The sequence below is a fragment of the Polyodon spathula genome, chromosome 23 (genome assembly GCF_017654505.1).
Source record: "Polyodon spathula isolate WHYD16114869_AA chromosome 23, ASM1765450v1, whole genome shotgun sequence".
NCBI classification, from domain to species: domain Eukaryota; kingdom Metazoa; phylum Chordata; class Actinopteri; order Acipenseriformes; family Polyodontidae; genus Polyodon; species Polyodon spathula.
The window spans coordinates 22,141,683-22,275,836 of record NC_054556.1 but is presented as its reverse complement, the minus strand read 5'-3'; the positions used below and the strand labels follow the sequence as shown (position 1 = coordinate 22,275,836).

The 134,154-nt window shown below is 40.0% G+C and overlaps 4 protein-coding genes across 9 annotated transcripts; 2 read left to right on the top strand and 2 right to left on the bottom strand.

Moving 5' to 3' along the window:
* Positions 1-13,773: 13,773 nt before the first annotated feature.
* LOC121297834 (laminin subunit alpha-5-like) lies at positions 13,774-74,737 on the top strand. Of its 2 annotated transcripts, none has more exons than XM_041224355.1 (80): positions 13,774-14,197; positions 17,451-17,603; positions 32,535-32,652; positions 35,130-35,248; positions 36,467-36,637; positions 36,793-36,890; positions 41,273-41,388; positions 43,639-43,757; positions 44,077-44,167; positions 44,594-44,728; positions 44,818-44,880; positions 45,098-45,238; positions 45,326-45,463; positions 46,012-46,146; positions 46,287-46,421; positions 46,587-46,724; positions 46,848-46,900; positions 47,035-47,134; positions 47,678-47,730; positions 47,882-47,987; positions 48,223-48,322; positions 48,530-48,686; positions 49,649-49,778; positions 50,547-50,689; positions 50,897-51,003; positions 51,097-51,250; positions 51,528-51,691; positions 51,824-51,932; positions 52,038-52,135; positions 52,275-52,482; positions 52,627-52,753; positions 52,851-52,990; positions 53,241-53,356; positions 53,444-53,655; positions 53,804-54,008; positions 55,227-55,371; positions 55,659-55,799; positions 55,997-56,158; positions 56,741-56,854; positions 56,986-57,069; positions 57,292-57,522; positions 57,795-57,908; positions 58,049-58,176; positions 58,499-58,579; positions 58,721-58,935; positions 59,077-59,177; positions 59,266-59,449; positions 59,902-60,045; positions 60,394-60,545; positions 60,637-60,747; positions 60,882-60,993; positions 61,777-61,941; positions 62,177-62,373; positions 62,516-62,632; positions 62,905-63,059; positions 63,700-63,841; positions 64,508-64,607; positions 64,701-64,814; positions 65,084-65,269; positions 65,500-65,642; positions 65,965-66,141; positions 66,250-66,386; positions 66,740-66,893; positions 67,227-67,360; positions 67,822-67,984; positions 68,479-68,604; positions 68,813-68,967; positions 69,277-69,409; positions 69,611-69,754; positions 69,895-70,025; positions 70,165-70,326; positions 70,864-70,981; positions 71,219-71,376; positions 71,681-71,870; positions 72,118-72,270; positions 72,578-72,737; positions 72,854-72,981; positions 73,287-73,380; positions 73,667-73,786; positions 73,996-74,737. In XM_041224355.1, exons 1-80 carry the CDS (start codon positions 13,922-13,924, stop codon positions 74,142-74,144), a joined length of 11,052 nt encoding a protein of 3,683 aa, XP_041080289.1. In that variant the 5' UTR covers positions 13,774-13,921; the 3' UTR covers positions 74,145-74,737. The 2 variants fall into 2 exon arrangements, with proteins under 2 accessions (XP_041080289.1, XP_041080288.1); XM_041224354.1 differs by lacking the exon at positions 49,649-49,778 and adding an exon at positions 49,296-49,434.
* Positions 74,738-75,489: 752 nt separating this feature from the next.
* LOC121297837 (proteasomal ubiquitin receptor ADRM1-like) lies at positions 75,490-79,420 on the bottom strand. The gene is made up of 10 exons (XM_041224363.1): positions 79,312-79,420; positions 78,787-79,006; positions 78,346-78,462; positions 78,045-78,168; positions 77,640-77,726; positions 77,317-77,398; positions 76,792-77,069; positions 76,257-76,414; positions 75,877-75,979; positions 75,490-75,738 (listed from the first exon to the last, which is right to left on the bottom strand). The coding sequence occupies exons 2-10, from the start codon at positions 78,994-78,996 to the stop codon at positions 75,632-75,634; spliced, it is 1,266 nt and encodes a 421-aa protein (XP_041080297.1). The 5' UTR covers positions 78,997-79,006; positions 79,312-79,420; the 3' UTR covers positions 75,490-75,631.
* A 747-nt stretch (positions 79,421-80,167) lies between these two features.
* LOC121297836 (oxysterol-binding protein-related protein 2-like) lies at positions 80,168-95,600 on the bottom strand. Of its 3 annotated transcripts, XM_041224362.1 has the most exons (15): positions 92,819-92,932; positions 90,755-90,912; positions 89,690-89,713; positions 88,771-88,909; positions 88,598-88,673; positions 88,379-88,513; positions 87,833-87,930; positions 87,037-87,219; positions 86,067-86,174; positions 85,835-85,924; positions 85,253-85,376; positions 84,845-84,973; positions 84,093-84,216; positions 83,654-83,744; positions 80,168-83,554 (listed from the first exon to the last, which is right to left on the bottom strand). In XM_041224362.1, exons 4-15 carry the CDS (start codon positions 88,869-88,871, stop codon positions 83,452-83,454), a joined length of 1,362 nt encoding a protein of 453 aa, XP_041080296.1. In that variant the 5' UTR covers positions 88,872-88,909; positions 89,690-89,713; positions 90,755-90,912; positions 92,819-92,932; the 3' UTR covers positions 80,168-83,451. The 3 variants fall into 3 exon arrangements, with proteins under 3 accessions (XP_041080296.1, XP_041080295.1, XP_041080294.1); XM_041224361.1 differs by lacking the exons at positions 89,690-89,713; positions 92,819-92,932 and adding an exon at positions 95,513-95,600; XM_041224360.1 differs by lacking the exon at positions 89,690-89,713 and having other exon boundaries at positions 92,819-92,933.
* Positions 95,601-98,764: 3,164 nt separating this feature from the next.
* On the top strand, positions 98,765-132,687 carry LOC121297835 (protein SOGA1-like). Of its 3 annotated transcripts, none has more exons than XM_041224358.1 (14): positions 98,765-99,874; positions 101,670-101,894; positions 106,784-106,942; positions 118,279-118,341; positions 118,859-120,136; positions 121,592-121,747; positions 122,240-122,365; positions 122,825-123,055; positions 123,601-123,753; positions 124,522-124,689; positions 126,480-126,731; positions 128,057-128,127; positions 128,354-129,773; positions 130,273-132,687. In XM_041224358.1, the coding sequence occupies exons 1-14, from the start codon at positions 99,032-99,034 to the stop codon at positions 130,417-130,419; spliced, it is 5,292 nt and encodes a 1,763-aa protein (XP_041080292.1). In that variant the 5' UTR covers positions 98,765-99,031; the 3' UTR covers positions 130,420-132,687. The 3 variants fall into 3 exon arrangements, with proteins under 3 accessions (XP_041080292.1, XP_041080291.1, XP_041080293.1); XM_041224357.1 differs by having other exon boundaries at positions 121,589-121,747; XM_041224359.1 differs by lacking the exon at positions 121,592-121,747.
* The last annotated feature ends 1,467 nt before the right edge of the window (positions 132,688-134,154 follow it).

Genomic DNA, 134,154 nt, shown 5'->3' with positions numbered 1-134,154 from the left:
TCTCTAATCAAAATACCCACCTTACACTCTGTGGGGGGGATAAAACATGCACTATTACAGCTCGGCATAACAAAGCATTTCTTCAAAACCCTCCAGATTCCACGTGGATCTTAACAGACCACCAGTTGTGAGCACACACTGGCCTGATTCACCAGTGAGGCAAGCATCCTTCTTGTTGTTTGTATTGCACCCCATTTGGCATTTCCTTCAACACAATTCATCCACCCTGGACAGAGTGATGTGAGTGAAGTCGCTGAATGTCAATCCACACCAGACGCGACTTGGAAACGATCCGAAAGACTGGAAATAAATACATGAACCCCGCCTGTGAATTCCTATTGGACATACTGGAGATGGGCTGTCCCATTACAAAACAGTTCTTGTTTTGATAAAAGGTTACCACCTTGACCCTCAGCAACTCCGTTGTAAAATAAAGATCTACAGATCAGAGTTATTGAACATCCCTATATATCCAACAGTTTTATTGTTATCATATATTAGCAGTAATTGTACAGTTGTAGTCAGGTAAAAAGAGAAATTTTTTTTCTTTTTTTTTTTGTGGTATCAGTAGTTGTAGTAGTCGTCTGATTTGAAGCCCGGTACACAATACTAGTATAGTTGAACTGATATTTTCAACAAAATTATTTTATTGTTATACATTTATTTATATATACAACTTACTGCAATCTTAGTTGTGTTTCTTTACAAATTCCTTCTTTGATCCTTTGTTTATTAACTTTTTAAAGTATTTTAAAGTGCAATTATTATTATTATTATTATTTTTCTTATTATTATTATTATTATTATTATTATTTATAATTATAATAATAATCAGCTAATAAGAATGTCGACCTCCCCACCCTTTCGATTTTATTTATTTTATTTATTTTATTGTTGTTTTTCCTCCCAAAACCTTTAACTGCTCTAGTTTGCATGCAGTGTAAACCAATCAATATGAAACTTGATAGGTTTCATCCCGTGTAGATTACAGTTCAGGTGCAAATGGAAAAACCTTTCAAAATATTCTTCTTGGGAACCGGTGAACCTTAATGCTTACTATACAACAAAGACAGGAAACCATATATGCTCTAACCAATAACCACGTTACCCTGACTTGGAGACTGGATAAGATTCGGTCAAATGTAAAACTAGCTTATAACTCTTTACAGTGCACATAGGGTTATGGTTACTACACAACACATTTTGGAACCCACATACGCTCTATTAAAAAAATACCCTGATCGTGACTTTTGACCTCTCCTTAAGGTTAAATGTATAATTAGCTTATAACACCTTACAGTGTGTAGATAGGGTCATTGTTACTATGGTGTTTAAAGTTATAAAGCATCATCAGATAATTAACTAATGCAGTATTTTGAATTGAAACGACTGTAACTCAAGCCTGTATGCTGAGCACTTGTGTTGCAATAAAAAAAAAAAAAAAAACAATCTACAGCTTGTCAAACTTTCTAACTGGTGTTTGAGTTGCCCAAAAAAAAACTGCCTGGAGGTTCTAGTTATTATTATTATTATTATTAATAGACTGACGTCAAGGATCAATAATATAATCATAAGTCTAATACTTATTATTATTATTATTACATTGTTGTTATGCACTACATAATCACTCACCATATGATTATTATTATTATTTATTATTTTTATTATTATTATTATTATTATTATTATTATTATTATCACACAACCAAAAACGCCGTACCAGTAGTGAATGGAACATAATACTAAATGAAAGTAATCCAAAAAGGAATTTTGTGTCAGACGCCCCTTGGTACTGTCCTGTACGAAATATTTATAATCAGTCTTGTACACACTCGACGTAATAGCTGGGTACTGCTGGCATGTGTCACAAATTAACTTTTCGCCATCCATGATTAACTCATTTTGAGTTGTGGCATGTTCTGAGGCATATGTCTGAAATGTGTCAAGGGTGTTAACCTTGCTTCCGATCGGTCATTTTCATTCCACTCGCACAACAAAAACACAAAAATAGAAACAGGTTATATTTTAGCAACGCAAAATTCTCTCAAAGCGACGTCGCTTGCTGCTGGTGTGGATACTCCAATTTGACTGCAGTGAATTATTCACTCGCATCCAGTGTGGATACGGCTTAACCCAACCTGCAAGAAAAAACAGGCACTCGCATGCCTCGCTTTGAAAAATGTTCCCAGGAAGGGGTTTTGACATTTTATTTTGTTTAATAACCAAGATACTGTACAGGTTCCTCAAAGCATTTGCCCTGAGGTCCAGCAATGTTTTACAACTTATCTGGTTAAGCTCATCAGTTCACTCATGCATGTCTGAGCCAGAGTAAAGCAGGCTGAGATCAGAAAAAGAGTCCGAGATAGAGTGAGAGATAAACAGAAAGAGACAGAGATAGAGAGAGAGCTATAGAGAGAGCAAGAGAGTGTGAGAGCGAAAGAAAGTGAGAGCAAGAGAGAGACAGTGAACGAGAGAGAGTGAGCGAGAGATAGAGACAAAGAGCGAGACAGAGGCAGCTAAAGATCCACAGAGATGGGCTGGCTAGAGTCCAGGAAGTAAACCCTGATACAGAGGTGGAAAGTAAGCTGACTGAATATTACCCTAACAGTTCAGTCTTGGAAATGGCATAGTCAGTTACCGCTGTATTTGAATATTCAAATATTCTTACTTTACTTAGCTTTATAATACACAGTAAACCCAACACATTACAATAGAAAACACTCTATAGAATGTGTTTTAATCATGTCACAACAGATGCTTTGAATTTCCATACACCCACTTCTCCAGTCAGCTCATGTAAAATCGAAATACCAAACAGAACTAGAACAGGCTCAACAAGAGAAAGCCCTTGGAGTTGTAATAAACACCTTGCTAACAGTAGCCAAATAGTCAAAAAGGAATCAAAAAGCCAAACAGACGCCTTTTATATGAGACTGGGCACTATACCTTGGAGCAACCCGTACAAACACGCCGTCTTTATCCAATTATTTATTTTTGGCACAAGGCACAAGAACCTACAGCAAAACCATAAATGTAAATTATTAACACTAAGACTTACATTATTGGATTAATGTTTACAGTTCACAGGAAATCGCAAAAGTAATCTTTCAATGTGGTTGCAAATGATTATTACAGAGTTTGTACCAAAAAAAATGTCTTACGAAATGTCTTACGAAAACTGTAAATAACTTGTTGAAGCAAAACAAAACCACTTTGAGAATAAGTAGGCTATCCCGCTGAAGTCTCTTGTCTTTGTTAAAACTTGTATTCTGTGTTTGTTGATCAAAATACATTCTTCCCGCTAAATTAAAATACACTGACTGAACAAAATAGAATTTCGGGGACATGACTGAAGTCTTTAAAATCTTAAAGCGACTTAACAAAGTTAACCCAAACCAGCACAGAAACCAGGACCAAAGCACACAGTTGGTAATAAAGAGAAGATAGACAGAGGGCACGAGACACAGAGCGGTGAGGGGATGGAATGAGTTTCCTAGCCATGTGTTGTGCAGTTCTGTTCTCTTGACCCCAGGGACCCCACAGATAAGCTGATGATAGTTTGAAGGGAGAGGTTTTGATATTTGCTCCTTGGCACAGATTCCCCTGCTGCCAGTTCTCTGACCACTCCCTCGACATTCCAGCAGACTCCTGAGCACATACCCGGGGCTAACTATTCCCTTTTATGACAAGCGTTGGTTCATCAGAGTTATTCAAGGTCGCTGTTTTATTACCTTTGCAGTGCATCCTCTTCAGTGGGAATAACCTCCTTACAGACATAATTTTTAAGAAGCATATGGCAAAAAAGCAACACATAACAGGATGTTCACATACGGTCCAATATCTGCATGTTTTTTGGCAAACCCAAGTGTCATCATACAGCCTAGCCCTGCAGATTATGGTGACAACAGTAGGCTTTGCCTCACCCACCAGCACATCTAGTTACAGTCCAGTGCAATTACAGGATTTACCTATAAAACAGCTGTTCTTCTCCACACTCTCAACCCCTGGCCTCTCAAAGCTCACTTTTTCATTCGATCTACAGACAGATTGACAGATTTGATTTACCTGTGGAGAACATCTCCGCAGACACAGCTAGGAATGCTTCTGAAACCACGTCCTCCGAGCTGACCGAGATGTTGAGCTGCTGTGCCACGTTGTGGTACACGTTCGGCCGAAGGTTCTCCAGCTCGTCCCCTGTGCCAAGGAGACAGAGGGCAGCGACAGGGATAGAAATCAAATTACTCTAACCAATTTGAAATGCCCATTTCGAATCTTGCTGCAAATCCCACAACACGAACATTTGAAATGTTTTATTGATGATTATCTAAAGTACAGAAATAAACAACTGTTTTAGAATTTATTCAGGAATACCTTTAAAGGACCACACTTGTCAAATTAATTGTTCCTCAACTGAGAGTCATTTGCAAAATAAACAAAATCTGGAGTATTTAAAATTCTGTATAGATGGCACTGAATGCTATAGTAAAGTTTAATATAGCTATGTGTGTTGCATTAGTGCAGTAAAAGTACTTGTGGAGCAATACACTGTACAAAAGCCCACTAGAAGTGTGAGCTCACTGTAAAGGTCTCTTACTGCAGCAGTAGTTAATCTCATTTCAGGAGTTATGCTACAAAAGAGATCTCTAATCACCCTAATTCTCCTCAGAAGTAGTTTCTTGCCCATATATGTGTGTTTCGAAAGGCTTAGCTCAAATTCTTTCCATTTTACCAAATGTTCTCCCTGTATTTAGATCTCTGGATCTCTATTATTAATCCAATCCATGTCCACTGGGGTGTAAGCCAAACATGAACTCAGGGGATTCAAAATGCTCTTCACCCCCATTGTCTCTCTGTCCCTGGATTTTAGATTTTATAAATGTGTGAACTTTGAATAGCTTTTTTGTTTTTGGAAAAGGAAAACATTATACAATATTGTGGTTCAGTAAATATGAGCTCATATCTAAAACAGAACAGCTCACATAAGTGGCCTGAGTGAGATGACATCTGTTTAGAGAAGTAAGCAGCCACTGACATATATCCCCGCTGAGCTCATTGCCCTGCGGGCTGGGCTTTCCCCCCACCCCCCCCCCCCCCCCCCCCCCCCCCCCCCCCCCCCTTCAACAGCAGTACCATAAATGTTTGTTTTACAATGTCTTTCATTAATACCCACATTGATGTCAACAGCAGATTGGATTAAGCCACCTGATACATCACGACATCAAAGAGCAGCTTCCACACAACAAAAAACTGTTCAGTGTAGTGGTGTCATACAATCCGATGCATGTCGAGGTGTAGTTCATTTTTAAGGGAGAACCGGGTACTTTGTCTAATAGTTTTATTGTTTATGATTTTTGTTTTGAAACAAACCCAGTTTGAAATTAATATGATGGAACTGTATTCTGAACTTAAGCATCTTTTGTAACTTCTGGAACATTGTTAGTCATCCGCTGTGCCAGTTTGATCTGCAGTCATTGTTATCATTGCTTATAAACTACTCCGGTAATTGCAACCTTGCAGGTTATTATTGTCGAGTTGATGTACTCTGTTATATATATACCTGATTCAACATGTCTAATAATGTGTCAACGCAGTGTCCTTCACCAGAGAAGGATGCAATCGATACTTAACTACAGGGCACAGTGCTTGTCAGAGGAGATAACGAGTGGGTCAAATTCACTGTGTGGTCTACGCGACACTAGATGCACCCTGTAGTTACAGTTATTACATGACAACTGTTTAGGTATTTTTTTTTAAGTTCTAGGTTGTCACTATGTAACCAGTGACAGGTAACCGAGGACATTCAAACACCTCCAAACTCGTGAGGTTGTCCTCTATTTTTTTTGTCTTGCATAAGCTTTAAGTGCTTTCTATTTCTATTCCATTTTTTTTAATGGAAAGAAACAAAATTGCAGTTAAGCAGACATTAAGTTTTCCTTTTCATGCCAGAACAAACGTGTATACCTGTACCCTATCCATGATAAATAAATTGTTCTGCCACATTCTATTCAATACCAATTCGCAGGATGGTTAGCATGACACAAACTAATTTCACTTCAGATTATTAAACACCAATTTCTCTAGAGGTAAACACATATAGGAGTACCCTTGCACCACTGACTCCCCATCCACTGGTATTTTGCTAAAAAAAAAAAAAAAGCAGTCCATTTAGAGGTTAGATGATATGATATCTTTATTTTTTATATAGCACCTTTCATAGTGGACCACTGCTTTACAGAGGTAGGCGGTGAACTGTGCATTATATGCAGAGTCACTTACAACAGGACATTGATTTAACATCTCATCCACAGGATGAAACACAAGTGACTTGCACAGTGTCCCACAGTCCCTGACAGAGGTGGGATTTGAACCAGTGACGACCTGGTTACAGGTCCCTCAGATCTGTATGGGAAACATTTCTGTGTTATGTAAAGCTCCCTATGGTGGGAACGGTTTGGGTTTCTGACCCCTATAGCTACTGGATCCAGTTATTTGTGGTGATCTGCTCAGCACCATACAAAGCCTAATTCTGTCTTTCTGCAGGATAGCTGTATTTTGGCAGCTCAGAGTTATCACCAGGCTGCTCAGTGCATCTTTACCAGTGTTTCTCACACTTGACTGAATGCACTGCTTTGGTAGAAGACAGCCCAGCCTCATGCCTGTTGATATATTAGATCTGTTTATACAGTGCGTGTCAAACAACAGTTGAAAAGACTGCAAAACATGTACAAAAGACATTTCCTCAAGGCTTATTCAAAATGGGGCCCGTTTTGGTTTATGTCAAGAATTGAGAAGGAACAGGTTCAATCACAGTCATATAAAACATTTAGTTACATCTGTATGCTAGAGATTCAAGCTGTTAACTATAAGACTTTTTTTTTCTCAAATACCAAATTTGGACACCACGTCTCACTGAATTGCCAGGCTCTCACGGAACTGAGCTGATTTTAAATGTTGATGATTGTACTGGAAAATGCAAGCTTGTTTGTTTGTTTTGTTCCAGTACAGCTTTGTGGTCCAGTGGTTAAAGTCTGGGGCTTGTAACCAAAACATCACCGGTTCAAATCCCACCCTGCCACTGACTGACTCGCTGTGTGACCCTGAGCAAGTCACTTAACCTCCTTGTGCTCCATCCTGCTCCGGATGAGATGTTAAATCAATGTCCTATTGTAAGTGACTCTAGATATAATGCACAGTTCACAGTAAAGTGCTTTGTGATGGTAGTCCGTTAAGAAAAGCACTATATAAAGATGATGCTATTATTTTTTAAGCACCTCTCACGCAAGACCCCATTTTATCACTATCCTGATAATGCTCATTAGCCCTGAGTCACTGTACAGGGGAATAGTTTGACAGGTTGTTCAATGATAATGAGCCGTGCAGCCAGTAGCTGTTTTGATCCACTTTTTCTGTGGTTAAAACTTTAACATAGAGATGGATATGACTGTCATTAAGCCACAGTATTTTATAAACTTATAAAATTGTCCATTCTTTAATATTTATTAAGAGTCTACATGCTCTTTTATGACATGTTGCAATGCGATTAATTGTGTATAAAACCTTGTTTTCCAATTTTCTGAAACATTTATGTGTTCCCTATGAACTTCAAAGGAGAGGCAGCTGTAATCTTGAAAGCAGTTCACCAGTATGTAAAACATTAACACTTAATCAATAATCATAGTCTAGTGAACAATATTAACAGATACTTAATTCTGAGAGAGAAAAAAAAAAAAAAAAACGAGGGCACATTACTTAAGATCTTACAAAGTTTCAAACAAATGTTTTCTTTTATGGTAATGCTAGCAAAGAAAACTCAGAAGTTCATTTATGGTAATAAAAAGCAGCCTGCCCCTGTTCTTGTTTACATTGAATTAAATAAAGATGTAACCTAGGTGGTTCATTGTAAGGTGCATCTCTAATAGTGCCTTTGCTGTATTGGCTGTCTGGCTAAGCATGCATGACATTCCAAACAGCTTGAACGTGGGACAATTGGTATTAGTTGTGCAGCAAAGGTCTTGGGAAGATGAGTGGAGTGCATATAACCTGTTGCCAAGGCAACTGCTTGCTTATGTTTCACCGAAAGGATTCCTTAGCTACTCATAAGTTTCTCAGTATAGGAAGACATGAAGTAGATGAATGGACTGATGGCAGTCTTAAGGAGAGGTTCAGTTTATATTTGCTTTTTATATTTTTATTAAGTGCGCTCTCAAGATATGTTGTGAGTGACTGGGGCATTTCCTTTTCGCTCACATGCACACCTGTGGCCTGTTGATGTCATCTTGACAGTACAGCCAGTCTTGGAATTGTTGTGTTTACTTGTTAATGTAGACAGTGTTACATTAGGGAACTGACCAAAGACTTCCTAATGAAATACTCAAGTACCTAACAGTTTGCTTTGAAAGATCCAGGGGTTAAAGTGCAGGACATGAAAACCATTTCACCCGAGACTGGGAGCCCCCATTCTCAAGTTTTCTTTACAGTATACTTTCTGACTGTCCATTTGAAAATCCATGGTCCATGGCTTGCTTACTGTATTTTTTGTATATGTATATATGATTTATTTATTTTGCCACTGCAAATGAGATTTGAGCAACCTGTATTTTTAGCTGCTAGCTATAGTAGGCAATTTGTTAAAAAAAACAGTAGGTTGCTACAATCATTTTGTCCTCTGCATGTTTTGGTATTAAATCATTTTTCATCTACAATATGATTGATTAACAGAGGATGTTTGTAACTGAATGTCAGGGGAGACTGCCTGCTCTCTGCTCCTCAGGATGAACACAGAGCGGTGTTCCAAGGCAGAGTCATCCCCTGGACACCAGCCAGGTAGGATGTGAGAGAAACACCTGTAGGCTTTGTACACAACAGCACCATAATTAAAGCCAGTCAATCTATGCCATTAGTTAATACAACTCTGTAATAAGCTGGAGAAATTCACACGCTGGAAGTGTTGGTTATTCTTTTTTGTTTTCCTTTGTTCTTTTGCCTTCAGCATTTTTTACCCATCGGTGAATGTAGGTTTAATCCATTCTATCAGGTACCCTATTGTTTTATAAGGCATTAATACCAGCTTCACCAATCATTGAGATCAAAGACTATGCGCTAAATTGTCAAAGATATTTTTACCAAATAGTCATTAGCACTTTTTTTTCTGAATGGAAAAAAAACACCAATTAAATGTCTAAAATGAATAAGAAATAACTTATTACCTGACTTAAAAGCCTTACTTGGTTATTTCTGGTTTTATTGGATGCGTTTCTCCTGTCTGAAAACATTCATGCTAATAATGACTGGGAGTAAATAGCTTTGAGAATGTAGCCCTATCTATTCAATGAAAAGACTTGTCTTTATAGTTGGAAAGGTACAGGTGTGAGAGGTACAGCGACACTCAGGCTTTGGAAGGGCATTGACTCCCTTAGATTGGAGATTACAACTCTGTTCAATTATAGGATCAGCAAACATCCTTCAATGTTTGTTGCATCACCAAAGCACACATGAGCATCTTCTTACTTTCCATTGAGTGGATCGTTACCTTTTCTTCCCCCGTCCTTGTATTTCCAGGTGACTCTTGCGGTATTGCGGCTTTCAAATCTTTCCCACCCTAACATTTAGTCTTTAACATTTCAATAACCTACAAAACGTAACTGCTTCTCCTGCTATGAGATATTGACACAGAAGCTTTATACATGGCATCTTTGACAGTGAGTGGCTGCACATGGAATCTGGGGATGGTGGGCTTAATCTTTTGAGCATGAAGACACAAACATGCCTCGAGCCTATTTGAAAACTATCTGTTTCCCTTCAGTACAAAACTAACAAATACACAGGCCTCAACAGGCTAAGGAGGTGTGATTCTGTTTAATGAACCTGCAGGCAGCCAATCTAGCTTTCATGAGGAGAAATGCACATTCTTAATCCTGACATTAAATGTTAAGCTGCCTTTTTTATAAAACAGGGCTGGCATCACCGTGTGTACTAGACTATCTGTTGCCTAGTGTGAGGACGAATCTAGTGTAAACCAGTGGTGTAGTCCTAAATTTGAAGGTACTGGAACACCACTAATATATCTAAAACAAGAAATATTAAACAAATTCACACGTAATGCATTTATCTCATTTCTACAACCATTTCCAAAGTGTCTTTCTCCACCTTGTGAAAGTGCTTTACTTTACGTGTCTGTGTGAGTCAGTGGCAGAGCGGTAATGTCTGAGACAAGACAGCTGAGAGGATTCCACATAGAAGAGCTTTGTTTGTGTTTTTGTCCACAGTCTTACTCAATGCACTGTACCCGTTGTCTTCATCAGCATTTTTAGCCTTCTTAAATAAGTAGTTTGTAATAGAAGTTCCTAATGCTCTTTTCAGTGCATCAAGAGGACTACTGACTGAATCAGACAGTTGTGCGTGGGATGTAAGTCATGTGACTTAGCATGCCTGTTTGTTATGCGAGTTCTGGCTGGACTGCACCACTGCTGCCTATAGAAAATAGAACCGGCATAGCATTCCGACACATTCTGGCTCTACACCATGCTACGGAAACTGTCAAGAGTATAATGTCTCTTTCTTGAATCAAACATCCTCCCGCCACCAGACACCACAACACTCCCTGTTGACCGTTTAATCCTCAGAGAAGTTTGTGAAGAACTTAAAGCTTCATCCTGAACTAAACAAGCAATTAACTTAACTTTTTAATGCAGGCCATTCCAAGGAAGCAGACTTTTCCCTTATAATGTAAAGCAGGTGGATGAAGCAGATCGCTGCCAGTACAATGCCTGTCAGTTTAAGAGTAATACAAGGCCTATAATAGTGCTTTAAAATAGAAGACTTGGAGTGGCTGAGTAACATTAAAACTCTGTTCCAAGTGGCACCATCCCAAAGCTAAATTTGTCTCAGCCTGGGATTTATTTGGGCAGTAAATCTAAATGTGAATATGATCCTTACAACAATACAACATTTAATCATCTGGAGCATAAATCAAACAAACCACAGTTTTAGCATTGACCACCAGAGGCACTATACGCTTTGCTCAGTGATAAGTGTTCAATACAACTCAGCTCTAGTTAAAGACATAAATAAGCCATGTTGAGATAATAGGATCATACTTTTTTAGGGAGGGGAGGGGTGCATTTAAAGACATTGTCCATAATCAGGACTGACCTTTTAGACCTCTATACAGCTCTGCAGTATTGAAGGGGGTTAAACATAAATATATAATGGATTTAAATAAATGTATTCCAAAATATACGCTTTGTATCAAAATATAACTTAAAATAATTAAACGAAAAGTGCAGTAGTTTTATATTGGGATACAATCCAACATCCTCAATCTCCAACCAAGTGTTTAAAGTTTAAAATTAAATGGAACCAATCCTGAGAAAGCCGTCCGCTGGATGTCTCCAGAATGTAACAGATCTTCGAAGTGTATCTGTTTGCACATAATAGTGTTTAATGCAAGTGCACAGTGCTGCCCTAGGCTAAACTCTGAGAGCATGACATCAAATCATTACCTGAGAGTCATCGATGCTGCTGCCTTTCAAGTCCAGTATGGCTTGCTCTCTGAAAATAACAGCAATTAGAAGCTTAACCCCTGGGAAGGTGTCTGTCTCATCGACTGGGTGTGACTGGATTCCTACACCTCTGAGATTTCTGAGCTTTGTGTTTTTAAATTACTTTTATTTCTGTGTTATTTTTCAGGCACTGGAGCATCTTCCACACAAGTAATTGATTCAGTCAGTACTGAGGAGTGAAAGAGTGGGTCTTGTTTTCAGTGTCCTGTGTAGTTTCGCTCAAATCCGAAGGATAGGATAATGGCTTCAAGAGAAGATCAAAGGGCTGCTTGCTTAGCCTGCAAACCAGAAAGCCCAGTGGTAAGCACTTCATAAAAAGAAGAAGAGGATGTTTAGGGTGTCCTCCTTTTCTTCTGCTCTGCCGGGCCCCCAGCACACCTGGATACAAAATTCACTTTGACGAGCCCCCATCTTCCCATCCCCAGTCCCCCGTCCCTCTGGTTCAGGAGAAAATAATCTTAAAACATTTAAAATCTCCTACAACTCTATTAAAGCTCAAAGATTTTCAATTACAATATTGAATACTGTATTCAGTAATTATTTTGGGTGTGGTTATTAAATGTTGTCATGCTATATTTATATTTTATATATATATGTGTGTGTGTGTGTGTGTGTGTTGTGTGTGGAGAGAGAGTTTTGTGTTTTACGGTAGTTGCAGCTGTTACAATTGTATTTATAATTTATTTAGTTTCATTATGATTTATTTGATTTAGTTTCATTATTACTGTAATAACAAGTCTGGTATTCATCAGACAGCAGCTTTGGGAAAGAAAATACAAATCTCAAACTATGATTTGTTGTATAATTGTAATGTGGGCGAGGCCCTGTCTCCTTCCTCTGAACTCTTAAATATGTTTTGGGAGATGACCATCGTTGGAATCTTCGATGAGGGCAGACAGACTCTATACACAGGGAATGTCTTCCTGTATACTCGCAGTGTAGACTTCTAGGTAAAGCAAGTCATAGTAAATGCACGATTGAAGCATGGTAAAGAAAGGCCATGCAAAAACATGGTAGCAGCATATGGAAGCATGACCAAACATGATGAAAGCATGGGTTAAGTGGAAGTCCACCATAAAACATGATGAAAAGAGTGAGATGAAAGATACAATACAAGCTCCGAGTGGCTGCATTATAGTTCTGCAGTATGGTATTGTAAGCTTGTATGGTTTTGCACACAGTAAAAAAGAATGCCTCTTCTGAGGTGACTGGTCACTTTTTTTTTCTGAAGGGTCACTAAAAAAGCACATCCTGTTAATTCTGGACATTGGCCAGCTTCAGTATGACTGTTATTTTCCCCCTCATGCATGGGTGAGATTTGATCTGTATTTTTAGAAGCAAGCCCAGGAAGGAAGATAATGCAGCATCCATCCATACAAAGTCCCTTTATTTTTGTAGAGACCCCAGGAATCAAATCATCTTTTGTCAAATGTGGCTTCTGCTTAAACAATGGAGTGAGCCTGATACTTCAGTGATAACCCAATTTTGGCCGCGAATTACATCAGGTCTACAATTTTCTTTTTTTTTTTTTTCTTTTTTTTTGGTGAAGTGTACAAAAGTTAAATTAAGCTCTCAGATGTGTGCTTCCTTATTAGTTTGCAGCATAAAAATAGGTTACATTTTCCTTTCACAAAATAATTTATGCAAATAATTGTACTTTGGCACAAAAATAAAGCTGACCGATTGTGTTATGTCTACTCCAATTGTAAAGTCAAGTATGTTCACTGTAATTTTGCACTTTATTAAATGCTATGCATTAATACTACACATTTACTGTTCTTTTTCAAGTTATTGGTGGTCTTAATGTGCCTGTGCTTCATCCATCAGCCTTATTACCACACTTTGCTATGCTTTAACCATGCTATACTCCCCAGTCTTACCCTCCTTGATCTTCCACAAAGTTACAAAGGCACTTTAAGAAACTTTTTTTTTTTTTTTTTTAAAGCAAAGTGGTTAATTCCGTCCACCCCACTCCCGACCCCAAAATAAAAGCATCTCCAATTACACAACACAATCAAAGAATGAGTAATAAAACTCCCTGACACTTTATGTTTGCTAAGCAAGATCTAAAGCCAACGGCAAACTCCTATTGTATGAGAAAAACGAGAAGGGAGGGAGGGACGGAGGGAGCGAGCGAGTGGGGGTAACCGAAATTGATGCATCATCAGTTGATTAGGTTGCCCTGGTGAGTTCAGAATCCCAAAGCTGTCTTATATCACTTGGACGCGAAGTGCAGCGGTGCCTCTGATTTAGCTGACTGAAGAGACCGCACAGTACTGCAGCTATGAACTAAATTACAGGCTGTACGTTTATTTTCTTCGGGATTAGTATATTTTCTTTTATTTTTTTCCCAGGTGAAGATGGCGAAAAGAACGGTGGAATTAAATGGGACCATGGTTTGTATTGCTTGCTTTTTAGTGATGTTCTCCACCGTACCGGTCGTCTCTGGACAGGCGCTTCCCTCAAACGGAGTGAATGGATTTAGTTTGCATCCACCTTATTTCAATTTAGCAGAAGGAACTAAAATCACTGCCACCGCAACCTGTGGGGAGGATGGAAACGGAAAAGCTATCCAGGATCTTTACTGCAAACTCGTTGGAGGGCCAGTATCGGGGGACCCGAGCCAGACTATCCAGGTGCATGTTGGAGCTGTTTGTTGACTCTTGTTATTATTGGTTCAAGAAAGCCCTTTAATAATATTTAGTTCATGTGGTCTTTGTACAAGATGTAAACCATATTGTACTGCGCTAGCTGTTTTCTTTTTTTTAATTGTTTCTAAATCTAGAAATAAAGTTACACCTGTTTTATTTTAGACAACTGTTTTGCATTTAGAGATGCACAAGGACATAGTACAGATGTATTATACACACTGCAAAACAAAAAATCCAACTCTCGTTTCTTTTGAATTGTTGCAAATCCCAGAATCTCAGTTATGTCTTGTAAATCTATATGGGGAATTATACGTTTCCCAATTTTATTGGGAATTTTGGCGAAATGTTCCTAGTTTTATTTAAATGTGGTGGGTAGTCTGTATATGTGTGTGTGTGTGGGTGTGTGTATATATATATATGTATATGTATATATATATATATTATATATATATATATAATATAGTTATAATATATATATATATATGTTGAAACTGACCTATTCCGATAAAACATTTTCCTTTATTATTATTATTTTTAGCAAAAAAAAACTGTTTTTCCACTTCGAAATACGTGAGCTTTTCCTGTCAAATGAACTCAGCAGCTCTCTGGGACGCATACCTTCCTAGTGGTCGAACAAAAGGAACTTTGTTCATACTTTTTTTTTTTTTGGTTTGCTTTTACCATTGTGTTTGCCTCGGCTTCACATTGCTCTACATTTTATAGCAACATAGGGAGGCAACTTCACGGTATAGTAAGGTCGTTTGTTTCCTCAGATAATTCATGTAGCCTTAAATGCTACACGTTATTTCTTCTGTGACTAGTCCAGTTCAAAAAGCCTATCTGCGTTATTTTACCGCAGTACAGTGTAGTAAAATGCTACTATGTCCAGAAATGTTTAAACGGAAGTTAAAACGAAACATGTTGATGTTTAATTCATTAATGTGGCATAACAAACAACGCATTCACTGTTTATGCACAGTCTGGCCCTGTTTGATCTCAGGTCGAAGTTTGATTCGTTTTTCATGTGATGTCATAGTTTACAATTCCTCATACCAATATACGCCTATTAACTAAACAAGTGCGACCAAACAAAATATAATGTATGTATCTCAGATAAGGTTCATAATGAGAGTCCCAACGTTTAAAGTGTGTTTTCAGTAAGGACCTACATTATTCTCCTTTCTACTAAGGTTTACCCCTTGAAGAATGTCAAATTCTTTCGAAGTACAGATAAGAAAGGATCGTGTATAATGAGCGGGCGTGGTAGCGGGTCTTGTATGTAGTTGTTTGAGGTGACTGGGTGAATTGATCTCTACATCAGAGAGCGTGCATGTCAGCAACTTCCAGCATTGTTTATGCCAGTCTTAAAATATGCCCTTAAGTCTAGGATTAGATCTGATAATTACCATAAGCACAGACAGCAGGAAATAAAAATACATCAGAGAATACTAGGAACAGTAGCATACATACAGTAACTCCATACCGTGACTTGCGTACTACGCAAAAATAGTACAGATGGTTTGTACATATTTCATAAGGGGAACCTGCACTGTCAATCGCTGATGGTAAAATGCATTTTAAATTCTATTGAAAAAGACACTGTCACGCAGACCAGAGCTAATTTAACGTCACAAACTGCTGATCCACGGGTTCACATCTGCTTTTATTTATTTTTTTCCTGCGGTGGCACTAATTTCGATTTGTTCAGCCATACAGTAAGTGACATTTCTCACAATCCTGCTAATCTGGGATAATTGTGAAATTATGTTCAGTAGTTAAAATGACACAGTCTGACAAGGCGACCCTGAGAATAGCAGGTTCTAAAATGAAGGCATGATTGTAACTGCCCTGAGTGCATTATAAACGCTGAAATGTTCTGCGGTGACTTGAGTTCAAGTTATTACACCAGCTATGCCAAACATGGGCTGTCTGTAAAAACCGTTTGGAATTTGTTAATTTAAATAATATCATTCTATCCTTAATGTTTCTTTTATCATAGGATTGTATAAGCATAATAGAAAACCTACCACTTGGTAATCACGTTTTCTGGCCCATACCGGAACTTTTATTATTATTGTAAACAGTGACATTAATCAAGATAGCAAATTCCAAAACAGTCCTTGCTGATACTCCTAATGAGACTGCAATAAACCTCAGTCAGCTTGACAGAAGAAACATTCCAAAGCTTTACTGTTCATTTGCAAAGTTAAAAGCACAGATATGTGTGCACCTATTTTTCACATCTGTTTACTCCAGGCTGTGATGTCCTTCAGTAGACCTCCTGCACTGTGTTTGACTTGTTCTGTCACATAGTATGAAAGTGCAAAGATAGTGTTGTTGATATACGCCAATTGCATATAGGAAATAACATGTTTAGATGCTGAAACTATAAAGTCGATCTGTCTGATTTACTAGTTTGTGTGCTTTTACCTTAAACAGATTTACCTGCCTTTTTTAAAGACTGCTAGGCTGAAACCCTACCGTTTCCACTGTGCCTTGAATTTCTAGAGCCTTTGTTTGAACTGTACGTTTTATAGGGATTCTTGTAAACGTTAAAGAGGTGAACCTGAGAGTCTTTCACAAGCAGCCAGCCAGCCAGTGAAAGAAGGCAGGAGATACAAAAGATCGGGATCCTGAGCTGAGCTCCTCGTCGGTTTTAACACAAATACGTTAACAAATACAATGAGGGAGGGGGGAGAGAGAGAGGAAACATTCAGTTTGGGCAGTTTAAAATGGCAGTAATGAACTCAAGTGTGTGAAGTCCTGGAGCGCGAAAGGGATTACATTCCCCCCAGTTAACCCTTTCTCTGGTAGCTTCTTTATAATTCAGTCCAATAAAGGTGTAATGATAGTGGTCACTATACCTCTGGGTTTAAGCAAGGCTGAGGAAGATCCAGTTGAGAGGCTCATACCTACACAGCCAAATTATTTTAGATGTGGAGGCTGGAGTGGGTATTGTTCTACTTTCGAGTAATCAGCTAAGCAAAATAGACAAACGTTTACAGTGTAAGCTAACAAGTAGACAAACATTTCAAAGTAGCTTCAGTTTGGTTCCCCTTAATGATATAAAATTTGATGAAACGCTGTGAATGTAGCAGATGTAGTCTGTATCTCTGTGATGAAAGTATGCACGGGCGTTTGGAATGAGAAGTCACCTTCACCTTCTTTTCTGATGATGCTGACTTCTCTAATGTGTTACTAGTACCCTCCACTAATTTCTTTTCCCTCTGGTCTGTAGGGTCAGTACTGCGACACTTGCAGAGCTGGGGACAGCGATAGAGCCCACCCCATCGCCAACGCTATCGACGGGACTGAGCGCTGGTGGCAGAGCCCGCCTCTCTCCCGGAGCCTGGAGTACAACGAGGTCAATGTCACCCTGGACCTCGGACAGGTGAGGCAGTCTGGCTGACACTAAGCAAATTAGATTTTTTTGTAAGCTTGGGTGGTCGTTTCTGCAGAGGGAAACTTCAATGCTTTGCAGAGATGGAAATACGACTCTCACTGCAATGCAGTTTGATCCATTCCAGGTTTTACTCTAGGTTTAATAAGAAGACATATTTGAGCTTGTTACATATACACTATGGCTAATCAAGCTCATAGTAAAAGCTGGCATAGGTGAAACTGCTGCTGTGTGCAATAGTCGTCTTATTTTCATCCCTGCATTGTTGCATAGTTTGTTAACAAAAAGTGCTATTTTACCAGCTTATGTTTCTTTAATTGCAGTGTTCTTACACCAATAAGAACTGGCAGCCAGTTGTAAAATTATTAACTTTTTCCTTTTAGTGTTTACTTAAGAAGTACCTGTCTTTTGGAAAGAAACTAGAGATGAAATAGTGCTTCCTGTTATTAACAAATCCTCCCAGCTTTGTGTGGGACCTAACATTCACCCTTTAAAAAATAAAAGAAATAAAAATAACAATAATAATTTGAGTTTGAATGAGTGTAGGATGGATCTAAGTGTATTTTTACTTTCAAGAGGAAATCATATATCGGTTTGCATACAATCAAACCAGCGCTTGTTATGAAAGCTGTTTCATGGTGATTTGCTTTCTCAAGCTCATTACGCTGCCGTTTCAGACTGTATTTTGTTAATCAGTACTTCTTTAGTCGTAAACCCCCTGACCCCCATCTCTGCAATTAAAGAGCTGTGACTTGCAGTCAATAAACTGGCTTGTTAAAAAACAATATCAGGCAACCCTGGAGCATACAGCTTGATAGGGCCCTGCAGCAACAGGACTCTGCCAAGATTCCTGACTGGAAATGCAATGTATGCTGCTGGAGGGTAGTTTTGTTTCATTTTTAGGAAGAAATCTTTCTTGTCTTCCGGGCATCTGCAGAGGAGGTGGTTTCTACTTGCTTGACCTCTGAGCAGTATTGACATGCTAGCCTGATCTCTATCTGTACCTGAAGGGATCTGCTAATTTCTCTTTTGCCTGGCTTTTTTTTTTTTTTTTTTTTTTTTTTTTTTTTTTTTTTTTTTTACCCATACCAAGGTCATGTTCATGTTTCATTTTAAAACCGAACTTGCCCTTGAGCGCTTCTGCAGTTATGATATTGCCACTCGCACAATACATAACTGGCAAACACTGTACCAAATTTCCATGCATTCCACAGATGAACGCTTTTAAAACAAGAAGATGGTGACATGTAATGCTGTTGCTGTTAGTCTTAAGTGTGAAGGCAGTACTCAGCCCGCAGTTATAATAGAAACATTGTATGAATTCAGAAATGTGTAATTCAAAACAAGCTGTCGCTGGTGAGACTGCTTGGGGTGCAATTGGAAGACGGGCTGAAAGATTCCCTCGAGGGAATAGTTTATGAAAGGACTATCAGAATGCATTTGCTATGGTGGAACCAACATTAAGAACACCAAAATATGACATACTGTAGGAATAAGCTACTTCAGAAGTATGAATACAGGTATTAAGCTGTAGAAAAAGTTTATACATTCAAGATCTCCAAAGTTGTTTAATGCCATTTTATAAATATTTCTATAACATTTGAAAACACATATGTGTGTGTGTGTATATGCTTACATATAAATGACTTTTTCAAACTGACAGAAACCCTTGGGGAAGACCTGGGTGTTTTCTGCCATAACCCCCCCCACCCCCCCCCCCCCCCCCCCCCCCCTGTAAATTCATCTGTCAAATAAATTATCTTCTGCTCTGTGCATGTTTCAGATGGCAGAGAATTTAACCAGGCTCCTAGCAGTTGCTCTGTAAATCTGTAACACAGGCATGTAATTTTAGCTTAATGCTTGCAACCCAGGAGGGAAATATGACTTGGATTAAAGTTTGAGCAGTTTTTACTGTTTTAGCTAAGCTTGTAAAATCTGCTGTGTTTGGAAATATCAGACCACATGAGAAGTGGTCGTGTTTGACATATCATTCCCCTGGTAGCCCGGTAAAGTATGAGCTCATTCAGAATCTAGGGCCGAACGCTGGTTTAAACTTATTGAGCACTCTGAAGCAAGTGTTCACTCTTGCTATTCTGAAAGCAATAACATATTTGAACACTATTTATCAATAAACATCTCCAAATAAATAGTAGTTAAAACTACTGTGTTTCTTACTAGTTATATTACATAAGAAACAATGGAGGGCTCATTATAAAACTGTGCTACGATCTTATATTGACTGCATTTCGGAAGACCTCTCACTGCCCTACAGGGACTTCCTAGCACAACAACACCAACAGTTGATCACCACGCCCAGTATTCATTTCCTGGCCTGCTTTTTGTCCTTTGATTACCTTTGTATTGTGTGATATACTGCTTGAAGATAATGATTGCCTTATATGTTCCACACACTGTATGCTATTTCTATCTCTCAAACAACCTGTGTGAACTAAAAAAAAAAAAACACCTGGAACACGGAGAAGAAAACTCCAGTTCATTGTGACATTATTTATTTATTTGGAAATTTGCAATATTCACCAAGCTGTTCAAATCTGAATTGTTTTTTTTTTTTTTTTTTTTTTTTTTTTTAGCAAAGTGTTGAATGGACTTTAGAACATGGTTTCAGGAATGAGTATCTGAGCCCTGTTATTCCAGATACAGGAGGTATCAGAAATAGGAGATTCCGTAGGTAAAGGGTACAAGCGCTCTTGCTGTTCCTGTGGCCGCTATTGTGGCGCTGTACATCATCTTTTAAACTACCCATTTGCTGTGGTTAGTCACTTGTCTGTGCTTGCACTCTTGCAGGCTGTAAGGAAGAGGTTAACACTGGTTGTACGCCAATGGATCCTGTTTCTGTGGAGGAATAGACCACTGATTTTGATATGTGAAAGACACAGTAAGCTACATTGCTTAAGAATGGCGTTGAACTCGCACCACACTGGGCCTCTGTCAGTATTATGGCAAGGGATTCTTCAGTATTGTTCTTGGGCTGAATCAAATCAGTCCCTCGGGACACTTGAAAAAATATATTAGACAATAATGATTCTCTTTCTCTGTCTGTCTTGGGGTTTACTTAGTGCTTCAGTGTTTATTTTTAGGTTCTACTACACAAAGATGTTGGAAAATTGGAATCTCTTTTATTACTTTTGAAATACATTGGCTCATTCCACAGGTTACAAATGTCATGTTTAAGTACAATAGGGGTTAAACCCTAAGATTTCCTTATGTGTTGCCTGTGATTCAAGTGTAAAAGTCATTTTAAAGAAAATGAAAGAGGCATTGTTACGTCATGTATTAACCAAGTAATGTTCAAATAAACTGATGTAATAGCACATTAATCCTGATACCAATAACAAATAAATATTATAGTCCAGCCAGGAGAGGCGAACATGATGCTATGTTTTAGGCTCTGGTGCAACAGTGAATGTTGCTTGGTTGACATCATTAAAAGGTTTCATTTGGTGAGTGCATTTTTGGGTGGTCGTTAGTGTCCCTTGATTTAATTCCATTTATCCAGGTCGCCCTTTTCCCTGCAGCCAAACCTTGTGAGTATCAGAAAGAATGCAAACTCTTTAAATTCTAAAAATGGATTTGCAAAGAGAATCTGCTGTTACCTCTGTCTGCCCGAGTTCCGCTGAGTGATGTGATTTCCATTAACTTCAGGTAGGTTATATACTTGCTGCTTTTGTCATTCTGCTGTATCGGTGGGTATACTGAACATTAATGTCTGCTGTAATGTATCAAATCCAGTGCCCTGAAGGGAGAGACCCTGGTTTTCTTATCCCACTGTATAATCTCTTGCATGGGAGACCTCAGCTGAACATTTGTTTCAAGCTCGAGCAAGTGCTCTAAGCCAGTCAGAATGAGAGAGTAGCAAGTGTTAGCTAGCAACGCCAAATAAGTAGTCATAACATGGCTCCTTTCCATACTGTCCCCTGGAGAATTGCCATAAGATGAAGCAATGTGTATTTCCAAATTGAGGTAGATTGTCTTCCCAGTAAAGTTTTTGTCATTTATTTCTAAATCGTACCAGAGTCAACCAGACCAGTAGCTCAGTGTGTCATTATAGCCACAATGTTAGTGTGTGCAGTTTCTTTAACTGTGGTTCAGTGTGCCAGAATTCGGTCCTCCATTCACATGTATCATTTACGGAAGTAAAGCCTCGGTTCCAGTGGGGATATACACTACCCTTTTCTCAGTTTTATTTCTTAATGGACAAGACTTCCTGACTGTGACTGAACTTCTCCTTGCTGTACTTTCATTTGAGCTGCGTACAGCATTAAAGCAGCAGCCCTTGTTCTGTGTTTAATCTCTGTTTCCTCGTTCTGTTAGAGGACACATTTCTGACTGCTGCCTGTACACCCTGCCAGTTCACAGTTTGCCATTGCAGTGCATGTGTACAGACCTGGGAACTCAGTGTGGATTGTTGTTGGCACAGCTATTTGAAAAGCCTGCAATGTAGTGTGATGAAGGGAGAGTTGTTAACTGATACATGACCCTGACCTCTAAAGCGCTTGCATACAGTAAAACAACATGCATCTAAAAAGGTAGAAATGCATTTAGTTCAAAGTGGTCTAACATATTTGACGTACACATGGTGATACACACCTACAGATAATTTCAAACAATCTAGAAGCTTCCATCGCTGGGGTATCATAGTCTTGGTATGTGGAGCGCTCCTGCAAAGGAGGGGCCCACAATGCTCTCACTGTACGGGGTCTGTGATTACCTCGCTGTCAGGACAGGAACTGTAGCCGTCTTGTCAGATCTCCTCTCTCTCCCAACCCCTCGCTCTTTCATCGTGCTTACTGAGCAGGAAAATGAGCTTGGCTGCACTCAGCTCTGCAGACCCAACCTTAATAGGAGAGGTTTGAGACTAAAGCAGGGGAAAAAAATAAACCACGAGGCTGGAGGATTAAGGTGCAGAGCTGACGACGTGACAGTCGCGGATAGGATATACTATAGGATATACTGTCATTCTTTCAACACTGTAGACTTCTATGCAGGTCTAGAAAAGATAGTTCCACTCAAAACAGCAACAAACTGATCTCTGTGTGTTTATGCCCACTTTGATTTAGTTTCCAGTTATGAAGACACTCTTGTTATATAATTAGTTATCCTGTGGCAGTCTGTTTTTCTATATAAGATCACTTGGCATTGAAGGATTTAATCAGACGTTTACTGGGAAAAGTGATGTTTTGTTTGAAATATTTGTTGTAGTAAGATAAGCACATTAATGATATCTTAGTCCCTTGTTCTGCTTACCAGAACAGGTGCCAGACCCCCCTGCTTAAACCCAGTCTTGTTGGCTAAAGGTAAATTGTTAGTCACACTAGCATTCACCTGTATATCAGGATCACACCTGTTGTATATTAGTCAGACACTGGTGTTCACCTGTGTATCAGGATCAAACCTGTTGTATTGGCTTGTGGCCATTCTTTTTTAAAACAGTTATTAAATCAATATATGAATCGGTGGCCGCGAGACATGCTTTAGTACCGCCTACAGCACCTCACACCTATCCCGGATTAAGGGATATAATATAATTGCGTTGAATGTAACTGATAGTTGTGTGTGCATTTCTTGTATGAAGTGGGTGTTAGGAAAGTACCTGTTGGTGCTAAATTCTTTGCACTGCCCTTGTGAATGTGGGGCTGTAGCTCTCAGACTTTAGTGATAGTCAGGCTGCCATAATTCACATTTAAATAATTGAATAACTGAGATAAAACTTAGGCAACGTGTAATCGTCATAGTAATTCAGCAATTTTCAGTATGTTATCCCTCGGAAAGAAACCGCTCAGAAGGACCTGCCCTTTTCATTTTGGTGAGATGTTGCAGTCTGGTTCGATTTTACAATGTTGAACTGAGAAGGTAATTCCCATGATAAGCATGTCGTGCTCTTAAAGCACCACCTATTTGCTCTTTAAACAATAATAAAAAAAAAGTTAAACCAAGAGCTAATGTTTCCTTAATTGGCCCTCATCTAGTGTTTACCCAGGGTGGTGTGCTGAGAATTCAGATTTACCCTTTTGTTTCCAATGTGATTGCAAATCAAAGACTCCCAAGTGTTTTGTGTATCTGTGGGACCTTCTGTTGTTTAAAGGGTCAGGGTCCAAGGATTTAAACAGTAATATTTAGTAACTCAAGAGAAGGAGGCCATACTTCAATTCATGCTGGAGCTGCTAGCTGTAGCTTACAAAATATTGGGATGCCAGCACAAGATATGGCATTTCCTATTAGTTATTAGCCACAAGAAACAAGCAAGTGTCTTTTTATTTAATGGTGAATGATGTAGCAATTGCTTTATAACTGCTCTTGAAATTGAGTAATTTCCATACAACATAATATTTTAATATAGGTAACATTTTCAAAATCATATTACGTTATCGCTTGGTTATAGTAACTTGACTTTGAGTTATTATCAGCACTTCTACTTGCTGCAATCTCATAAACTATTGATTTGAGAAACCATTGAATTTCACATTTCTAAATGTTAATTGCTATACGATTACCTATCTCTGTTTAATAACCAGGCCCCCAGAATGACTGTGCAACTTTTGACATCTTTCAGGCACAGTGGTCTCACTTACTGTATCCCTCCACATTGATTGCTAGGTCATTTTAGAGTTTATTTTACTCCAGTGCAAACATTGTGTTACGGATAGGGTTGTCTAAACCTTGGGACAGGGAGCCCTGAACCGCTGAAGGAAACTTTCAGACTGTTTTAAACTTTGCTTCGGGAGATGGTTGGATAAAAGGAAGGCACACGCTTGTACAATGCTTGTACTGTAGGTGTTTTTACTGTCTATGCGTGGCCTAAGTATTGCCTAATTGCCTGTCCAGAGCAAGTAACAACTCTGAGAGATCATCAATCTGCCATGCTAAAGTCCATCACAATTCAGTATGTGATTTTATAGGAATATGGGAGCTCCCATAAATTATATAGAAATCTACCTCTGATTGATGTTACCCAGTGCCAATCTACATTGTCTAAGCTTCAGTCTTCTGCCCCCATACAAGAGTTCGGTGAGTACTCTTCTTGACATGTAGAAAGTAAAAAGGACTCTTACTGTTTTTGTATTTTCCCCTGGATATTTTGAATTCCCTAAGCTTTAGGTACTGGGTGGTCCTTGTTACTATGAGCCTTTAATGGCGTATAGGTTTGAAATATTGTACTTGTCCTATTTGTTTTTGTCTTGGTGTAGTAGGTGAGGGTTACTATTGAGGAAAGTGGTTGTCGAAACTGTTATCTTTTTCCCTCTTTGCAAAGTCATTAGATGCTTCAGACTTCCGACTGCTCCTCCCTTGCAGACAAAGGGGCTTTCTGACTTGCCATCTTTTATTGTGTGGGCCTAGATCCTGTTTGTGTCCTAACCGCAGACATGCCTTTTCAGATTTTAATTGACTTGAGCCTGTAATGGTGGTGTTTTCTCTTATCTTTAGTATTTTGAAGCACCTTCAAGAATGGCATTGTGCAAAAGTATTTTTAAAATGTATACTCTTGTCCACTTTTAGCGGGCCTGTATGATGTTGTTAGTCTAAACCTTAGTGTGATTTTAATATGAGTGGATTGCCCGATTTACCTTTCCAGGCTGTATAGCTTCTTACCATCTGTCTTCTACTACCCTTATGGCTTTCTGGTGACGACAGAATCAAAAGGGCAATGGCTACAATGACAAAGCTTCTGTCTTTTAGAAGTGCTCCAGCCTCTGCTTGTGTTTTGTAATGGAGAGTGTTCTAACATTTATATACTTCTGAGTAGCCCACAGTAAGTCAAGAACACAGGACTTGCACAGAGCAAATCATCATTTCTGTTGTCACAACAGTTTTTTGTAAGGTAAACTTGGTGAGAACCAAAAACAACTGCTTTTCAGCAGGTCATAAAGCCTGGGGGAGGGGGTGGGGGTGGAACTCTGGCATGAACAATGAGTTTAACCCTCGGCTCCCTGCTCATATTGCCCAGAGAGGGAATCGGCTGCAGGAGAAACCTAGTGAGATACTGTATATCGCTCAGATATTTCTTATTTTGATGTGTTAGAAACTGTAAAAATGTTTCAGCTTTCTGTTAAACATAAGGGACATAGAAGCTCTAAACACAAAAATTGCACACTGACTACTTTTTATTTTATAAACAAACAAGTTCATTTATTTATTTATTTTAATTAAATACTGTTATACAAATTATGTGAATGAAAAAGAGAAGCTCAGTTCTTCTGAGTTTTAGCATTTCTTGGTTGGTTTTCAGTATGAATCCTATAGCTGATTTAAGCTATCCTGAGTCAGTTTGAGGTTTATGAGGGTTTTTAACACGCTCCCCAGGGAGGCAGGCTGTTTTTATTTAAGGAAACTGAATCCTCCACCTGCTCATTTAATCTTCCCCCCTCCCTAACCCCTTATCCCAGGTTTCTTTACAAGCCCATCTCTCAAAACTTGCTGCCGTGATGATATCTGGCCTGCGCCTTTAGTGAGGCAGCTTTAGAAGTAACCTTTACCTCTGTTTCTCCTCACCAAGTTTAGCTGCTGTTCGTCTTCTTTGATGGATGTAACGGTGCAGTGATAAGGGTTGGCAGGATATTATGACATGAGCTACAGACACCCACTTTCTCTGGTACTGGGGAGGAAAGGTTAAGTGGTTAGAAGTTTACACACAAAAATACCACCTTGGTGTGGGCCGAAGTGGAGCCTAAAAAACATAAACAAAAAGCATTTCCTTAAAATAATGACCGTAGAGGTCCGGAGAGCCTTTTAGTAAATATCATTACCTTTCTCTTTCCAAACTCAGGACTTCATGAGACCTCAGAATTTCTTAGGTCTAATGTTAGTGTAATTTCTATGTTCATTCAATGTTGTTTGGCCAGACCATTAGTTTTAAGTTAATTTCTCTTTGGCACCAAGAACACACGGTAGGTATATTTTATACATACACTTTGGCATGGAGCTCATAGCCTTGGATGATCCCAGCATTTGTTTTAAAGTACTTGCAAAGCCTCTGCAAACAGGGCTTGAGGGACCAATTAAGTCGAGGAATCTGCTGGAAGTAACAATTGGCTTATCTTCCAGGGGGCAAGTTATCTCTTCTTCCCTGGGCTTGGTCCAGACATGCGTGGTACTGTAGCTTTCTGATGGACTAGCCATGACAGGGATTTCAGTTTTTTGAAAGAGTTTTGTTTGAATTATTTTGAAGTACACATTGGTGGGCCACACTTTTATCTGATCTAACCAGCATGCACTAAATAATTGTATGTCTGCACAGACAAGATTAAAGTTTCAGCCGAGTGCACATAGTCTGGTGGTATTACAGTGGTTTTTAAAATATATATATATATATATTCAACTTCATTTTAAGGGCTAATATGTGCAGCTAGAAAAAAACGGTTAATACATTTTGTTCAGTGTGTTTTAATCTTGCATATAATCTGCTGTGATCAGAAGTAAATAGCCATGGTTCCATCTTGGTTTTAAAAAAGGCAGAGGTTTTTAAAGTGAGTATCTCCTGAGACCTGAAGCCAGGAATTGCTGATCTGCCTTCCCTCTGATCTCCAAAACTGAACACTTGAAAAGCAGCAGATCATTAGTCTGAAATGTGGGCTTCTTTGTGGGGGGGGTGTCGGTGGGTGGGGGTGGTGTGGTGTGGGGGTGGGGGTGGTGGGGGTGGTGGTTGGGGTTGGGGGACCCCCGGTGGGGGTGGGGGGGGGGGGAGGATAAGAAGACTTTCTTCTTCTGCTATCGTTAGAATAGATGACACAACAAAAATTATTTCCACTCCCTCATATGGTGAGCGATTAAGCCATGGCAGAAGATATTAATTTGTTCTGAAGCTGTCCAGCGTGGGTTTTGTGAGGATTTTTTAATTAGCCATACTGGGTGCACAGGAACTCTTCAAGCATTGTGGTACAATGTGTACTTTCTCTGGAATATTCCCAGGACTCTGTGCTTTAACCAAAACAAAGTTCAAAAGTGTCAAAAGTTTATAAGAAGGTTGATTTTAAAAATCATTATCTAATAAATTAGGAACAGCCTGCAATATGAGCATGTGTTGTGTGTCATGATGGTATATGTAAATGGATGGTATACTGTAGATAATAAAAATCTGTATTGTGTATTAACAGAAGGTTTTTGTTTGACCCTACCTACACAATCGTTATTTCAAGATTTTTAATGAGTACATCTAATTGAACAAATCCAATGTTGATCTAGGGAGTGGGAGTAGGGGAACAGTTCCTAATCCCTTTTAAAGTCTGGAAATTGGTGTACTTCAGATCTTAGCCCACAGGAAAGTATTCATCTCGAATTTTGTAGTCCTCTTTTAAAGTGTCGGCTTGCAGTGGATCAGTTCTACTGGTGGAGCCTGTAATTGCAGGCTGAGAGTGAGGAGCAGGTCTCTGGGTTACCCGTCTCTGGTTCGGATGGTGCTAAAGCCAGTGACTGAGTCTTTAAACCAGGTGTTTCAAGAACCCACTGCCTCCAGGTATAAAGAAATGAAGAGGCCTTGTTTGAGAAGTGCATTCTTTAGCTTCTACTGCCTGAGGCACATTATAATGATGACAGCAAATCTATATGAATCACAGGGGAATACTCAAGCTGCTATTTCTAATGGAGTTGTTGTTTGGGGCAAGCAGCACTGCTACTTAATAGCTGTAATTTTTCCTATTGCTCTCGTCACAAATATTATGTAAGTATATTAAATGAACGTTAGTTTTACAGGAAAATGTTAGGTCATCAATTACGCAGTAATAATTTCTTTCTGCAGGCCTTATATGACTTTTATTACCTATTTCTGAATGAATAACTCCTGTAGACAGGGCTGTTTCGATGTGCAAGACCATTTCTCATCCCAGTGTTTGCACAGAGGCGCTGTTTCAAGGCCACCTGTGAGATGTTGTCAAATAGGATTCTGCAATCTAGGCCCACTCCTGAGTTTCGGGAAGGGTGATTTTGAGACGTCACAGACCGCGAAAGTGAGGTTTGGGAAAAGCAACCGATTTCCCCAGGACCACAGGACCTGGATGTCTAGGAATTTCTCTGGCCCAAGAAGCTTCAAGCTATCAGACCAGATCTTTTTATACAAGAGAACCCCAAAGTTCCAAACCCATCGGGAATGGAGAACGTTGAGAAGACTGAAATGTGTGTAACTCTTAACCTCTTATTTTCAGTGATTTAATAAATGCCTACAATATTAATAAAGTTCTGCATCTTTAACATGAAGAGTGATAATTGGAAAGACAAACCAGGAGAGTTGTGTTAAACTGTTGAAACCTCAACCTCTGCTCTTTGACATCATTTACAGTAAGACCCTGTTTAAGGTTTCAAGTAATGTGCTCAGGATGACTGTGGAGTTTATACTGTAACTTTTAGCTTCTACTGTACGTATTTTTGCAATTTCTAGTTTTTTTGTTTTTTTTTAAATAACACATTCGTTTTTCATGCCTCCTGAATTTGTCCTGCAAATTGGAAACTGGTCCCATTGAAAAACAAGCATGACTGCTAAAAGAAATAACAACGCAGTGCACTGTGTGATGCAGATCGTCTGAAATGTGACAATAAGGCTGGGTGCTCCTTGTGAACTGAAAGGTATGGGCTAATATATTTATAAAGACCAATGCTTTTAATAATACACATAGTTAGTTTCACACACCACTTGCTGGTTAGTTTGGGATTACCGGGACGCCTTTGTTCTGCACTTGTCTTTTCATCTGCTCTAGTGGAGCCTCTGTTCTGAAACAAAAAAGAAGGAACCTGCAGGCACATGTTGAAAGCATGATTGTAAATAGGATTTAGCATTTCTGTCACTGCCTTGTGTCGTCAACCTTGAACCAGCCCCACACTGCCTCCAGGCATTCGTTATTGCGCAAGAGCCAGTGCAAGCTAAAGCAACATGTTTGGGTAATATCTGGATTTATGTTCAGGTAAATTAATACTGTGCATGGTGGAGGATTTGTTTGTGGGGAAGCATTACTCATCCTAGTCCCATTTACCTGTTGTGGCATTTCAATTTGCTTAAGAGATGTTTCTAAGTAACAAGCAGACAGACCCAGCAATTGTCTAGCATGGCACTTGACTTTTGATTGAAAAGTTTTGCGATTGAAACATTTGTTACTGGTCACATCAGTAGACGCAAATAAATTTAAGGAACTCTGCTGGAATGGGAAGGTCTGCATTATCCAAGTTGCCCTTCATGTTTACATCCTGTAGGACTCGCTGCATTTATCTGATTCATAAAACATTAAAGATGTTGAAATCAGGAGAGTGGCAGCACGTACCATGCACAACCTCATGCTTTGCTCTCCTGGGTTAATTAAGTAAGCTGTCTGATGTAATCCAGCCTAGGGCTTGCTTCCTGATGCTTCCCCCTGGGGATGAACCAGAGACCCTCTAGGTTCGCTTCACAGCAAGCTGCATTCAATTAAGATGCACTGCTGGTGAATTCCCGAGTACAGTGGGGCGGAGGAGTGAGTGACCGGGTGTATTGACGGGCACAGCTGCGGTAGCTCTACCCAACAGCCTCTTCAGTTCTCATAAGCACTTCATTATTCACCCAGGCAGGGCCCTGGGTCAGTTTGCCAATGTGATCACCAGAAAAAAATTCTAGTGAGGATCCCCTTGGAAATCTTTTTAAGAGCTAGTGAATGGTGTTGAGGTTACCAAGATGCCTTTTGAATTAAGCAGCTTTTGGGGGAGGCAAAGAGAGCATAATGACTATTCTATTGATAGTGACCTTTTAATGTAGGATTTTTAGCATGGAAAACACATTCACATGAGATTTCATCATACAGTGGTAGAGGGTGTGACTGTACTTAATACACTGTTACAGCGACCTTTCTGTCTGAGACACTGTACAGCCGTTGGAAGCTTTCACAAGCACAAACCCCTATAAATTAAAATACTGGGCACTTACCACCAAGGCACATACTGTGTAATAAAACAATGAAGCAGCCCACGTTAGGGAAGACATGTAGAATATCCGCATTCCTGCAGAGTGCTAAAGAAGAGTACCACGGCTTAGGTTGGTTATGTTTAAGGATTTGTTAGTAATGTGATTCTTGATGATGTTATCAGCAACCCCTTTTGAGTTCTTTTAAAGGATTAACGGGAAAGGAATGGTAAACCTTTACAGAAGTAAAAGTTCGCTTTTTTACCAACGGATTACGGAATACAATGTACACTTCCTCCTGTAAACCGCAGTGTTGATTTGTGATCTTACTGTAGGAGTGTTATCCCATGACAATGTAATGACCTTAACACTGATATAGTAGTAAAATCTGACTGGTACGTGCATTATGATACACAATTGCCACTATTAGCCTGATATAGATTTTCACTCAACATCAAGAACTTAACATTCTTTACTAAACAGTTTTACCAGTTTTTCATGATGAATCTTTTCATTGTTTTATGTATGCACAGTATCTCCCTTTTCGATACCAAGTAGACTTATGAGGGACTTTGTTAGTTTAGAGAAAAATACTGTACCACCTGCCGAGTACTCAAAATTCGCTGTGCCCATTTTCTAGCCTTTGAGTAGCCAATCACTTCATACTGTAGTCTTCAATGAGTGTGTACGGGGCTGTCTATTGGGTTGAACTATACCTTTCACTTCCTATGCTAGATGAAATGCACACACCGAGGTGCAAGGTATTGTACAAGTTCCGCTGCTTCAGTCAAGCAAGAGCATGAACAATATTAATAGGAAGGTGTAGTTTATTCTGTGACAGTTGCTGGTAGGTATTTGTCATGAGTATGCATGAGATTGCTGGGGGGTTGACTTTTATTGACCAGCTTTGCAGGGTCGCCATTAAGGGTTGGGCATTGATGGGGCTCAGGATATGAGCAGCCAGCAAGCGGGCGGGGGGCTGGGCAGGAGCTTGCAGTAATTAGAACTCAATGTGCTTTTTAATGATCTCCACATGACAAGCAAGCTGGAAGATTCGGCAAACCTTCAAAGCATTATGGTGGTGTAAAGGTTTATACAGGCTTCCTTTATAACATGATAGACGAGTAAGCTAATGTAATACACTGCTGAGGTGTGTGTGTGTATCTCCATAGAAAATGCTAAAACTACTCAATTAGCTGTCCTAGAGTGGTCCTTCTGTTTGAGATCTCAGGATTACAAAACAGGGATTCTTCAGGTACTTGCATTCATAATATATTGTAAGTAGTGATATTAGCCTGTTGTCGCTGTTTAAAAGAAACTTCATCTTTTGTTATAAAATGTGTTTATTTAAATCAAGGTTGTCATAAAACATACAATAAGAAGAAATACTTCCATTACTACAAAACTGGACAGACTTGCTCTATTGTATAAAACTAAAAGTAACTGATACCCCCCCCCCCAAAAAAAAAAGATTTTTGTTTAAATGCAGAAGGAATGCATTAGTTTAATGGCTGTCTCCCAGTGGCTCTGCCAAGATGCCAAGAAGCAGATGAACGCGGCTTTGTGTACCGAACCGTAAGGGAGAACAGCTGACTGACTAGGGCAGTGTTTTTCTAGGCCGCTAATAAGGAATTTGCCTCCCTGGATATCTGGAGCAGCTACAGTACAGTTAGTGGGCACAGACCAGCCTCTAAACCCTCAGATGCTATGTGTTTTTGGTGTGGGCACCAGTCACATCTGATGCTTGGGTTTTGTGATCTATAGAGGCATACTGTAGACTTCATCTCTTTAACAGTACCATTTCTCTTCTTGATAATTCTCCCTTTGTAGTCCATTGTGAATCGTCGATAGAAGTGGTTTCCTGGTGGGTTTTTCCCGCAGCACTTCTTGGTCACCTTTTGGGTTGAGACAAAGTCTTAAAGGTGGAACCTGATCGACAACAAGGAAGAGATTTAATTATTTTATCAGTGAGTGGTCTATCCCAAAAAGATCTAACACCAGCCACTACTGTAAGGGCCTCTGCTAACCTTTCTGCTTGTTTTTCCCTACAGCTCTTCCATGTTGCTTACGTGCTCATCAAGTTTGCCAATTCACCGAGACCAGATCTCTGGGTACTTGAAAGGTCCATCAACTTTGGAGACACCTACCAGCCCTGGCAGTACTTTGCCTGTGAGTATGAGTCATGATTATCTGTGGCTCCTTCTGAGATTGTAAGCACTTTTGTCAAATAGCACAGACATATTAGAGTGGGATACGGGGTCCACCACATTATATTATTATAAAAGAAAAATCCTGTAGATGTGCCTTGAGACAAAAGCTTGCCATTTACTTGCTCTGAGTTGCATATCCCTGCAATTATACTGCAAAAAAAAAAAATATATATATATATATATAAATTGGATTCTACCATTACAGCTTAGAAAGCCAAAAAATAAAAAAATGTTCTGCTCACCAAGTGATATCTGTTAGAAACTATGTCCAGGGCACAAATGTTGCAGAGTAGCACATAAGTATTTATTTATTTCTTTTATTTAATGTAAGAGTATCATGTAACCCAGTGGTTCTCAATCCTGGTCCTGGGGGACCACTGCCCTGCTGCTCAGTTACTTAATTTAACCCTTAATTGAACTAATAATTAGCTTGATTTGAATTTATTAAACAGTGTAGCTTATAAAAAGTTGGAGAATTTAAGTTCCTTATACAATTTTATACCTAAATTAAAATCTCCCATCTGTTTTAAAATAATAAAGCTCAGATTAGGCTAATTATTAGTTCAATTAAGGGTTCAATTATGTAATTGAGCACTTGGTTGGTAAAAGGAACCCAGCAGGGCTGTGGACCAGGACCAGGACTGAGAACCCCTGATGTAACCCATCAGCACTATGCTGGCATCCGTCTCCGATGAGGTCCTTCGGACTTCCAGTATCCTTGTTATTTGAACCGCAGCCCTGTAGGCGCTTGAGGGGACTGTTGTGTTTGACAAGGGCTTGTATGGAATGTTGTCCCTGTACATTTCCTGAGAGTAAGCAGCTACATTCCTCTGGTGTTCTCTGTCGAGAGAGAGAGAAAAAGAGAGCAGAGCCCTGCTGATTCTGCATTGGCTCCCGTTGGCTGTATTTTCCGCAAGCACACTGTGCCTTTTGTTGTTCAAACCGCTTTCGGAGAGATTTTTGACACGGCAGGTGGGAATAAAGCCCCCGGATCATAGAATCGGAGAAAATGCTGATAATGAACAGAGGACTAATATAATATTAGTTTTTTAGCGCTGCTGGAGTGCATGTTTGTTCTAAGGAAAAGCAAGCTGAACTCCATGTGCTGCTCAGTTAATTTGATGGATTATTGTGAACGGAGGGAATAGACTAAATGGAGCGCCAACATTTATTATTTACAGCTCATGTTGCTAGTGGTAGCAGTGCCTGGACAGTAACTGGAATCTGTCTTGATTGGTCCCCTTTGAAAAAACTCATCAAAGTTGAATAAAATTTAGGGGGTAAACACATTTGGTCCTGATCTGGTCCTGAGAGTTGAATCCAGTTAGCACTTGGATGGAGGAACTTGGGTTTGGTTCCTCAGTTGGGGACCCTTAAACCAGAGGTCAATCAATGCCTTAGAACAGGGGTCTCCAATCCTGGTCCCGGAGGGCCGGTGTCCCTCCTGGTTTTTGTTCCAACTGTGCCCTAAATGACTTAATTGGACCGGTTCAGTGGTTAATAGAAGCTTAATTAAGTAATTTAGGATACAGTTGGAACAAAAACCAGGAGGGACACCAGCCCTTCAGGACCAGGATGTGTTAGGTACTGTGAACCGTGCAGCAGTTGATCTACAGGAATGTTCTGGGTGTTGTTCTGTTCTGGGTGCCTATCGGTGTGATTTACCTGCTTTTCATTTCTATACATAAAATAGCTGCCGTGTTTGAAAAGGTGGTGTTTCGGAGGGTGTTGTGTGTTTCTGATGTCGGTTGAGCAAACTTCACAGTTCGTCCCTTGATCCCTGTGTATTGAGCACGTTAAAGAGCCAGCAACATGATCTGGTGTTGGCTGCTAATCTGCTGTCACCCACTGACTGTGTGTGTGAATGTCTGTCGGACTATAGGGGTGGAAAGTGAGGATTCTATGAATTGATTCTGCTTTGCAGAGTAAAGGGCTCCCCACTATGAAAGAGACATGACCTGCTGTTTTTGTTTTCACTCAAATCTCAGATACATCCGGAACAAGGTGTGACAATGAAGCATACCCTGTTTGGTAATATTATCCACAAACTCTAGCATGGAGTTGGTAGGTGGAGATACTAACTTCATAACAGTTTGAGAGCCATTGCTGTTTTTTGTAACATTTGTTAATGTTTAAGATGATTTTGGATTATTAGCCTGCTGAGGAAAGGAGTTCCTTGGTTAATGAAGACTGTAAAATCCCTGCTGTTTCCCCTATTTGTACTCCTTAGCTGCCCATTTAATCCCGATCGTGATAGTAATGAACATGGATGGGTTATTTATTGTATGGGAAAACTCCATGAAGATAGGGATGGAATGGTCGTGACTAGAGCAAGTGTTTGCCCCACTGAAGTTTTATAGCTTATCCTTTTAGAGATGGTTGTGTCTTGGTTCCCAAACACTACAGTTCTGTAAACTGAATCCACTGCAATTTCAGCTTCGAAGAGGGACTGCATTGAAAGGTTTGGCCAGAGGACGATTGAGCGCATTACCAAGGACAATGATGTCATCTGCACCAGTGAATATTCAAGGATTGTCCCACTGGAGAACGGAGAGGTACATTTCCAAAAAGCTCTTTGACTGGAACTTCACTGAACTTAACCTAGCAATCCCCTGGCCTGATAGGCAACATACTATATTCTCTTGATTATTTTTTAGGAGTCAGCTACTGTAGTAGCAGAGAAATAGGAATTGTTTGTACATGCTATAGCAGGGGTCTCCAACCCTGGTCCTGGAGAGCCAATCCTGCAGGTTTTATAGATGTCTACATCATCAGTGGCTAAAGATCTGGAACACCTGCTAATCTTGACTGATTAAACAGATAGTTGATTCAGTAACAGTTCAGTTGAAACAAAAACCAGAAGCTCCCCAGGACCAGGGCTGGAGACCCCTGTGCTGCAGAATGTGTCACAACAAAACATGATTTGCTGTTTTTGTTTTAATCATTGATTAGTGTGAACTTTTTTTATTCACAGCCTGTTCCTATGTAATGTTATCAATGTAGTTCTCGTATCTAGTAAAAACACTGGAGTCTTATGCAGTCAATTTCAGTAGCTTATGTATGAACACACTATGTAATAGTTTAGCATGATTTGCTGCAGGACTGTTTTTTATATTTGTTGTATTTTAATTTTGCATACAGTACTTTAAGTAAGCAATGTTAGGCACAAGGCAAAGCTTGATTTTAGCATCTTAATCTTATACGATTCTGTTTAATTTCTGTTAGTGTTTGAATAATAAAATCAAGCAGTAACGGAGACGTGAATTCAGTTTTAAAAACTTGACACACACACACACACACACACACACACGCGCACACACGTCGTGATAAGCCCTCTGGATTCTAACCTGTTATCTTACAGATGCACACCTGTAAATTTAAATCTCCAATTGAATACCCTTTTAAGAATTGAATATAGATGGCTACCTCCTAATCTAGTTGAAAGTGTATTTCTCGCACCCTCTTTGCTGTGTCAAGCCCTTGAGCGAAGCGAGTCAGGTTTGGCATATAAAGAGTGCAAGAGAAAGTACTCTCTCAACTTGATTAGAGGTAACCGCTGAATGCTCACAAACATATTATAAGTCATTAAATCTAAATAGAAAACAGACAAAACCCTGATTTAATGTACTTAATCCGTTTCTATATTCTGTTTGTGAGAGCAAAGTATAGTGTAGTTGCTGCTAATGTGTTCCAGTGGGGATGTGATTTATAATACTCCGTAGAGGCGATGAGCAAACCTTCTCTACCATTTTGACCTGGAGTTGTTTTTGTAGATTGTTGTTTCCCTGGTTAATGGTCGGCCCGGGGCAATGAACTTCTCCTATTCACCTGTCCTGCGGAATTTCACCAAAGCCACCAACATCAGACTGCGCTTTCTCAGGACCAACACCCTGCTGGGGCACCTCATGGGCAAAGCTCTGCGCGACCCAACCGTCACCAGGAGGGTGGGTATTGCCGTCGAAAGGATCTGCGATGAAGCCTTTAATGTGTAATGCATCAAAACCGAGTTAAAAAAAGAATAGCTGTTCAAAACCGTTTTGTAGACGCACAATAAAAAAAAAAAACTAAACATTTTTTTTATTTTCTTTCCTCCTTTTAGTATTACTACAGCATCAAGGATATCAGCATAGGGGGGCGCTGTGTTTGCAATGGCCATGCAGAGGCTTGTGATGCCAAGGACCCTACTAATCCTTACAGGTGGGCTCGCTGTCATGTGTTGAACTTCATTAAATTGTTGTTTTCACAGGCCTAGATTGGCACTAGCCTACTGTTTTAGGTGAAGTAATCCAAGATGAGTACTAATCATGGTCTATGAAACCGGCTGTAAATTAAGCACAGCTAATGCAAAGAGAAACCTTAGTGGTCTGCAATGTGTTAATCTGGTCCATGTACAGAAGTTGTCAAGTTGAACTCATCTAAATGTCCTAGGAATTAAAGAGAATCAATGTCTACAAGACTGTGTTAATGTTATGGGCTTACTGGGGTTGTGAAACCATATCATTTGTAATGTTTGATTTGGAATTATCTTAACTCTGCAACTATTTTCCCACGCTGTAGAATCTGCATTGACCAGATTTCCTTTTGAAGTACTTTGTCTGCATTTCATGTAGCAGATAAAGCATCCAGGCTACATCCAGCAAACAAGCAAAGCTGTCTATAAGCTTACAAATAGCTCTGCAGTCTTTCTTTAAAAAGCTGTTATCTCAAGAGCAGAAAATGTGTCAGACAAAACAAACGCACTGTCTATTTGGAATGATAAAAATATATTTTTAGCATTCACAGTTAATTGGTGCAGCAGTTTGGGAATTAGCTGAACATTTGTAACAAATCATGATGTCAGCAATAAAATAACTATTACAGTATATGCCCATTTGTAAGAGCAATGTATTGTGTGGATAATTATACTACTTGTCATGTCATTAGTTTTTCAGTAGTTGAAAGGAATGTTAAACAATGCACAAGTCACTAAAATCACTTCTTAAAGAACTTGGTGTTTGCTGCCATTGCAGTCTAGATATTAATCTGGTCCAGTGTTACTTGGCTTGGAGTAATGTCTGTCAGAGATCACAATGTAAGGTAATATGGCTGCAGGTCATAATAAAATAATCTTTTTGTTGTTACTTCACTAATTACCGTTTGGCACAACAGTCACCTGGACCTCCATAACCACCTGGTTATTTTTCTATGATTATCCCAGATGTTTTGTGTTGGCCATTAGACTAGCTGTGTGAACTGCATTAGATAATGTGTCTGTCACAGGGCCGATCTGTTTAAAAAGATTAACCCGACTTTGGGGAGTTATGATTCATTGGAACGGATGAGGTTTGATTAAAACACAGCTGCATGAATGAAGTACAGTTGTGTGTGATGTTCTTTGCTCGCTGTAAACCCTTGATTTTAATGCAAAATAATTTTTTGAAAAAAGATAAAACTGATATTGATAAGAATACTAAATAATCCGCAGACCCAGATGTTGTTGTTTTTGTTTTTTTTGTGTTTGTTTTTTTTTAACCCATCAGCAAGTCTATGTCATTGTTGTTATAGCTGAGTTGTCTATTTGGATCGAGCTACACAAGAAGCGTACTCCGTGATCAATGCATCCCAGCCTTTTTTTCCACTTCCAACATGGAAAGATGTGATTCTTCAACTTTTGTTTTGTCATTTTTACATTAAAGATATGCAAATCCTTAAAAGGCAAAGTTATAGATAAGAAAAAAAATGCCTGCTGCTTCCTCGTGAGCTGTGCTATAGGTCACACTGATCAATTTCAGCATGGCCATTGGAGTGAATTTAAACCATGACACAGGAAGCTAACAAGATAATGGGTTGTAAATCCTTGATTTGACTAGAGCAGTTTGCCCTCTCCCCACCCTCTCCACATCTATAATCTGTTCAACGTATACCTGGTGGGAAAGTTCTGCAAAACCTCTTCTGGAAGGAGGTTGTAAGACTGACATCCTGTTAATATTTTTAATCAACCAATTGAACTTGCCAGGAGCCTTGGGTTCTTATCCCATTAGATCAGTAAAATAAGCAGTTGAGCGGACCTGTTAATTACTTGGGTGGTAGACCTCCAAGATAACCCAGGCGCTGAGATCCTCCCTCAGTTTGAACCAAACAGCTTTTTTTCCTGTGGCTTTATTATGACACTGCTCTTGACGGGGGCCATTCTTCTGACCTTGTTACAGTCAGAATTCTGGTATCCTCCTGCCAAGACCAGGTACGTTCTCAAAACATCCCCTTCCCCAGTCCCACTGCTTTAAAAAAGCAATCTGAACCTCTGTAGTTCTTGCCTTTATGTTAAACAAACTATGGACAGTTTCCAAAACCTAATTTAGCCTTGGGTGTTTTATTAATAAGTACATCTGTGGAAAACTATCTGAAACTGACATTTGAGGCAGAATGTTTTGCTGATCATTAGAATCTGCCCTGTGGCATTGGCTGTACAGTGTGTTTTTCACAAAAGTGTGTAAGGGCTGTATGAGATGGCACTGTCTTTAGGCTTTAACTTCTACTCAAGCTATAATTGAAATGTCATATTCCAGTTTATCTCCCATGTGCTAGATGCAGTAGATATCATTGAACAGGACACGTTTTGGATATGATCTACTGAGAATGCATTGCGTGCCATTAGCGGCTCTCATTCATTGCTAGTCCGCTAGCTTTTAATTGCAGCTACGCAAACTTTTTCCTTTTCTTCATTTCAAATTAACCAAGCTGCACTGTCAAAGACATCAAGTGAGAATGGGCTCTGAAATTATAATGAGACATTTGTAAACTCTACACATTATTTCCCCTTCCCAGCTATTTGAACTGGAGGTTGTTGGGTGTGTTAACACATTGCACATTGGAATGCTTCTCTTTGGGAGAGAGTTGCATTGAGAGTGAGGGATAAGCTGAGGGTCAGGGGAGGGGCATTAGGCCTTATCAGCACTGGAATTTGTGTAATGTGTCCGAGCCCCTCAGATCGAGGTGACAGCCCAGCACTCAATCCTGTGTTAAGCAGTTGATGCAAGCCAGGATTACAGCTGAAAAAAGCTGATTTAAAGCTGTTAAGGTTCTTGCATGTCTGTTGAATTTAGCTGTGTGCTAAAGCCATGATGCGTTTGTGAGACAGTTGGAGGGGGTTCAGTTATTACTGCAGTATGTTTATGTGACAATGTTAATTTAAAGTGCTTCTGCATTTTTTGCGGAGTTTTATAACATTACATTACGGTACTAGTGTAACCCAGAACTTTATAACTGGGACCGAACCTTGATGCTGCTTTTTTTGTTTCTGCCCTTTTCTAACCCCAAGGGCCCAGATGTTGGCCATCAGACTGTTCCAGCTTGGATTGGAAAAGACAACAAATTAAAAGCAGGTGTGTTTGGTTAGATCCAAGCACATGTTGTGATAGCTGTGAAATCACTGAAGGATCAATCCGTTTATTTTGTTGGGGCACCTAGTCGTTGCTAAGAGGCTGGCGTGCCTGATGGTTCCCGTGGGTCCAAAGCTGCCATGGCATTACCAGGGTGTGCTTGGTTCATGATGGCTGATGTAACTGTTAGATGGCATGGTCGTCATTGCTCTGTATGTCCAAAGACCCTACAGTATATTTGGGGAGATGTGATAATGTAGTATGTAAGCATTTGTAAATGTTGTTGCTACAGTGTTAGCTTGTTCTGTAATGTCATACTATAATATTTCCATTATCTATTAAATACCTATTTTAACTTGGGAGGGGGTTGCTAGATATGGTTAAAGGAAGTGATGGAAACTTGCAAGCCTGCATAAAAAAACATGAAAAGCATAAATGCAGGAAAGGTGAACATAATGCGTTTGTGTGTTCTTGTAACGCCAGCTGTGAAGAATATCTTGCCTTGTGCTGTACTAAGTGGCAACCAGAAAGCAGAACTGTTTTTTGGAAAGAATTTTGTTTCTGTTTGGGGTTTTTCGTTCATAATTCACGATCGCAGAGGGCTAAAGGTCATATGCCTGGTAATTGCAGCTGCTACAGATGTGTTGTGCTGTCTAATTGAATTACTGTAATACTTTGCCTTTGGAAAATACTTCTTTATAACTTTGTGTTCATGAAAGACTGCCTGGAGTCAATAGGAAATTAGTTGTCTTATTTACATATACATTTACATTTTACAATATTACACTTTGCTTTTGCTTTTGTGTTAGAACATGTACTTGTGGGCAGAGGACAAGTGCATGTAGGAGGGTTGGTGGTCCAGTAGTTAAAGAAATGGGCTTGCTACCAGAAGGTTCCTGGTTCAATCCCAGCTCAGCCACTGACTCATTGTGTGTGACAGATGAGACGTAAATGAGATGAGACATAAAACAAACAAGGTCCTATAGTCTATAGGTCTCCACCTATAGTAAGTGACTCTGCAGCCACAGTTGTGATTCATAGTTCACCTCCTAGGCTCTGTAAGTCACTTTGGATAAAAGCTAAAAGTCTAATTAATACTAATGTACCAGTGTTTGTTTAGGTAGAGGTAAACAGTGCTTAATGGTCTGAAATGAAATTTCTAGCTGCCTTAGTTAATTAATTGACAAGGCTCAGATTACTTTTTTCTCTGTCATTTTCCAGGCTGCAGTGTGATTGTCAACACAACACCTGCGGAGGGTCATGTGACCAGTGTTGTCCTGGATACAACCAGATGCCATGGAAACCAGCTACTACAGACAATGCCAATGAGTGTGAACGTGAGTACAGCTTTATGGAGCCACAACAGTATCACATTGGAAGATTTATTTTGCTGGGTTTTCTAATTTCAAACGCATTTCAAATGTGTAAATAAGTAACCAGTGTCTTTTTTTTTTTATGCTTAAACCCCCCCCCCCACCTCCAGCTATTGAAACAGTGTAGTCTTCTCAGTCTGCAAACCTTTGTGTGTTTAACACGTCAAGACTTGTTGAGGTTTCTTACAGCTTGTGTGCAGGATCGTAAATATGTGGTTGCAGGGTTAAACCCCTCTCAAAACTCGGGCTGCTCTTATCCGTTCTAATCTGCTGAAGTTTATTTTATTTCCTGGATATCCTGTTGCGCAGCTCCAATGTAAAGTACGCCAATTGTATAAAATGGGCCAATATTCTGAATTGATTCCCAGCAGTTAAACAATGAAACAGACGTGTTTAATAAGTGTAACGGCAAAGCCAAAAACAACACAAGTCCTCCAGGCTACAAGGGAGGGGGAGAGACGCTGTGCGGAAAGGCAGATGTGCAGGTTGACATGCACACATTTAACACTGTGTACTTAGTGGAGGTGGTGAAATACTGTAAAAACTATTCAGTTCTGCCATTCATTTTAGCTAATGTATCAGTGTATGCTTAATCATTGACTTGAATGGCTGCCTGTTTCATTGTTGAAACACACAATGTAGGTGTAAAGGAGTGTGACAGTTACATAGTCTTTAAGGAAAGACACATATGGCTACCTCTTGAGTAAAAACCTCCCTAATAAAAAAGAACTGTATAGTTCTACAGGTGTTTTTCTTCTGCGGGAGAGTAAAATGTTACAGTAGGTTTAAGTTAAAAGTAGGTTAACATCTCTGTCAGGCGCTGGAATTTGCAATGATGAATTTGTATTTGTTTTGGTTTTTTTCGACACTGTTCTTTGCTGCCACCATTACTCTGCCCTGGCAGATCATCCTGTGAGAGGTTCAGTCTCCATCTCCATCCACTCTTATTTAACAAGCTCCAATAAAAGGGCCACTTAGCATTGATTATGAGACGGGAATCAGACGTCTGTCAGCTAGGAATCTCTCAGTAAAGTCCCTGGCTGACCTAGCAGAACTCATTTATATAGCTCCCTATCTAAATGACTTTCGATGGCTCCCACAACCAATCTGGGCGGGGAAGGAGCCCTGCCGGAAACCTAGGTGGCCAGTCTCTCCGTTCTAAGCATGTTTAATAGTGCGTCTCTCAACAACAGCTAGTTTGTCCAAGCTGTGTTAAGACACCAAAAAGGTATCCAATTGTAGGCTATTGTGCTGTTGATTGACATCTCAACTGAGGCCACCAAAACATCTTTCACCTAGATCTCCAAAGCCATCACATTTTACATGACACATGGATTTGAAGAGACCAAAACTGTTTGTGTCCTAGGTGGTCTTTATTTTGTTTTTCTAAATGGGTTTCACTGCGTGTCCTTTCTCATCTTGTGTAAACGGCCTTCACTGTGTCACAGAGCTGTGTGTTTCTTTCCCCTAGGGTCTCCTCCTCCTCTTCCTCACTGCTCTTGCTCTTTCCTCCTGTTCTGTCTCCAGCATTGCTGCCTCCCTTTGGGCTCCTGCCCACAAGTGCTCTGTCCTCTAAACCTCACGGTCTCCTGTAGGCTTAGACTTCTGAATGCTGTGTCTGGATATTCTCAGAGTATTTTTGTGAGTCATTACTGAAAGTGTATGGCTCCACATGGCTGTGCTTTCGTTAACCTCTTCTGCTAACCTAGGGGTCTCGAAGTAGATTCTGTCATTGCTTTGCTTTGTGGTGTAACAGTTTTCTGTCAGAAAGGAGAATTTCTCTTGAATGTTAAATTGCATCTCCACTTTTTTTTATTGGAATATCCATGTTTTTGCACTTTTTAAAATCTTAACTGCATTAATGGAGTACAGTGTAGTCAAGTAAACACAGCCTCATGTATAGATTATTGGTGTACTTAATTAGAAAACATAAATATAAAACTGTAATAATAACAATACTAATAAAAACAAGCACACTAGGTTAGCAGTGAATCAGTTTCCCATTTTCAAATTAAACTTTATGCAGAAAGTGTTTTCACACGACATGGTAAAATCTACCACCAGCTCCAGGCTTGGTTTACCCTGCAGCATGCTTAGCAGATTGCTAGATCTCTTTGGAATGCAGCTTGTTCTTCAGTACCTGTCAGGTTTTCCAGTTATTCCAATTATTAGAACTATACATTAATCATGTTTGTTTTTTTTTTTGCTCTACAGCTTGCAATTGCAACAACCATTCATTTGACTGTTACTATGACCCAGAAGTGGATCGGAGGAAGGCCAGTGTCGATATCCATGGCAGATACCAGGGAGGAGGATTCTGCATGGAGTGTCAGGTACTTGCGTTTCCTTCTCTTCTCCAGCTGTGTATGTGAATGTAACCACAGCACAAAGCAAGATGCAACCATTTCCACGGTCCGAGAGAGCAATATAATGCTATCTCTATTCAATTTGTAGTTTGGCATTGGGAGGATGTGTGTATATCCCATTTAAGCAATAGAAGCCTAAGCAGTTGCTGGGCTTGTTAGGAGTTTGCTTAGAGACTACCACGAGTTTAAAAATACAAAAATAGGGTGCAATAGCATGAAATGGTCAGTAATGAGGTTGTTAAAGTTATGTAGTGGTCTTTGTTTGATGTTTCTCGCTCTCTCTCAGCACCACACCACTGGGATTAACTGTGAACGCTGCATTCCTGGTTACTACAGGTCACCTGACCACCCAGTAGACTCGCCATTCGCATGTGCAGGTTGGTGATGTCATGATCTCTATATCTATATCCATATCATTTCATATCATATAATTTCTTATCATGTCATACATGACTGTTATAAAGAAACAGTTATATTAGGTTTTGTGGGCCTTATTTTCCAACCGTTTCCTCCATTCTTTAACTAAAAATCATGTTGATGTTACAAAATGAAAAATAAAACACCTTGAGGGTGCTAAAGAGAATTTGGATTATATTAGTGTTTTGTAGAATGAACAGATGTTTTACCTGTTTCAAAAAACACAAGTTAAAGACTGGAGTAAATGGTTTGAAATGGCCCTGCGTGTCTTACATTCGTTTTTTCTTAAAAGATAGTGTTCTTTTAATGTGTCCTTCGTATGGTGTATACAGAAATTAGGCCCTATTCATCTTTCTTTTCTGTCTGTTCTGCCTTTTCTCGTCTAGCTTGTGCCTGTGATTCTGAGTTCACCGACGGGACCTGTGAGGACCTGACTGGGCGCTGTTACTGCAAGCCCAATTTCACGGGGGAGAACTGTGCCTCCTGCGCAGAGGGTTACACCGGCTTCCCTGTCTGTTACCGTGAGTCCTGCTGTTCACACTCACACTAACACCAAACATGTTCGGACCCTGTGACTGACTGATGGATTGTCTTGTCTTGTTTTGTTCAGCTGTTCCTACCTACCCACATACAGACAATGGAGAACTGCTTCCTCCTGCTGGATCCATAATCAGTAAGCTCTTTAATTTCCTATTATCTGTTTATTGGCCCACAATTATGTATTATGTACTTGTTGCAAATTTGGTACTTTGCAGTGGAATGTTCAGAAGCATTGGGACACAGTAGATACATTTCCTATTTGTGGTATTAATGGCACATATTGTTGAAGGTACACAGTGATAGCTTTTTCCCCACCACTGATTTCCTGTCTTCTCCACATTCCTCTATAGACTGTGAGTGTAATGCTGCTGGTACAGAGGGGAACTTGTGCAGGCCAGACCCCAGGAACAGGATATGCATCTGCAAACCCAACTTCGAGGGAGTTCACTGCGATCAGTGCGCCCCGAGGCATTTTGGACTGAACTGTCAATGTAAGCGCTGGTTGGATTTCTAACGGAAGAAATCTTTTCTTTGGCGGATGTCAGAGTCATCCCTTTCTCTGTCCTGTTTTTCCCCAGCCTGCCAGTGCTCTGGGCCGGGCATGTTTGACGGAGGCTGCAACGCGGAGACTGGCCAGTGCTTCTGCCGCAGTGGGTTCCAGGGGTATCTGTGTGATCAGTGTGCACCAGGGTACTTCAACTACCCCCTCTGCCAGCGTAAGTGTGGAGGGCTTGGAATAGTACTTAAACACTAGTGCCCAGGGCCACAGTAAAATACTGTGACTGGAGAGCACTCAGGGATTGTATACTGTATTCAGTACTGAAAGGGTTGACCCCAGTTTTCCCAAAGTAGAGGCTTCTTTTCAAAAGAGTGTTCAAGTTCGGACTTGCAAGAGGATTGTCATTACAGCACCACATGGGGAATTTTGTGTGGCTTATCTCCTTCGCGTACTCTGTGTGTTGACCATTAGAAGCCATAAATCATTATAGAAATTAACCTCACCCTAAACTAGTGGCTTGCAATAGGATGAAATACTTACTATAAAAAAGCCTATTCATACATATAATTCCCTGGTTTACCAGGCTTATTGTTGCATACAATAATATTGCCCAGATTTCCTTGTGAAGGTTTGCTTTTCTAGCAGTGTATTACTTTGTTCTTGGTATCTTTTGAATGACTGTATTCCTCCAATGTGAAATGGGTTCAGATGTACAGTTTTTCTCCCTGTGATGTTCTTTGTTAACCCGCCTCCTCTCTCCTCCAGTGTGTGGGTGCAGCACAGTGGGGTCGGTACCAGAGGGCTGTGACCCTTCAGGCCGCTGTCTCTGCAAGCCGGAGTTTACCGGACCTCGCTGTGAGCTGTGCAGATCTGGCTTTCACTCCTACCCCAATTGTCAAGGTACAGAGTCAGCTGCTGCTGTAAAGACATGTGCAGAATTCACTAGCTGTTGTTACATTATGATTTTTAGTGTTTTAAAAACATGTGGCCTTCACAGAAGCAGTGGTTTAAAGTCACTTTGTGTACTTGCATGTCTGCAGTTTGCTCCTGTGATCCTCGTGGCTCAGTAGATAATGACTGCAGTCCAGCCGGCCACTGCCAATGCCGGCCCAACTTCTCTGGCCCAACCTGTAATCAGTGTGCACCTGGTTACTACGGATACCCCAGCTGCACAGGTAAGCATGCATTTTACCTCCTAGGGGGACTCAGTTTTTATTGTTTTATTGATTAGCACCTTAGAAATGTGGGTCAAAAAGTGGCACTAAGTTTTGGAATAGCATAGCCCCATCCCAATGGAAATAATTGTTGTTCATTGTTCTGGTCTTCCTGCCATTCCTCAGCATGCCAGTGCTCTATCGAGGGCTCTCGCCACAGTTCCTGTAACCAGGAGACTGGCCAGTGCAACTGCCTTGCGAACGTGGGAGGTCAGCGCTGTGATTCCTGCACACAGGGAGCCTACGGCTTCCCTCTCTGTCAAGGTAACACCTTGCAGTCTTTCCTTGCTGATATGTGTGTTTTTTTTTTTTTGTTTTGTTTTGTTTTTTAATTTATTTTCAGTCAAGCTCAATTGACAATCATGCTGTTTTTCCTCTGCATTTCAGTTGGTTCTTGCAATCCTGATGGGTCAATTCAGAATGGGCTTTTACCTTCAGCTGTAAGTACAGAAACTCAATCTCTTCTTGCATGGTATTTTTAGATGGAGACATGCCCTGTTCATTTTTTCACCTCATTTTTTTTTTATTTGCACCACAAAGAATATGCAACTAAAGGATGTTCTCTGCTGTGCAGGGTTCCTGTGTTTGCCGCTCATACGTCCAAGGACCTGCCTGTGACACTTGCAAACCTCTGTACTGGAACCTCACTCCAGATAACCCATACGGATGCACTAGTAAGAGAAGCAGTGCCCATCATGTAGCTGTTGTTTTAAATCTCTCCATTCCTGCAACACTTGCCCTTTTACTTATGATGACACCTTCTTTACTGTGTGACACCTATTACAGCCTATGAACTGTTTCCTGAAATATTGCAGCTATAGGGGATTGTCTAGTGTCTTTGAGCTTTGGGCTGTGCACACGCAATATAGTGTGAGCAGTTTGGTGGGTGTTTTGCTGTCACATGGTAGGACAGAATCAAGAAGGGATGAATGAACTCTATTAGTCCAGATGGATTTGTGTTGCATCCAGTTGATGATAAACAGTGACTTCTTACTGGCGGGATGTTTTCTGTTAATGTTGAGTGGTTTTTTGTGTGGTTCAGCGTGTTCATATTCTGTTGCCAGTACATCTTTTAAAGGACCTGGTTTCATTTGCATGTCTGGATTCTCCCTCGTCGACCCGCAGGGAAATCACATTTTAATGATTGGTTTCAAGTTCTGTTGATATTCCCAGATGTGGCCCCGCAATCATCTTGTCTTGTTTTTTTTTTTTGCCAGGCTGTCGCTGCAGTACAGAGGGCACGATCAGCTCAGTCGCTGAATGCTCACAGGTTAGGATTTTCGTACAACCACGTTTTATTTTCGTTTTCAGTTGATAAAACTCAATAGGATCAGGGTCACATTGAAATATGAAAGAACTGTGTACAGTATAACCAGTTCCAGTCTTTCAACCAATTGAAAACCTGCATCTTCTTCATGTAGGGTAATGGCCAGTGCTTCTGCAAGCCTAATGTGTGTAGTCGAACCTGCTCGGTGTGCAAGGATGGCTACAACAATCTGGAGAGGACAAACTTCTTTGGATGTCAGGGTGAGTTGCTTTATATATATATATATATATATATATATATATATATATATATATATATATATATATATATATATATATACTATATATATATATATATAGAAGTAGCTAAAATCCCATCTGCTTAAGGTGTCCTTTGCTTACCTATACTAAAATGCATTCAAAGTCAATGTTGGAGTTGTGATATTTATACCGAAACAGTGGGAGCATTCAGCTCTGTTCCTTTCTGTTCCCCAAGGGTGCCAGTGTGATATCGGCGGGTCTATAGGTCTGACTTGTGATGATCGGACTGGAAGGTGCCAGTGTAGAAAGAACGTAGAAGGGCTCAAGTGCAACCAGTGAGTATATCCTAATAGATACCTTTTTATTTCTGAACAAAAGCATAACATCATAATGAGAAGAGTGACATCCACTTCACCCTTTCAGTATTGTGACCACCTGGTAACAGTTCAATATTGATGTCCAGTGGTCTATGCCTTGGCACCAATATAGTGTTAAAGCAGGGCTGCTCCACACAACTGATGTTTCCTCTGTGTGTATCTCAGGCCAAAGAAGAACCATTACTTTCCTGATCTCCATCACCTGAAGTTTGAGATTGAAGACGGGACCATGCTGGATGGCAGGCCAGTGCGCTTCAACTACAATCCGCTAGAGTTCGAGGCTTTCAGCTGGAGGGGTTATGCCCAGATGTCATCCATCCAGGTAAACCAGCATCCCCAATACATGGCAGTAAGTTACATAGGAATAAAAAAAAAAACAAGTAAGCGTGACAAAGAACATACCGATATTTATTTAGATATACAAGTACTTCCATCTGTTACAGTTTGTATTATGTTTAGGAAGGATGACATTGAAAAAAAAAAAACTGAATGCAGTAAAGAAATGCCATGCAACAATGGTAAGGAATAATAATTCAGTGCAATATATGTTTTTTCTACAAGAAAGGCTGGCAGCAGTTGATTTCTAAAAGCATCCTAAGGTCCCTTAAAAATATATAGAACTTACCCTTCAAAAGTCATAAGGGTAAGTTTTTAAGAAACCAAACTGACTTTCTTGTAACTGTTGAACACTTTTCTTCCAGCCCCTATGCACCTTTTTTGATTTGATATGCGCCGTCTTTCTTTTTTTCTCTCAAAGAAAGAAGTGCATTCTGTGCAGAGTTTGACGTAAACTTATTAGCTCTGGCATTTAGGACGTTAGGTTTGTTTAGAGCTTGCGCTGGGTTTTCTGGCTTGCTGTGTTAGTGGTGGTGGTATTAAGGCATGGCTTTTGCTTTTTTTTTTTTTTTTTTTGCTTTCTTTCTTGTTCCAGCCAAGGGTAGTGGTGGCTTTCAATGTGAGCTCTCCTGACCTGTTTCACGTAGTTTTTCGCTACGTCAACCGGGGTACCACAGACGTGAAAGGCAGAGTGTCAGTCCTGGAAGAAGGAAAGCATGTTCTCTGTAGCAACTGTAAGTGCTAATTTACCATCTTATTTTATTTTAACCCCTTTTCTATTAGTTCACAGCTGTCTGGTAGTTATTTCCTTTTCCCAGGTTTTGAAGCGGCCTGTCTCAAGTGGAAGAGTTCTTCTTGGGGCTTCCCTGGAGTGGATTAGCTCGAAATCCCATCCCAGGCCTTTAAACAGGCCTGCTAACGCACCCCAACGCCTTTATTTCTTTACAGAGTAAAGTGAGAGTTGCAGTGCACGTGAAGGAAGCAGAACTCTATCTGTTCAACTTCATCCTGAGATATGTAAATTCAGGAGCTACTGTCTCGTACGGTAAAATTACAGCATATCAGGCAAAAAGGCAAGGTAAGGAACAGGCCTTTCACCATTGGCCAGTTCGGTGAACTTTAACTGGAGGGAAATGGTTTTTGAAAAAATGAAACTCGTGCATTGACCTTAGGAGCTACGTTTGTTCAGCGATGTCTTTCTTGAGCCAAACACTAATTGTTTCTCCAGTGATTAATTAATTTAACTGTTTCCCTACTGCTGAAATGAATAATTGAATTGCTTCCTGCACTGCGTAACAGTTTAACTTCTTGAAACAGACGATGGAACCCTTAATGGGTACCCTACTTATGCTTTGGATTTCAAAAAGACATTTGGTCACATATGTAACTTCTTTTTTTTGTACTTGTTTTATATTGTGGATAAAATGACATCACAAAAGCAGCTAACAAACACTGAATAAAATCTAAAGGTTATGGCACTGCCATAGAGATGTTTGTAATAGTACATTTAATCCAGGCCACGGTCTTTGATGCAAGTCTCATATTCTGTGGGCATATTTGTAATGCTCTTTTGTTCTCATTGGTAACCGGTGCAGAGAGCAGAACCCCCTAGTTAAATACTGTGGCTATCTGTTGTACAACACATGCAAAATTTTATCAGTGTCTTCAGATTTTTTGTGTACAGTTTGATCGCAATCATCAATATAATGATAATTACAGTCTGTGCCATAACTGTCAACATCAAGTCTTGTAAACCATAAACAAACAAATAACATTTTTGTATTTATTGCATTTATTGCACTGGCGGAAGCATGTGTTTGATACAAACCTGTCCCACCTCCCCCAGGCTCGGACCAGTCCAAGCAGATCATCTTTGCCCCAAGCTCGGAGCCCTCCTTCGTCACGGTGCCCCAGAACAGCTTCGTGGAGCCCTTCGTCCTGAACCCTGGCACCTGGTCCATCGTCATCGAGGCCCAAGGCATTCTGTTGGTGAGGATACATGTCAGCCCTGGATAAAGGGGCCTCTACCTTGAAACAACACAACTGCAGAAATTAATAAAGGATTTCAGAAACCTGCAGCCTTCTGTGTGTTAGTTAGAGACCCAGGAGGTTGCATTTCAGTTTTTTTAAATTTGTTATCTTCAGGACATACAGTGTAACATGCATGTTTTTGTTTTGTGTGTTCTTGCTATGCAGGATTTCCTGGTCTTGTTGCCTAGTGCATACTATGAAGCCCCTGTCCTTCAAATGAAAGTCACAGAGGCCTGCGAATACAAACCCAGGCCCGAAGAAGCCAAGAAAAAGTAAGTCATTGTAAATGATCAAGTTCTGCTCTGACCAGACCTGCCTCTGGTTCTCTTAATGAGCGAGTTCTGTTTGGTCTGTCCTCTTTGCAGCTGCCTGCTGTACAAGTACCTCTCTCTGGATGGTTTCCTCTCAGCCCCTGGTGTTGACGGGACCTGCAGGCTTAACAACCACCTGCCTAGACGCTGCCAGAGCGAGACCCTTACCCCGAGACACCCTCCCATGGCTATCTGCAGCGGGAATGACGTGAGTTGATTTTTGAAGAACACAAAAGCTGAAACAAGAGGTGGTTTTTTCCCTGGGTCTTGACTTGACAAAACCCACAATTTTATAAATGTGGCATACATAGCAAATGTATACACTGAAGAGTACGCTAAACATATGTATCCGGAACGGTTGACTGTGAATGTGCCGTGCATTCAGCGAGTGAGGAAATTCCAGGTGTTAGAGCTGGCTTACAGTTAGTGTGTGTTTTAATTTGTGATGTCCTGCTGAATCCATGTCCCTGATCCATGGCTGCTAGATCAACGTGCAGTTGAGGATAACTGTCCCCCGACCTGGTGGCTATGTCTTGGTGGTGGAGTATGTGAACGAAGACGAATCGTCTCAAACTCTCAGCATCTCTGTGAACACGCCAGGAAGGCAGACTCAACAAGAAAGCATCGTTCTCTACAGCTGCAAATACAGGTAACCATGTCTGTTTTTAGAAACTCGATTGATTTCACTCCTGCAGTTAATACTTAACACCAACTATATTGGTATTTGTGCTTTCTACAGTGCTGAGGACACTAAGTAAAGTGCTTTATGTTTCTGATCTAGTTTCTTGTGCCGTGGAGTGGCTGTTGATAGCAAGAATCGTGTGGCTGTCTTTGGACTAACAACAGAAGGAGATGTGCAGTTTATTGCAGACCAAGCTAATTTCTTCTTGGTAAGATTTTTTTTGTAAAAATTCTACTTTGTAAAAGGCTTTGAATTTCTGAGGATTTTTTAAATGCAGAATGTATGATACTGAAGTGTCTGTGTTTGATTTCAGTACAAGGTGTACCTAATCCCTCATGAAGAGTTCACTATGGAATACGTAGCACCCAAGATGCACTGTATCAGTACACATGGGACCTTTTCACCTGACAGGTAAGCTGAAAATATAAGCAGTTATAATCTGGCTCAGTGAACCTGCAGAGTTTCTCAGTGCCTTAATGTTCCACACTTGAGAAATGAGGATTTAATTCCAAAGAAACTGTTGTCCAGGATTCTTCTTCTTTTCTTCTAGTGGTGCCTGTATCCCTTCCCGATTCCAGACGCCCTCCCAGTCGACGGTCCTGAAGGATGGCCTGGCATCCCTGGTTCCTGAAGCTCATCTCCTCTCAATGGAATCACAAGTCTTCTCTGCAGACAGGCTGGAGGGGCCACAGCAGGTCGAAAACCACCCACGGACTGCTGTAGACAACCCAGAGCTGACACGGCTTGACGGCTCCCAGGTAAAAATAACTTGAAGGGTGTATATTTCTTAGGGATGTCCAAAAAAACATAAATAAATCACCCAACTTCGCAGAATGTGCTTGTTCATGTAGCATCCCATTCCTGCTCTCTGATCTGTGCTTGAATGTTGCCTTCCTCTGCAGAATGCTGTTGTGTATTCGACCCGTGTTCAGACGCTGGGACGCTACACCTTTATTCTGCACTTTTACCAGCCCAACCATCCCACCTTCCCTGTGCAAGTCTACCTAAACGCGGGCCGCATCTGGCAAGGTAAGAGAAACCTTTATCAGCTTTACTGCTGTCCTCCTTAACAAGTATTTTAAAAAAGCTTTAACAAAAGGCATGTACGGAACTTTGTTTCTTCCAGGGGAAGCCAATGCCACTTTCTGCCCACACGGCTTTGGCTGCCGCAGTCTTATGATCTCGGAAAATCAGATCATCCTGGATGTGACGGACAATGAAGTCTTCATTACTATCAAAGTTCCCAGAGGCAAAACGGTCTGGCTGGTATGTACACAACATTAAAATACATGCCTGTGTTGATCTTTCTTTCCTTGTGTATGGGACTTTTGCCGTTTCAATTGTTTTGTGTATATACTGTAAAAGGCATTTGTCTTCTGTCCCAAGAGAAAGAAGTTCCACTGGAGGCTTTTGGCCGCTATTCTAGAATGACATGCCCCCCTTTCTCCAAATACCATTGGTACCGGCTCAATCTGATCCTCTGTGATACTTTTTAAAACTATGTATTTCTCTTTAGGATTACATTCTGGTTGTCCCTGAGGCAAGCTACAGTTCAAACTATCTTGTGGAGGAACCTCTGGACAAGTCCTATGACTTCATCAGCCACTGTGGAGCCAATAGCTTCTATATCAAGTGAGCACTTCCTTTTTTGTACAGCACTGAGTTTTATTGAAACAAAAGGCGGAAGTGTAAGGCATGATTCTCTCTCCCTCCCTCCAGCCCTACAATTTCGACTCCATTCTGCCGGGAATCTGCCATCTCGCTCTCAGTGTTCTACAACAATGGCGCCCTGCCCTGTGGGTGCCACGAGGCAGGCGCTGTGAGCACAGCCTGCGATACCTTCGGGGGAAAGTGTAACTGCCGGCCCAACGTCATCGGAAGAGACTGCTCACGCTGTGCCACTGGCTACTGGGGCTTCCCCAACTGCAGACGTGAGTGCTTCCAATGAGAAGAAAAGACCATCAGCACTGTTTACATCACAAGGCTTTCTCAAATTAAGGGTGTTTGATACACCAGACACTTTTTATGGTGTTTTATTGATGTGTTGACCAGATTTTTCCATTGCCTCCCTCTCCCCAGCATGCCAGTGCGGGACCCGGCTGTGTAACGAGGTGACGGGACAGTGCATCTGCCCCCCACGCACCGTGAAGCCCGAGTGCACCATCTGCGAGCCCCAGACTTTCGGCTGCCACCCTCTGGTGGGCTGTGAGGAGTGTAACTGCTCCCGTTCAGGAATCGAGACGCTCACCGACATGGGCTGCAACATCGAGAACGGGCAGTGCAAGTAAGAGCAAAGTGGATGCCGAGAGTGACAAAGGGGAAACCGTGTTGGTTAAATGTAGGGGTTAATAATTGGAGATTGTATGATGTAATATAATATCCAGTAATGTGTCTTGAAAGCTTGTGTAAACTCCAAGCACTGAGTACTTCTTTGCTCAGCTTACGGTTTGGCCCACGAATAGCTGCTGTGCGTTTACTGACCCTCAAGCATCAGGGGTTAAAGAGGGTTTGTGATAGGGCAGGAATGTGGGCCTTTTTCATTCTTGGAATGCTTTTTCTAATGTTGAAAGGACACTGCATACAGTAAATTCCTGCCCACAAAGAGGTGATATCTGGGGTCAGTAGGAAGTGGTCACGAGAGAAAGGGCCCAGTAAGGGAGGAGAGGAGTCTGTTCTTCTCAGTTCCCCGGTGTACCCAAGCCGGGTGGGATTTTGATGGTATGGTGCCAGATTCTTCCTCTGCCTTTTCAGATCTCCCTAGAATTTGTCTCAACACAATCCGGTTGTAAAGATGTTCTAGGAAACACTGGTAGAGGTAAAATGGCAGAACTGTGACATCTGCTACAGATGCACACATATCGGATGGTACAGGGGCTGTATTTGCAACATGTCAGGGGGTCTTGCTACAATTTATGCTTTCTTTTAAATTGCAGTAAAGCTTCAGTCACTTCTTTTGTCGGTTCTGTCTCGTTGGCACCAGATATTTTTTGAATGCAGTTCAATCAGACCATCAGTACAGAACAGATCTCAAGTCCACTGTTTCATGCATGGTAACCTCATATGCGGACGAATAAAAATACTGTCTTCTGGTCTTTATATTGGGACATATGGAAGATGCAAATGCATGATAGCCATTTTTTGCGCATATAAAGCAATGGAAAAAAAATTTATTACACATCCAAAACTGCTTTTTTCAGTATTTCATGCATGAAAGGATTTAATTAGATACCTAGAAATACACTGAACAACAGACTTGAGTATCATAAATAACTCCTGTTCATTTCTTTTACTCATCACAAATTTATTTTTACCTATTTACAGAACTTTACAATTGCTTAGTTACTGTAGCTACTACAGACATTTTTATATTTTTTATTCAAGATTTAAGATAATTAATAGGTTTTCTTTTCACCTTTCACTAACCCTGAAGGCACTAGCAGAAACATTTGTCTGCTTGGTAGATGGGGGAATCATTATCCTCGAACCTATGTTTTTTGTTTAGATGCAAGGACAAAATTATCGGGCGGCAGTGTGATCGCTGTGCCACTGGTTTCTATGGTTACCCCAACTGCCGGCAGTGCGACTGCAGCGAGGCCGGCACCGAGGATGATATCTGTGACTCTGTCACCGGGCAGTGCCACTGTAAGGTGAGTGCTGCTTGGTACGGCATCGCGTTTCCCCTTTTTTTCTGCTTGAAAAACATTAAAGAATTGTACCATAAGTTCATTTTAACAGACTTTTTCTGTTTTGAAGAAAAAAAAAATACAATTGCAATGTTCTCTCTGAAGACGATCTCCCTAGAAAACTAGAAGAAAGCTGCCTGGTAGTATAATTAAACTAACACAAGGGAACGACTAATCCTTTTTAACACACCCAACTTGAGCTGGTCCACATATATTCAGAATCTATCTAAAATTTATCCACTCCCCATTAGGAAAACGTGGAAGGTCCAAGGTGTGGCCAGTGTCGAGTAGGGACCTTCCACCTGGACCCTGCCAATCCCAAGGGCTGCACCAGCTGCTTCTGTTTCGGAGCAACCGATCGCTGTCGCAGCTCTGACAAGCACAGAACCCAGGTAAAGAGTCCACCACTCTTAGCTGCATTTGTTGACGAAATTAATGCCATTGATTCTGTTTTATATCAATCCTCTTAGGATTCGCAATATTTCCCTATGAAACAAGTGCTTTAATAAATGTCATTCGATGCAAAAGATAAGTAACTATTCAAACTACCTAGAGAAACTAACCCAGAGCCTGCCTGTTTTCCATACAGACAGTGGACATGAACGGCTGGGTGCTGCTGAGCGGGGAGCGGCAGGAGCTGACAGTGTCTGTCAGCCCGGAGCGGGGCTTGGTGGAGGCAGACCTCAGGGACGTGCCCGATGTCTATCAAGATCTGCATTGGCATGCTCCACAGAGTTACCATGGAGACAGGGTGAGGAACAGGGCCTCTCATCCAGACAGCAGCAGATCAGATACTGAAACTGCCAATGGAGGTGGAAGATCAGACGGTTGGATTAGTTATCAGATCAGCAGGGTTGTTGTGGGTTTTGTTGGATTTTGTCTGAGATTAAAGGGTGAGGGGGGGCTTTTGAAAGCCGTTTTGACTGATTTTTGAAGTTTAAATCAAAAGCAGCTATAGAACCCTTAACCCTTCATCTCCAGAGCCAAGCAATGGTAATCAACCGCAAACCCTTCTGCCTTTACCGCTACTTCAGTTTTGTGCAGGTTATCTATGTTGAAATAGTTTAAAAGGGACCTGCAGTTTCAGAAATTGGGACACATATACTGCAAAACAATTAAAGAAGTTAAACTTGTGAACTTGTCTCATTGTCAGAGCATGGCAGCAAGAAAGCCAAGATGAAAGTGTTGCTATTGTTGTTTATTCCAGGACAAGACAGATGTATTTTTATTCTTAAGGGGGTTGCATTCTCCTAATTTTACTGTCACATACATACATGAGATATTTAAACTGTTGGAAAAGCTAAACATTGACTCTGAACTTGGTTCCCATCAGGTTTCCTCATACGGGGGGTTCTTGCGCTACCGGCTGCACTCCCAGTCTCTACCTATCAGGGGCGATGTTGCAGCTCCTCCACTGGAATCCGCTCGTCCCGATGTGATTTTGAAGGTATTGCCTTAAAGTATAGCATAGAAGAGTTGCCTAGACCAGACGTTATTCACTTTTAAATATGACTATAGGTCTTGTCACACTGGCACAGTTTATATTAAATAACACATTACTTTTTTCTTCTTCTGTAGGGGAATAAGATGACCTTGGTGTACCAGGATAAGAGCTACCCGGACCCTGGACAACTGCATGAAGGGAGCGTCCATCTGATTGAGGTAGAACTACCCCTGATTTCATAAGGGTCTGCGCCGTTTAGGTGTCGTGTGACATTTAGCCTAAAAAGCAAAATATACTTTCTTATAATGGCGATCAGGAGGTTTGTCTGCAATGGATATTGGGCTATTTTCCTGCATTGTCTGTTTCTCGTTGTAACAGCTCTGATATTGGGTGAGTAATAGTGTACTGCTCAGTTTCTGATTCCTGGTCTGTGTTCACAGGGTAATTTCCGTCACGCTCAGACGCGGAACAGCGTGTCCCGGGAGGAGCTCATGATGGTGCTGGTGGGTCTGGAGGTGCTGCAGATCCGCGCCCTGCACTCGCAGTCCTCTGTATCCGTGTCACTGGAGCGAGTTGTTCTGGAGGGGGCGTCCCAGGTCACAGCAGGCAGTGCTGCCAACAATGTGGAGATCTGCATGTGCCCTGCCAACTACCGTGGGGACTCCTGCCAGGTACCCAAGAAACTCAATCACCACTGCTTAAGACTGAAACTCAAGAACCTAGTCAAAATGTGTACTCTGTATTCCTAAAGCAACAACAGTTCTGACAATTACAAAATGTACTCTTGAAAATGAGTAATTAGTGTGGGGGTGAGAGGGGACGAGGTGTATTGCCAGCCTAAAGCAAGAGTGGCAGTCATGGTCCTGGAAAGCTATTTGTGCCATTTATTTGTCATTGAATCGTACTGCTAGTGATTTGTTAATCTCTTCTCTCGACTTTGCAGGAATGTGCCCCAGGCTTCTACAGGGACACCAAAGGGCTCTTCTTAGGCAAGTGTGTTCCCTGCAACTGCAACGGGCACTCGGACGAGTGCCTGCCTGGCTCGGGGATATGTGTCGTAAGTACAAATTCAGACCATGTACATTAACGCTGATGAAATCATTACAGTTCTTGATTGAGTCTACTTGCATGCTATGCAGTACAAAAAAAAAAAAACTGTTTTGAATTCAGCTTTTTTTTTTTTTTTCCTCCCGCCAGAACTGCCAACACAACACAGAGGGGAATCACTGTGAGAAGTGTCGGAATGGTTTCCTTGGCAACTCCACCGTTGGGCAGACCCAGTCATGCACGGGCTGCCCCTGCCCCCTCCAGGTCTCCTCCAACAAGTATGTTCCTCACAGCTTCCCATCGACAGGCCAAGGACATTGTTAAAATAGGGTTAAGGGGTTGATGTTTAACGTTGGTTGATGCAATCCAGGGCAAATTCTCCAGTGCTGTAAAATAAAATCCATCATTGGCTTTGCTCTACAAAGGTTGATTGTATCAGACTGTAAGTCAAAGAGAAGTTTCCTGTTAGCGCTAAGCAGTAACTTTTAGCTTGGCTCATCTGAACAGCTGCCAGGCTTAGCGAACTTGTTTTAAGCATACGATTACCAGGACTATTTCTGTTGTTTTGAACTTGTTTTGTTCATTAATTTCCCTCCCCAGCTTTGCAATTGGATGTGTTGAGAGATCCTCTAGCATGCAGTGCTTATGTATGCCTGGCTATGCTGGTCCTAAATGTGAAAGGTAAGAGCTGTCTGTGATAATTTCTCTAGCAGAACACTCTGCTTGTATTGAAACAAATATGAATATAATATCAAGGTACCATATGACTTATTCCATGGAGCAAGTCTAACAAGTAACTATGTTGCTTTTGATGTTCTGCAGGTGTGCCCCTGGTTTCTACGGAAACCCAATGGTGATCGGCAGCTCTTGTCAGCCGTGTCAATGTAATGGCAACACAGACGCGAACATGCTATTCAGCGACTGTGATTCTCTGACGGGAGTCTGCATCGGGTGCATGCATAACACTGCGGGGCCTCACTGTGAAATCTGCGCTCCTGGGTACTTCGGAGATGCAATTCTAGCCAAGAACTGTACAAGTAAGTCCAGCTACATTCATATTCTCTGCTCAAGAATTCACTTAATGAGCATTCTTTAGATTATGTCTGAGAATGAAACGTTAGGCTCAGTGTTAGTGTTTAGTGAGACTTAAAACTATTGTTTTTTTGTTTTTTTTTCAGAGTGTAACTGCTCTCCATGTGGGACTGCATCATGTGACCCTCAAACTGGTCAGTGCCAGTGCAAGCCTGGTGTCACTGGAGCCCGCTGTGATCGCTGTAAGGTAATGGCTTTCTCTTTGTAGAGGATACTGTGCAAAATAAAATAGTAAAATGTGTGTTTAATGTACCTATGCGCTTTATCCCTCTCAGGATGGGTTCTATGGCTATGACTCGTGCGCGGCGTGCCAGCGATGTGACTGTGACAGCGCCGCTGCTCTCACCCAGGCCTGCAACCCACAGAACGGGCAGTGCTCTTGCCAGCCCGGAGTGAGCGGCCCTCAGTGTCTGCAGTGCGCGCCTGGCTTCTGGGGCTATACCTCGAATGGCTGCACAAGTAAGTGTCGTCAAGCTGTGTTACTGCTTTGGAAAGCTTTGGGGGGGGGGGTAGAAGGATTTAGAGGGTGGAATTTGACGACTTACTTTTTTTATTTAGTTGTGCATTCATTGCCTTTTTTGCATCCGGAAGATATTAACCCTGTACTGCCCTGGTGTCTCCATGCCTATTTAATGCCTATTTACTCAATGTGAAATATATTGGACACTGGGCAGCAAAGGGTTAAGGGTTAAAGTAAAGTACATGGGCAATACCGGTCCTAGGCTTAACAAGTATTATTATTTATTAGTTTTACTGCTTTACAACCTGGTGGAGGTTTAATTTGTTCAATTAAACAATGAACAAAACAGCTGGAATAGAGACCTGGTCAGGAATGGCTAGAATTGCCCATTCCTTTTTTTAAAGTGTGAGAGACTGCCGGGTGTGATTTTCTTGCTGCCTCTTGTTCCCAGGATGTGACTGTAAGGGGGGCTCCTGTAACCCTCGCAGTGGCGAGTGTACCTGCAGTGAAGGGCTCACTGGGAAGCAGTGTGACTCCTGTCTTCAGAAGCTTGCGATCCCAGTGGTGAACGGACAGGGCTCTCTCAGTTGCCAGAGTGAGTAGAGAATTTTTTGAATAATTTGCAAAATTAAAATAATAAATACAATAACATTAAGACCCTTCTAAATGTTTACCATGGTATTTTGCAGGTTTTTTCCCCATACTTTTCCCATTGTCATGCTATGCATTTACCATTTTTATATGCTTTACCATACCTCTCTAGGCTTTACAGTGCTTTCCTGTGCTTAACCATGCTTTTATTATTCTTTACCACACTCTTGTTTTTACTATGGGAGACTAAGGGGAAATAGAGCAGAGAGAGTTGAAGATTTAGATACACCACAATCTATACTTAATGTGTTTGAACCCTGTGGGCTGAGCTGAGTGTGCGTTTGATTGACAGCTTGCGACAGCTGTGTGGTGGTGCTGCTAGATGACCTGGACAGCATGGAGGGCCTGTTCCCAGGGATCCGAGACCAGCTGACCACCCTGAATGCCAGCTCTATCGCCTGGGGCCGTCTGCGGGCCCTCAACGATTCCATCGACAGCGTAACCGTGAGTACACACCAGACACAGTGGAAACAGGGATGTAACAAGAACGGTAACATTAAGGAACTCTTCCTCATGTTTTTATTTTTTTGTTCAGAACAAGCTCTATGACTATAAGGATGTGCTGGATGACGACAAGCAGAAAGTGGATGAACTGGAGAACGAAGACATGAATCTCTTGCAGGACCTTGACATGCTGGAGGAAAGGGTAGGTTCTGCGATACCCTGGATCTGGAATGTGTTACAGAGCATCCTCTAGAACAGCAAGGACCTTTTTAGTGAAGTGTCTCTCGAGCACACGTTTGTATGAGCCCTCCTCAGAATCGGTTTCCTTTGTTGCAGGCTGCGCTAGCTAACAGGAAAGTGCACAAGCTGGAAGACAACATTGCTGCGACTCGCCAGCGTGCAGAGGACTTGCTCAAACACATCGAGGACATTATGAGGGCTTTGCAAGGTATGTAGGTTCAAAACAAACCGGCCGCTCAACTCAAACATCCGAAACTGCATCTTTTTGATACTTCCTTACATGGTAGAAACCCTAAAGTGTGTTTATCTCGATACACCACCAAATGCATTATGACTGCCAAGAAGCGGTTGTTCAAGATGAACAGATATTCATGTCTTGCCAGCCCTTGGTGTGTGCCCTGCTTTTACATCAGCATAATGTAGGTCCTGTGAAGTTTTTAAGGATACCTCAAGACAGATCTGGGGTCAGATACCATTAGTTACAATTGGGTTGCAGTAATTAGTTAATTACAGTTATACTAAAAAGTAACATCAGCAACTACACACATCAACATGTTAAGCCTGTTTGTTCTAAATAATCACAATACTCGGATACAAATACAGAAAAGTACTATAACTTTTTTTTTTTTTTTTCAAACAAATGGGGGTCACCAAAAATGGTTGAATACAAGGACAAATCAAAGGACAAATAATGCGTAACTGAACTGTAATTGGTCAATTATATAGTACAATTATGCAGGTGTTGTAAGGTTCAATTACAATTACATTGTAATTAAGAATTGTACACAAGTTTTTGACCCCAGGTCTGCCTCAAACGTTACACTTGACAAGATATTGTCTGTTAAATTAAATCATATTCTGAAATAAAACGCCACACAATAACGCCATTTGCTACATTTCCTTGACATCATGAGGTTTTTCAACCCTACTTTGAAACGATTCCAGAAGTAATACGTTGTACAGAGAGCTGTTTTTATGCTGTTGTGCACAGATGACTTTGGCCTAGTGAATAAAAGCTCTGCGAATGAAAGCCATTCAACAGAGGATCTTCGGAAGAAGCTCTCTGAGGTGGAGGAGTTGCTCAGGCAGATGAGGGACAGAGCTTTCTGCAACCAGAAGAAACTAGCTGAAGACGAGCTGAAAAAGGCGAAAGACTGTGAGTATCGCTCGACCCAGCGACATTCAATTACACTTCTCAATGGATGAGAGTCAGGAATTAACAAGAATTATAATAGAGGTAATTTGTATTTGTAATGCCATCTAAAAGGCTTTTGAATAAGATTTGGGAAACCGATCAGATGAGTAGTTGCATTAACTGTGGGTGAGCTGTGGTGTGACTCATAGGGAGTGGTCAGCAATGTTAACTCTTCCTGCTGTGTTCTCTTGCTCAGTGCTGGGCCGAGTGGACAACGACATGGCGAAACGCTCAAAGGAAAACAACGGGCTGGCGGATGACATTAGGGACCAACTGACCAAGTACAACACAGAGCTGATGGACCTGAGGGACGCGCTGAACCAAGCCGTGAATCAGACCGCCCAGGTGGAGGACCTGAACAACCGTAACGAGAACCTGCTGGACGAGAGCCGGGTACGGAGTCTCGCAGGGTCTCTCCAGCAGCCACACTGCTCCTTTACATGCAGCTTCTGCACCAGTTGTATTGCTTGTGGAAAAAAACGTTATATGAAGAGCGTTGTATTGCAGAGCTTTTCATTCTCCTGTTCTTTTATAGAAAAAGAACAGTGATCTGCAGCGAGCGCTGGCGGAGGTGAAGGACTTGCTGGCGATGGCAGAGGACACACTCTTTCAGGTTACAGACCTGCTACAAATGCTTGAGGATTCGAAAGAGGTACTTTTCACCAAATTTAAAGTTCATTGAGATATTCGATTTTTTCAATTAAAAGATTTCGTAGATACAGTAATTTATCCATATCTGTAAAAGGTTAAAATGTATCATGTGTAGAGATGTGTGAAACATCTACAAGACATCCTTGCAAACCAAATGAAAAGCAATATTGCCGTTTTTCAGGAGATGCCTTTAGATCTGATGCTTCCACCTTGGGCTTGGAATGAAATAAATTCAAAACTGCACCTGTAACTAATTGCTGCTGTTGTTTTCAGGACTATGAGAAGCTGGCTGCTAATCTGGATGGAGCAAGGATGCGCCTAATGGAGAAGGTGCAGAAGTTTGCTTCGGCAAGCACCAAGATCCCCATCGTGGAGGAGGCAGAGAGACATGCAGAGCTGCTCCACCAGCTGTCCAAAAACCTCTCCAGGTACAGCTCCCAGCCTGCCCCGGGGAGACCAGATATGAGGGAGGCTGCACTACGGCTTGTGATTTATAATTGTATTCCTTCCTATTTTAAGACACACTTTTTGAACCATAGTTTGCTTCTCAAAAAATATCCTGCGTCCTAAATTAGAGTACAGTGTAGCGATGCATGTATTAATATTGGCAACAAAAGACACCGCTGCCCGAATACACGACATGTATTACTGCCAAGAAAAGATCATCGTTAGCTTCCTGATGAATTCAAAGACAAGCTTTTACAATTTCAGCATTTCTAACTAACCCAAGACCAGCTTGCTCATATTGGAAATGCTGATCAGACCCCTGTATTTTTCGACATGCCCAGAGATACTACAGTTCACAAATTGGGGAAAAAAACGACCGGAAATGAGAAGCAGCTCATAACTAATGCTCTGTGTGACATCAGACTGGAAATGAGAAGCAGCTCATAACTGTATTGCTCTGTGTGATAGCAGACGGCCGCAAAGGAGATGTGGGACAAAAACTATATAATATGCGTTAGACTATGCAGATCAACCCCAGGCATTCTGTTTTATACTGGGAATCGGTTTCCTGACCTTCGCTGCCCTGCCACTGATCAGCCCGCTCTCCATGTTCTCTAACAGTGTGATTCAGGACACCAACCAAGACGGGTTTATCCAGCGGGCCATCAACGCCTCCAACGCTTACTCCAGTATCATAGAAGCAGTCAGGAATGCAGAGAATGCAGCGAAAAAGGCTGATGAGGCAGCTACCAACGCACTGGAGGTTTGTCCTCTCCTATTATCAGACTTGCATGACGTCTCTCCCAGAATTGGAATATGTAGTGTGTGTGTATATTTCTATGTATGTAAAGTGGTGGTGTGTTTTGGTAGGGATCTGTATAATTTAATGTATGCACTCCTGACAACAGTGTCAAGAGGTCTTTAGTATTTAGTGGCTGCCTGTGGCAGGCTGGCGAGTGGATAGAGGCCCAGAGACAGTCTGCAGTTCAAAAAAATACTAATTTTATTATAAATAACACAAAATAAAAGTGCACAATGGCAAAATAAAGGGATTTAAACACAAAAAAAAAACCAATACAAAAACAAACTTACAAAAACAAGGTTTCCAGGCTGGGCAATGCCTTCACTGGATTCAAATTTACCAAACCAAAACCAACAAACACCAACCTGCTTCCTCAGCTCCCTCCTCCAAATGAGAAGCAGAGGCCTCCTTTTATGTCAGGTGGCTGGGCACTGATTGATCGTTAATTAACCTAATCAACCCCAGACACCTGAACATAATAAACCCAGGCAGGTAGGGGAAATTAACCCCATCCCTGCCAATTTAAAAAGGGCAGAGCTTTGCTCTGCCACACTGCCATATTTCTTGAAGACTTTCCACGTACAGGATTTGTTAAAACATGATATAAAGCATGGTTTTGAATTGCAGAATGTGAAGAACGAAGATCTTGGTGAAGAAGCGGACAGGCTGAAAAAGAAAAGCAACGCGCTGTTTGAGGATGCCAGGAATGTGCAAACCAATTTGAACGGTGGGGGAAAAATGTCTGAGACACAGCTAATTTCAGTTTTAGTCCCTCCCTGATTTGTAATAACACAAGACCTCCCCTGTGCCTCCCTTTTAGATCTGAAGCCACAACTCAAAGAAGCAAAGAAAAGACTGCAAGATGCCAAAGACAAAAAGGAGCAGCTTCTAAAGGACCTGAAAGACGCACAGAGCATGCTCAACATCGACAAAGGTAGGAGATCAACCGCTCGTCACTATGCACATGTATTTGGAAAAGGTTAATAATTCTGAAACCATGCAGCTGGGTTGAAATAAAAAATGTGATAATGGTTAAGATAAACAAATTGATGACGTGTATTCAATATGGATTGTACAGTTTGCATAACTGGCTCTTGTAACTGGCACCATTAGATTTACGAAGCATAGATTACCACAGGTCACATCTTGCTTAGCTGGGAATGCCTGATGAATGGCACTGATATCTAGTTGTTGGCACTCAAGGTAATACCGAGGAAAATATAAAAAACGCCAAGGCGGCTGCAGAAGATGCCAAGACGAAAGCAGAGAATGTGGAACGCACCCTGAACCCCATCAAAGAGAAACTGGATCAGTGGAAGAACCAGTATGGCAACTCCAGTGGCACCAATGAGGACTTCAAAAATGCTTTTAAGGATGCCAACAGTTCAGGTACAGCACAGTACTGCCAAGGTGCATGCTGTCTTTCTAGTCTCCTCATTAGATCCTAAAAAAACCAATAAACCTCCAATAAACCTTCCTTCACAGACCCTAACTTTCCTGTTTGCTTCGGTTCCTCCTAATTCAGTTGAAATTCTTTAAATGCTGATCATGGCAGTTCTTCTGTGGTTTGTATTGGCAAGTTTTTGCATTTTTCTTTCTCGCAACGACCAACGTAACAGTTGGATCACTTGGAGACACGATACCGCTGCTGATCAAGAAACTGGACAAGCTGCAAAGCCGATCGACTCAGATGCCGAACATTTCCGAAAACATAGAGCGCATCCGGGATCTTATCTCGCAGGCTCGGAATGCTGCCAGTAAGGTATGGGCATCAGAAACTGCGAAGGAGTCATGTTCAGCAACATGTAGCTTTATCCAGATTGAAATTTGTGCTTTCATCTCGTAGGACAAGAAAGAAAACTCCACTCAAAACATGTAGACCAGTAAACTAATCTAGTGTGTGTGACTCGGTCATTTAAACAGTTGCCGTAAACAAAAGGAATAAAGTTTGATTTCTTTATTTTATATTATGGCTTTCCACATGCAGAACTGAGCTTTTCATCCAAGTGTAGCTGAATATAATAGCTGACTTCAGCTACACACATCCTGTATCCCTGTCCATATTCCTATCTGTTTGTACACAGGTGAGTGTGCCAATGAAGTTTGATGGTACCTCAGGCGTGCAGATGAGAAACCCCAACAACCTGCTGGATGTGGCCCCATACACCAGCCTCAAGTTCTACATCTCCCTGCTCGAAGGAAAGAAGAAACGTCAGACTGAGTCAGAGAAGCAGTTTGTTTTCTACTTCGGAAACAAAGATGTAAGTTTCTTTGCGAGATGAAGGAAATGACTCCCAGGATATCCACCCTTCGTCTAAATGCCGAATGTGCTGGCGTGTCTCACTGTAGCCGTGTCTTGTCTCTGTTAGGCAACTAAGGGATTCCTTGGCATGTCGATTGAGGGTAAGAAACTGAAATGGTTTTTCAACGTGGGAGGCAAGACGGCCGAGCTGTTAAACGAGCAAACAATCAGCACAGATGCTTTCAACATGATCAAATTAGAAAGGTGGGCCTGTCTTTTATACATTGCTCCTAAAATGACCATAAACGTGCATGCTGCAAAATTCATTTACTTCTGATGGGAATAATAAAGGATACATTTATAGATTCAATACAATGTTTTCTGGTCCCCTTGCAGACCTAAAATAAAGTCATTGTTGGCTCACCAGAGAGGGATGCTGGGAAACATGTTCAGAATGATTAACCCCCTTCACTGGCGTTTTTAACGGGGGTTTTGGAATGTGCTTAGTCCTGTGCTGAGCATTGAGCCCCCAGACACACTAAATTGATCCAGTCTTACCCCTGCCTAGTCTTGCTGGTAAAGCACTGCTGATTTGCTATTTTGCTTTCCTTTTCCAGGATCTTGCAGTATGGACAGATGTCTGTCACTGTAGACAAAACCACTTCTCTTGTGACTAAGGGAAATACAGTGGCTGGTGGAGACGAAGGTCTACTTAAACTCACTCCGAGCGACACCGTCTTCTACGTGGGCGGCTACCCTCCAGACTTCTTGGTAAGAGACGCTTTGCAACAATCTCGAAAAAGTCAATCTAGAAGTAATGCACTTACACAAAAATTGGGGTAGTGAACCAGAAGCCTTGCCATCTCCAGCACAACCACCTTCTCGCTGGACCTAAAAATTACCTTGTCAGATGGGCTGACAGAAACGCCAAACTACAAGACACATTGCAACCTTTTAGCAGTACAGGGAGCATGTCAATGCATACCTCCTGCAGGGCAGGTTAATCTCTGAAATATGTATATATCGATATATCTGCTGCAGTCCCCTGTGTTTCTCTGCTGAAATGTTAGCGGCTCCTCTAATCAAAGCTTGCTTCTTTTTTAGCCCCCTCCTGAGCTCCGACTCAGCAAATTCCAAGGCTGCATCGAGATGGATTCCCTGAACGAAGAGGTCATCAGCCTTTACAACTTCGAAAAGAACTTCATGGTCGACACGGTCAAAGACCGGCCCTGTGGAAGGTGAGTTTAATGTAAAATAAACCGATAGAAAGCATGAAGAGTATGTGTGCACAGTCATTGTCCTAGATGTGTGGTGAGATGAGTGGTTACCAAAAATTTTATTATTGTTGTTGTTGTTGTTGTTGTTGTTATTATTATTACATTTCCCAGTATACCGAATACATATACCGATTCCCAAGATCAGTATATGTATTTAGTAGTTTGATGATCCAATCTAATTTTCTTGTTTTTGACTGGTGGTTGAGGCGTTTCTCCATTCATAGCATGGTGCTCCATTTATTTGGTCTTTCTTTTGGTCATGATTTTCTTGGTAGTCAATAAATGGTCCACACACATGAAGACGAACACTGAAAAGACTGAAAGAATTATTTATGTATTTTATAAAATATTCTTCTAGCCATCCCTCCTAACGTGTGTGTGTGTGTGTGTGTGTGTGTGTGTGTTTTGTCCTTGTCCCTCAGAAAGAAGTCGGTCACAGAGCCCTGGATCAACGATGGTTCCTACTTTGATGGCTCTGGTTTTGCTGCGGTTGAAATCCAGTCCAGTTTACCTGGGACAAGCCGATTTGAGCAGGAGGTCAAAGTGCTCTCCTATAACGGCATCCTGTTCTTCCTTGAGGGAGAGGTAGGTCCATTCGCCAACTGAGCCAGGCGTCCCCAAAACAAAAGTCTATTCCATTGCCTCTACCAGCAGAGGAATACTCAGAAGAGATCTATAGGTCTATGCTGGGTGAAACAGTCTTTTGTAAAATGTGAAAACCAGGTCACATTGAAATGTAAAAACCAAGTTGCATTGAACTGAAGACCTCTTGTAGTCTGCTGTTCTAGGCTATACACTGATAAAGTAGAGGTTGTGGAAGACAATGGAATGAAGGAGCAGACTCTTACTGCTCTTCTAGAAGAGGCAAAGCAATGCACCCCTATTTATAGCACTACTGAGTCTACTGACCCCCCCCCCACTAATGTGTGAACAGATCTGTTATTTTATTATATTCTATACTCATCGCTGAAACAAGAGATGGATTGGAATCATGGAGATAGCATATTCATTCTGTATTTAAGATTTTGCTGAAATGAGGTTGATACGTTAGAGATTTCACTAATTTTTTTTTTTTTCAGGGTCATTTCATTTGCATTGCTGTCAAGGATGGAGATTTGAAACTTTACTATGACTTCAACGGTGAGCTTAAGGAAGCCCCTACTCCCAATACGGACCTAAAAATCAGTGATGCCAAATCAAAAGGGGTAATGTTTATACTGATACCTACCTATTCTTCTCATTTGCTTTACTTGGTTTTGGATTGTTATTGAGGAACATTGAACTTTAGCAGGTTATTAGTTGTATTCTTTTGTGAAAAATAAATAATTTATGTATTATTATTATTATTATTATTATTATTATTATTATTATTGCTGTTATCAGAGTTCTGAATCACTGCAATCCATTCCTTAGATCCAGATCATCCTTCGTGAACCCAATGGTAACATGAAAGTGTATGTGAGGTTGGAGCGAAAGATGGCCTTTAACGTGGAGTACAGCGGCAGTCCGCTGAACTTTAACAGTGTCTATTACATTGGAGGCGTGCCGGAGGAGGTACTCCCCAGCAAGTAAGCATTCTGGAAACAAATCTGTAATAAAAAAGGAAACTAGTCCAGCTCTTGTCACAAAGCATCAGTTTTAGGCTTTGCTGCAAACCTAGCTTCTGACTGCTAAGGTTGGTTTAATTAAACTGAAAGTAAAACCTTTAATTTCAATGTTGCATTGTGTTAGCTGCATGACTCGCTGTATTCTGAGGCGGTGGAACTGCGTTTTAGAACCTCTTCACCTCCAGAAAAGAAGAAAAATGTGGGTTATTGGATGCAGAGTAAAGGATGTGATATGATTTAATAATGGGCGTTTTTTTTTTTTTTGCATAGATTGAAGCCTCTGTTCCCTAACGGAGGATCTATCAAAGGCTGTGTTAGGAGCATTAAGGCTATAGACAAATACATTGACCTGAAACGCATGAATACCACTGGGGTCAGCCATGGGTGCTCTCCAGACTTCCTGGTAAGTACAGATAACGGATAATAAATATATATAGTGATGCTAAACTCTTGGCCATAGCTGTATATTATAAATCCTGGACATTTCCTGTATTTACTGTGTATTTGTTTTATTATACAGCATGTTCTGTTGACTAAGTAAATAAAATGAGATTAGTGATGGGAATCTATTTGAACTCCTCAGGATTGTGTTTGATTTTCTTAGGTTGCTCGAACAGCTAGGTTCACAGGAAAAGGATACCTGGACCTGTCACTGGACAATGTCCCCAGTCTGCTGGACAATTTCTACTCGGGCTTCGGCTTCAGGACAAGTCAGAGCAACGGACTCCTGTTCTACCACAAAACCACGGTACGTACAGTCTAGCCTCCATGATCGGCTACGGCAGACAGGATGGAATGGGACGTAGAGAACAGCTCCTGTGTATGCACGCTTTAAAAACCAGCCTGTGAGTCCCTGGGCTCTCTTCATTTGGTTTGGTTTCTTCACAGGTGGGACACTGCCAAGTACTACTGGAAAATAGCAGGCTGGTGGTGAACTCTAACAGTGGTGCAATTAAAACCAAAAACCTTTATTCTGACGACATGAATCACTACGTGGCGTTATACCTCAACAGAAACGGGTAAGTCCAGCACTTTGTGAAGATAAGAAAACAACTTTTATTTTGTAGTGAGTACTCTGTATTAACTGGAGATGTGAAGTAATTCCATTCCTTAGGTCAGCTATATAAAATCCTTTCCCCAAACGTCTTTTCTCTCCAGGGTCCGGCTGTACGTGGATAATGTTTTGGAGGGCAGCAGCGCGGGGAGAAGGAAGCGACATCCCCGGGAAGCTGTTCTGGAGAATTTTTACTTGGGTGGTGCTCCGGATTCTACCCTGGGCTCCAACCTGACTGGCTGCATCAGCAACATGTTTGTTAAAAGGTTAGGAACACCACCAATGTTCCTGTATTGGTGATATTTATCATCTGAAAAAGGAATCTGCAGTGCGTACCATTCTGTTGGACGGTTATCCAGTCTCTCTTAAGCATGGAACAACATTTGCACCAAGGAAAATGTTCCTTGTTGTACATCGAAAGCACAGCTATATATTATATCATTACAGGTGCTGGTTTGCTTGCTTTTTTTACATTCAAAATCCACTGAGATTATTTTGCCCTCAGCACTGCAAGTGCAGGATAAGTCTTCACCCATAACTCTTAAACAGTCAATACTTCGGAATTAATACATATTAAAATAAATAAATTAAAAATGTTTTGACTTTTTCAATGTTTGTCATTGAAGTACATGTATTTTGTGATAAGCCTTCAGTATGTAGTTCATAGCACTAACCATCAGTAGAAGTATCACCCTCAACCTCCTTCTGCTGGGGCAAGACAGTATAACAGAGTGTTAAGTGAGGATTCTGTTGAAGCGCTCCAGCCCTGTTGTATTAAAATGACAGTGTTTCCTCTCTCACAGGGAGAATGATGAGCAGATGGTGGTGGACTTCCTGCAGTCCAATCTGGTGCAGGTGTCTCTGAACTGTCCGAGCAGCAGAGAGCCACAACAGATCCGGGCCCTAGCCAAAAAGAACAAGGTATGAATTGAATGTGATGGGATGATAACCTCAGCACACTCTTCTGACATCACTGTGTGTATTTGCTTTAGGAAACCTGCTGTTAGGTTTGTTTTGTTTGTTTTATGTCATTGAAGCCTTTCTGTTGCAGGTGTGGCGTATAATTATTAGTTGATATTTATAGAAATAAATTAAATCACACTGGTTTGTGATTTGTTGTTATACTGTAATACAGAACCCCTTGTTTTCTGTTCAAAGGTGCGGTCTAAAGCCACACTGAAAGCATCCCGGAATCGTATTGTGGAGCGATCCTGTCGGTCTAAAGAGCCCAAAATCATTAGTGGAGCGTTCCAGTTTAGCGGCTCCGGGACAAGCCGGCTGGAATTCAACAATGTCCCAGAGTCCTTCCGGGACAGGTAAAACAACGATGCACTCATTTAAAACACAACCTGTTTGCCACGGAGTTCGAGATGCAGTACATGAAGGCAAAGGTTGAGTAGTTTTCAGTATGCACCCGAAAAAAGGGTCGGTACCATTTGATACGACATGCAAGTGCATGAGGAAGAGAAGCCTATTGATTTGTATTTATGTTGTTTTAATTATACTTCTTAGCATTTTAAATCCCATCAGATATCCTTGATTTATTACCTATGGTACAATTTACATGGTGAAGTGCATTATGTATTTTAATTGAATTAACAATTAACTTTTTTTAAACAGGTCCCACTTTTCGATGGATGTGCGTCTGAATTCTTCCTCCGGATTGCTGTTCTATGTCTCTGATGAGAAGGAGAACTCGCTGATGGCCCTTTCGGTGTCAAGCGGACGTTTCGTACTCCTGATCAGCATCGCCGGAAAGAAACTGAAAATGCGAAGCCGAGAAAAGCACAACGATGGCCAGTGGCATACAGTGAGTGAACTTTCTTCCCCTGGTTAAAAAGCAGCGTCTTACGGGTCGGCAGGCTTCTGTCATCACTCAAGTCGAGTATTTGCTGGCAATTGCTGCTGCATTGGTGGTTGTTGCACCTTGCATGAAAAATCTTCTCAATTTAGAAGTACATTTTCTTAGGAATTTTACAGAAATAAAGAATATTACATCTATGAAAACAAGCTGTTCGCAGCTTGACAGATAACGGGATCCTGTTTTGTTGGTTTAGGTCTTTTTCAGCAGAGAGAACAACAGAGTCCACTTGGTCACTGATGGACTGAAAGCTCAGACTGGTACGCTGTCCAGCACCGGGCAGCTGCTGGTCAATCCACCGTTCTATATGGGAGGTGTTCCAGCAGGGAAAGGCAGGACGCTTACCACAGTAAGTAGCGGGCAATAGCATGGTCCCAGAGCTCACGTGGCTGTTTCATTTATCCACAGAAAGGAAGCGCAGTTTAAGGACTTGTGAGTGAGTATCTGAAATTCAGTGTTAGTTTTAAAGAAAAAAAAAACTTGCATTCTACAATATTCACTTGTTAAGTTTTTTGGACAGTTATGTATGTTGATTGCCTACTTGCCGAACATATCTCACGTACACTATGTAGACATTACCAAAGAGGTGACAGAAGAATATGTGGACGTTTAGCCCACCGGTAGCTCTTGTGTTCAAACTCCTTTTATTTTTGCAGGAGCTATCAGTAAGCGGCTTCTTCGGCTGTATCAAGAATCTGAAACTGGACGGCAAGTCACTGGATCCCCCCTCCAGCACCTTTGGGGTGGGCCCCTGCTCTGAGAGCAGCCTGGAGAATGGGGTCTACTTTGCAGCAGGGGGGGGGCATCTCGCTCTCGGTAGGAAAAAAAAAAAAAAACAAAACGCTTAACTCTGTATTAATTGGTATGTAAAAGGTCAGTTGCTAATAGCTTGAATAAGTACTTCACTTTGTGGATATCCTTGTTTCTTTCAGACAATTCTTTTGCAGTCGCTCAAGACTTTGAAATGATGCTGGAGGTTCGCCCTGTGACTGACACAGGCCTGCTGTTCCACATCGGAAAGAAGAGACACTACCTCACTCTTTATGCGGAAAATGGGGAGGTAAATACTGATCGTTTCAGTCTTTCTGATTGGAATTACCTTGCTCTGAATGGACTGGGGTGCAGCCCTGGAATAAGCACTGGGTAACGTTAGTATCTATGCTGGATAAAGGCACATTTTATAGTTTCTGCTTTCCCTCATCCAGTACCACACCTACAGTAATTTAAAATACTTTAGTGTAAGAGGTGTTGTGGTACAATAGTGCCACCTGGTGGACATTAACACCTTTCTGTATATGCAAGAAGTACATTATCTGCTGGAAAAGTAAATAGGTTTATAAACTTGTCCTGATTTTGCTCCTTTAGGTGACTGTCAAAGTAAATAACGGCGGCGGCGAATTCTCAGTATCGGTAACCCCCGAGCGGTCTCTGTGTAATGGCCGCTGGCACCACATTGCAGGTAAGAGAAACAGCCACTCATTAAACCACACGAGACATATGGAGGAAACTTTCCTTCCTTCTGTTAGTCACACTTGCATGTTGTGGGTGATTTTTGTATGTTTCTCGCACCCCTGAGCAACAGCAATCCTGTAGAGTTTCTGTAGTACCCAATACATTTAAATGTATGGTTTAACTGTGCCCACTATCCTAAACATGTTGTTATTACAGCAGATTATGTAGACGTAGATCAGCCTGAATCTGCTTGGCCTGTTTTTCATAAGGTGATCATATTGTTTTATTTTCAGTTATTAAACGCAACAACGTTATTCAGCTGGATGTCGATACTGAAGGAAAGCACACAGTAGGACCAACGTGGCCACACTCATCCAGTACCAAAGAGATGGCATATTTAGGAGGAGTGCCAGGTAGGGGGCATTTTATAGTTTTTAAACAGAGGTACCCTAGTTTCACAACAATCAGGATGCCTTTGTTGCATTTTGAAACGTACCACTGCAACCAATAGGCAAAGTTGATCAAACCTGCACCAAAAAAAAGTGTACCAAAAAATCTAGCATATCTGAAATTAATACGTGTTATGCTTTTATGACAAATTAACATTTTTTTTGTTCCGTAGACACTGTTGACCTACCTGGACTATCGTCTCCACGCCCCTCTTTCTACGGCTGTGTAAGGAATCTCATCATCAACCAATCCCCTGTCCATATATCCCGAGCAGGCTTTATTTACGGTGCAGTTGGAGTCGGTGGCTGCCCGGTTTTGTAGAGAATGTCAATCATCAATGCTGAACATGTTCACCGCATGTCCCAACACCAAAAACAAATGTATAGGTGAATTTAAACATTTTATATTTTTATTTTGAATACTACATTAGTCATTTCAAACTGCTAATTGCACTGTTTTTTAATCAATATTAAAGTAACTGTAACAGTAGGTCCATTTCTGTGCAGCAAAAGTGCTATGGTTTTATAATGTACTGTAACCTATTTTCTCCAGCAGGTGCCACTGTTTAGAAAATAAATGTTTTAACCCCACTAAACTATGGTCTGACTCTGCCCTTATGCTAGGAATTAGTCCAGCTTTTAAAATCCACATCTCCCACACACCAGATTTACATGTGCACTTACTCCTGCATTATCATCCACTTACTGTATTTGATTTGTAAAAAGTTGTTGTTTTCTTCTTTTTGGTATGATGGGATAAATATTGAAAAATTGTTAAACATTGGTTGTATTATATTCTTTCAACCTGAAAGTTTATTATGAATGACCCCTGCATTTTAGTATACATAATTGTTGTAAAACATTGCTATGTTCTTTTTTTTTATGGTGTCAAAATAAAAGTTTATCGCTTTTAAACTACAGTTTAAACATTTTACTAATTGACTTCAATATTACTGCTGACAATTCTGTACACTTACAGTAATGTCACAAGATAAAATGATGTTAGTTTTGCCTCGGCTGGAATGTGGTTTTACTGGTGGTTTCTGCATGCAGTTCAAACAGGCTAGAGCTGCTAATGACAGCACAATCAGGAATGCCTGCCACCTAGGGGAGCTGTAGATATATAGATGACAGATAGGTGTGAATGATACCATTGTATTCTGCCAAAGAAGCGCCCAAAACATCATCTCAAACACTTTAGGAGATTTGAGCAGTTGAAACAGCTGAGAATTTACAAAAACATGTTTCCCCTCACCAGATGCTTAGATATTTTATTGCTGGATTTATGCGCAGAACTACATTGCTCAAATAAGCACAGCATACATCCTAGTAAGTCTGTTGACAGATAAGAGGTTATAAATTATGAAAAATGTAAACTGAATCAAGTCTTTCCTAAAATAGCTTGCCTGGTTTATGCAGCAAAAATATATAATGACTAAACATTTTACTTTGCAATACATTTATTCTAATAAGGTTTAATGAAATTATTTTAGTGAAAACTGTGTCCATGCAGTTAACTCTTCCACCAGACTGATCAACATTTTCTTATCTGCCAATTTGTATCCTAATATATAGCACATGCAATTGCAAAGCATCATTAGATAAAACCCTACTAATATCTACTTTACCAACGCATTTCAAATAAATAAAACACCAGGAGTAATAAGTGTTTTCATGACGGTGCTTTATTGTGCATACCTTAGGAAAACTATATAAAGTAGAGAACAATAAGTGAAGCATTTGAAAGATACATCCCTGTTCTAACTGCAAGCTAACAAAGTTTGAATAAATGCATAACTACTGTGTAATCTAGTCCAAACTCATGTCTTCCTCCTCATCCTTCTTGTCCTTTGAATCCCCTTCCTTTGGGTCTGCCTTTCCGTTACCTTCCATGGCTTTAGCAAAGGCTTCTACATCTACAGACACAATTCATTAAAGCCATTAGATTTTGTTTTCTCCACATAATGGAGCGACAAATACAATTTACTTTCTCCTAAAGTACATAAGGTTTAAACAGGTTTCATTATCTAAGTGTATATATTCAAGTTACTTACCTCCTTTATTTGCTGCATCGACAGCCTCCACAGGCAACCCAAACTGACTCATAAGGGGGCCCAACTGACCTGAAGCTAGTGCCACACTGAACATGCTCATTGCCTGCAAGTAAAACGAGGCTTATTGATGGGACAAGGGAGAAGGCAGGTAGCCGTATTCACAGTATGCAGAATGTCTATGTAACAAATGTCTAAGTTTAGTTTAATAAAAAGATCAGGCCCTGGTTAACTCAAGAAGTCAGAATAGCATTCTGAAAATAACATTCAAAAATCATGTGTACGTTGTACAACTTCAAAGAATCCTACAAAAAAAAAAAACTTATCAGAGCCCTGTCCTGCAATTGCCATCTAGAAAAGGTTACAGAGAAGCTGGTAGTTACCTGTTGAAACTGTGGCGATGTTAACGTGTTCTGAATCTCCTCGGCTGTTTGAGGCAGTGACTCTCCTGAAGGAAGGTATGGTAACAAGCGCTGCTGCACGTCTGCGTTTGCCAGAATAGGAGCCATGACCTCCGGCGTCAGCACGCTGGCCAGGTCCACTGAATTACAAAAGGAAGTACAGAGTAGACAGTGACTTGTATATTCACGCGCTAGCGAAGTTTCAGATCGTCTGTAGCAAGATGCTTGTTGAAACATAAACAGCATTCATAGGTCATGTTGACTTGTACAAAATATCTTGATCTGGGATTTTACATGAACCCATTAAGTACATTTTTTTTTTTTTATCTGAACACAAGCTGTATTTATGTAATTTATCACTACATTGATAACTATTTTGCAGTTAAAAAAAAAAAAACATTTCAATAACATGTGGGGTAGCAGTTTCATACAAACATTTCTACAATGGGAGCTATGCACTCAACGGACAAGAGATAAGCAACTACTTAAAAAAAAAAACAGATTGCTGGAGACTCACCAGTCTGTCCGCTAGCAGCCATGGCAGGGACATTCATAGTTGCCAGGATGTTCTGCAGGTCACTGAGCTGGATGGGCTGCGTGGGGCTGCCTGCTGTTGCTGCGGCAGCAGTGGCGGTGGGTGTGGTGCTGGCTGCAGGGGTGGTGGGGGTCGCAGTGGGAGAGGCTGCAGTGGTGGCAGTGGCAGCAGGAGTGGCTGGTGCAGGAGCAGAGGCTGAACTGATCCGAGTCGTAGAAGAGGTCGAAGACGGAGTGACAGTAGCAGACTGGCTACGGGAGCTGAAGACAAGACAGTTACTCAACACCCCACAGTGAAACAGAGGCAATGCAGCAGCAATTTATACTGCTTTGCACTACTGATAGATATACATTCCTCTTTGAACTGTTGATTGTGGTATGTGTGTGTGTGTGTATATATATATTATATATAAAAATAAAATTCTATAACATCAATCAATGTAAATGTATTCCTGACTGTATATGTATGAGGCCAAGAAAAGAGAAGCACAAGGTGGCTTGTTACTACCTTGAGGAAGAGCTGCTTGTAGTAGGACCACCACCACCCAGTAAACTAGCCAGTCCTGGCCCAGCCAGGGCACCAAGACCACCTAGAAAGAGGGAGAAAGACACACTTGGAACCTACACTGGCAGTACTACAAAGTGTCAGTGTAGCTTTCATGCCATCCTCTCTCCCATTATACATATACAAAATAAAACATCAGTAACAATTTGTAATAAGGTCATATTTTGTACTTGATTACTTGAAAACTATTTAAAAAGGATGTAGGTCCATAACTGCAATGAAGAGGGTGCAACTCTTTAAAATCTCTCAGGACTGCAGAAACTCACCAAGTCCTCCTAGGCCAGTTGGTCCAATTAGCTGCATCAGCTGATTGTGGCTCATATTACCCAGAAGGCTCTGCAGACCACCTTCTCCTGCAATTTGGAACATTAACACCAAGACTTAATTTGCCAGAACTGACCATCTGTGCAAGAACAAAAACGTCATAATTTATCTTTATACCACAGGTGGCCCGTAAATCAGGATGAATCCGATAAATGAAATACATTTTCTTACAGAACTGCTTGTAATGCCAATAGTCTATTTTGCTACATTGCCCTTATATGAATTTAAATCAATAAACTCCTCGACACTTAGTCAAATGTCTTCAAAGGCAGTGTCTTGGGACAAACAAGCACTGGTGACACCAAAAGCAATTATTATCAGCGACATGCAAAAAGGTCTTTGATCACCTCCCAGCGCTGAGAGTTCATGGCCGGCACTTCCACCACTTCCCAAAGCTCCAGGTATGGGCGGGTTGTTCAGGAACTCGTTCACTTTACGGCAGTTCTCTTCATCTTTATCACTTTTTGGCTCCTAAAAAAAAGGGAAACGCTTTGATCATAACAAAGGCTACGTGGGGTTTTTAATGTTGTATGAGGAGATTAACTACCCTTCTGATGTACAATGAGGGAATAAATGAGCAGCACTGCTACTACCAAGTCAGGGGAGAAGGAAAAAAAGAGAAAGGCAGGATGCTGACTTTATTTTTACCTGCATCCAAAAGAAAAGCCGCTTAGATCCTGCCTTGAACTTCAGTACAAACACTCGCCCAGTGGTACACTGGCTGACCTTTTTAAATTCACAATCATCTGGAAAAATGATGAGATCCTGAAATTCAAAACAACATGATTCATTAAAAAAAAATGCAATGGTCATGGTACAAGAGGGCCATATAAGAGTACAGGTTGATTAAACCAGTTGACCACGTTTCAATGCTTCTGTACAAAAAAAAGATATTCACTATGGAACAGTAAAAAAAAATTACAGGATAAGACATGAACTAAAATTCAACTCCACTTTACCAGCACAGTTCACTGCAGCTGATATATGGGGTTAAGTGTCCAGCTGACCTTAAGTACATGCGGCACGAATCTACATTCGTGCTTATGTAACCCATCACTTTCTGTCATCAAATAAAGGAAAAGCACTTACATCGTCAACGTTGCCAGAGGTCCTGTCCTTCCAGCAGAAATGGATCAGAGAGTCGTCGGTTTGTTGGACGTACACCTGCCCTTTCCGTTTGTCTGGTGTGACCGTGCTGCCCTTTAATGACATCTTGCCAGCTCTGAACTCCACGAGGTATTTACTGGAGGAGCCACGAGAGCCCGACACCATGCTAGGGAACAACGCTCCAGAAGACATATTGCTGGCTCTAGGAAATAAAAATAAAATAAAATGAAATAAACTGAATGCATACCTACCGCTTCCTCTGAATGTGTAAACAAATGTAGTTACAACTGAGATCACTATACATGCATGTTGTGTTAAAATGAGTCTTGTGTGCATTAAATCGTTGGTAATGGTACATACAATTTTATATAATCTGTCCTAATTAAATAATGTAACTATCTAAGTCTAAGGTACACAGCATTCGCAGCTATGTTGTAAAATGACCAGAAAACGTATTCTGAGAATCTACGTTTATGGTTTTTAGACAGACAGACAGACAGACATTACCTTTTATCTTCAATCTTCAAACAGGACCCAAAAATGCGAACTGATCTACACAGAAAAAAAAAACAACTGTCTTCCTCGATTCCCGAACTTCTCGGGCTTCTGGTCCCCTGATTGGACAAGCTTGAGAAACGCAAAACAGAGGACGTTGTCGATTGGTCAAATTCAGAGTCACTGTAAAGCCAAACCCTACGATTTGTCAAGTTCGGTAGAGAGGATTTGCTGTGTCATAAAGAACTGCGCAGTCGCAGTATTTTTTTTTTAACAAAACTTTATTGACATTGCGTATATGCAGTATATATTTAAAATGTTTTGGCACTGAATATTGTACAATCTCACTTATAGTATGTATGGGATAACATTCAAAGCATGTCCAGGTTTATTGACTCTTGATAAAAACAGCTTAATATTGTTTGTTTTAATAATTGTCTGTTCATTGGCCAGTCTCATTTCTGTCATTTTCTGATGCTGTGTTGATCCCCTAGTTCTAGCTACTTACACTATGTCCGTTCATTGGCTCATTTAAATGGTTTCTAATTGTGCTATAGAGCAGTTGGTGTTGGGCTTTCATCGCTAAAATATATGCTATACATTCTCAGTGTCTTGGAAAGAACAGCTGCAAAAAAAGGGGAGGTTACAATATGTAGAAGCTTTTACATGGACACATCGTTTTATTTGTGCTCTTCAGAGGATAAATGCTCAAAATGAAAGCTGACTTTTAAAAAATAATTACAATACTCACAAAACGCCAAAATCAAACATACAAAAGCTGTTCAACGTTATATATTATGTTTTTTTTTTCTTCTTTCTTTAAGTTAGGAGGATGGGCTTCAACAAATTTTAATACTATAAAAATAAATCCATTTCACAATAGCCTTTTTTTATTATCTTCAGGCACTATTGATATGGCAAACACAATTGTTGAGACAATACAGAGTAAGGCGAAAGAAAGAAAAAACAAAACAGATAACAGACTAAGAATAAAATACAGACCTATCTGCAATAGGGGGCTACTAACTGATACACAGGGAAGTGTTCTCTTCCACACACTCCACAAGCCAAGTATACATCAAAATACTTTTGTTTGTATGGTATTTTTTAAGGTACATTATTTCCATATCGATAGTTCACAAATGACCAAACTTACATTTTCAGGAGACAGAAAACTGTATTGTATACTAGCTGTAGTGTTAAATGTATTGTATACAAAGTGTGTAGAAAACAGGGAGTACTTTTGCAATACTTTTCAGTCTTTTTCTACAGTATAATGAAAGTTTACACATTTTCTGGATGCACCCAACCTATTCATCAAATCATAAAGCCTGAAGATAGTTGTTACTGTATTTTATTGAATTTGTAACAGATTTTGTCTTTAGGTAGCCTATAGTGGTTAAGGAAATCATCTACAATTACCTAAACCTACAAAAATTTATATTAATAATAACAATAAAAAAAAAAAAAAAACCTGTTCAAAATAGTACAATAATCTCATTAAAACTAAAGGGTCTTTAAACTGCAAATGCTAAATAACAATCTCTGTTCAAACTAACTCTTGTCATATTGTGAAGTCTAATTTAATCATATCCATCTAAAACAGCTGCCTCTGTATCACCTCTTTGTTGTGCATTTTCTTTTGCCAATGGGCTCTGTGCTTCTGTAAACCTTCCGATCAGCCAGCTGCCAAAAAGCACAAAAGGCCAACTAAAGTATGCATATTGTCCATATAGATTGTGTGTGAAAGTGCATATTGATGATTGTTTGCATAGATTCTGGAAATGTTTTTTTTAAAAGCCAACACTACGGTCAAATTATAATTGCTTTATGGCACATGAAGGTGTTTTTCAGAGGAACCACTGACAACAAAACTGTGAATATGGAAGATAGCTGACAATCAGAGATGTGTTTTTTCATTATTACTATATTATTCGAAAAGTATCTACTGTACATATTCTTCGGTCATACCTTACCAATCACAAAAATACAACCCAACATTTATTCTTAATGAAGACTATTGAAGTTTCTACTCTGTACACAAATGTTGTTCTTTAGCCCCTTGCAATATATGTAAAATTCAAGTTTTATTCATAAAAAGTTTATGGTGCAGAATTTAACATAATTAAAAGGGTAGCTGTATTTAAATTGTTGTTTACATTTAAAATTAGACATTGTGGTTTCTTATTTAATTTTAAACAGTAGTTCACAGAAATTATTCAACACATATTCCTGCAAGCCACCCATTTTAGGAATTAATGCTATTTTCAGGGTTCGGTTTAAGCATATAATTAATCACTATGTTTGCAACAAATAAATTCAATGGATAAGCCAGTGTTAGTTTATATTTATTTGCATTTGAATTACTGAAAGATAAATGAAAGTTAACTATCTAATTCTGCCTGACTAAGCTTTGAACCCTACTTTTAAGGACTTATACCAGTTAATGTGTGCTTAGTATATCACAGTCTTTTTATGCTTGCAATGCATATATAAAAACTATCCAAGACTTGCAAGTAATGTATTTACTGATTTAGTAACAAATACAAGCTCATTTCCAGCTGTAATGATAGATTACCCCCTAAAATCATGTTTTTAGAGTATGCATTGACAATACCACTAGCGTTTGGTTTTGTCACCAATTAAAATAAAATGTCACCATAAGGTCACATATTAATATTTAAATGTACAAGAATCTATAGGCCTGTAGAAATGCTGCTTTTTTGTAAGTATTGCTGATGGTTAATACATAGAAACCAATCAGTGGCAAACTGAGCAGAAAGTTAGCTACTGGTCACTTATGTTCTACATGTGATACACATACATAAGGACTTTGCCATTCAAAATAAAGAACAAAATGTTTCTGCTGGTCTTGTTGGCATGGACATTTTTACAACAGAACTTGATTTCTTCATAGGCACTAAAACACCATCAATGGTTACATAACCATGATCAGGTCATTTTAGGTGCCTCATTTGTACAGTCAGATACGTGACTGTTTGAGCTTAAAAAATTAACATTAAAATATATGTTTTTGTTAGTTTAGTCTGACAAACAAGAGGCGGCAAACTATCATTTTGAGATTTAGTGAAGTATTGCTGATTTGCGTATAAGGTAGTTGACTTTTTTGAGAAAGTACTGTACACCCGCTTTGTCAACATGTTACAAAGGGGATTACATAATTAATTTTTCAGTTTTCCTCTAATGAAAAATGCTGCAAGGCCTTCGGGACTGCTTGCTTTAAACACACACTGACTACGTACTCTGTTAGTTAATTTAATAAACATCCATTCAATAACCGTGAAAAAACACATCTTTAAAATGACCAGCTTTTTTATCCTCACAAATATATATACATTGCTTGCCAGTAATGCTCAAGGGTATGGTGATGGATATTTCCAACAATAAATGAATCAATGAACCACCAGTCTGGGCAAGTCAGAAACCAAGAGCCAGTTTACAGAATTGGGCAAGATATCTGAACTGATCATTGGTTTCGTTTTTATTTTACCCTGCAGGTGATAGTACCTGTACTATTGTAAACCTGGGTGGATGAATCAGTTTGCATGGCTTTACTGGAAACATTACAGTGTGTTTCATAAGGGATGCCACTACATTGGCAATGGCACAGTCCTGATACCACTACATGCAGCTCCTACCTCTGAGGTTCATTAAGGAGTCCGCGAGGGCCGGTATGGCACAGTGCTGAGTCGGGCCACCATCTACACTGCATTTCACCTAGTCACAAGTGTGTTAAATGTGTGATCACACTTAAAAAGTACACCACTGTTTTGGGACTTAAGAACACACTATATATTCCATTGATCTTTTCAACTCAACTTTGTCTGGCTTGAATCCTATTATTTTTATCAACTTTGTTCCATCTAAATATGTAAATGGTATTAAATCCTAAGAAAGTGATGTTGTAAGCAACAACTTATATGCATAAATGCACTGGATGCAGCAGCTTGTTTTAAAACAGTATTTCAGAATACTCTTCACTTGAATTACTGGTTTGGTCTCAGTAGTTGAAAGGGGTTTGTACAAGCTGTTAATTATGCCACATGTAAATAACAAAACAGTTGTAAGGAATCTGATCTCATTTCGAATTTGAGATGATATTGGGCAGGCTGATGGAAGTTCATTCTTCTCTCAGTAAATATCCGGACAGTCAGCATATTTTCTATCAAAGTACTCCCTGGTAAAAATCCAGTCTGGTGTCCCAGTGTGTGGGTTTGTGCTTAACTGGAACCACCTAGGGTAAAGGGTAAAGAAATGTATTGTAATAAGCCTGTGTTCAATAAAAGATTTTCAGCACGCATATTCCTTTGCTATCCTGCCATTATATCCTCACCTGGTCTTCCATTCATCTTCATTTTTGTCGCGTTCCTTACGAGCAGCTCTTTGCTTTTCTTCTAACCGTTCTTTCTCTCTGCTGGCCAAAGCTGTAAAAAGTTCAATCACAAAAAAATGACAACTTACTAAGTGTTCAGACAAGCGTTTCAACGAGAGGTCTTCTGTAGGTCATCATGAACAGTAAAAAATACAATTTTGAAGCAAAACTAGTTCAAGGAAACAACTGTTTTTATCTAGTGCCTTCATTATAATGATGCCAAAACGTTTGTTACTCAGCCTAAACATTTACTTTTTCGGGGAGGTAACATTGTGTAGCTTGGAAGTTATTATCGTTATAATGTGTACATTACATATGAGATCAGATCTAACGCCATTGTTGTTACTTTATATTACATGTTGATGTTAACAGAACATCTGTAATGATATCTGAGACTTACCCATATCTCCATTTTCCATAGCTCTGATATCTGGACGAAAGCGGCAGTCTGTTGGTGCTAAAACCCTTATCAATTCTGGATCCATTTCATTTAGAGTCACAGCAAAGCTAGTGAAATTGTACATCTTAAACCAAAACAAATAAACAGCATTACCTGACAATACCCTATGTTTCAAATGCTGGGAGTCAAAGTAGCCAAGATGGAAAACGTATGGTCTTGAGTGCAGCAAGGCAAACATTTTTAGCAGTTTATATTTTACCAGTAGTTGCATGTAGCCTATACACTACAAATACAAAGCAAATATGCATATACAACCTACAGAAACAAACACACTGTGCACAACAATTGCACAAACCGTTTCATTTTACAAAACGAACAGAAACTACGGCTAACCAAAGATATTCTATTTATTTCTATTCTATTAAATAGAATATCTTTGAGCTAACCTTGGAAGTATTTGCGCTACATCAAGGGTCAAATGGCATTCAAACATTCAAACATTCAAAAATTATTATTTATTTTTTTAAAACAACCTATAAATGCATATAAACTGCAAGAAGCTGTAAACAACTTTTCGTTTTTGTTTACGAAATCAGCTCTGGGCTCACCAACGCCTGCCTTTGCTACAGTACACATTCCAAACACAAACTAATTTTTCACAGTTCCCAAAATATTTTTAACTAAAGACGGAAGACGGAACACTCCCACCCCTGTTGAAATGTTCCCAATATAATGAATGCGTATATTCTCACCTGTGTGGAGTCTGGAGGTCTTGAGGCGACTCTCCAGAGAAGCTTACTACCAGGAACAACCTGTACCGTTTCCTGAACTTCAGGCATGTCATCAGCCTCATCATTCTCAGACCTGTCTGAATCATCGTTCTGAGAGCAAAGACACCAAACTGCAGTTAGATAGTGTGTCGCATAATGCCAGTTAGCAAACTGCAAGTGTTACACTCTAGAACAAGAGCACTAGTAAAATGCCATTTTCTGCTACCTAGAAGTAGCTTAAAATAGCTGTTAAACTTCTGTTAGACAAAAAGTTTGTGTTTCCTTTGGTCGCTCAGGTTTATATAAACAGGTGTTCTTATGCAACTTGAATAACGTATAGAAATGAACACTCTGCATGCAATCGATTCAACAGAATGTAACAAGGCTTACCTGCTTGGGCTTTCTTGGCTCCACCCATTTTTTCTCAGACTTTTTGAAGGAGTCGTATGTGCTGGGATCTACACTCCACATGCATTCTGTCCATTTGCCATAAATCACACACAGCTTCTTTTTACTGTTTAAAGAAAATACATTAAATATTTGAGCACCAAATCTGGTGATGAACCTCAACCCCCAGTAGAGATAGTTTCCAGTGTTTTTGAGACAGACTAGGTGCTAATACATCCTTCTAGAGTGGGTACATCATTAGCAATGTGGTCAAACAAACAAAAAAAATAAAAAATACAGGCCATTTTTTCAACTTACCTGAAATTAATATTTTAAAAAGTTATGGGTTATGGCAAGACAAATGACAATTGCCTTAACAAGATCTGTGTTTTAATTTAATATGACACAGTGTAGGGTAGTATGATCATGTGCCCAATTATGTCTACATGGGTTGAGCTTTTTTAAAAGGCTCTTTTTTAATACAGATGGCACACTTTAATTAGATTTGAATATGGAATTTGAGGAGATTGGGGAGGGAGGGTATAGGAGGAAAAACATTCTAGAAGAAAAAATGTCCATACTTACTTCTTGTCTTGAATATAACCTTCTACTCTGTGGAGTTCTTTCCCAAACATTCCACATGGTTTGAAGTTCAAAACACATTTATCCCCAGTACTGTGAAGGATGAAACATAGGCAGTCTGCTATGAGTATGTTTGAAGTCAAGATTGCTATATACTGTAGTATAACACACAACACAGCTTTTTTTTTTTTAACCTGGAAATAGTAAAAAATAAAAATTAAGGAAGTAACATTACCTGTGATTGATAATCTCAACCGTTCCGTACTGTTCGATCCACAGTTTACCTATAATAACATTATGTACACAACAAGAAGGATTTGTCCATGTGTAGGCTTCATTATGCCTAGAAGAAAAAAGTAGATATATATCTTTATACAAATACTTCTTAGCAGCTGTACTATTTGTTGCTGAATATGGATTTACACTAGAGAAACTGATTCCGCAGAAAATCTGTCTATTTAGTAAACAACAAAGAAGTTTGGGGCTGAGGAAAATAAAAACAGACATCTGGGCGGTATTGTATTTTACAGTAGATAATTGTAACTAGGGCTTCTGTTTTTTGGGTTTTATTAATTGTATTTTTTGGTGCTTACTTTTTTAGCTATTTTTGAGTTTTATGTCAATCTTTTTTTTCTGGGCTTTCGTTTTCGATATACTGTATGAAATTAGTGTTTTCTGTTACTTTCCGAAATGCTTGAGCGTTTTTTTTCGGTGTTAACATATGTATGTAACTCAACAGTACTTGCAAACTTAAGTTGTATCTTCCTTCCTTTGCTGTTTTCCACAACAAAATCCCTGTGGTCACAGGCACATTCTTCTGGGATTTTTGTGTGTAGGCATTTTTGTACATTTCACCACAATTCTGTTTTAAATCCTCCATGTTTTAACTGAAATACAGCTTTAAATCCCACTAACCAGCCTCCACCCTGATTGTAATCTCGTAAGCAGAGTCTCCAATAGAAATGTAGGAATATGCTGTCACTCAGTAGTTGGGGCGGGTTTAAAGTCTTCAGAACGAATTAGTCAGGAAGGCGAGACATTGCCCAGCAATTTTTCCAGTGTTTACTGGCTATCCATCGACTTACTTTTTTTGTATCAGGGGTGTTTTATCAGTTAAAACCGAAAATCAGAAGCCCTAATTATAACACATAAAAATAAACAATAAAATGACATTTCAAGTGATGAGGATTGAAAGGGAAGCTTACTTGAGAAGCTCTAGTGTGATTGTTCCCCTTGGCTCCGCTTCTATGCTCTTCCCCCAAAACTTGAGTTTGGGGTAAATAGACCCTTGGAAAATGAAGTCGTTATTGAGACCTTCTGCATAAAATGCACTAACAGGAGGGTGGTGGCTGACCTGCTCAGATACAAGCCTAAATCCTTGGTCATCCCTAGAAAAAAAGGAGAGGAAGGATTTCAGTATAAAACGAGACCAGCTTTATGTCTACTATAAAGACACCACGATGCAACTACGGACGATTTGCAGAGGACTAAAAATCACCAAATAAACAGGTGGCCTCGGAACTTTTCCTGACATCTGTGAAACGTAGTCCTGTGCAAACCCTCCATTTCTTTTTATCCCGGCTAATTTTGTCAGAAGGTCCTCTGATTTTTTTTTTTTTTTACAGGACATCAGGACCTCCTGTGTCTTTTCAGTCCTGTGTGAATCAACCATGTCAACGTTATGATAGAACTGATATAAGCATTTCTGGGGTATTCCCCTCAAAGTAAAACCAGCTTTTACAATAAACCACAATAGAACATTAAAATTGGTTCGATCTGTCCTGAGATTCTACAGTTCAGTAAAACACTATGATTGGACCGAATTGAAGACAGGTGAAAAACACAAAACACAACTGGCGAAAAAATGTATGCTTTGAATAAAGCATTTGGAGATATGTACGGGGATGAAGCGGTTATTCAACATGGTCAAGGTGCCTTCGGAAAATGTATAAGTCACATCAAATAAAAAAAACCAGCGGAGTGGATAGCACCCTTTTTTACCTTGAAAGTTCATATGTTTCTCCTAGTAGTGGATTGAATGGCTTTCCAGTTCTCTCCCACTGAGAGGCAACCGCAGAAACAGCAAACGCAGCTACAACCTGTAGGAAAAAACAATCTGTGTTCAACAGAAGCAGGTTTAGGCACCGCTGCGACAGGACAATTCTTCAAACCCAACAGCTGTATATTGATTATTGAAGGCAGATGCCAAGAAATGAAAGGGACTTTGACTCTCAAAGAACAAGATTATTAATGAAGGTATTCACTGCAGGTATTAGAAGCTACTTGTGTATGTATTTTTTGGTTAAGATATTAGAATGGAAATAGGTGGACTGGATACCTAGAGAGGACATTTCTTCACATGAAGTTTAACCAAAGAGGCTGAATGAAATCATGTTTTCAAAAGCTCTTCCTTACAGATCAACCACTTGACTCATTGATCATCAAAGGAACGTGTTTGATCATGTTCATGCAATGCACTTCCTGGCATCCGAATTCTTCCTGAATACATCCTGGTGGCAGGCTTTGTGACACACACTTCTTACTCACCTGCAGTCTTTCCATAGAGTCTGCGAGGGAATTAGCTTTGTGAATGAGGTATGTGGGCTCCATGTATTCAGAGATTCGCTGTAGAAAGCTCAACGGCTCATTAAAAACTATAGGCATTGTTATTTTGGACAGCTCCTGAACAACAAGAAAAAATTAGAGGAAAATTAATTAGAGGATAGTTCAGCCTTGCTCTGTAAATGCACGGGACTCACAACCTACCAGTCCAATGCATTTCTTCAATATGCTCCACACACTAAAATCACTTCTGGAAAACATAGGAGCAGGCAAGGTAGTTCTGCAAGACAAGTTTAGATAAATCAGCAGTTACTTCATATATCCTTTTCAACCACACCACTATGAACCCCTTTAACATTGATTAGAGCACACTGTACCTTCGTTTCCGGATTCCATTCTCCTGTGGCTGGGACCCATTAGTTGTCTGTTTTGCACTGTTGCTGTCACTGACAACTGTATTGGCTACTTTAGAGCTCATTTCTGCACTGCCTTCATAGGACTCATCAGACTCCAAGCCTGAAGGATACACACAATAAAAACAGCAACTCATGACTTTTCAGAGCCTACACAGAGTAGATGTTATAAAAGTGCTGAAAGGAATGTTTTGCCATCAACCTATCAATCAAATGAGCTGGAATGGCCAAACAAAGCTCTGGGTGTCAGCAGCTTATGTCAAGCTTTGCATTCTGTAGAAGCCAAAATGATTGCTTTGCTTGTAACACATCAATACAGAAATGCAAAACAGATGTACATATAGTTTGTTTGTTTATTTTTTTGAAGGGGTGGGGGTGGGAAAGTATTGACACATTTTCCTAGTAAGGTGTTACAAAAAACTTTAGAAACTAATTTTCAAGTTGTGTGAAAAAACAAATCAGCAAACCAAAAGAGGGAAACATCTCCTCTCCTTTAAGTCTGCTTTAAATACATGCTCACTTAAGGCAACTTAGGCAGTTTGCAACGCCACATTCTACCTTCCACAAATGAACAAAATAGTGGCTACATATTGGATACAGTCCTACTCCTGTGCCGATTCACATTACAATCAGACCATGTAACATATAGTTTCATATTGGTAACAATCAAATTCATAGTGTCCCAGCTTCAATATCTCCGAAAAGAATGGCCTTCTCTACTTGGAATGCAACCAAACAAATCGTATCTAGAGAATTACATTAAAAAAATATCCTTGGGAGTAAAGCAAAAATAAGAAAAGATCAACAAACTCAGAATGAGAATTTAAAAGCCCACTTCCCAACCCCATCCCCTCAGGGAGCAAGTAAGCAGTAAAAAACTTACTTTACCAGCGTTTCAACTTTAGAACTAAAACAAGAAAAAAAGAAAAACAGGCTCCATTTTACTTATCAACGTGTCATTTTACAGTTACTTTGCCCTTATCTATATTTGTCTTATAATAACAATTTAAATACAGTTAATATAGTTAAACAAACAATACAATGACTACTATGCAGAAATCCTAAAGCAATTTAGACTAAAAATCACCAACCTTGCTCTGGAGACATTTAAAATAAAGTAATCTGGTTGCAAGGCAAGCTACTTATTTAAAGCTACTGTAGTTAGCCTACAGTGCATGAAAACAAGAAGAACAAGTGTAACACCTTTGCAACAAGATTCATCAGCAGCATCTGGAAAAACCACACAAGCAATGTTTGCACCTTTGTGGTTACATGAATAATTAATTTTAGGCATTCCTAACTTTCCTTAAATTAGCAATTTCCATATTAACAAAATGTCTACCCCACTGTAAAGTTTGCACTGATTAAAAATTAACAAATTGCTAGAACTACTATCAGGTATTTTGATATCTGCAACTACAGTCGACAGTGTGCATATGCAAAACTCTTCAGTGACATGCATAAGCATGTATGTACGTAAGGGAGTACAGTATACTGCAGAGCACAACTACCTACAATATATCCCCAGTAGGTGATTATAAGAATCACCAGTCCAAAGTCTAAATGTGTAAAGTAAGTTGCACGGGCCACTATGTGGTATTCTGGATGCTGCTTGGTAACAGCCTTAGCCCCATCAAGGATACAAATGACTCATTTGCAAGCGTCGGTAAAAACAAGATCACCATGACCTACAACCACATCTATTATTGTTGCAGAATATATCATAGCACATGCCCAAAGATAATCACTCCAGACAAATGTTTACCAAGATCAACCTTAGCGAATCAGGTATCAGAACTGCATATCAACCCTCAAAGTTTGATCAGATTCAGTTAAGATATTGGTTTCAGTTTTTTGTTACACAATTCCCCAGGTGTTGACAGTATGCACCGTGTATACACTACGTGCTAGAACGCAGTTACAGTAGATGAAGATGTTAACGACTTACCTGTAACAGCATCATAGAACTCGTCTTCATTGTTCATTTTCTAATGTGGAACGATGTACCCCTTTGTTTGTAATGTGTCTTCAGTACATTGTCCTTATGAATGGAGGAAATATTTACTGTACTACAGATTACTTGCTTTCTTAACCCAGGAAGTGGATCTTTAAAAAAAAAAAAAAAAAAAAAAATTAAAAATTAAAACCACATTCATGTTTAAAGACATGTAATAGGTCCACGTACTGATCGTAAATCTATACCATGCTAAAAGGTCCTTGTCTAGTCTAGGTTTTGTATTTGCAATGTTATCAAAAACAAGTAATAGCCATAAAAACACATATGCAGCTGTAAATGTTTTCCATATTTATAACAGAATTCTGATGATGATGCTGTTTCTACATTTCATTATAGCAGCATTGTTCTGATTACAGGTCAGTTCGGATACCAGGAATTGCGTTTGCGAGAGGCTACTGTAAAATGCTAGTTCCGTTCTCTGCTTATTGCAGCGTAAATCTGTAAAATATTAGGAAACATTGTTGCCAATGTAAACAGTTAAACAGAAAGAATCTGATTCAAGGGAAACATACAAACCTTGTGTTATACTGGCTTGAGGCCAAGTGAGGCTCTAAACGATGCACCAAACTTTCGAAAGGCCACAATGGAAATGTACACTAAGCCATGGAATTGCTTTGCAATTGCTCTGACTGACAAATGTTTGAACATAAACCCCCCCCCCCCAAAAAAGAACCCAATTAGTTATGTAAAAACTCATGAAAGAATGAATTCTAATCATGTGCCCCTACCGTAGTAAATACATTTTGCCTTGGGTCTTACTGTCACAAACAGTAAATAACCAGATTGAGATTTTTTAAACTGGGAAATTTACTGTCAAACGTGTTGCTGTGTGGTAATTGAGATTTTAGGCACATACTGTCGAATGCAACCCTGATGGAAGTAATTCAGTTTTATACCAGATTGTTTGGTAAGGCTTTGCTGCAGCAATTAGTGGCAATCCCTTAATTAAATAAAATAATAAACTGCAGAAATTAGTCCAATATATGAAAACTAACATTTTTCAAAACGGTCACATACAAACACACAGTAGAGATGAAAACCTACGTACGGTACCTTACAGTACAGCACTATACAGAACTTACAATGCACAGCCTTATGTCTCCTTGAACACGCACGATTGCTACACCCTCAATTAAACAACACTTTATATTTAGCAGCTGTTATACAGAGCACGCTGAATCATGCACAGTGAAATGTTTTGCACAACATTCCGTTTGCTTAAAAAAAACTTTTTTATCTTTTTATCTATTTCCCAATATTGTGTAACATAACGCTGGCCTTTTCTCCAAAGATAACGTTTTAATTATTTATCGTAATTATGGTGCTGCCATCCCTACAGTAAAGTATAAAATGTATAAAAATAATAATAATAATAAATAATAACTGATGGGTTTTTTTTTGCATTTTTATGCAGATTTAACAAATCCAGGAAGCTACAGAAACGATTACCATATCCTGTAATTCAGTAACGGTTTAATACTGAAAGTAAAAAAAAAAACACTGTACTGTACCACGTACCAAGCACATTTTTGCCCAGTGCAGATAACCATTGTATTGGGGGCTCTTCCAGTAAAGGTTGTTTGAAATAGAAGGTTAGATGATTTGCTGTATTATATACTTCACTGATCTTTATACATAATAGTTTTTTGTTCACTACCCAAAAGGATAGACCAACCACAGCACATGATGTTATTCATTAGCACTGTGAGTATGCAAGGAAGAGGTGGCTAGTGCTGGTAGAAGAATATATCAGTCCTTTACAAAGCAAAGAAGAAGTGTTTATAATCATGCAGATAGATTAGATGCAACCAGCCACAGGAAAAATAGATCTATGCTATCACAACTTGGATGATACGGGTTACTGAACTGCAAACAACCTTACTTATACCATAAAATAAACCATGACTTGTAGGAATAAAGATGACTACAAATATAAAACAAGCATTTATTTTAAAAATAAGGTAAAATTGATAAATAAAATAAACAACAACTTACCAAAGACTTCACACACTACAGTAGTCCCCCCACCCCATATTGAACAGAAAGACTGCAAGAGAAACTTAGGTACAGTTTTAACCAAGAGATGTGTCATTCAAACAAAACTACATTTCAGTTTGAACAAACACACCAGCAAGTGAATTTAAATAGAATCTTGTTTGACTAGCTGAGTCATCTTTACAGCAAGGGTTGTCTGACAGTAAGAGCTGCACCACCCTGAGCCATTACAGATAACTACGAAACTGTGCAGTAAATACTGGATCTTAGCCTAAAACAACACACACACACACACTCGTAGCCTAGAGTACATAGCAGCATGCAGGAATTGCCTGTAATGCATTTACACTTGCAGTAAAACTGTGACCTCAGCTGGCTAAGGAGGCTTTCCTTCTGTACCAAAACACAAAGCAGAATTAGGGTAAAGCCTCCAGCAAGTGAGCTGTCCCACTGAATTCCAAATTACTAGATGCCCTGGTTCTCACATTACAGCTAGCATCCAATGAGTTTCTGTGACCTTGCATGAGTAATTAATTGAAAAGAATCCCACCTGACAGCAGGCAGCAGAAAGCCCTGATCACACATTCATGACCCTAAGCAACAGGCAAGCATGGCTGGGCAAGTGAGGAAATATGAACCTCTATTGATAAGCCCTGATGCATTATCTGAGAATAAAGCCAAAGTTAATGGTGTTTTACAATAAGTCACCCATATACGCATGTGCTCCCTATGTACTGTATAGATAGCGAGTTTGGTGGTTATCTGGTAAAATCATATGAACATGTACTGTAATACCAAGCAGCTTTAAGAGAACAGAAAAAAAGCAAATACAAGCGATCCATGAATAATTCACAGTATTGTCATGATAATAAATAAACCCACTGCTGTACCATATAAACCACAGAAAGAGAGACAGGTGCTTTGCGCATTTATTTACCTTTTATAAAACAAAAAGAGAAACATGTTGTATTTAAATTAGTGGGTTTTTTTGTGTTGTTTCTTAAATGCTGTATTGAACAAAACTGAAAATTAGCTATTGTTAAAGAAGGGCTAACCAATCCACAAAGAAAGTGTGTGAGTCAGAGACAGATCAGACAAGCTTAGCCCTTAGTACCAGTCACAGTTGTGAACTAATAAAAAGAGTAAAGATCCTGCAGCATCACACTATTCAGTACAAAGGTCTACATACCAAAGGTTGGGCATCCATTTCTACTAAAATGCAAATAAATTCCAAACCAGCCCTACAGGACAGTATGAATCTCCTCTGGCCATTTTACCACTTCAAAATGTCATCAGGTAGATGTGTGACAGGTTGAGCACACCTTATAAAAAATATTAGGGGCTGGATATACAAATTCCTCAGAAACAATACAGGACAACTCCCATCAATTGCCTTTATTCACAGAACTATAAGGATGGTTTATTCTCTAGAGAATTTATGAAACCAAGAGTTTAGACAATGCAGCGTTTACAATTTCTTTAAGTTTTTTGCTCCATGTTGAGTGCCGAGTTGCTGCTTGAAAAAAAAATAATAAACTTCTCTAAAACATGGACATCATGAAGTCAATTTGATCAGTTTACCGTTTCCAAATAATCTGGGCCCTGCAACAGCTTGTCCGCATGCTTGGCATTCACAGCAACACAGAGGATTTTACACTGATGCCACAGGCAACAACAGGCAGTTCGGCTCTCTAGCTTTCATCTTTATGAAGTATGGTAAAGGTGATCTAGTTTTTCACAACACTAAAAGTTCACATTTTGCATATACTGTATGTCACCGAGATAATTAATTATTCAAGGCAGTATGCAGCCAAACTATTTACTTACCTCTTACACAAATTCCTTATAACATTGCCTGGGAGGTGTCTACAGTTTAGTTATCGACATGTTTTTCATATATTCTAACTAATAGTTTACCATACATTTAAATTATGCTACTCCATATGCATAGTTTGACCACAATTTCTACCACCAGGAATTTCTCATATGAGGAACTGCACAGGTTCCAAAAAAAAATGCTTTGAGAACATTTTGAACTGTACACTGTGTTGGCATACTGTGAATATAAAAGCCCAACCCAGCACTGGAATTAAGACCATTACCTTAAGAGGGATGGCCTATTTGTTTAGCGATTCAATCAATGATGAGACTGTTTTAAGCCAAGAAGACTAACAGTAGAAGGGTAATAGGGAAAACTATAAGAAACTATGTCAAGCAGACAAATGTTATACACAGATGCAGTGAGCAAGAGTTTTGGACCACCTATGAATTTCAGTATTATAGCCTTTTCTCATTATATAAATGAGTTTTTTTCAAACTCAAGGCAAAAACACACAGCGTTGGAGACACTAAAGGCACTAAGAAAAATGATGACTGTACTGTTAGCAATCAATCAAACGATCTTATCTAAACAGCGCAGAAAATACAGCTGTCATTAACCTATGAGCTTTTTCCAAAACAATTATTAATGTATTAATTAATTAGGTAATCAGATTGCTGAGTTTACTTTAACTTTCAACATATCATGACAATTACGGTACCTTTTTGTGCTCGTAGGTTATTCTGATATCGATAAAGCCATCATAGTGGTAGTACGATTGGTATCAGGTCTCAGACGACATTGCAAACTACAGAAAAACCATAACCATAAAAAAAAAAAAAAATACAACGCAAATTAAATATTCATTCGTTTACCTGTATTATCTTGTTGTCCGGGATTGTTAATACTGTGTCCTGCGAGACTGAGAGAAACAATCACAGCCTATTGACACAGAGGCGGAAGTGGTGACAAGGCCGGGCTCATTGACAGGCCTGCCCGCCTATCGCGTGTCACGATGAGGACGACTGACGTGATAGTAAACAAATTAGCGGGAGACGAGGGAGGGCTTTGCATTGAAGGACAACGTCGCGTTCTAATGTCGGAACCTGAGAAGCCAGATTAGCTACGCTGTAACAAAGAGGCGGTCAAGGCTGTTACAGTTACGAGGGAAGCGTTTGTGATTTTCTTTGTACAGAAAACCCTGGAAGTCAGCAATTCGGTGTTCTCAATTAACATTCTGCAAAGGCCATAATAAATGACACGCATATTAAAATGCATATAGATGTAAAACATATAACGTGTTTATATGAGATTTTAACAGGTATGTTAAAATTATACTGCTTTTGTGTATTGAATACCCACTGGAACGCACCCAGCCACGGCGTTACCGCTGTAATTGGACGTCACTTTAGAAAAACGTAGGTGGGTAATACATCGGTAGTGGTTAGTACACTGTGACACAACAGTTACCTTTTACAAACGTGCCTAATTTCGCTGGCATTGCTGATTTATATGTGATGAGGGCCATTTAGTAGAGTGCTATACTGAATTGAACGATGACCCTGACAAAGATGTTTTGATTTGAATTTTCAGGTGATCGGATTTTATTTATTTATTTATTTGGTTATTTAGTTCCTTGTGGAATGGCAAGATATCCAATATTAACAGATTTACTCGTACTAAAAAAAACTGAGAGAGATTTCGTGGACATCAAATAAAATGGCATCTACACCATAGTCTCCGCAGGGGGTATTATCTTGAAGATAATAAAATGTGCATTACAGTATATGAATTAACAAAAATAACATTTTGGTGTAATTTCACATAAGGTTCCACTAGATGGCGCAAGAATACTAGTGCATTCGACTCTTGTTACTACAGTATTGTCGTGTAGGTGCGCTTGCTGTGGATTTAAAGGAATTAACAGTAATATGAAAAAACAAATGGATCTATATGTATTTAGGTTAGCTATAACAGTTACTAAAGATGCCTTTTTTTCATATAGGTAGGCCTCTGGGTCCCTATTTAAAGGGATTTTGGTTCCCTTTAAATTCACTTTATTATTTAACACTACAGCATTATTTGTTATGCCGAGATTTACATGTCTAGCAGTGTAAAGAGGCACTGATGCATATATTTAATTTCCACAACATTTTGAGGGCAGCTCACGTGTTTGCTTTTCAGGAACTCATTCATCACCCTGACACCTACCCTAATTAACTCAGTTGTAGAGAGCGGGCGTTCCCACTTAAAACTCTCTTCCCAGAAAACAAAGTTAATAATATGAACTCATAGTGAACACTTATTCTTACATCTACCCTCTGCATCAACCATGTATGCTATAGAGTGGACTATGTTTTATTAGAGCTGATATATTCTATATCGATATAGTTTTAACGTGCTCTTATTTTCCCCTGCAGACAGTATATCAAGTCTAGAAACATGGTTTAGCAATCCACCGGAAACAATACTCAGTCTAACACTGTACACGTATAGCAATTAAACAGGCTTCATAGGGTAATTATGGGATATGCTTGTCACTGTGTATCATTTGAATTGCTACTTAATTATTAAGGGATCCCATTACTTAATATCGTTTTACATTTGTTGAATTATTAATGTGACAGTCAATAGCATCGGAACAAGAGCATTTGTATAGAGCACGGCAGCAGTGGAATTAATAAGCGGTTGTCTGGTTATCCTATACATAGTGTAATGGGATGAACATCACATACAACATTGAAAGAGAAGAAAGGAACTGAATCTGATATTGAAGGTGGGGGATGAAAAGATAGGCGGCAGCAGGAGGTGTGAGAGGAAGGGAAAATGAGAGGGTGTGAAGTGAGGTGCGGGGGTGTTTATAATTATGATCTGACGTGTTTGATAAAATATAGTATATAATCTTACCTGATATTACATGGACCCGTGTGTAGGATCATGATATATATATATATATATATATATATATATATATATATATATATATATATATATATATATATATATATATATATATATACTGAGCATCAAAAGAAACTTATCACTTATATTTGAGCATCAAAAGAAACTTATCACTTATATTTGGATAAAATTCACTAGATGTGATCGAAAAATGACAAACTGTTTTAGAGCAGGTGCAGTGACTTTTTATTGTGCTGATTAACAATTGACATCACGACTCTTGGTCTCCCAGTTCGTGGGGTCTGTCATTGATAGAGTGTGTCTGGTTACACCGTCTCGCCAGGTTTGAAATTGCTGGCTGTGAGCACCCAAGACGACGAGTCACAGTACGCTGCCCTAGTCCAGCCTCCGACATTCAGATTGCACGAAGGCGTTGCTCTCTTAACAATACGTGGAATATTGTTTTTATTTTTATTTTTTTTTATTTTGTTTTTTATTTTCTGTGATTTTCTTTATTGCGTTTATTCAAACTTGCAATTCAACAGCTGAAATCACTCCATACCCAGTGTCCAATCAACTGTCTCACTAATTAGGTGATTACGTGCATATGCTTCAGTCATAGCCACACAAGCGTATCATGATCAAGGATGAATGATCGAGTGAATAAAAAGAAACCAAAAACATTTCGTCAATGTCCATCATTTACATACCTTATTGTTTTCGAAAATAAATGTTACACTAGTGATATGTTTCTTTTGATACTCGATATATATTAATACTTAAGAAATGGAAAATTAGCTCAATGGAAATTATGCTACTTTTGAAAATATTCTGCAGATTGATTTAATGGGTGACTGTTTAAAGCAGACTCTCGTGACTCTTATCCATGGAAATGTTGTACCATGATACTAATGTTTAATATCTAAACCAGAATTTAGAAAAGCTTATTTTTTTCTTTCAAACGTGGCTGGTGCAACTCAGTAAGACACCAGTCTGCACATTTGCCTATGAAACTGTCAATAGCTCCCTTCCCTGGGTTATTTCACAGTCGCTTTACAGTGAGGTCGCCTTTGTACTGTATTCTGTTTACTACACGAACAGGCTGCGATGCTTGTGAAATCCTGAGATCATTTGAGGAAACCAGACTTGTGTCGTCACAGACCGGCCGCTGGGAGGAGAAATCTCTGCCACTGGTGTCGTGGTGATGCTAATGTTTGAATAGGGAAAAGGGAGGCGTTATAGCTAGGCGTGTTAACTGGGGAAAAGAAAAACGAGATTATTAGCCCATACAAACAGCAACAAAAAAAAAAGGAAAAAAAAACGGAAGCTCAAACAAAGCGGTTCGGTTTATGTTCCTTTTGCCAGTGTATCGCTATCGGTAGACTTTGGGAATTATTTTGTTCTTTTGCCTAAGCAATGAAAGATCAAGACAAAGGCTGATGTGAAACTGGAAAATCTGTTTTATTACCAAGGAAAGGAGACCAAGGCGGAAAATGGATAGTGCAAATGGTGACAATGATATGGGTCCACAGCAACAACAACTACACGAATTTCAGAAGCAACCTACTGCACAGCACCACAGCAGCAACGGAAAGAAGAAGGTGAACCGAGCCCCTTCACCGGCGAGACCCAGGGATGCCCCTGGCTGGTCCCTGGCTAAGAACAGAAGCAACAATGGGTCTGCAGCCACCAGCCTAGGCATCAGGACTGGGGGTCTCAATCACGGCAGCCGGGCGTCCAGACGCAGCCCTGGGAGCTCAAAGGAGCTCAAACATGACAAGATTAAGCAAGCTGCTAAATCCACGTTGTCTATTTCAAGCTCCCATAAAAGTCCCGGTGTTAGTAAATCGGTAAAAGCAGCAAGAAGGAAGATATCGGATGCCAGCAATGCATCCGATGATCTGAGCAAAGACTCGGGTTGCGCCCACGGGAAACTGTCTCCTACGGATGATAGCAGCTCCGAGCTTTCCGATTGCGCTTCAGAGGAAAATAAACTTTCCGCGGATGCTCTGAGCAGCGATACCGAATCCAGCAGCCGGGGTGGAGGAACCGATGGCGAGAGACAAAGTGGGGACACGGAAAATGGCATATCTGACACCATGAGTGACCAGAATGCTAAAACTCCCGTGGACAAGGACCGACTATCCTTCGGGGTAGAAACCGGGGAAGAGAGTATCTCCCCCGGCGACGAGCGCTCTGTTGCCTCGCTGGACAGTCGCCTCCATGTCAGTACCTCCCTGGCATTTTCTGACCTAACGGAGGAGTTTATGGACGGGATGCAGGAAGAATTTATCAGGGAGATTGATGAACTAAGATCTGAAAATGATTACTTAAAAGTAAGCACTTGTTTTGTGTCTTGAAATCTGGCAATTTATATGCATAGCAATAAAAATACTATATTATTCGCAGAAAAAATAATACTTTAGACCCCCCCCCCCCCCCCCCCCCGCCTATAAACAGCAGTACTTAATAGTGCTAGTGCACCAAGGGTCAGGCATTGTGATGTCTTAAAATGCATTTTTTAACAGAAATGCCCGTTGTTCTTTATTTTTGTGGTTTTGTTTCATGTGGGTAATACACTGCTGATAGTAATAAACAGCCTGCATACAAATGTGCAGAGAATTGTCAGTAAGCTGATTTACACAGTCTAACAACCTCTAGCCAGGTATTGAAAAACTAATGGAAATGATGCACAGCATCTGTTAGTTATTTACAGAAGTAGCAGGTCTTTTAGGTTCAGTATACCGGGATAAAATCTGACTTAGTACACATGTCTGTAAGCATGGATACAGGCAAAGGATAAGTGCATTGTAACAACTCAGCAAATGAATACAGCAATGTGATCAATTCTAACTTAACAAAATACACTTTTACCATGAATATCACCAACTGATGTAATTTAATGATTATTCCAAAATCAAGCCCTTTTGGGTTAAAATGTCATGTATATATTGATTCAGTAATGATGTAATTAAATGTAACATGTAGGTCGTGAAATGCAGCGAGCCGTTCTTCTGCTTTGGTACGCACGGTAACGCAGCTGTGCGTTGTCTTTCAATAATGTTCCCTCCAGATGTTGCATTCCAACATTCGTGGCAGTAACAGCTCTACTATTGTTTATATGAGGCACCCACGTGATGAGCCCTGCAGCGGATGACCTAGATTCGGTGCTTCTGTATGTGAGCTTTACTGTAATCGGGCATTAAGGGGTTACACAGACTGCACGTTCCCCCTTATCAATTCTGTATATTATGTATTACTGCTGCTCTTTATGGCGTGTGCAGGTGTACAGTTAAGATGATTTCCTCATAATACATATGCAGTGGATACAATACGAGTTTTTATGCGTTTTAAATCAACTATGTGCTGTGCGAAAAATCTGCATGTCGTTCTTTTTCAGACATTTTAAGGAATCTACATCAAAGTTCTATTGCCAGGATTCTTACCTGGTGTTTCCAATTACTGTTATTTAAATTATATAAGGAAATTACATTCCTAGCAATGGTTATATAGCCTAGCATACTGTATAATTGAATTTGTTTTTATGACCCTAATGTTTTAATTGCTATGTCCTAAACCAGTAACACAATTTCAAATATTTATTTTTTTTATCTCTTATGTATTTAGCTTCAACTTCAAGTAAAAAAAAAACAAAAAAAAACTTTAATGATTCATTTAAATTTGTTTTAAAACACACTGTCAAAGCATACAAAAAATTAAAAATACAGTAACTCCAAAAACAATACTAAAGGCTTGCATTGATCCCTTTAATGAACAGGCTTGCTTTTTCACCTTGTTTTTCTTTGGTAATCTATGCTAACCTATAGAAACTTATAATGGTGCTCCGGGCCCATTTCAAAGAGTCAACTCCTGTACCCACCCGCCACCCCCCAAAAAAAGAAACCCAATCAACACAAAGTGCTTTTAAAAAAAGGACCTTCCTAGCCGCCTCTGAAACAACGTCTTTACGGGTTGTTTATGGGCCTCTGACAGGCCTGGGCCCTGTTCCAATAGAACCGTTGGAACGCCCTTTCACATGGCCCTGGTAACTTACCTTCCCCCTTCCCCCCGATGCAGCTTAAAAGGTTATGTCGCTTTCTGATTTCTTTTTTTTTTTTTTTTGGTAATCAGGATGAGATTGAGGAGCTGCGGATGGAGATGCTGGAGATGAGGGACATGTACCTGGAGGAGGACGTTTATCAGCTCCAGGACCTCCGGCAGCAGCTGGACCAGGCCAACAAGATGTGTCGTATCCTCCAGTACAGACTGCGCAAGGTGGAGCGCAGGAGTCTGCGGGTGGCCCAGACCGGCCAGGTGGATGGGGAGTTCATCCGCACCCTGGAGCAAGACGTCAAGGTACCGTTTCACACTTACTGTCAAAAACCACCACAGGAGGAGAACGGAATAGCGGTGGGGTGTGGCTATAGGGGAGAATCCTAGAGAACCTGCCATCTGCTCAGCCCCTTACACTTGTGCATGTGCTTCTCCAGTGACAGTCACAAACCTCTCCTGTGCTGTGGTCCTGTTTACTTCTTATCAGTCAGTTTACTTATCAGTAGTTTATGGATGGAACAGACAGAACAAGAATGCATTCATTCATTCCTGTTACAATGGTAGATATTCAGCACATGTGTTTTTCTTTGCATTTTAAACAAAGTGGAGATTAGAAAGTATTAACTACTCTACAGTTGGGTTGTTCTCATTTACTCTCGTATAGAGTTTAGTGGCAAAATTATCCTTGGTTTGGTCATATGCTAATTTTTCATTTATAATTTATATAATACTTTAACATCAGCGTTTATTTTATGTTGCTAAATTGACGCTTCTGCAAAAACACTTGTCTTAAATCCAATTTGCATTGTTTAAATTTGTATTGGAGCAAACTGACAAGCACATTTAGAATGTTGTCCACTTGCTTTTGAATGTGTAATTGGTGCAGATGGCAAACCTGCACATTTACAAGATTACAATCTTGGAAATGACTGCTTTGAAAGGTCAGGTCTTCTAGAACATGTACATACAGTACATGCAGAAACTGTATAATAATGTTCTTTGGTAGTGCAGGTCCTTTAGCGTTGAATGGGTGTACTAGTGTTTCTATGAGCATACTGTAAAATGCAAACTGAATGACAAGCTATATATGGTTGGAAGCTCAATGTTTCCACCCTCACAGATGGCCTTAATTTGTTTTCTGTTTAATAACTCTTAGGTCGGTAAATAGGCATGGCTTGAATTACAGGTATCAATTAGTAAAATACCGTACAGAATGCAGCTGCACAAGATGGCCTTTTTAAAAACCTAACGTGGGTGAGGGGGGAGGTGGGGAGGGGGGGGGCGTTACTGCCAGCAGCCCTGCTGTTGCTGTCCCTCATTTTTAAATGATGCCGTTATAAAAACTTCTAACATTGTGCTTCTTTGTTTAACTGAACACTCTGTGAGCTGTTTAAACTGAAGCACAGTGGCAGGAAATCTTGTCTGGGAAAGAAGCCATTCGTGCCCCAGAGACTGGGGGAAGACTGCCTGACTGTTATTATGATGATCAAGCTTCTGTGAATCAAAACACTTTGCTACTTAGACTGCTGCATTTCCCCATTCTTTTTACAGTGTGGTGCACACCCAAAACCTAGCCTTTTAAAACTGATCTGGAATAGAAGTAGCACAAATTCTGGCACTTGTGCCATTCCCAAATGAAGCATCTTCTGCAGGGTGTATTTTTAGCTGGTTATGTGCTGTGGACCCACCCAGATTCTCATGGTTTGGGTTTGCGGCTGCGAGATTGTTTATATACTGGGTGAACAGATGTCTCATTTCCAGCCTCCAAATTGTTTCGAACACCATGTAATACAGTCAGATTTTGCAAATGTCAAAATGCCCAGCAGTGAACATATTTACAGTGTACATTGGCCCATAAATAAATATACAGTAGCACTGGGGATGCATGTTCCTAGCAACGGTGCCTGTCTGTCTACCCATATGCCTATAGAACGGCTCATTCCCCCCCCCCCCCCCCCCACCTGAAATTCAGTGTATGTCTAATTAAATGGACAGCAATAACTAGAATGTATCAATCAGTTACAACAGATGCCTTGTGGTTTCCATAATTATGGAAAGTAGAATTTTGGATCCGTCAACTGCATAATTCAGTTACAATAAAAAAAAAAAAAAATGGGTTTAGGCAGGAGTTTTTCAAAAAATAGTAAATACTTTTTGGAATGACCTCCAAACCCCAAGGTGGTTATGGAAATCAAATGCAAATATTTTTGTACCATTTTCTGCCGCTAATAAATGAAGCACATGCCCAAACTGAATTAAAAAAAAAAAAACGTGTGTGTGCTTGTATAGAAACCACACCCATCTAAACTGTGTATTTATTCCACCTTTATGTGCAGCAAACGGCAAAAGCATAAAAGTGTTTAAACCATGACAAATAAGAATTGCCCTGTGGTGTTTTTATAAAGTAATTACGCCTGGGGTTCTATGGGCTGTAACAAATCTATCCAGCAGCGACACACAGACGGTTTTTGCCCGATTTCACATTTGATCATGTTTGGTGACCTCTCACCTTTTTATTATCACTAAAACACAAGTTTGGTGTGGCGTTGTTGAAAATGTGTGCAAGAGGCGGTCCTTATATGAAATGTCAATTGGTCACAAGCTTAAATCATGAACTTCCCCAAGATGCTTACAGCCAGGTGACACAGTCTGTTAATTCTAAATACCAGTTATCTGATTTCCTTAACATTTGGTGTTTAACGATCTCTAATGATGTCATATCAAGCTGAGGGTGCAAAGCTTAGCCATTTTGGTCCAGTGCATGCTAATATATGACCCCTGTATGCTGAACTTCATATTTCCTACACAGCAATATGCTGATTATGTATTATTGTTGTTAAAAAATGATGTATTTCCTGTGGCTGTCAAAGGGTCATAGAGACCTGTAGTTGATTGTTTTATTCTTGTTTCATTATTTTCCCAACCTTTTCAGTATTTTGGTGGAACTCTTTGTTACAGTGATCAGTAACTGTTCATGTTTCGTTCCCCCCTTATAACATTTTTTAAATCAATCCAACAAGCCATTCACAAATTGTTAGAGTCACAAGCACACATAGAAACACATCCAAACATATCAGGAACTGTGTAGAACCAGTATGTAGGCTGTAAGCTCACACATGTAAATGGAATGCAGTTTTTCCTTTAAGATCTTTGCAGCAATTGCAGTGCTTGACTACTGGGTTGGATCAGTTGCTAAGTTCACATTTCACTCAAAGAAAAACTGCCGTTGCAGCATTTGACCACTGTCACCGGGTGGCAGTGTGTGCTATGCAAAGATCCTATGAGAGCATGTCTTAATAGAGCAAAACGGGACATACATTTTTAAAGTAGGTGTTTTTTTTTTTTTTTTCACTAAACTGCAATTTAACCACCTTTCACCTCATTAGCAAATCCAGGTACACCCAACTTTGAATGAATAAGGCAATAATTAAGTGGCTGCCTTCAGTGAAATCCCTCTCGAAGTCACAGTACCTAATTTTTCTAGTGCAATAGCAGAATGTTAAGGCCTATGGTGCTCATCCACCAGAGTGCTTGTTAAAAGCATGGATGAAGCAGATGGTGGATTACATACTCAGATGTAAGTATTCTAAGACTCTATAATAGAGACACTCACATCCTCCAAGATGTAAAGGATCAGGAGAGTTCCGGTTCAGAACGGGCAGGATTGAGAGCCATCTGCTCTTAGCCAACAGACTAGCAATTGGCAGGACCAAATATATTGTGATATTGTAAAATTATAACTTCCCTCAATGCTTAAATTGAGTCATACATGGCCACATAGGTGGCATTCGGTTTTATTGCGATGGATGTCACTGCAGTAGATATCGAAATTCTAAATGTTGGGTACCATAGTGGAATGGCACATTGAACCACATTGAATGGCATTTCATTGGTACCTTGCCCAGGCTTGAACAGCAGAACTAGAAAAGACAAGTAGGTGAAGAGCTAGACTAGACTGATAGAGGAGAATTCCAATAAATATACACACACACACAGGAGAAGTTCTGTTTGGTGCCAAGTAGAAGCAGAACCTTAATAATAATACTCACTTTCCTGAACGGTCTCTAACTGTATTTCTGTGCAATAGTACAGTACAATGCTGTACTATTGCACAGAAATGTACTGATTACAGTACTGATTTAATGGTCCTCCTACACATCTGCCATTATATAACACTCATATTGTATGAATAACTCCATTCAATGCCATTACAAAAACCTGAAATATGAATATTATGCATGAAGTTCCTGGTTCCTGATGACCAGTTGTTCTTATTTCCCCATAGTGTACGTTATACTGTGCATATATTATTGTTTGTGACACCTTTATCCATGGCGACTTATAGAGACTAGGGTGTGTGAACTATGTACAGCTGCACAGTCACTTACAACAACGTCTCAACCGCACAAGGAGGTTAAGTGACTTGCTTAGGGTCAGTGAGTCAATGGCTGAGCTGGGATTTGAACTGAGGACCTCCTGGTTACAAGCCCTTTTCTTTAAATACTGGACATATATTTTACATGAATGAATAACTTACCATGTAGCTGCGAATGACAGTATGAGACACGTCCTTCAATTTACCTAGACAAGTGTAGCTGGTAACATAATTATTGTGTCTGCTAATAATAGTGTTGCAGTGAAGTAAACATCTGTTACATACATAATAATATCTATATATATATCTATATATATATATATATATATATATATATATATATATATATATATATATATATATATATATATATATATATATATATAATATATATATATATATATATATATATATATATCGTACAAAAAGTACACACAGGTTGTGGTCGTGTCTAAAAACAGCATTTGGGGAACTCAGTGACGCACGTATTGCACGTGTGTATACATAGTATAAATATATACATACAAAATATATATATATGCATGTTTTTTATATATATATATATATATATATATATATATATATATATATATATATATATATATATATATATATATATATATATATATTTAAAGGCGCCACTTCTTGAACTCCATCAAGTTCACACAAACTTTAAATTTCTAAAAATGCAAATAAAAAAAAAACATGAAGATTATATTGGCTTTGTGGTGGATTGAACTCTTATTGATCTTTCACTGTTGGGAGTGGTTTGTGAAGCTTGCGTCTGAGTTTCCCTTTTCCTGCGCTCTGTTCTCAGGTGGCAAAGGACGTCTCGATCCGCCTTCACAACGAGCTGGACGGGGTGGAGAGGAAGCGGAGCAGGCTGGAGGAGGAGAACGAAGAGCTGCGGCAGAGACTCCTCGAGCTGGATGTGGCCAAGCAGGTCCTTCAGACAGAGCTGGACAAAACCAAGGAGGTAGGGCCTCGGCTCAGGTGGTTTAAGGAAGAAAGAATCCCTTAATCTGTGGGGGACACCAAGCTGTCTTTGAATTATTATTCTTACAATTAGAATTGATGAACAGAAGTTGCCCCACGTGGTGAAGTGTTATGTTGTGCCACCATTAAGTCGTGTTGGTGTTCCTTTGCCAAAATACTCTGCTCTGTTCTCTGTTAGCATGTACAGCTCTGGTCAAAAGTTTTTCATCACCCGATTAACTAATTTAGCTTCATGAAGTCGAATGAAACCTGCTGAATATCGTGACGTTACAATATTGAATTACATACCACTTTGTGGTTTTCCATATACTGACAAATTTAAAAAAATACATGAAATACTGTACTACTATTATGGCTTCCGGTAGACTTTTGTAGTTTCTTTGATTACATGATATTAAATAAAATATGTTCATATAGTTTTTTTTTGTTTAATTATTCCACAGTCCTAAAAATCTAGGTGATGCAAAACTTTTGGCCATAGCTGGCAGTACTATTTTCTGCTGTGTTGCTACACTTCAGGGATGAAAATAAGACTCCCATGCATAGCAGTTTGATATATTCCTCTACGCTGTGGCTAATCCTGTGCACTTTGGTTAATCAAGCTCTTAGTAAAACCTGGAAGGTGAAACTGCTATGCAATAGGAGTCTTATTTCCATCCCTGCTCATGCTAACCTATCTGCTATGCAGACCAGGACATTGTTGGCCAGACTTTGCCACTAAAGAAAGGACCCAGAGGACTTCTGGTGGTCAGTTAAAATGGCACAGATGTGGCCAAGAGGGGTCCACAGTTCTAAGTACGTGCCGTTATGACAGGCAATGCAGGTTTTTGAGACCTATTAATATCTCTAAATGGGGTGGCTGGTTTAGTGACATTTTTGACAGCAATTCATTTAGAGCAATGATCTTAAAAACTGCTTGTATAGGAAGTCACAGTCTGTAATATGGTCTTTTGAGTGTTTCCATAATTATTTCCAGTACTGTATATTCAGTATATGGTCCACTGTTTTGAAAAAATGACATATTATACCAAATGATGTATAACTGTGTACAGTAATCTGTGAACTGACCTGTCCATGATGTGCAGGAGAATGTGTTAGCTAATGTGTGTCTTGGTTTTAATGTTTGTAGCACTGTCTGCTGCATGATCTATTGGACCAATTCTACAAGGAATGTCAGCGTTTAATCCAGATAGTTTCAGCAGCAATAAAAAAACAGAAAAACCAGTGAAGCTCATCTTCTATGAAAGAGCTCCTTCAAAACAATAGCCAGGAATAATGGATAGTTTTAAATAGACTACTGGTGTTAAATGTGAAACTGGAGCCTTCATTACAGTTCAGTTTTGATTAGTATTACTACACCAGTGGTGCTGATCTGCAGGTAATTAGGACAGAAACATCACCTAAACAGAGATGAAAGAGACTGACATACTGGTGCTATATATGCAGCCTTGCAGGGATTTGAAACTGTGTTGTAATGAAGAGCGCCCAAGGTCATTAGCCATATCTCAACAATACAGTGGACCCACCCAGATTAGTTACTGAAGACCAGGTAGCACAGAGTACAACATTCAGCTAGTGCCTTCATCAATGACCGTCATTACGCCTTAAGATAAAGACAGAACAAAGGAATCGTCTGTGGTGGTTGCTACAGCCCATAAATGCATAAGCAAGCATTGTAATGCAGAACTATGGTGCAGTATACTGTAGCATTCTAAAAGCTAAGGGAGGTCAAGGTAAATGCACAGTATAGCTGCCGGAAAAGGAAGTGACTTTACATGCACCAATAACCACAAGGGACAATGTTGCTAACAGACATACATAAAGTAGCACAATTAGTATCTGATGAAAACAACACCATTGTAACTGCTAATCCTCAGCAACATGAAATGATACTGCAACACAATCTAGCACCACAGTTCAGATCACAGCTTCTGTTTGCAGGGTACAGATTTACTGTTATCACTCTGAAATGTTATCAAGATTAAAATAACACTCGTTATCAAGAATGCAGCTCCAGTAGAACTGGGCTGGATGGTTTGAGGGCACGCCTGAAATTGCCAGTCCATCAAGAGCCATTACTTGCTGTACAAGGAGCAGTGCAGATGGTTTGATTGATAGTCTACCTATCAATAAAACCCTAATAATTGTGCCCTAGTAATTTCCCCCATGTGTCTGCGGCTGTGTGTATAGTAAAAACTTTTAATAAGTGCGGCAGAACAACAGCAACAGATCCTCATGTAGTATACATGTTAAAGGTTTTTCTGGGGATTGGCTCTGCCACAATTTGTAACCACCATGCAAATGAGCAGATTCATTTGCATTGTCTGACCTTTTTTTCAAATCTTCTCAGCAGGTGTTTATAGGAGGTGCTCCACACTCATGTGTTGCTCATAACTCCGTAATGATCTTTTAAAAGACTACTATGTTAGCTTGAAGACCCCTGTATTGGACCTGTAATAGCACAGGGGTGAGAGTTCTCTTTCTCAGAGCAGTGTTGAGTGCAAAGGATGACATGTGAAGAATGGCAGAGGATTGAATAGAGTGGGATTGTCACTGGTACTTAAATTACATCAAAAATTCTAGCACTGCAGTAAAGCTTATTACAACCAGTTAAGAGACTGTGTAAACATGGGATTTTGTTACAGTTGATTCACTACAGTGGTCACTATAGGCAGACGGTCACTTTACAGTCCCTTTAGTACATGGTTTCCATGTGAGCCAGAAATGACTGTGATAAGATTAGATGCTGCAACCATAGGTATTGCTTCAAGCTCAGAGCTCATGGATCCAGTGCTTCAGGTGGTGACAAGCAGAGTGCCTTGGCCACCCCCCGGGCTGGGTCTGTCCTCTTGAATCAGCACGCATAGCCTTCAAGTCATAAAGCTCCTTCAATAAAACAGGGTTGATCTTCCAGCTAAATTCAACATTGAAAGACAAGCTCATATTCAAAAAGGTCAGAATGAATTTGTAATGTTAATGATACAGTGTCCCATGTGGTTATCTCAGAAAATGAATACCATTCAAACCTAACAGTGAAGCTATCAGCTCAGTAGATGAGTAAAACAGAGACCGCCTGTTTTCCATTTTGTTTTGCTTTCAGCAGCTCCAGGGGGGGACTTGCAGCTGACATTCAGAAACTTCTACTGCAGTAGTTGCAGTTCCTTCATGTTTTTATTTATAATTTACATATAGTTTATTTAGAAGCTATTGAGCACCAGAGTTCCCAGTACCTTTTGTATGAGGAGTGAACTGCTTATTGTTGTTCGACTGGCCCACGTCTATGGTTTTTGAGATGGAGGCTTGTACAGGTTTCACAATGCATAGCCATGTAGGGTGGCAATGCTTTACATTTGAGCTCTTCTGATGCCTCTACGTGAACGTTCTACATGTTAGAAACATTACACATATTTCCATATATTTCCTTCCAGTGGATTTGGGATCTGGGAGTTTCTGAAGGACTTTCGTTTAAATAGGAAGACTGTAAATTGCCTTGGATTTTCTAATTATAGACTGTAGCCAAGCTACTCTTCCACTTCAGTGCCTCAAGGGGAAATGGAAGATAAGAAGCTGCTGGCTGTTGTGTAAAAATTGCCAGTAATACCAGTATCTAACCGGAGGCAAGAAATCATTTTGAATTACAGACAGTTTGTTAACATTAACCATTTACCTCCCATCTGTCCTACTTTCTTGCAGTCCTTTTAAAATGTATTGAGACATCTTGCTGCAGTGTGCATTGAATGGGTTAACTCCCGCCTTTTTCAAGAAATCAATGATCATTTTGATGAATTTTGTGTTGAGTCGGTGTTGTTTGGATGAAATGGAATCCCTGATGTGTTTTGTCAATGGCATTTCTAGTATTTTTTTCTTTGTTGTTTTTCTATTCTTACTATGGAATACACACACACACACACACACACACACACACACACACACACACATATATGAAATAACCACCTTCAACACAGCAGTAACAAAACCATGAAAACGAAATTGCTATTTGTCACAAAAAAAATCCACATTGAGCCACCCTCTCCTGTGACAAATTGCTGTCTAAATAATCAGCCATTAGGTTTGTAGCAGAGGTTTGCGATACAGAAGTCCCTTTTATATAGCATGTCTTCTTTCATTGGAGTGCTGTCACTATTCTGAAATAATCTTTGAAAATAGATGTGAGGTTTGTCTTGTAATTCATAAAAACACAGTTTGTAGAAAAAGAAGAATAAAAACGTGCTAGGGCAGCATTAGACATGAGTAGACACTGTGGATTCTGCCACGATATTCATTTTGAAATTCTCTCTGGCATTTTATTTGCTCTCACCATCTGCTGGGGCTCTGACTCACTAACTTCCCTCTTTCAACCCCTTATATAAACCTTATATAAACTGAACTGTTAATGCAGCTGCCAGCTTCGCAGGACTGTGTTGTGATCTTGGCAAGAGGCCTCATTCATTCTACAATGGACGATACAGTAGGCATTACGAAAAGAGACTTATTATTGTGGACTCTGCACCACATAGTACTGTGGAAAAAGGAGACGTAAACAGGGATAAAAAAAGAAAGTATTATTTGATGTTTCAATCGTCCCGCATGGAAACTGCTCTGGTAAAATGAAGACCGTGTCAGCATTTCACTGAAGCGTTATTTAGAATGCTGCTGGCTATAAACGGCTGGTGGTTATTATCGAAATGGATTTCAGAAGATTAACCCCTCTCCTCAACCTCCGTGCAACCCATTATCTCTCCAGGGACCTCTTAAGAATCAACCCAGCCCATCAGATTGAGGTCTCACAGCTTAGTTAAGGATATTAAAGAGCTGGTATTTGCACCTTCTCCAGCATTTCTGTATCTAGCCCCTGACAATAAACATAATTTTACATTTTTAATGAGCAAAAATATTTTGTGCGGTAGTTCTGTAAGATTTGAGAGCAGAAGTAAATTAGTGAACTATGTGTACACATTTGGGACAATAGCACCCTGTGTTCATACAATAAGAGACTGAACAATTTATTGAAATAAGGACATCCTGTATTACAGTACTGTACAAAGGACTGTTGCCAAAATGAATAATGAATGCAGCCCACAGTGTGTGCGGGTGGGGGTGGGGGGGGGCGACAAGCAGCTTTTCTGTGCTTTCCTTATTTCTACAAATAGACTATTAAACACTGGCATTCACTAACTACAAACACAAAAATAAATAAATTAATAATTTCATGCTGTTGAGTCGTCAGTCTGCCATTGACAATTGCCATCAAGCTGCACAGTGACGCCCATCGCCACACAACAACAGCGGATTCAGATACTGCCCCCTCAACTGTCATTTTCACTTGATTGCTTCTACTGGTGTCAGGGCGAAAACATGATCTGATAAGGGGAGCTTAGCATTTACATCCTTCTCTGTGGCTGCTGGAGGCTTGTTACACAATGTCTCCTGAAGGACCGAGAACTCATAGCAAATTTCAGCCTCGCCCAGTCTCACCCAGTCTGGCTGCCTGAGCTGAATGTGCAAGCGAGTGAGAGGGAATTCTTTACATTCTGCACTCTAACAGGCTAGACAGACACTGAGCCTGCAATGCTCATAAAACTACACTATACTCACTCACCTTGCTGAGCTTTCGAAAACTAGTCTTTTTTTCTTTTCTTAATTGAAACTGCAATTAACAGAACCTGAAATTCAACTCCCCTAGCTCCGTGAAAACCCTTTAAAACCTTGCCAGCCATCACAAAGTCCAAAGTATGATAGATATTTCAATTCGCAGTCCTGCGTTAATGTATTATATTATATGTCAGCATTCTACTTAAGTGGTCACATGAATGCTGTCCTTTTCAGTAACCAGTCACTGCTTTTCTTATGACTGTTTCCACATTTTTTCAATGTCTCATGTGACCTTTTGAAGACCTGCAAAGCTACGTATATTAGGTATGATTTATTGGTAGTGTTTAGTTAGCTCTGCATCCAATGTAAAACTCCAGTTACTTAACAGTTAGATAAATTTTAGGTATTACTGTGAGTTTCTTTGGCTATTGAAATACACTGAATATGTGTCACAGCAATTCTGTTTTATAGACACAGCTTTCTGCTGAAATGTCAACTGCGTAGATGATCCGGAGCTCTCAGTGAGCTCCCCTGGTGTTAGAGAATGGAAATGTCAAGCACCACCACCATCAATTTCCATGAAGCGTTCTTAAAATGGCAGTCACTGTAGGATGTCTGTCTCTGATATTCAGTGTTGGGGGGGAAGGGGGGAGAACCAACCCAATTGTTTAGGATTGACCAGGTTGCACTGTTGTAAGACATGTTCAAGTAACTTTAACGCAAAACCAAAAACAGATATGAACTGACCCAGGCAGTGCATCTGTTGTCCTGCCAATGGATAAACAGCCCTACATTCACAGTCTAACCTTCCTTTGAACTTGCTTACCACTGAAAGAGTTGCCAAACAAAGTTACCTGTTACAAATTTTAAAATGGTACTATAATTAATCAAATTAACCTAAATGTTTATTATATAAAGCTACATTTTGCATTGTCTATGGAATCGTGTGAACACTTCTTGGGTTTGTCAAATGTTTTCATTGGTTTCTTTGCTATAAAAGTCTGGGACTGTGCAGATAAGATATGTCATGCTGACATTGCTGAAAGGAAGGCATTGAGAACTGAGTGGTAATTAGTGATGTAGGAGCTCAGTGTCTCAAGGCCAGTCTGTACTTTTACACAAAAGGCTTTTTTATTGTTGACCTAACAGGGGCCATTCATTTCACAGAGGGTTTTGCACTTTGCAAATTGCAGTCTTGCCTTGACCAATGGACCATTGATGTTGCAAGGTGATGTTACGTCATGCTTGTTCTCGCAGGAGTTTGCAGTGCATTGATTTCCAAAGGGCTGTCCCAGAGAGGTCAGTCAGTTTTGGGACTGTGGTTGTCCTGCAGCAGGCTATGAGAATGCCTGCTTGCCTGCCTGGCTGGGGCAGAGGGCTGGGTGATCGACCAGGTCACTCGCACAATCTGGCCATACACCACCCTGTATAGCTGTCTAAATGCCTAGGGAACACACCACAGTTGGTTTCCCTGTCTTTGTATTCACTCATTTATAAGAAAATGATTTGATTCATGAAGGTTCAGGTGTCCCCAAGTGAACCATATTCAGTGCATGACCCATATCTCTTTCAGGAGAGGGAAGGAAAGAGGTAGGCCTACAGTAAGCATCAAATATACAATAGAGGTAGAGTTTAAATTAAATAACTGCCTAGGTGCCTAACTTTCCCTAGGGGAAAGGCTTGCTGAGTGTCTTATCAGCAACTCCACAGGTGCATTGGCTGGGATAATAGCAATTAGCAATTGTAGGAGGGGGTGGAGGGGGGAGGAGACAGTTAACTGCGCCTCCCAAGCATTCTGTAAATGGAATCCATTTTTCCTGAAGTTCCATTCCTACTTCCTGGCATTCCTTGTTGAGGGGTGTAAGGATAAAGGGTGTTCCACCGTTGTTCACATTGTTCATTGATGTATTGAATGGAATTGTAGATATTGACTGTTTCCGCTGTGCTGTGCAAAGAACATAAAGATTAGTTTAGAAAAACAGGTGCGCCTTCATGTAGAATGCCATTCTTTTTGGAATTTGCAGTGCTTTTATATTTAATTAAAACGCATTTGAAAAGTAAGTGGCATGCTATTTGTTTGTTTATTTCATTTTAAAATTAAAAACTGAAGTCCTTATAAAGTGTAGCTTGGTTTATTAATATTTCAGTTATTTCTTTTTTTTTTTGTTTGTTGTTTTTTTTTTTGTTTAGTAATTGGAGGCACAGACCATTGCCATGGAAACACACTGAACTCTTGAAGGAGTTTGCAGCATGTGCTAGCTAGTTGAACACTTCTGAAGAGCACAGTCAAACAGATCATTAAGGGGCAGGGTTCTTTGTTTTTAATAAGGTTTCTGTCCCCATTGGCTCAGAGCAGAAGCACTAGTTTGCTGCTAATGGCTGTTATGGGTTTGGGGATTAACAATAGCTGTGTTTTGCTGGAAGTGGAGTGTCTCGCTGACTGTTCCTATTCTTACAATCCCAACCACTCACAGCAAGGCTTGCTAATTGGCTGCTTTCCCTCAGGAGCAGCCAATCACTGTGGAACACACTGCTTAGGGACTCAGTGCAGCTCAGCAAAACACAACCTTGGTTGTGTTTGTATCATATAAACACTGCACTAGTACAACAGTGCAATCTCACTTCAGCACTTCAGCATTTTTCTGTAACTTGTACTATAGCATTTTTATGAAGGTTCAGATTTATCAAAGTGAACCCTATTTAGTGCATGGCCCATATGGTAGAGTTTGAATTAAATAAGAGCCTAGATATCCCTATATGAATATAGCCTTATGTTTTACTGTAATTGGAATACTGGCATGTTTTATACTTACAGCTGGACCATTTCAAAATATTTTTGTTTATGCATTAACACAAACGAGAAATAGATACATTGTCAATTGCCCAGATAAATAAATAAATAATTACACCAGCTGTTCAGAAATATTTTCAGTAATACAAAAAAAAAAGTTATTTCTTGAAGTAACTTACAAAAATAGATGGTGAGTAAGTAGATTCAAGAAAATGCACAGAGTCCTTTTCTTCAATCAGTTGCCAGGTTTATTGAAATATGCAGGGAGTCTGGTCCCAGGTACAGGACATACAGAACTCAAAATTACAATGTTTGCGTGACATTAAATACCCTTCTGTATAGATGGTCCACCTCCCCTTTCTCTGACATTAACCAATGGTCAAGATAATTTAATTTATTGTGTGAGTGTTAATGTGTGTGTGTCTGTGTGTGTGGTCTAGTGTGACAACCTCTGAACTTTCTTCACACTCCTGGAGACAAAAGGTCCATACATCTGCCTTTTGTTATCTCCTTGCGACCCCCTTTGATGCCAGTGGGATTATCTCTTTTGATTTCTCTGAAGTCTAGAGCCTGTTCCCTTCTACTCCACAGCATTGTTATCTCGTTAGCTTGCAGTCATTGTTGGGCAGTTTGTAGACGCATCATCTCTATCAGTGGTTAGCAGTACATGCAATTTGAACCAAACAGTCTGCTATCTGCAATATTAGTCTCTTTTCAGAAAAGAACACCAGTTTAGCTCTGCTAGTCCACATGCATAGCAAACCCCTAATCAATTCTCAATCCATGTTTTCCAACATTTCTATTGCACGTTCCGAACAGACTGATCCAGCAGTGTAGAATCATGCTGCTGCTCGAGAGCTCCATTGGATCTTCAGCTCATTACCAATACCCTGCCCCCTGACTCAATGTATTCAAGCAGGGACATGACAGTTTCATTAGCGGGAAAGTGAGAGACTCATTTGTTCCCTTCTCGGGTTGTGACCCCTCTTATCTTTGACGATCAAAGCCCATCAAGCAATACATTCCCAATCTAGCCAGCTCAGCATCTTGTTAACTCCCCGCCCGTGCCCCTTAAACAGTGCGGCTGATTGCTTTTGAATATCTTCTCTATAGGAAACAAATGCTTCTGCAGTGTAGTTCGACTTTATTTTTTCATGAATCTTGATAGGGTACAGCTATGATGAAGACCACAGTTAGGTTAAACACCATCGTGTTTTGCTCCATTAAATATTTGTTACGGAAATTGTACTACCCTGAGAAATATTCAGCTTGATTCAGTGCAGCATGACTGTGTTGTGGTCTCCAAGCGAAACTCGAAACAGAAACATTTCAAGTAAATCTAATTCATTGTAAAAAGAGCTTTGTCAACACGCAATAGCATAATATTTTAACTAAGCAATAACACACCCAAAAAACTTACCAGACTAGAAATAATCACTCAGGCATCTAATACTTGGTCTTGGGAGCAGTCTTGAGTTCCTTCTTATTAGAAATAGAACCGGAAATTATTAGTTTTTTCTCCCATCAGACAAAAATAAGGCAATGACAATTTGGAATAAATAGCACAATTTCAATATAATCCACTCCCCCACACACAAAACACATTTTTAAGCACTATAATATTATTTCCACAGAGAAAAATTATTACTAACATCTTTAAATGAGCTTGAAATTATTCCTTCTTATAAGTCATGCAGACCCTGTTTCTTTCTTTGCTGGAAAATGTTCATGACTCAAGCGATTTGCAATGTTACAGCCCTGGGTTTTCAGCGCTGTGGGGAGATTGCATTAGCTACCCTGTCATATTGTAATCCTAGAGAGTCAGTTTCACAAGTTCATAATATCACTGTGAAGAATCTTTTACTCACACATTTGTGAAAAAGGCTGTTTTTCTTATTTTCTCTATGTTTACCACATTTTCCAATATGTAACTGTTCAGATAAATGCATTCAGATTTTATTCAATAGGAAATACATTATTTTCGATGGTATTACATTGACTCAAATCAAGAACGAACATTTAATAGCGCACACAGAGTGTGAAAACCCACACGGGTTGATTTCACTGCCCAGGGTTCCCCAGATGGGCTCATTATAGGAACGGTTCTTTGCTGTGTTATGCATATTGTCACGCAGAATAAGAGACCACACTTTGTAATTTGTGGTTCAAAGTAAACTGGTAATAATGTTGAAAAAAATCACATAAAAATAAAATGTGCCTGGATAATGAGGGGCAACCGGTTCTCTGTTGGTGTGCCATACATCATTCAGACAGCAGTGTTGTGTTGCCCTCTGTTCTGCCTGTCAACGGGTTCAAAAGAGGAAATAAGCTGGCTATGTGTATGTATTACACATTTATATGCTCAGATTGCCACATACACCATATAAAGTTGCCAATAACTTTAGGTCTTTCAATGTATTATGTTTCAATAACTTGCTCTGGTGTTTGCTACACTGGGAAGCAGTGCATTCCATTCAATGGATAGTTTTCTTTTTACTTACAATACCAGCAGATTAAAAATCAAACCTCAAATTACACTGAACTAGTCTGATCATGGGATCGTTCCCAGAGAACTGTGTTCAGCCGTGTTCAAAAGTAACTTGAGAGTACCCTTTTTATTTCTCTTCGATCTTTGCATTTTTTTTCTACCTGGATTCAGTTGCTATGGCCGACTTGTTGGCATTGTTTATTGTTCTCTGTGCTGAAATGTTCACAATAAACCAATCACAGGTGGGACCCCCAAATAAGCAATCTTACTGCTCCTTTTCTTTTCAGTTTGCGGTATGTTTAAATAGCAGCCCTATTAATAGAATGGTATTTGACTGTACAATATGGGAAACCTGCATTGAAATGATGAATGGGTAGATTTACTGTGATGAGGACCATAATCACGGATTAAATAACAGGGTGCGTTTATGTATTTGCTCTTATAGAACTCTCTGAAGAAAAGAGGCGCTCGACCCATTAATAAAACCGACAAGAAGTCATCACTCCAGGTAACGGGTTTCATTCGTTTTTTACTGTTACTTGGTCTGCAGATTTTAGTTTTCTTGCCAGATATTGGCAGTAAAATGTATTTTGTAATCTGTTGCCTTGAGGTCAGTATATGGGTTTGTGAGTAAGGCGTTTATTGTTGGCAGATACAAACACACTATTACAGAATATTGGGAAAGTGTGCTTGAACGTGGCTGTTTACTGAAATGATATGCCGTAGTCTCTTACATTAAAATAATGGAGTGTAGGGTTAAGACAATGCAGTCACGTCATTTGAAAAAGATTTAGAAATCTCTTACTTCATTTTGTTAGAGTATACTCTGATTTAAACACCCAAAATAATGACATGTTTCAAAGACTTCAGGAATTGTATCTAATTAAAGGGGAACAAACAGCTCCCATTGTTCCATTGACAGGGACATACATTCTCTTACTACCCATATACATGTATTAAGATACCAGCAATGTGTTTTGCAGGACATACAGTTTCACTGTATAAAAGGGTTTACTGAATTTCAGGAGGACAGCGCCGACCTCAAGTGCCAGCTTCACTTTGCGAAAGAGGAATCAGCCCTCATGTGCAAGAAGCTGACCAAGATGGCCAAGGAAAACGACAGCATGAAAGAGGACCTGGTCAAGTACAGGTCTCTGTACGGAGACCTGGACAGCTCTCTCTCTCTAGAGGAGATGGCTGACTCTCCACACTCCAGAGAGGCAGAACTGAAGGTCCACCTCAAGCTGGTAGAGGAAGAAGCCAACCTCTTGAGCAGGAGGATAGTGGAGCTTGAGGTAGAGAACCGTGGTGTGAGAGCTGAAATGGACGACATGAAGAGCCAAGAACTTCAGGGTCATCTGGTCCTGGCTTCGGCCAGCTACGGGGAGTGTGGGGACAGCACGATGGAGCTCAAAAGACACCTCCAGTTTGTGGAAGAGGAGGCCGATCTTCTGAGGAGGTCCCTTCTGGAGCTGGAGGAGCAAAACAAACTCTTGATGAATGATCTGAACAAGTACAAATCAGAGCATGACCTTGATACCACCATGTCAGAGGACAGCTGCTCGGTGATAAGCGAGCCCTCGCAGGAAGAGCTGGTGACCGCCAAGCTCCAGATCGGCGAGCTCAGTGGGAAAGTGAAGAAGCTCCAGTATGAGAACAGAGTTCTTCTCTCCAACCTCCAGCGCTGCGACTTGGCCTCATACCAGTCCACACATCCCTCAATGGAGACGGACGCAGAGGCTGGAGATTCGGCCGAATGCATTCCAGCTCCAATCAAGAGAGAAGGACCCATCGGTGGGGAGAATGATTCCAGGGAGGACCAGGAGAGGCCAACTGGGATAAGAAACAACAAGAACCCGGATAATTATGAGTTTTTTTCTACACGATTCCTTAGAACAAGAGACTTCGAGACTATGCTGACCATCAAAGACCAGGCAGAACTTGTTGGCAAAGCCATAGATCTTTTGATATCAGACTCTAACGGGTTTATGTCTTATCCAAAGGTTTGTCCTACTGTTGATTCCACAGAGCAGACTTTGAATGAAAGAGTTGATAAAAACGAAGCACCCAGTGACCTGAAGCTGGTTAGTGCCCTTAATATCAGACTGAGTGCTTTGCAGAAGCAAATGGTCTCCTTCATGGAGAAAGTAGACAACCTCAGGGAATCTTTCAAGGAGCAAATAGAAGGTGTTTCGCCATTACCTATTCTAACAGAATCAGGAAGCTTTTTATCAACAATGACATCAATGTCCCAAGACTCTACACCAGAAGTTCTGAGCAAAGAACTCGTCACTGACCAGAAGGTAAGAATCCCCTCTATACCAAACTTCCCCAGCAGTTTTTTTCCTTTTGCATTATTTACCATGCTCTGCTGTTACATTAACAAAAAACAAAACAAATATAAACTAATATCATCACCAAAAAAAAAATATCAAGCTGCTAATAATTAAAGGTAACACCCTTTTCTGCATGGCAATATATCACCACAAAAAATATATATATATATATATATAGAACTCTAATCTAATGGTGTGTGCATGTTTTGGAAGGTTGTTCTGGCAACTGGGCTCCTTAAAACGTTTACCATTGGATACAAATAGTAACACAAGATTTGCCATGTAATGATGTGATATGAGTTTGTTCTTTCATTCAGTGTTGTATACCTGTTATAATGGCTCTTGCAAACAAAACTCTTGCTGTGATTGTATTTGTAAAGCATCTCCCCTGACACCTCCTGGTTTGATAGTGCACATGGTGCCAATAAAGCCCATGGCAGGAAGTAGTCTTTTAATGATTAGGGATATCATAAATATTTAACTTCTTCACATGGCCTCAGTATTGTAATCCTTTAAGTGTATCTATTGCTACAATCAAAGTTGAACTCTACCTGTCCAATTGTATTTGCCTAAAATACTAGGACTTGGACTAGAGTAGCCTCATCGAAAAACTTGTGCCCCTTGTAATTGTTTTCCAAAAGTATTTTCATTTTAAGAAGGATTGGAGGATTCACTGGTATTTGTATTGGTATTTGTATAGGTTAGATAACTATAGGACTCATACAGTAGCAGTACTCCTGTAACAGAGGCAAACACCAAAAGAATGGCAAAGTCTATAAGAGGCTTATTCCATTATATCTGTCTGTGAGGTCTAACCATAACATTATGCAGTTTTATTGTTTTAAACTAAAAAAACTAGTTATTTTAGTGTGACTCACAATTAGAACAGAATAACCAGAGAGTATACCACAGGATTCAAGGTTGACTGTTCCTCACTGCAAGGCTGCTGAGAATGCCTGGGCTGCCTTCCATGAGCATGCAGGCCAGTTAATACAGAGCTCTATTACCTGCACGACTCTGCAGTCAGTTAGAACTCCCTCTTCCCTCTCACTGCATGGGCACCATAACTGGTGTTTGCACACTTTTTTTCCCTTTCTTCTCTCTTTGTTTTTCTTTCCCCATTCCCCCAACCCCCTCCACCAGCAAATCCAGCCCATCCTCCTGCTCACTGTTCTTTTGATTTTGTTGTCCACACTGTCTTACGCCACTGTGATAAAGCTCTTTTTCCTTTACATACTTTTCTTTGTCTTGTAGTTTATTCAGTGTTTACAAGAGCCATTTTTTGTGTCTTTTTTCTGTTTCACCCCTCCCCTCCTCTCTCCTGAAACCCCCTTCACCCCTCCCCTCTCCTCACCCCCCCTTCTCCCCTTTCCTTATCCTTTGTTTTATTTTCATTAACTTGCCCATGCATGCATGCAGCAGCCTGACTTTAGGGACCAAACAGAGTGGCAGCTAGGAGGCCAGGGACAGCGACAGCCAGGGGGCTACTCGAACAGCCCTAATGGGGATCCGAGCAAAGAGACCAACAGAGAGTCCATGACCTTCAGACAAGACGAGCAGGAATCCTACCCTACTGAGGTGCATGTTTTAACCCCTTACCCTCTAGAATTGTCAATTCCCAATACATCCTGTTTGTCATCTCCTCAGGAACGATCTGTTTCCAGCACTGTATACTTGTAGGTGCTGTGGTCTTCTGTTTCATAGTGTTGCATTGTTAAAGCAACCAAACTATAAACGTACACACTTTAATGAGTCCCAATTGTCGCTCGCTACATTATATCATTCGTGATGGTATTCCTGAAAATTTTATTAGTGCTTCAAAGCCCCCCAAAATTTTTTATTTCATTAAAAGTTCAAGAACTCCCCAATGTAATCAACAGACACACTGCTAATTTAAATATGAGGAGGCCTTGCTGTAGTCCTGCAGGATGATAAATACTAACGTCGCTAAAAATGCTTCAATGGTAAATCTAAATTGTTGGAAAGAGACTGAGCTTTTGATGTTGCCTCTCTGTGAATAATGTATTCACTGGCCTCTCTTCTCTTCTCATCTCGCGGCTTGCTGTGCAGATCAAAGCCCTGCAGTTGGTTCTCTTGGAGGCGAAGGAGAGTATCCGGGGCCTGCAGGAGCAGCTATCCCAGGAAAGACAGTCTCGCAGCAAGGAAAGCGAGAGCTGCACTCAGAGGATTTCACAGGTCGGTGTGTAACGAGGTCACTGGAGCACTTTCAATTCATTTCAGATGGCTTTCTACTTTACTATCCTGGGACAGAAACATTTTATATAACAGTCCCCCAACAAATCCGCTGTTGTGATTACCAATAGTAACAAGGTTCAAGGCGGGGGGAGTGGGGAAATGAGGTACTGGAAAGATGCCCCTGTTGGAAAGGCATTAGGAAAAGATGAGATATACAATTATGTAGGACATACACACTCTGCTTTGTTTTTGCATTTCAGCTGCAATGGAATGCTCCGTTTAAAGTTATGTGTTGAACAGAATTTGAAAATATGTAATTAGCAATTAGTAAATGTGACGATCGTACAAATGTTTATGATTTTGGCAACTGTTGTTAAATGAATCAGGGGAAAAAGGTGAAGAAAAGATACAGGGCGGCGCTCTCATGTTCTTATGCGCTGCTCCTCCTCTCCTGTACAGCTGAAGGAGGAGCACCAGAAAGCTCTGCTCCGGAGGGACTTCGAGCTGCAGAGCCTGAGCTTGCAAACCCGTCTGGAGCAGAAGTCCTGGAGCCAGGAGAGGAACCTCATGGTGCAGGAATCCCAGCAGCTCAAGCAGGGCCTCCTGCTGCTCACCCTCAAACTCAAGTGCTTCCTCAAGCAGTGGAGGCTGGGCAAGAAGCTGGACAACGTGGGGCCGGACTTCCTGGAGGTGAGAACCAATCATTGCAGAACTCTCCCGGGCAACCAATGGGTCAAAGGGGCGAAATCGTCAGTAACAGACTTCTCATTTCTACTCATTAAAGAGTTTCTTTTTCCATTCTAATCCTTTACTAATTTGAGTCCACAGCATAAGATAGCCAGCCCCTCATGCCCTTCACATGTTGTCAAAGTGGTTCAAAGCTGATATTTATGGTTGCTTTTTGCCACCAGTGTTTAAAGAAACTTTAATCTACTTGCTATAGTGAGATTATCAATTTGAACAGCGCCCAGCTAGTGCTGTAAATCCCTGAAAATCCTAATCCATTGCATACTAAGGGTTTACACTAAATCTTCTGCGAATCAGCTTTATTTTTAGTAATAAACAGGGGATAGGAGAGGTGGTCATATTTGTAATCTTAGGAATGATCTCTAAAGATATTCTCTTACTTTAGCTCCTGTGCTATTACAATGGAAATTGGGTTGCTTGGGCTCTTCCAGTTTTGTTTTGTTTTTCTGAACCAGAGAAATGACTGGAAGCCTCTGTTTGTTTTGCAGATTAGCAGCGTAAAGGATCTATACATGCTGATTGAAGAAAAGGAGTTGGCTCCATACCAACTGGATAACAAGACTACCGCCGCAGATGATAAATCTCAGAGTTCTGTAACCCTGGAGAGAGTTGATAGCATCGTGGAGAGTAATTACAAGCAGGTACTACTGGGGATAGCACAGCATAGTTATTAGCCTGAATATTTGTGAACAAAGGAGTAATAACAAGTGTTCAAACAGCATTATTTCTGCTGATATTGTTTGTTGTCCTGACTTTATTTTCACTTTGACACATTTTTCTCGATGCATCTCTAAGCTTCCTTCCCTATGTTACAGGTAATAGCACCCCACTAAAATCTTACACTTACATCCCATTCACCTTAAGAAACTATGTTGTATCCTGTTATTAGATACCAATGTGACAGAATCAATGGGAGTCAAAAAAGTGGGGGGAAAAAAAAACAATCAACAATGCATCATGAGAACGTTGATAGGGCAATGAGAGGGAAGAAAACTTTTTAAATCGTTGGTCATCCAAATGTTTCCACTTGTGAAGAAAGAGAGAAACACAAGTTAACAGGACTGTACAGTATTCTGAACACCTTCTAGTCTGAATGCAAACAAATAACTATTTGGATTTAAATGCAATAAGTAAAGGACTGACTCAGCCTTGTGACCAATATTCTCCAAAATCTTTAAACCACCACAAGCTGCTGAGTCTTCACATGTCTGGTTTATTTACAGATGGCATGGTTTCTTTCTACATTCAGAGCAAGCATGGGGGGAAGTCATCAAATCAAAGTAACAGGAGTGTTAATGGTTCAGTCAGGCTTTTTTCTCACCTTGAAGATTGCAAAGGTTAGCGCTCTTGTCCTACACCTGTGCTGACATGAAGCCAGTGTAAGTAAATGACTGCCACCTTCTCTACAGGCGAGCAAGCTGGGCAGTGCCCTGGCTGACCTGAAGGAGGCGCTGTGGGAGCTGTCCACGGAGCTGCAGGAGGAGAGGCGCGGCTCCGAGGAGCTCACGCAACAGTTCGCCAAGGCCAAGTCTGCCTGGGAGGTGGAGAGAACCGAACTCAAGTGCCACACCACACAAGTGAGTGGTTTTCCGCACCTACCTTCCAGACTATTGTACTGCAAAACACGGAACGTTTTGCATTTATTAACCCTTACATGCACCTCATGTGGGGACAGTCTTTATTTGGGGTTAAACGGAAGACGCAAATGCATGACAGCCTCATATGAGGATGCCATTTTTATTCCTATATAAAGCAACGGAAAAAAATGTATTGTGTCCAAAACTACTTTTTTCAGCTATATTCAATATTTAATGCATGAAAGGGAAAACAAAATCTACAAAATCTGAAAAATAGAGATTTACTTACTTCATATACAGTATATGTATACTTTCTCAGGGATAAATAAAATTAATTGTATCCCCATTTTATAGGGAAATTGAAATAGTCTTTCTAATTAAACCAGCCATGGCAGAGCAAATTTAGCCAGGAATTTCAACCTGCTTAAGAATTTGGCCAGGATCCACTTCTCAGACTTATAAGGTAGTGAATTACACTCAATGCATTCATTTGTTTTTCCTTGTGAAAGGCAAATATAATGGCTTACCACAGTTCAGTGTTTCTGTAAAGGGCACCACAGTCAAATAGTACAAAGAGATTTAACAGGACACCATTTATAGCAGGGGCTCAGGCTATTATTTAAGTGTGTATGGCATCCCCTGTCCTGTACCTTCTCCAAACCAGCCTTTTGTGAAATGCTGACAGGTCGACAGCCACACTCAGCCCAGGCACTGGTCCTGCATTAACAGGGTGCTTTTTCTTCCTAGAGGGTTGTCAAGTTGCCGTTTCCCCATTACTGACCCGCTTTATTGCCTTGTATATTCGTCCCAAAGTTGTGCCAATGCCTTGTGGTTTGAGTTTCATTACCTTGTAAACGTTCGAGTCGAGCATAACGCCAGAGCTTGTCATTAAACTGAAATGCTAAACAGCTCAAATTAATGACCAGTCTTTAAACTTGCTTTATAACTAGAGTATTTCAGGTATTTTCAGCCCTTTAGTCAAGTTGATTGACAATTTAGCTTTTGGCAATGTCTGGTTATGACCGTCTGTTTTTACGGAATTTCAAAAGGATGCTGATTCTGCTTTTCATTTTTATTTTGTTTTATTTTTGAAACGCCACCCCTGAGCAAATCCATATCGCATAAACTTGGTCCGTTTTACATTCACAGCAAACTGACCACTTCTATCTCATGGAATTGATTTGTACACCACTATTTTTATATAAGGAGGCAAAGCAAATGTATGTATTAAAAAGATTGTTTTATTTGTCACCGTACTTTTAAGGATTTGTTTATTGCTCTGGCTTTTCCTTTTTTTCGCTCCCATTAGGCTTTTAAACACAAACCTTCAGCTGTCTTATAACTTAACAGATGGTTGCTGAAGCGATTGCTGTGTTTTATAGACCTCAGTCTCCTTTTATGCATTCAACTGAAACTGCCGCAGTTAGGTACTGCTTGATGAACACTGATGATCTGAATCACGTTGGAGAGGCTATTCTTTGTGCCGTATTAAGTGGGCAGTAATTGAGCAGTTTCCTGCTAGAGATACTGAAGCTATTATTCATCGCAATGCTGTTCTGTGTTGCTTCAGGCTAAAGTATTATTATTATTTCCTGTTTTCTGGGGGTAGTCTATGTTGTTTGCTTGTAATCAGGCTATCGACTCAACCAAGCCATTATCTTACCCCACTTGAGACCTCAACAGTTTTATAGGTGAGTTTGTAAAGGGTCTTGCCTGCAGCAGCACTTGAGTCAAGCCAAACCTGCAAGGAGTGGTAACCTGGAGTTATTCTAAACACTTGTGTCTGACAGCTGGAGTGCAAGGCAGGGAAGGCTGGCTCGGAGAAGGCACTCCCGGAGCTGAAAGCTGCTCTGAAAAGAGAACGCGAGGAACACCAGCACCTGCTGGCCGACTCCTACGCTGCAGTCATGGACCTGACCAAGCAGCTGCAGATCAGCGAGAAGAACTGGAGCCGAGAGAAGCAGGAACTCCTGGAACGCTTTAAGCAGGAGCAGAGACAGTGGGAGCAGAGACTCCAGGATGCCCCGGGCAAAACCAGCCAGGTAAAAACGACACCTCGAGAAACACAACCGCTTTTCATACTTACACAGTAGAACCAACGTCTAATAAAAACATTCAGTCTACTACCTTTAACCCGAGGAATAAAAATAAGAAAACCAAAGAAAAAGCCAGGAGAACTGTGTTTAACTAATAAAATTCCCATTGTCTAATCTGCTTTTATAGTTGCCAGGGGTCAAAAAAGAGCCGTGCTGGGTTGAGCTTGTAAGTGAGGGGTTTGTGACTGTTCTGTCTTTGCTTGGTGTCCTCACAGGAAGGTGATGCCACACCTTTCAAAGCCCCTATTTCTATATTTCTCTGTTGCTCTTATAGGGTTAGTCACAAAGACAGGTGAGGATGGTTAAATGTATGCGCTTTGATTTAGTTTAGCAGATGTCTTTCTCTTCCCATTTTGGTTTTGACTAATGGAAGATGACTAATAATGCATGCATTTATATGGCAAACCACACACAAATACAGAGTGAGGTCATTGATGGATGAAATATACTGATTTACATATTTTAATATATTTGTGTCTCTATGAATAGAATAGAAGGGGCTGTATATCTGGTAAACTTGATGGGGGTCACTCAAAGACAGTATGACAAAATGTCTTAGATGTAGAGCAAGGCTGTTACTAAAGTCACAATGTCACACTCTCTGTTTGTTTCTAAAGCAGACAATCTGTTCTAATCGAACTCTGTGTGGACTTTTAGCCCTCTTTCATGATGTGGCAAGCTGCAGTTATTCTCTTGCCCTGTATATGTATACTATTTTCTCCATTTCATTTTCCAATCCCATTCTCAAGGAACAGACTTGATTGGCCCTGGCTCCATGTCACTTTCCCTCAGATACACGCCCAGTCCTAAAAAACAGCAAAAAAATACTTTCATATTCCAAAAATATTCCAAAAATGTCATTTTGCAGCGACGTTCCTCAGTACAAGAACAACTATTCCTCATTGTTTCTAACAATTGCCTTTAACAATAGTGGAGTATTCATTAACCTATAATGTGTCAGTATTGTCAGATATCATGGACAGTATTGCATTGCTTGCTGTGGTTATTTTATTCTGTAGCACAGACTTGTGATTTAAAATAGCCCAGGCTATGAAACTAGGTTACAAATGCACACATGGTTAAATTTAAGCTTTAATTAACAAAAATTATGATGCCACTGTAGACATAGCTCCACTACTGTGCCATTAAGTAACATGTTTTTTCAATGCCATCTTTTTTATTTAATCCAGGTTTTATAAATATATATTGGCGTTTACACAACTGCATTGGTAATTGATACTTACAGCACTTCTATATATGATCATTTACAGACTTCACATGAAAAAATTACTGAAAAAGAAAAATCCTGTGAACCAGATGCGATGGGAACAAATCTACAGAGGTGAGAATGCGATTGCTTTTTTAATCAGCAAAGGCTGTTGAGTTATGTTCGCTTTATTTCTATATTTTGTTATTCTTTGTGTTACTGACAAATAACAGAAAATATATTAACCTCTTGACAGCTGATTTTTCCATATATTTACATTCCCCTTAACCTTGCTTATTTAAAAACTGATTTTGTAAATATATACTTGGATAGCATCTAAAAGGATTTTAATTTTTTTCAGGACCAAATCCGTTTCTTCCATGTCCGAGTTCGAGAGCGTCTTAGATTCCTCTCCCTTCGTCCCTGCCGACAGCAACAATGACAACAACAGAGACCAGAAGGGTCAGTCAGGCGTCCAGGCGATCCCCAACAACCTCTCCAACCTTGGGGAGCTCAACAAGAAGAACTGGGAGTATTTGACGAGTGAGAAGGTTGAAAAGTCTGACCCTTTCAAGACCTGGGACGGTCCAACGATGGCCAACAATGACACATCCCAGAAACACATACAGAGGAGCTATACTGCGCCAGATAAAACTGGCATCCGGATCTACTACAGCCCGCCCGTGTTGCGCAGGATGGAAGGCTGTGTCATGCAGGGAAAAAACAAGGAGAAGATGATGGCTGAGCCAGGCTACTTGTTCACCAGTGCCAAGCCCAAAGATCTTGGAGATTCAGAAAATCCTTCAGAAGGCACGTACGGCAGATGGCTCTGCAACTTTTCTAAGCAGCACAGGGACCTCCTGGACAGCAGCTCTGTGCCGCACACTGTGGTGGCCACTGCAGGATTACCCTTGCCCTTCCACAGTCTGGAGATATCTGGCAACCTGAGCGACGACATGAAGGAAATGACAAACTGCGTGCGGCAAGCCATCCGTTCCAGCTCTCTGGAGAGAAAGTGCAAGGACGCTGCTAGCCAGACTGTGGGGGTCACCACCTCTGCCACCCAGACTCCACAGTTTGTCAGCATTGGCCTGCAGACAGATGGCCCAAGAACCAGCCTGCATGCCAAGAGTTGGTCGCCCAGGAGTTCTTCACTGATGTCAGCCCGTAGTAGGCAGATATCGACGTCTTTAGATAAGGTCCACAGCAAAATTGATCGTCCATGTTATTCACCCAAGTATGGCTCTCCAAAGCTGCAGAGAAAGTTGTCGGCATCCTCATCCAAGTTGGACAGCTCTAAAGACCGGAGTCTGTGGAACCTCCACCACCGTGGACAGAATGGGTCAGCATGGGCCAGGTCTACCACCACCAGAGACAGCCCTGTATTAAGTGGCCTCAACGACGGGCTCTCCAGCTTGTTCAACGTGGTGGAGCACTCTGGTAGCACAGAGTCTCTATGGAAGGGAATCCCACAGGAGAGTAAAACCAAGGCTGAAGTTCCCAAGTATGGCATCGTCCAAGAATTCTTCCGTAACGTCTGTGGCAGGACTCAGACTCCTGGTCCTGGTGGGGAAAGGCAACAGAAAGAAGCCGCCCTCGAAGATGGGAGCAAGAAACTAGACGGTGCTCTTGCTGCATCTTCTACACTCGGAAATAATACCCATTCAGATAACGTTGCAAAGATTGTGAACAAGAGGCTTCTGAAGCAGTGCATGAAAGACAACCTGAATAATGGCAGCAAAGATTATACAACGAGAAACATAAGCATGAGTTCAAATGAGGTAAATTTCCATTTTCCATGGTCCCTTATGAAATAAATAAGATATTGTAGCTTCTAGCAACACTTAAAGTGCACATATGGAAACAATAACGGGTAACAATTCCAAAATCATTTTTTAAAGAATAAATATTTAAGTATATATATATATATATATATATATATATATATATATATATATATATATATATATATATATATATATATATATATATATATATATATATATAATATATATATATATATATAATATATAAATATTCTATTCTTTTACATAACTGTTCCAGTTCCAAGAAAAAAATATATGCATTGCATTCTTTCTTTTACATATTGTTAATTCATTAACCCCAAATAATTTCAGGATGTAGATGGCACAAAGTGATACACTTAAGCGGTCTTGTGCTCTTGAGAACCTGCACAATAATCACCTGCTGTATTGAGTAATGAAAACAAGCCCCCTTCCTGTTCTTCAGCGTACTAACTTGACGGTCCCCTCTTCACAGGATGCAGCGTGTGACTGTACATCTCAGTCGCTCACCTCTTGTTTTGCACGTCCCTCTCGATCAACCACCCGTCACTTACACCCGCAGTGCAAGCTGCGCTCCACAGATCCTAACGCAGCTGAAGAGAAAGGAGAGGCAGCCGAGTGAAGACACTGCCCTCATAATTGGGCACCCTGCCCAGAACACAGGCTAGCTCTGCCCTGAACAAGGAAGAAAGCAGGCTCACTTAAACCATACCGAGCCATGAGCTAAAAGCATCCGGAATGTTAGCTGGGCTGATCTCTTTTTCATTATCCATATTGTTTACTGTATTCTGATGACTAGCCAAATATTAGATTAGCAACTCAAGTCTGAATTCAATTATTTATTTTTTTTTTGGATGGAGGTGAAAACATGAATTCTTAACTGTAAGGATATTTATTTGGACGCAAGCAACACACAATGAATATAATCCAAATAAATATTGTTAAGGTCTTGCAGCATATCCCTCCTACTAAAAAGGGAATTAACTTGGGCCTAATGGTCAGCATGTTAGTAAAATGTGCCAGAATGACAGAGAAGATGAACAATGTTATTTGTCTTTGCTAGCATAGCCTGGCAAAGTAATGCAAATGAATGAGTGGTGGAAATCTTTGAGAAGTCTTTTCAGCTCGAAAAAGCAGCCCTGGAATCCTGTCTGAAATATGCTTTTGTAACATTTATCTTTATCCGTTCTAAAAAAGGGGTTTCAAACCTGGCAGTTTGGAGAGCACTATTTTCAAAAGGGCATTCAATACACCAACTACTTATGGGCTCAGATTGAACCCCATCATTTCATTGCATTGCAGAAGCCTAGAGTTCATCACTCGTCACATGAGGGTATTTTTCCAATGAGGAACTGCCCATTATAAATCACTGACAACACTGCTATTGGGAAATGTCTTGTTCTGTAGGACTCCGATGACAGGAGGTCAATTTTTAAACCACAATCCAAGATTGCGTCTGTGTACTTATAAATACATGTTACAATGAAGGGTGGTACATCATCCTTATAGGACCGAGGCTTTAACACTAAGACCGAAGGGAAAAAAAAAAAATCATGCTGAATTTAATTTCTTTCTTAATAATTAATATTCATATTACTTTGATACCAAGGGATTCATTTTACAGTGTAATGTATTGTGTTATATATGTATCTGTAATCTTAATGGTGCTGGTACAATAAATGAATGAATAGATTTCACAAAGTATAAGTGAATTGCCACGGGATCAAAACAGATTTTTATTTCTATTTTGGTAGCTACACACAGGATAGGTATTAAAACTTTCTGACATAAATTAATACACAGTAGTGCAAACTGACTTCACTTCACTGCAGCCCACAAACCTCTCCAAATGTATTAGAGTCCATTAATGGCCTCCTATAAACACATTCTCTAAAAACGGAAAAAGACTTTCTTTGTAACCTTGAACAGCTGTCAGTTAGGCTTGCAAGCCACCCTGAAAAGCTGCCGTCACATTCTGTTCTGCCAGACTGATCTGTTTCATTGTCGTGCCCTATACCTCACCTTGCAGTTTTCAGTCTAGACAACCCTATGTCCAGTTATACAAACTTGGTTAGTGCATTTGCACATGTTATCAGTGTCATAATCTGAGGATATAAACACAGATACTGCCTATACTGGCATGCATATACTGTGGATGTAGGTCATGGTACTTTTTAATAATGCTGATGTTATTATGACGTTAGGATTACTGTCAAATTAAATGCTATTTTTTTTCCCCAAGGAAAAATGAGGCATTACTGTGTCAATATTCATTAACTTCGTAGGATGAGGGACTGCTGTACAAAGCAATCTATAACACATGCATCAGAGAGAACTGTGTGGCTGCTTTACTAACCCTGCCTTGCTCCTTTTCCTAGCTGAACACATTTTACTCAAAGAAATCTAATGGAAATCGTGTTTAAAAAGGAGACGTGTGCCATTTGTGAATTCAGACTGATTAACAAAACTGCTCATTTGTATTTGAACCCTCGCTCCTCATATCTCATGTGATCACACTTTTCAGTAAAACCTTACGAGCAGGCCTTATAACTTCCAAACCTTTCCAATTGAATCAACCTGCAAATCAAGTTTATCTGCGACAAGATCTGCTTTCGCTCCAGTGTAACATTGATGTGCTACCTACTCATTCTACAGCCCAGAAAGCCGTAAAATGGATGCTGTAGCATTCGCTAACGATGCATAAAGTTCATTTTAATCCTGTGGGCGACTTTTCCAAATTGCTGTGTGTTTTACCTGTGGAATTGAAAAAAAAATAAAAAAATTTGGAAAGTGAATGAAATCGTTTATGCACAAAATGCCAAAATGAAATTGACAGTTACTTTCAGAAAACTTGTAAAGTACTGATCCAGTTTGTAACTCACATTTTCTAATTCTTTGGTAAAGACCTCCTTCAACTGGTTTTTTTTTTTAAACTTTATTACAACTCCAAGTACTTGGAAATTTTATATATACTATATATATATATATATATATATATATATATATATATATACATTTTTAAATACTTACACCATCTTTTTATTTTATTTTTATTTATTTTTTAAATTTTTTATTTGTAAATTTAAGATTTTTTTAGAGCAGTTTTTGATTTACGTTTAATATTGGGAGGCAGTAGCTGTTTTTGTAAAAAAAAATAAAAAAATAAAAAGCGCGTAACTGGTTTCTGCAAGTTATTCAGGCAGTTTTAGTGATTAGCATCTATTGCATATCACCGAGAGGTACATTATACTGTACATAGCAAAATACTGGATTGTAGGCTTAGTCAAAACGATCATTAGGAACACGTTTAAAATGTGAGACCTCTCAGATCAAGTTAAAGACTTTCATTTAAATTACATCTTAACCCACTCTAGCCCACTTTTTGTATTAATAAATAAAGGAATACTTTATAAATTAATGGTATTTCACATTGGCTGGAGAACCTAATCTGGTTTACAAAATGCTGTATCGCATTTATTTATAAAAAAGAGTATTATATCAATGAATTTTTCCCTCTTCACCCACAGTCGTCCCTTTGTGTCCTACTTGCACAAGTGGTTCAGTCACACACTAAGCCAATAAGAATTAATAACCATTCCAAAGAGTGTTCCGGAATGATCTTTCTGACTTAACCTGACAGACATTATTTAAGTACACATACTCATTCGCAAAATTCATTCAATAAAACATTTTCATCATGCAGCTGTTGTAAAAAAAAAAAAAAAAAAAAAAAAAAAAAATCTTAGTATTGTTAATATTTGCTAAATTATTGAAATGTCTGTACATTTTCTTTCTTTAAAAATATTCTGTTTTTGAAAAAACAATTATTTTCAGGTTATTGTAATTTGAAACAAATATAAACCTGATCATTTATATTCTGTTTCTATCTTTGAGTAGGAAAAGTTTAATGGCTAATGAGCATTTTGTTAAGTGTTAAAGAAGCCTATTCATCGCTACTTTCCTTCAGAAGTTAAACATTTCTGTACATAAGAAAAAAAAGAAGAAAAGACACATTAGAAATAAATTAACTTTTGGTTTTGGGGGCTGGGGAGGGTTATTTGTGAATTTGTCGGCTCAAATATCATTGCTATTGTTTGCATCATTCACAATAAATGTTTGTCGAAAACCGGACTCTTGTTTTTCATTTCATGTTAATTTGTTGAAAAGTGGCTTTAACAAAACTAGGGTCTGGTAGGGTGACCCAGAAGTGAGAACACAACAGAGATGTCCTGGCTAATGCCTGAACAAAATGTATACAATGTTTGTAATGTATCAACCCTTGATATATTGTGTTACCAGTCTTCCAAATTCTTACATCTTAATAATCCTGAATTTGACAAATATGATAATAGCACAC

Excerpts from the sequence above, each read along its gene's own strand:
- LOC121297834 (XM_041224354.1), top strand. The coding sequence starts at position 13,922 with ATGGCGAAAAGAACGGTGGAATTAAATGGGACCATGGTTTGTATTGCT. Across the intron at positions 58,177-58,498 it reads CTCCAGGTCTCCTCCAACAA|CTTTGCAATTGGATGTGTTG; the intron begins GTATGTTCCTCA and ends TTCCCTCCCCAG. Across the intron at positions 59,450-59,901 it reads TACCTCGAATGGCTGCACAA|GATGTGACTGTAAGGGGGGC; the intron begins GTAAGTGTCGTC and ends TCTTGTTCCCAG.
- LOC121297837 (XM_041224363.1), bottom strand. The coding sequence starts at position 78,996 with ATGTCTTCTGGAGCGTTGTTCCCTAGCATGGTGTCGGGCTCTCGTGGC. Across the intron at positions 77,070-77,316 it reads ACAAGCAGCTCTTCCTCAAG|CTCCCGTAGCCAGTCTGCTA; the intron begins GTAGTAACAAGC and ends TCTTGTCTTCAG. Across the intron at positions 76,415-76,791 it reads GGCTGCTAGCGGACAGACTG|TGGACCTGGCCAGCGTGCTG; the intron begins GTGAGTCTCCAG and ends TTTGTAATTCAG.
- LOC121297836 (XM_041224361.1), bottom strand. The coding sequence starts at position 90,791 with ATGAACAATGAAGACGAGTTCTATGATGCTGTTACAG. Across the intron at positions 88,910-90,754 it reads GTTCTATGATGCTGTTACAG|GCTTGGAGTCTGATGAGTCC; the intron begins GTAAGTCGTTAA and ends TGTATCCTTCAG. Across the intron at positions 88,514-88,597 it reads TGAAGAAATGCATTGGACTG|GAGCTGTCCAAAATAACAAT; the intron begins GTAGGTTGTGAG and ends CTTGTTGTTCAG.
- LOC121297835 (XM_041224357.1), top strand. The coding sequence starts at position 99,032 with ATGGATAGTGCAAATGGTGACAATGATATGGGTCCACAGCAACAACAA. Across the intron at positions 120,137-121,588 it reads AACTCGTCACTGACCAGAAG|CAGCCTGACTTTAGGGACCA; the intron begins GTAAGAATCCCC and ends GCATGCATGCAG. Across the intron at positions 124,690-126,479 it reads TCAAGTGCCACACCACACAA|CTGGAGTGCAAGGCAGGGAA; the intron begins GTGAGTGGTTTT and ends TGTGTCTGACAG.